The 144,179-nt window shown below is 37.7% G+C and overlaps 9 protein-coding genes, 1 long non-coding RNA gene and 1 pseudogene across 19 annotated transcripts in view; 6 read left to right on the top strand and 5 right to left on the bottom strand.

Annotated features, from left to right (window-relative positions):
* The window catches only part of LOC145096261 (RING/U-box superfamily protein), a 5,298-nt gene extending 1,534 nt beyond the window's left edge, over nucleotides 1-3,764 (bottom strand). The window contains exons 1-10 of the mRNA XM_079034018.1: nucleotides 3,605-3,764; nucleotides 2,547-2,697; nucleotides 2,320-2,417; nucleotides 2,156-2,217; nucleotides 1,929-2,020; nucleotides 1,732-1,855; nucleotides 1,571-1,657; nucleotides 1,355-1,454; nucleotides 991-1,098; nucleotides 775-875 (exon numbers count right to left, since the gene is read on the bottom strand). Of these exons, the coding sequence (XP_078890144.1) occupies nucleotides 775-875; nucleotides 991-1,098; nucleotides 1,355-1,454; nucleotides 1,571-1,657; nucleotides 1,732-1,855; nucleotides 1,929-2,020; nucleotides 2,156-2,217; nucleotides 2,320-2,417; nucleotides 2,547-2,697; nucleotides 3,605-3,662 (981 nt within the window). The 5' untranslated portion in view covers nucleotides 3,663-3,764. The remainder of the gene's footprint in view (nucleotides 1-774; nucleotides 876-990; nucleotides 1,099-1,354; nucleotides 1,455-1,570; nucleotides 1,658-1,731; nucleotides 1,856-1,928; nucleotides 2,021-2,155; nucleotides 2,218-2,319; nucleotides 2,418-2,546; nucleotides 2,698-3,604) is intronic.
* Nucleotides 3,765-10,312: 6,548 nt separating this feature from the next.
* LOC145059517 (toll/interleukin-1 receptor-like protein) lies at nucleotides 10,313-15,596 on the bottom strand. The gene is made up of 8 exons (XM_079007364.1): nucleotides 15,593-15,596; nucleotides 15,447-15,505; nucleotides 14,267-14,802; nucleotides 13,212-13,685; nucleotides 12,793-13,110; nucleotides 11,634-12,716; nucleotides 11,056-11,117; nucleotides 10,313-10,850 (listed from the first exon to the last, which is right to left on the bottom strand). Exons 1-4 carry the CDS (start codon nucleotides 15,594-15,596, stop codon nucleotides 13,496-13,498), a joined length of 789 nt encoding a protein of 262 aa, XP_078863490.1. The 3' UTR covers nucleotides 10,313-10,850; nucleotides 11,056-11,117; nucleotides 11,634-12,716; nucleotides 12,793-13,110; nucleotides 13,212-13,495.
* Nucleotides 15,597-28,807: 13,211 nt separating this feature from the next.
* Nucleotides 28,808-35,716, bottom strand: LOC145059511 (disease resistance protein RML1A-like). Its single transcript, XM_079007358.1, has 7 exons — nucleotides 35,115-35,716; nucleotides 33,349-34,471; nucleotides 32,912-33,235; nucleotides 31,966-32,835; nucleotides 31,236-31,830; nucleotides 30,650-30,700; nucleotides 28,808-29,372 (listed from the first exon to the last, which is right to left on the bottom strand). The coding sequence occupies exons 1-6, from the start codon at nucleotides 35,714-35,716 to the stop codon at nucleotides 30,651-30,653; spliced, it is 3,564 nt and encodes a 1,187-aa protein (XP_078863484.1). The 3' UTR covers nucleotides 28,808-29,372; nucleotide 30,650.
* Nucleotides 35,717-80,604: 44,888 nt separating this feature from the next.
* On the top strand, nucleotides 80,605-81,216 carry LOC145059504 (uncharacterized). Its single transcript, XM_079007353.1, has one exon. It carries the CDS (start codon nucleotides 80,605-80,607, stop codon nucleotides 81,214-81,216), a length of 612 nt encoding a protein of 203 aa, XP_078863479.1.
* A 2,650-nt stretch (nucleotides 81,217-83,866) lies between these two features.
* Nucleotides 83,867-87,400, top strand: LOC145096257 (uncharacterized). Its single transcript, XM_079034014.1, has 4 exons — nucleotides 83,867-84,052; nucleotides 84,188-84,344; nucleotides 84,970-85,041; nucleotides 85,134-87,400. Exons 2-4 carry the CDS (start codon nucleotides 84,335-84,337, stop codon nucleotides 87,200-87,202), a joined length of 2,151 nt encoding a protein of 716 aa, XP_078890140.1. The 5' UTR covers nucleotides 83,867-84,052; nucleotides 84,188-84,334; the 3' UTR covers nucleotides 87,203-87,400.
* Nucleotides 87,401-97,421: 10,021 nt separating this feature from the next.
* LOC145059498 (putative E3 ubiquitin-protein ligase RHC2A) lies at nucleotides 97,422-98,337 on the bottom strand (annotated as a pseudogene).
* A 10,084-nt stretch (nucleotides 98,338-108,421) lies between these two features.
* Nucleotides 108,422-113,958, top strand: LOC145096218 (disease resistance protein RUN1-like). Of its 10 annotated transcripts, none has more exons than XR_013703756.1 (8): nucleotides 108,422-109,022; nucleotides 109,746-110,874; nucleotides 110,968-111,291; nucleotides 111,371-112,273; nucleotides 112,359-112,959; nucleotides 113,472-113,527; nucleotides 113,607-113,690; nucleotides 113,829-113,958. XR_013703756.1 is itself a non-coding variant. In XM_079034001.1 (7 exons), the coding sequence occupies exons 1-6, from the start codon at nucleotides 108,493-108,495 to the stop codon at nucleotides 113,510-113,512; spliced, it is 3,528 nt and encodes a 1,175-aa protein (XP_078890127.1). In that variant the 5' UTR covers nucleotides 108,422-108,492; the 3' UTR covers nucleotides 113,513-113,527; nucleotides 113,829-113,958. The 10 variants fall into 10 exon arrangements, 5 of the variants coding, with proteins under 5 accessions (XP_078890127.1, XP_078890119.1, XP_078890116.1 ...); XR_013703754.1 differs by having other exon boundaries at nucleotides 113,046-113,527; nucleotides 113,599-113,690; XR_013703755.1 differs by lacking the exon at nucleotides 113,607-113,690 and having other exon boundaries at nucleotides 113,046-113,527.
* A 5,438-nt stretch (nucleotides 113,959-119,396) lies between these two features.
* Nucleotides 119,397-121,519, top strand: LOC145096212 (Ribosomal protein L2 family). The gene is made up of 4 exons (XM_079033975.1): nucleotides 119,397-119,575; nucleotides 120,119-120,165; nucleotides 120,597-120,705; nucleotides 120,815-121,519. The coding sequence occupies exons 3-4, from the start codon at nucleotides 120,609-120,611 to the stop codon at nucleotides 121,327-121,329; spliced, it is 612 nt and encodes a 203-aa protein (XP_078890101.1). The 5' UTR covers nucleotides 119,397-119,575; nucleotides 120,119-120,165; nucleotides 120,597-120,608; the 3' UTR covers nucleotides 121,330-121,519.
* A 164-nt stretch (nucleotides 121,520-121,683) lies between these two features.
* LOC145096207 (integrator complex subunit-like protein) lies at nucleotides 121,684-123,744 on the bottom strand. Its single transcript, XM_079033970.1, has 6 exons — nucleotides 123,491-123,744; nucleotides 123,051-123,278; nucleotides 122,613-122,736; nucleotides 122,434-122,507; nucleotides 122,171-122,328; nucleotides 121,684-122,013 (listed from the first exon to the last, which is right to left on the bottom strand). The coding sequence occupies exons 1-6, from the start codon at nucleotides 123,577-123,579 to the stop codon at nucleotides 121,820-121,822; spliced, it is 867 nt and encodes a 288-aa protein (XP_078890096.1). The 5' UTR covers nucleotides 123,580-123,744; the 3' UTR covers nucleotides 121,684-121,819.
* A 693-nt stretch (nucleotides 123,745-124,437) lies between these two features.
* PSF2 lies at nucleotides 124,438-126,442 on the top strand. Its single transcript, XM_079017188.1, has 8 exons — nucleotides 124,438-124,687; nucleotides 124,775-124,849; nucleotides 124,974-125,088; nucleotides 125,528-125,627; nucleotides 125,734-125,764; nucleotides 125,864-125,956; nucleotides 126,048-126,200; nucleotides 126,295-126,442. The coding sequence occupies exons 1-8, from the start codon at nucleotides 124,640-124,642 to the stop codon at nucleotides 126,310-126,312; spliced, it is 633 nt and encodes a 210-aa protein (XP_078873314.1). The 5' UTR covers nucleotides 124,438-124,639; the 3' UTR covers nucleotides 126,313-126,442.
* A 6,713-nt stretch (nucleotides 126,443-133,155) lies between these two features.
* Nucleotides 133,156-134,332, top strand: LOC145096202 (uncharacterized). Its single transcript, XR_013703749.1, has 2 exons — nucleotides 133,156-133,801; nucleotides 133,874-134,332. It is a non-coding gene; the product is annotated as an uncharacterized LOC145096202 (long non-coding RNA).
* Nucleotides 134,333-144,179: the final 9,847 nt, after the last annotated feature.

The following is a 144,179-nucleotide window of genomic DNA, read 5'->3' as shown; positions in this document are numbered from 1 at the left end:
GTAGAATGTTTTTACAGGTTGAATTACAACAATTTTTAATCTAAAACCAAAAGGTTATATAGAGAACTTTTAATCATGCTTTCAAAAAATATACACCATGAAAGCAACATTGATAAATAAAGAGAAACATAGGAATCTGGATAATAGAATAAGCAAAGGTAATGGAATGAGTCATTACATTCCATGGTTCATCTGTAGGAATGGAATGAAGTTTCATATGAAAATTTTATATTATATGTAAATATATATTGTATATAGTTTTACTTTTAACTCTACTTTATACATTAGTTGATTATAACTAATGAAGTTTATATTTGCAAAAATAAAATATTAAAGATAACTAAAGCTCATTAGAAACAAACGATTATATCATTATAATAACAAAATATATTCTAGCTATTTTTCGAAAACATAACTTCGAATTAGTTAAAATACAATCTATGGTATTGACTTTACGTTATACGTTATTTTATTATAGTTACTGATTTTTTTTATTTAAGAAGAAAATATTATACATAATAAAAGCTCATTAAAAACACATATAAGATTATAAAAAATATATATTTTTGAGCTATAGAATTGAAACTCAACTAAAATCATATCAAGTCTCAGTCCCATTTGATTCCATCACACAAAGCAAACATCTTTTTTTTCATTCCAATGGAATTAACGATTCCATTCCATTCCTTCCCCAATTCCATCATTCCAAACACAACCAAAGTTTCATCTTCCAAAAAACCAAAAGAAAAAAATGAGAAAATATCAATAGCTTACTGGTTTAAAAGTATCAAAAGCACACATATGAAACGAATCACTTCTTGTAACTTGTTGAGAATTCCAATAAGCACCACAAAATGCTCGATCACACCCTATGCCTTCAAGCATAAGGAAAACATTAATCATTTTCACAACATAAACAATCATATGATTTAAATAATAAAGTAATAAACTCCAAGATGAAACTAAATCGAATTATTTTACAACACTCACAGTGTTGTGGTATATTAATATCTGTTCTTGAAGGCATCATTCCTCCACATGCATGACATTGAAGATGCACTGTGTGTTGATTACATCGAAATCCTGCATATTCTGTGCCTAAATAATATGTAAAAGAATCAGTTGTGTATAAATGTAGAAGAAAGATTGGTGATTTGTCATTATTAGCACATGAAGTTCAATAAAAACAGATCCAATTTCAACTTCCAAGAATCGAAATGATAAGTTTTTAACTTCAGAACTTTTGTGGAATGATCTTGACAGATTGTATAATCTATATCAATTTTGTTGTTTAAAAAGTACTAAGGCCATGTTTCTTTTTTTACACCAGATAAATGACATTTTATATATTTACCACATTGAGCACATGCAAGATTTGTGCCACTACTACTATTATCTTCTTCAGACACTGAATGTGACCTCTTTCTTCGAGGTTTCTTTCCATTATTAATCACCTAATGATCATAAAGTTCAAGCATTATCATCAGAAGTAATAAAGATTCTTTACATAATTACAAAATCTCATGAAAACAAACATATGAAATACAACTATACGAGTGATTTGACTTACAAGAGGTGATTTTATTAGTGAATAGGTGTTTAAAACTGCAAGTTCTTCATCACTTCGCCTTAAAGAAGAATCACTTTTGAGTATTTCCTACAAATAAGAAATGTATATGTGTAATATGAATAAATTTATTCATAGAATGATATTTAAATCTCAAATGATACCTCTTCAATGTTGTGGAGGAAGTGGTTTCTTCCTACAAATTGTACAACTGCTCTACAATGGGGACAAAGAACACTTGCATGTTTTGCTTGTGACCTTTTCAACCACTCTGAGAAGCATCCGTTGCTTTAAATAACAAAACTAAAGAATTAATTGAAAGTTTATTTCTTTAAGAAAATGAAATTGTCAAGAAATTTACCAAAAGTTATGGAGGCAAGGTGCAACTGTGACAACATCATGCCAAATATTTAAACATATGCTGCATTTTGCATGGTCTGAATCTAAAGAAATCTAGAATAAACAAAACACATGTTTATCACTATATGATAATTGAACACTAAGTGTTGTATGAAGAAAGTGTTGTTTAAAAAATATTTGAGAGCATAATGGGACACTGAATCAAATAAATTAGGGCAGATTTTATACCTTTAACACCTTCTTGGAAGGCTCATCCTTTGGCATTACTTTGAATCTGTAACTCAAATAGCCTTTCAACATCAAAAGAAATCAAAAGATTACAATTGGCACTTATCTTTTTAAAAAAAATAAGTAAAAGGTTTCTCTTATTAGCATGATGTTATATAATATACCTTCTGAAACATGTCCAGGAATTATCTCACTTCCACAACGAATCATGATTGTATCTTCAGTTGAAACATCAGTCCCATCAACATAAATCACATTTAAACTGCATAATTATATAGCATTTAATTTCAACATCATAGGACTTTGTTTTTGTTTTTTCTTATACTGTGAAAAAAAATTGGTTCAGTGGTTAATGTTGCTTGTGAATATATAAAATGTAGTGATTAAGTACCTCTTATTTTGTAATGTTGCAGAAGAGAGATCTGAATTTCTTGTAATTTTACACCATTGTTGCTTTTCAAATGAAGAGATTTTAACCTCTGAATTTATCTCCACCTCTTCTAACCTCAATTCAATATCTGAAATGTTGTTGTTTGATGGAACTGGGACATGATTGTAACAGTTTATCAGGACTTATATATTGCAGGTTACTCTTTGAAATAGTAAAAATTATGAATCAAGAACATTTTAACTTTTTACCATCATTTAAAAGATCCAATTTTGCAATAAGTTTTGTATAGTTGCTACACGAATATTTGGCAACAATCAGACTGAATAAATGTCAAGTTATGCGTTTTAAGAAAGCTAATAACTTGATTTGGTACTTATTAGTGTAAGTGAAAATTGTGATTTCTTGAGTTTTTCAAACCCCAATATGGCTAAAAGCTAATATCATTCCAGGAGGTTGTCTCCTTAATCATTAATGAGTAAAAGTTTGATTTCAAGAGACTCCACATCAGGTCATGTACAATTCACACTTTGTTCATCTGTTATTAAAAATTCCTTTTTTCCAATATTTAGCATTTCATGTTTAAGTTACAAAGTAGTTAGGCAAAGTATTAATGAAATAACCCTAAATCAATCAAATATCAAAATTGCAGTGAAAACAAGAGATTGAGACAAGAAACCTGATTCTGGTAAATGTAAGATTACTTATCTATCATTGACTATTATTGATTATGCAATAATTTGATTATTGAACTCACGATAATCGCTTTAATCCTACACATTTAAGCACCCCCTATATTAATCAATAAAGATAGGAATACCCATAAGGGTAAATTTGAAATGTTTATTCGACTGTCAGCAAGAAACCGCAGAAAGGTTCAAGATTTTAATAAAGGAGCCATGGAATCCTCAGTGGCAATCACATACGCAAATCGATAATGTGGTTTACGGATGATTCCTTTGAGAAATAATTTCTATGTGCAACTGTAAACGGGGCATGTAGCGATTGAGAAAAAGGAGAAATTTTGAATGTTAATTGAAGAGCAGAAAAAGAGGGAATACCAAGTTTGGACCAAATTTCATCGGATGGCTTTGAACCAGAACCCTCGCCTTGTTCCATTTCTCGCTTTTCTTTGCCTGCTTACCGTTGCCTTCGCTCTCCAGGGTTTTAATTTCACAAGGTGTCTTCCTACGTGGTTGCTTCTAAAAGGAGAATAGAGAAGAGTGCTAAACACGAAGGATTTTAACGATTATTTTTTTTGGTAAATTTGGATTAAAAATTGATGTTTTAGACTTTTATCTGTTTACGTAATAAAATATATTTTTTCCAGGGCTCTACTCAGTAGTCTTTTTTCGTTTTGGGTTTTTGGATGGGTTTTTGGAATGATTTATTGAATTATTGGTTTTTGTCACAAAAAAGTTAATCCAAAATATGATCACCGGTTTGTTTACCCGTTTCGCTACAAACAAGCAACTATATCCACCCTAATTAGGGTTGTGCATTGGTCGGTTTGGGTCGGTTTTGGACCCAAACTCAACCCAACCCATAAATGGTTGGTTTTTGGATTTCATAACCCAATCGCTTTCTCAGGTTCTGAGTTCTATTTGGACGGTTTTTCGGTTTTTTGGATTCAACTCATACACTCACGTGTTTTGGGTTTAAACTCATGGATTTTGGGTTTTAACACATTTTCTACAAATAAAGCAACAAATCCAATACTTCAAAAAACATCAAATTTAAGTTAAATACTTCAAAAAACATGAGTCTTACAACAAATAGTATATTACAAGTTACAACCAAAGTCCGGAATAATCTATTACAACCAAAACACAATCAAGTACGGGTGATTTCTCGGGTTGGATGGGTCGGTTTCTTGGGACGGTTTGTCGATTTTAAGTATGGATCGGTTTTACGAATTGGATGGGTCGGTTTTTGGGTAAAAACCCGAACCGAACCTGACTTTTTGGTTTTTAAAAAAATCAAACCGTAACCGTCGGTTTTGCTTCTGTTTCGGTTTCATCGGTTTCTCGGTTTTTGGGTTTGGGTTTGCACGTTTTGATGTTTTAGACTTTTATCTATTCATGTAATAAAATATATTTTTTTCATTGCTTTACTTAGTAGTCTTTTCGTTTTGGGTTTCGAAATAATTTATTGACTTATTGGTTTTTGTCACCACAAAAGTTAATCCAAAATATGATCACGGGTTTGTTTACCCGTTTTGCTACAAAAAAGCGGTATGTCCACCCTAATAATAGTTTATAAGAAAAAAAAACAAATTTTTTTAAGTTTTCCTGTTTAAACCAAAAGTTTATTTTAGCAATTAAAATCATTTATTTTTTTCATTTTGCTCGATGAACAGGTTTGCAGGTTATTTTAATATACTACGCAAATAAAAAAATTCAAAAAAATATACACGTTAGGATATAAGGTTATTCAAGATTAACAGGTGAATATCATGCTTTAGTATCAAAATGTTTCTCATTATATCATATGAATATGGTGTTATAATGATATTGTTTTTGCTTTATAAAAATAAAGTTACATGCAAATGTTGAGGTTAATTGGTGGATCCATGAGAAGACAAGGTTTTTGTACTTTTAGATGCTTCCAAGAGGTTTGCTAATTGCTTAACCTTTTTTTCGTAGGATCTCTATTATAGATAACTAATTTATTCATGTGGTGTTTGATTGCATGATATCCAACCATAAATTTTCGAATGTAACCAGGATGTAGTATTATTGCATATATGATTGACTTTTTATTTCATATAAACAATGCACTGCATTACTATCAATTGTGTTCAAGGAAGGTCGGGAAAATCCTTCACAATAATGCAAGGAAGCTTGAGTTTTTGGGATTGAGTTAAACTGTTAGATATGGAGTTATTGATAACCAGGGGTAAAACTGGATATTTGATTAAGTGTTGAGTTGCAGGAATCACACAAAGTGTAATTATTAATTTACATGACACATAAAACCAAGTTAAGGCATCTTTTGATGTAAAACGTTAATGTACATTGCTTTATCAAGAATTAATTATAAAAAGATGTGTAATAGAATAATAATGTCATGTGTCCGATAGTATGATGATAATATAGGAAAACAATGTAATGTGTCAAGAACAAAGTCGGTTAATCAGTAAATGAAGATAAGGAGTATAATCATCATATACTTTCTTCAATTTTTGATACACACACTATAAAAGTAATCAGGGGTGATTTGGGTGATTCTTGAAAAAACTTGGAGCTTGAGGATCAAGGGGATCAGGGCCATTTCTACCTGAATCAAAGGTACCATCTTGTTCTTGAAGCTCATTTGAGCTCTAATGATAAAATTGATTGAGATGATGAAACCTTAATGCTTGAATTAAAAGAAAGTCATTGTAGTAATGATGTAGAAGGCTCATTGATCATATTCCAATCACTTTATATTAAACTTATATCTTAATTCACATATATTAAAAGGGGTGATTATGAACCCTAATTTGGTGAATTGTTAGATTAGTGAAATGTTATGATATCTTAGTAGATTAAGTTAAATGAATGAATTACACATGAAGCATAATTAATTTTGATATGGGAAAGTTAACCATGAGATTAAGTCATATATATGACGTATACATGCAGCTTTAATGCTCGAGTTGATGAATTAAAGAAAAATGTGGAAATAAACCTATGTCTTAAAAAATTAAGACATATAGATGAACTTGAACATCGATAAGAATCAAGACATATAGATGAACTTGAACATCGATACTCAAGGTAATGAAATGATGATTTTAGTAGGACTTAATCTATGTATTAATGAATTAAGACACATAGACAACTAAGTTCATGGATTATAATTAGTTGTACATAAGAGGGTGTATAAAGTTGATGAAAACATTGAGTCAAGAGTGATAGACAAATGAGTTATATCTTGAGTTGTAATACTTACGAATTATGTGTTTATTTGATAGTGTTTGGGGTTGTGAAACTGGAGACAAAGATTGGGCTTTAAAAGTTGAAGACTGGTACATGTAAATTATTACAAAGTGAGTAATTATACATTCGTCCATCTTGATAGTTAGTAGTTAACCATCATTTGAATATGAATGTGGTGTGGGAAGAACATCAACAATTAGGGGGAGGGTGGGGGATAATACCTAGTAGCCTTTATGGTTGTAACTCTATGGTCTAGGGAAATGTTAATTTTAGGGATAACCTTTGTAGTTTTAATATCATGAGGAAGCATTATTTAGGTATGGTAATAGCCTTTATGGTTATAATACTATCGTTGAAGAAAACTAACAAGTCATTGGTAGCCTTCGTGGTCATAATACCATATGAACTTAGAAACATGTGTATATGTGTTATTTGAAAGGTACAATGTGAATAATTGTTATCAATGTTTTCATTATTACAAGGTTATAAAAAGCGTTTGACGTTAGCTAGACGGGGATTAAACAGGGACCCTAAATTACTAATTTGTTGAGTTTTAAAAAATTAAATATGACTAATATTATAACAAAGTTTGTAAATACCACTAATATCATAACAAAATATGTTAATATAATTAATACGATACTAATCATTTCTCAAATATTTATATTGAGATAAAACTTATTCAAAGTGTTAAAATTTCATCGTTTTCTAGTGTTTCGCTCATTTTGTAGGGAGTGAATAATTGTTAGGCGTCTTCTAGTATGTTAGGTAGCGCATAGAGACTAATCAAAGATCAATTGAGATTTTTACAACATTGTTATTATGATTGTTATTGTGATATTATTATTTAAGGATAATGTTGCTCACTAAACTTTAGTGGTCTATCTGTTATTAATTGATGCGCATTTGAGGATCTACCGATCCCGACTGAGTTAAGGCCACAACAAAGAGAAGACTAACGTGGAGTAGTTTTATAGTTTTGCATTTTGGTTGTATAATATTTTAATACCCGACTCGGTCTTTGGATGTTTTGTATTGTAAGTAATATTGTGATAACTAATTGTATTTTGCAAATTTTAATATGAATGTACACCTTGTTATTTTGTAAAAAGTGAAAAAGAAATGAGTGTACTTTGTGTTAAATTATCGCGTGTTACATTAATTTAAGAGAAGTGATCTCCAATGCATATCAGCTATAAAATACCCTACACTATACAATATGAACAAACAAATGCATAACATTTAACACACCCTCGGTTGGAGCATAGGGTTTCCAAATGCTTAAAGTATCCCTAAAGTTCATATATAATTGTTGTAGGTAATCATTTTGTGAATATATCTACAAACTGATGTGAGGACAGACGTGTATCATCGAACTTGACCAGATAACATGTTAACATGTTTACTGACAAAATTTAATTGATTTTCCACATGTTTGGTAGTGTTGTAGTAGGTTAGATGTTACACGACACTTACATACAAGAAAAAAACAACAATACTATTGGATAAGATATAACCTAACTCGAGGAGATTTTGAAGCCAAGCAACTTTGGCTACAACATTATCTACCCCGATACTCAACTTTGGTGCTAGACCGAGAAACAACATGTTGAAGTTTAAGTGAGCACGAGATGAGGTTGTCACCAAGATAGAAACAAAACCCAAACACTGACCGACATGTCCGAGGACAACCATCCCAATAAGAGACAAACAATCGGTATGAGATAGACGAATCGAAAGGCCATGCGTAATACTTCCCTGAAGTAGCGGGGATACATCTGAGGGAAATGAAATACGATTCTCGCAGATCATGCATGTAGAGGAAAATTTGTTGAACCACATAAACAATAATCAGGACAAGTGAAAGTGAGATATTGTAGTGTTCTAACGAGACTCTAATAACGTGTCGGGTCTAAAATGGGGTTGCATTCAGAAGGGAGCTTTGGATTAAAGTTGGTAGGTATCCTGCATGGGATGCATGTTTTCATGTTAGTACGAACAAGAATCAAGCAAAGGAGGATTGGGAGAGGAACAAACCAGATAGGGTCTTGGTAGTATCATTACAAAGAGAGAGAGAGATATCCCAAGTCAGACATGATGAAAAAACCCATTATGGTTGGGAAAGGAGGATCTAATCACAAACTTGGGAACAATTCTGGAACTTCATATACTTTGTTTGAACATATATCCAAAATCACATAAGACAATTTTTTTTCCTTTTTAAATGTCTAATCATGTTCTTATTCTTTCTTCTTGCATGTAGGTTTCGTGGAGAAAACGAAAACAAGTGGTGATCTTAATATTGTTGGTGAATTTGGTGCTAGGATTCTATTATGTATATCTTATTGCCGATTATATGGATGTCATCAACAAACACAACAATGACAAACAATAAATCTTCATTGTTCTATGCCATTATAACCGTATTTCTAGAGTCTTTTACTATTTTACTAATTAGATTTCGTGAACATGTAACCTTTTAGGTATGTTTGGGAGTCGAAGGCTTGTGGTTTTAAACTTTTTACATTCATGTAATGATACAACGTGAGGAAAAACGTTTTTTTTAACCTTAGGTCATTTGGGAAATCTTTAGAGAATGTAGAGTTTTTTTTCGGGAAACATATTAACAAAAGGTAACCTGCAAATCTGAGCAAATGAAAAAAAATAGTTGGTTTAATTGGTAAAAATAACTTTTGGTTTAGAACGAAAAAAGTATAAGTTTTAGGTCTTTTTTAAAATTAACCATATCAATCAACATAGAACATGAATTTATCAAACGTATGAAAATGCCGAGAATGCTATAGCATTTGGCTTACGAAATACCAATTATTCGGTGCACAAAAATTAAACAGGATACACGAACAAATCCAACACATAATCTCTCTCATCAAATGATGTATGTAGAATGAATCCGCACACAAAAAAAAATCTAATTGAAAACGAGAGACTGTCTTGTTAGAAATATGGGATGAACAGATTGCTTGGATTCTCAGAAAGTCGTGATTCACTATCAAATTAAAGTATTTCGATGGTATAGATCGAACATTCAATTGGATAAAATTCAGAGATTCGAAATCAAAGAATGTATGTGAAATGTTCTTTAAAGAAAATGTACCAGAAAATGACCAAAAAAACGGCTATATGATTCCTGTCTGAAAACTGTCACAAGACAGTTACAAATTGTCATCAAAACTACCAAACCTGTCATAAAACGGATCTCTAGGAAAAAGGTCATTTTTCTAAAAAATTCAGATTTTTGGACCCCGCCAGGGGGTGCTACCCCTGGACCCCCGTTTGTTTGTTTAGGGGTTTTGCCCCTAATCAACAATGTACTTTGAATCATGAAAACTTGAACAATTGTGCACTCCTACACCATCCTACCTTGTTCAGTATTCAACAAATCACTTTTGGTCAACAAATTTAATTCTATTATGTGAACTTGAATACAGGTGCGTTAGGAAGGAAATCTTCCGATGGTTTTTATTAATTCAATTGTATAATGGGAACAGGATTTATATAGGAAAGGGATTACCAATCTAGCCTGCTATACAGCCTATAATTAAGGATCTAAAAATGATAACTTATACAACAAATAATGCTATTATTCTTGTCTTAGGAAGGAAATCTTCCTATGGTTTTTATTAATTCAATTGTATAATGGGAACAAGATTTATATAGGAAAGGGATTACCAATCTAGCCTGCTATACAGCCTATGATTAAGGATCTAAAAATGATAACTTATACAACAAATAATGCTATTATTCTGGTCTTATCTACTTCCCATATTTGCTCTCGCCAACATATTACACTTAAATAATATTGATGATATTAAATACCAACACGTCTTTAGAAAATGTACTAAGAAATGATAAAGGCAGGTGAAGTTTAAACTACATTGAAACATGGCAATCGAGATGTTTGATTGGTTTGGTACACAATCTTTATTAAGAAGAAACGAAACACGCGATAATTTGACAACAAACCACAAACAATTGAGACACAAGCTAGTAAAACAAAAGAAATGTTTATAAATAGTCCAACATAATTACCAGAACTTCCTTCTTTGTAGCACATATAGGTGTTGAGTTTGTGTTTCTCGTGGTGGCACATGCGGACAAGATTAACTTAGTAGAAGTTGCTTCATTAAGTATGAATTCAGCGACGGTGGATGGAGGGGCGGCGGCACCGCCGTTGCACTCGACGCTTCGTCTGGATCCGCATTCGTGTGCGGCGTAGGAGAATCTTCCAGTGGAAGCGGTGGAGCAAAGGCTGCCTCCTGACTAGTTGGGAGGGGCGGCGATGGGATTTGACTGAGGGAAGCCGGTGGTGGATGGTGATGGAGTGGCGGCACTCGGAAGAAGTTTCACCTTGTATTGATCCTTACTGATGTGTAGATTTAAACAAAGATGGAGGTAAGTGAGAATAGTGATTAGAGGTCAATATGTTGTTTATTTACTTTTAACAAGACTTGATAACTAGGGAATTTCCAAACATCCATTAATTGCAAGGTTATAGCAACTTCTTTTATTTTATTACATCCCCTTTTATTCAAATGATGAGAGAAAAGTTTTGGTGTCAAAAAATATACCTCATGTGAGTCGCCAAGTATGTCGGACTTCCTTCTGGAAAAAGCTCTAAACCACACTTCGTCTTAAGATGGAAACAAATAAAAAGCAATACAATAATTATCATTCACATACGTACATCCACTTGGACATGAACATTGTGTTATAGAAGTTCAGTTAAAAAACAGTAGCTGTTTGTAGATAGATAGGTCCGTCAATGAGTTGGGTCAAGATCTCAGCCTATGTATTTATATGATCCAACATATCTAGAAACTTGATCAATTCATAGCTGGATCCATCCATTAGAAAAATTAAAAATACAACTTAACTTATATATACTATATAAAAATAAACTCTTATTTGTTAAGGTCAATATAACCAATAATAAATGTGTTGATTAAGGGAAAAATCATTTCATTTAAATAGATCATGTTATGATCCATCTATTTGAAAAGGTTGAGTCAAAATATCTAAGGAATCAATTCTAATGCAATCCATGGACAACTCTAGTTTTCAAAAGCTTATGGATATCTACATGTTCTTGGCACATCAGTAACACATAAAACATGACAAAAAAATATTCAATAAGAATAACATCTACCTTCAAAGCTGGCACCATCACCAACAAGTGGACGATAATATCTATTTACTTCAGTACCATGCACCAAAAAACGCTCATTCTGCAAAATATATTGTCCTGTTGTTAACTGAAATCCAGTGAGATGTCCACCAATGATGTGATTCCATGATTTGTAATAACCCAACACATCTTCTTCTTCACCATCTTCATACACAAACATCACCCCACACTCCTTTGTAACTTTGTCTGGTCCCTCTATTACAGTAATAGTAACCTTATCACCACCTTTCATTTCCTTCATCCCAAACATCCAATGGCTTAACAATATTACACACCCTCCACCTACACTCACCTTCTGAATGTAATGTTCGTATATCCATGTCTGTTTTTTTGTTCTATTACTTATTCTGATCAGGGGCAAATTTAGGAAACTATCATTCGAAAATTGAGACGTTTGCACAAAGCAGAAATTCAATCCCCTGAGATTGTTAGGAGATGATGGGATTGTAAATGATATTGATGGCCCCTTTCTTCTATGCCTAATCCAAGCCTAGGAAGGTTTCTTAGACAATTGGGAAGGGAAACGATTGGATTTTCATCCAAATATAAATCCCTTAACATGGATAGGCAACTGAAGTCCGTGGGAAAGGATTCATTGGACAAATTAGTATTTTCAAGTGACAAGCTTACTAAAGAAGTCGATAAAGAAGTCGTAAAGAACTTCCAATCACTCGGTATGGCCTCCAAAATGATGGAGGAAGAGTGTTTTGTGTTTATGCCACTGTTGTTAGCCTTGAGCCATTTTTGGGTTTTGTTGAGATTACAACCATCTAGCAATAATGTTTTAACCTTCTTTAACATGCCTATGGTTCTTGGAAGGTTTTTAAGTGTTCTGCAGTTGCTCAGATCAACTAGAACAAGTTCAGCACATTGCTCAATTGATTTGCAAATGTCAATCAAATGAAAGCAATTTGTAAGTATCAATCTCTCAAGTGCATGAAGTTCATCAAAGCCACCCACTCTACGAAGTTGTTCACAAAAACTTAAATCAAGAATCTTCAATGATCCAAGCAACTTTTTCTCTCTAGAGCAGGATCCATTTAACTGCATGAATGGAGAATAGAATACTAGTGAATTTCATCAACCCAATAAGGAAGACTAATAAATGGAGAGAAGTTACCTTTTGCCTCTTCCGAGGTTGTGATGGATAACAAATGTCAAATGATACAATTTTGCTATATGACAGGTCCAGAGCAACCAGATTCTCCATTCGTAAGCCTAAAGGTATAGACTCCAAAGGAAACCCATGCATACACAACCATCTTAATTCTGTTGGGAAATTCTCAAAAGACCCATTCATTTGCACATAATTCAGGTGTAGGATCATCAGATCATCCATGTTACTCAATGCACTTGTTTCCAGCTCAGATGATACACCTGGCTTCTCTTTCTCAAGCATTCGCATGTCAAGGGCAAGGCCTACAGTGTTTCTTTTACCCTAAGAAGAAATGGAACGCCAAAAAAACTTTGAAATTGCTATGTATATATACATGTATATAAACAATAAAACATACTTTAAACGCATAAATGACTTCTTACCATTTTGTGTTTCAACACTTTGAATGACTCCTCATGACGCCATAATCAACATACTAGAAACACCTTTTTATAGGCCAATACATTCTCTATCTTTGAGGTGTATACAGGAACATCATAAACTTGAATTGAACTTTTTTTTGAAATGGCATCAATGAGTTGTTTTTGTAGATCAAGCAACCCATTATAATTGGCGTCACATGTCCTACTGATATCTTCAATAAAGCAGGTTGCGTCAAATTCACGAAAATTTAACTGGTAGACATATTTGGCTAAAGCTGTCTTCCCTATATGCCACCCATACCCAAAATAGTGAGAATGCCTCCCCTATATGATTCTGAGGAATCATCTTTCAACCATGAAGTGATGAATTCAATGGAATCACCCATCCCAAATAGTTGTGGCAGATCACTTATCATCTTATGTAATCTACGGTAGATGTCCTTAACAATCTCTTCGACAAACTCTTTCTCTTTTCTGAAATTTAGTTTTAATAAGTACAAAATAAAATATATAATACTAACAAACAGGATTTGGAGATTTAATTTATCCAAAGATCCCCAGTTGAAATTAAATTATCTTAGGTTAGTAATTCTCATTAAGTTTTTCACTTCAAAACAATGTCATGTTAGCAACTTGTGTAAATCATAATCTTCATTTCTAATAAGAACAGAGCTACTGTAATACAAGATTTCACCAAGAGGCCATCAAATTTCATTATATATATACAAGAGAAATTATTTTTCATTACAAAAGAGGCTATTATTTAAAGGTCAAATGGTATAACTAATAGTAGGTTAAAAATTCAGCTTTTAGTAGTAAGCATGTGAAAGTTATTATATTGGTTAATCAGATAACATTAAATTATGTTAAAATAATATATGCATAGCAAGTTGTTCAAAATTTGATTCTAACCACAACTGTATCTAAATTATTTAAATGCATCAAAACTATGTGTCTTTGATGATATTGAAATGCATAGGGTGAACAAAATAAATGATTTCAAGCATTAATCAAACAAAATTGGAGTAGGGAAATATGGATAAGAAAGTGGTTACCTGCCCTTTGCATACATCCCTTTTAAATTAGCAACTTGTGTAAGGGCATTAGTCCATCGTTCAATCTTTTGAGCAAATTGACTTCTTTTATTTGCATTTGTCATTTTCTCCATCTTCTGTCTGTGTTCAGCTATTGCAACTCCAAAGGTGCTTTCTTGCTTCTTAATATGGGTGGGCTCAACATGATAAAAGATAGGGATAACAATTTGGTTGGATCTCATACGTTGCTCAAGGATCAGTACCAATTCATCAAGACACCATGAGGAACTAGCATAATTCTGGGACAACACGATAACAGAAGCCCTAGATGTTTTAATTGCACTCTCCAATTCCAGTTTTAGCTCTCCACCAGTTTCAATCTCTTTATCATCCAAAAAGGTGGAAATATTTGCATCCAAGAGCGCCTTATGGAGATGATCTGTGAAACCATAACGAGTATCAACACCTCGGAAACTTAAAAATACTTCATATATATTTATGATTATTAGTAGATGAAGAAGATGATCCTTCAACAAATTTTGAGAGAACAGCCATAACTAATTTCAGACTAGATCTACAATCACATTAAGAAAAGGTAGTGGCTTTTAAAGGAAGTCTAAGTCAACAACAACTTTTCATGAAAGTCATACCTTATGGAATTTTCTTTGAAATTTATTAGTTTGAATTCTTCTTCATGCCCATTGATCTCAACCAAGTATTCTAATAATAACTAATTTACAGAAATCGTCCTTGTCCTTGTCCTTATATCTTTTATCACCTTTTGTGAACATGATGCAACGATTTTTACTTTTTGTTTCTTTTTTCTTCCCTGATAGTCTGAAACAATGTTTGATCACATTTTTAGTGACTAGATAGTTTAACTTATTAATATTTCAAAATGACCATATAATCATTATCTCCATCCATCTCTTACTCGAGAACCCTAAAATTGAGAAACAATGGATAAAAAACCATGTACATCATTGATATCCTTTCTCTTTTACTGAACAACTCATCAATAGAAAGTAAAACAGACAGAAACGAGAATTTTTTTAACAGCATGAAAAGAAGTAAAGAACTCTCACAGAATATATTAGTTACCCAAAATGTTATAAAAAGTGAAACCCAGGTTAGGAGGCTATGAGAATGAGATCCCCATAAACAGAATCGAAAAGAATTCTTAAAAATTCAATCGTAAAACCTGTATACGATCATATATAAAGAAAAAGATAATCATCAGAACTGTAAACACTTTCATATCTTCAAAAAAAAAAAAAAAAAAAAAAAACCAAAACTAATTTTTTTTGGTATCTTAGAAGTGACTGCAACCTGCACGACTGCACTCACCCATGGCCGCTCCTTACATACTCAAAATTACTAAGAAAACATTCTGAATGGAATTGAAGACGAACGAAGAAACGAACAGAAAGAGGACGTGCAAATGAGCAACGCCGTGACCAAAAAGAGGACGTCCCCGGGGTTAGTTTTTTAAATAAAATATCCAAGGGTTAGTTTTCCCCGTGAAGATTATGGTCATAAGATATCCAACGGTTAGTTTTTTTTATTAAACAACGACTGCTTTGTGTATGACGGTTCATTTGAGATTAAAAAAAATAGAGATCTTGAGATTTAACCCAGCTATATATTTCTCATTTGCCGCTCTAACGCTCCAACATACCTAGATACGCCTAATCATAAATGATTATATAACAGAGTGGTATAATCTTCTATGATTATACATATTTATACGTATATGTCTAATCATAAATGATTATACATATATGTTTGTTCACAGATTGAGTAATCACATATGATTATGATGGCTGGTGGCAAAAGAGATGGTGGTGGCAGATGTGGTGGTGGTATATGTGACGGAGGTGACAGTGGTAGGGTCGGCTGGTATCAGAAGTGATCGTAGTGGTGGTGGCGGTGGCAGTTGTTGTGGCGAGATGGTGGCGAAGGAGAAAGGAACGCGTGGCTTGTACATTTAGTCAACTTTATCAATGCTAAGCTTGTTTTATTGACTTCTTGCACTGTTTAGAGTTTGTTTGAGCGTTCTAAGCTTAGTACATCAAGGGACCAAGTGTTAGAATGGGTCAACTAAAGTTCCAAACCATCAATCAAGCCATAAACCCTCAAGTGAGGAGTTTACAGCCAGGATCCATGAGTTTGCGGCCATAAACTCATGGTGGCCGTAAACCCATGCTGGCCGTAAACTCCACCTATAAATAGGATGTTTGGTCCATTTTCTGCATTCTTTCCTTTCTAAGGTTTGGAACTCGAAAACTCTCTCAAGAAATCATAGGATTTGCTTCAAAAACTCTCATAATGTAAGTAAATCCTTCCATCTAAGTGTTAATACTCCTCTTCTCCATGAATCATCATTGATTTCATCCATGGATTTCATCTTTGAGTCTAGATCTTCGAAGATTCTCAAGAACATCAAGAACACTTAGGTGTTTTGGGCTGAAAACACCCTTTCTTGCCTTTAAATCGTAAGTATGACTTCCTTATACATGATATCTAGTATGAAGACATGATTAGCACCTTGAATTCATCTAAGAATACCGATCAAAGTGAGTTTACGACCAAGAGCATCTCCCTTGGCCATAAACCCTTATTAGAGGTGCAAATGGGGTCGTAACTCTTCCTAAGACTTGGACTTAAGGCTGGAACACTTCCTTGTGGACTGTAAGACCTTAAAAACACCCTTTCGAGCACAAATCATCATGAGTTTACGGCCGTAAACTCTTGTGGCTGTGAACTTGTGGCCGTAAACCCTAATGGTCGTGAACACCTAGTCGTAAACACAATAGGGTGGCCTTAAACTCCTTAGATGCAATCCTTTGTGGTTATAACACTTCTATATGAGTGTTTCCTAGCCCCTAAGGTGTTTCACTCACTTGATTAGTTGTGTAAACACTAATTATATTCATTTGTGTCCTTGTATGCTTATTAGGATTTGTGTGTGTGTGTGTGTGTGTTCAAGTTTCCACTTGGCATCTAGCATCCTATACCACTCTTTCATCCAAACTACTCACTGCAGGTGAGTTCATACCCCTACATTTTACGTGTTTTTAATGTTTTTAAGATGGTGGGGGGGGGGGGGGAATACAAGCCAAACTCAAAGTATTTTATTAAGTTTTAAACTTATTAATACAACTCAACGATTTCCATGTTTAATAACTTACTTAGATATTTTATCCCTTTTGTAACATGTTGAGCATAAGGGAAATTGTAATTTTGGAAATCTCACTACATATCTTTCAGAAAGGTTTTACAAAAGATCTCCCATAACAACTCTAGTAAACTATAATGGGTATAGTTTGGGATAACCCTCTAGGTAGTTTCTACAAAATCAGATTTCATGGTTGAATATATATAAACTATGGCCGATTTAGTTTATGTTGTATGTTTTCTCAGAAGTATAAAGTACATTTATTCAAGAATAACTACTGTTTTATACTGTTTCTCACTAGTAAACTAGATTATACAGAACTGCGAGGCTCTACTTCAATACTGTACCCTTTAGTGTACGGAACTAAATCCTATCATAGTATAACCAGAGTCTTCTGGAAGGAGAGCATGAGATTTGTGAATAGATCTATCCAGGACTGACAATCCGACACCCGAACTGCTAGCTACAGTTAGGCGGGCACACATGGGATGAACAAATGTCATTTAACTTAACGCCTGAAGAACGTTATAAAGGTCTCTAGGTTATATCAAGTATGGTTATACGACTCGCAAATAAGTATAAACTAACTTTGATTTACGGACTCTACTCTTCATTGTTTTATTTTGAGTAATAAAACTACTTATATATATATATATATATATATATATATATATATATATATACTGATAGTAATCAGGGGTTTCTAAACTGACGTCTCTACCTCTAGAACAGATAACTTGTTTTTAGGGAAATATAGGATTTTCCCAGGATAACACTGGCATTTCTAAAACTGATGGTTTACTTTCTACCAACAGATACTCTTTCAAAACTGCTTTTCATAAGAAAATATAGGATTTTCTTGAGGAACACTTTTCAAAAAGGATCAAAAAAACATTTTCTACAAAACCTAAATGCTTATGAACTCACCAGCTTTATGCTGATATTTTTTCAAAACTGCTTGTATTCTCAGGAAATCAGTAGACAGGTACCTACTGGAATTTGAGAAGCTGGAGCAATAAGAGTCTTATGTTATTACTTTACATACTTTTGATGTACCTAAAACAAGAATTCAAACTGATGTAAACATTTTACTTATATATGTATCCACTGTATTGGTTGTGTTGCTATGTTTCCTATTATTCATAGGTTGTGATGCTAAACATGACGTCTTACGCCCCCGAACGTTTCCGCCGTTCCGGTTTGGGGGTGTGACAGTTCATGGATTATAATTAGTTATACATAGGAGGGTTTATAAACTTGATGAAAACATTGAGTCAAGAGTGATAGACAAATAAGTTATATCTTGAGTTGTAATACTCAAGAGTTATGTGTTTATTTGATAATGTTTGGGGTTGTGAAACGGGAGACAGGGGTTGGGCTTTAAAAGTTGAAGACTAGTACATGTAAATTATTATAAAGTGAGTAATTATACATCCTTCCACCTTGATAGTTAGTAGTTAACTATCTATTCATGTGAATATGAACGTGGTATTTGGAAAACATCAACAATGTGTGTGTGTGTGTGGGGGGGGGGGGATAATACCTAGTAGCCTTTGTGGCTCTAATATTATGGTTTGAGAAAATGTTAATTTTGGGGATAGCCTTTGTAGCTTTAATATCACGATGAAGCATTATATGGGTATGGTAGTAGCCTTTGTGTCTATAATACTATCGTTGAGGAAAACTAACAAGTCATTGGTAACCTTTGTGGTCGTAACACCATATGAACTTACAAGCATGTGTATGTGTGTTTTTTGAAAGGCACAATGTGAATAATTGTTATATATGTGTTATTTGAAAGACACAATGTGAATAATTATTATTAATGTTTTCATTATTATGAGGTTATAAAAAACGCTAGACGTTAGCTAAACGGGGATTAAGTAGGGACTCTAAATTACTAATTTGTTGAATTTAAAAAAAAATATGACTAATATCATAAAAAAGTTTATAAATACCACTAATATCATAAAAATATGTTAATATAATTAATACGACACTAATAACTCCTCAAATATTTATATTGAGATAGAACTTCTTCAAAGTGTTCGAATTACATCGTTTGCTACAATTTTGCTCATTTTGTAGGTAGGGATTAATTGTTAGGCGTCTTCTAGTCAGTTAGGTAACACATAGGGACTAATCAAAGAATATTAATTGAGATTTTTACAACATTATTATTATGATTGTTATTGTGATATTATTATTTAAGGATAATGTTGCTCACTAAGCTTTAGTAGTTTATTTGTTGTTTATTGATGTGCATTTGAGAATCTACCGATCCCGACCGAGTTAAGGCCATAGCAAAGAGAGATAACTAATGTGGTGTAGTTATATAGTTTTGCATTTTGTTTGTATAATATTTTAATACCTGACTCGGTCTTTATCTGTTATTTATTGATGTTTTGTATTGTAAGTAATATTGTGATAACTACTTATATTTTGCAAATTTTAATATGACTGTAAACCTTGTTATTTTGTAGAAAGTGAAAAAAAAATGAGTGTACTTTGTGTTAAATTATTGGGGATTGCATTATTTTTAAAAAATTGATCTCTAATACATCCTGTGTAAGTTCGTATCTTCAATTGTCAATTTTCAGTGGCTTGATTTTACATGTATCAACTATATTTATCTTCCTTCGTTTTAATCGTTATTTTATAATTTTGAAATCTAACAAAACTTGAAGATCAAGTTGAACAAAGAAAACAAAATTCTTTATATTCTCTATAGAGGCGTGGGTATTGTTTGATAATATGGAAAATCCTGATAATATCACTAGTATTATGATTTCATTTAAAGCAGAATCATCAACAATGATATGCCTGGCCTGAAATATTTCTGAGGTGTTGTGCGAAAACCAAAGTGAGACCCCATAATTATTTTTTGTAAAACATTAGTAAATAATTTTTTCCACTAAATTCAAAACTGTAATTAGTTAACAAACAACTGGTAAATTCACTACCACAACATCATGTCTTCACTCATTGGTAATAAGTTGTAACTGCTACAAGCAACTTTTATATATATATATATATATATATATATATATATATATATATATATATATATATATATATATAAGTAGTGGATTATTATTTTCTAGACATTGATCTTTTAGCATTTTTAGAAGCAAATTCATCTGTCACACTTTCATAATTAATATTATCAAGTAATTCGTTCTCAATTGAAATTAAAGCCAAATAATTTAATCTCTTTTACGGTCTAGCGCAAATAAGATTTTAAAAGCTTTATTTTTGAACAACTTTTTTTTGTTGATGCAACTGTAACGAGAATAGTCAACAATATTGTGTAGCCTAGACAAGAAATTGAATAAGTGTTATCATTTTTAAGAAATTTAGTATTCCATTAGCTGTATTATTTTTAACTGATAAATATTTTTGTAACAACTTCAGTTTGTTGGATAAATCATCAGCTTTGATGTCTAAGATATGACCATGTTGCAACTTCTTTTCAAGATTTTTGCAACTTGTCTTTAACTCACTAGTATTTAACGACATCAACTTTTTTGTTGTGAATAAAAAGCCAAAAATTTCTTCATATTGTTTGTATTATTCAAACCTCCACTCCAATGAACCAGTAACTTAATTACGTATACAAAATACTAAATCATGAATGACGCTTGAGGTGCAAGTTCTTGTACCGTTTCTAATGACCCGACATTAATATCGTCAAAATATCTTTTCTTTTAATTCTTCTTAGATCATTATTGTTTTCACACTTTCATTCATACTTTCCCACCTTGCAGCTGACAAAAATTTTACAGCAAGACTTTGTTTGGGTAAAGTGTATTTTAGAGTTTATGATTAGATTTTGATTTTTTATTTTAACTTTTTATAGGTAAAGTGTATTTTATAAAATATGAAATCATTTGCTAGAATTTATATTATAAACATATTTATATTTTTCTTTGGATATAGACATTTTCCTTAAGTTGGTGACAATTTCTAAAATTTATGATTAGATTTTGATAATTTTATTTTCTTTGATTTTTTTTATAATTAAAATGACTTCAAGACTGCAAACAATGTTACATTATGTATAAGTAACTGACACGGCTAATTTTTTTTAATGATAACACACACAAATATCTTGTACAAAATAACAACACCATAATCGGAGGCATTATGCGAGCACACTACCCGCACACCCTTAGGGTTGCCATTACACAATGAGTTTGAAAATGCCAACAGTGTAGATGTTAACCCCATGTTCCATTTTAGGGGGGATAATAGGAACCTAAAGAGCATGAAGACAAACTTAGGATTGGTATTGCATTAGCTCTATACAAATAGATACATATGTTAAATAAAATACCCTACACTATACAATATGATCAAATAAATACATAACATTTAACACACCCTCAGTTGGAGAATAGGGTTTCCAAATGCTTAAAGTCCATATATAATTGTGTAGGTAATCGTTTTGTGAATATATCTACTAATTGATGTGCGGACAAACGTGTATCATATGAACTTGACCAGATAACATGTTTCCTAACAAAATTAAATAGATATTCCATGTGTTTGGTAGTGTTGTAGTAGGTTAGAGGTAAAATACATGGCACTTACATACAAACAAAAAACAATACTACTGGATAAGATACAACCTAACTCGATGAGATTTTGAAGCCAAGCAACTTTGGCCACAACATTATCTACCTGGTACTCAACTTTGGTGCTAGACCGAGAAACAACATGTTGACGTTTAGGTGAGCACGAGATGAGGTTTTCACCAAGATAAAAACAAAACCCAAACACGGACCAACGTGTCCGAGGACAACCATCCCAATAAGAGACAAACCATCGGTACGAGATAGACAAATTAAAAGGCCATGCGTAATAGTTCCTTGAAGTAGTCGGGATACATTTGAGGGAAATGAAATATAATTCTCGTGGATCATTACCCCGGTACTTAACTTTGGTGCTAGACCGAGAAACAACATGTTGACGTTAGGTGAGCACGAGATGAGGTTGTCACCAAGATAAAAACAAAACCCAAACACGGACCACCGTGTCCGAAAACAACCATCCCAATAAGAGACAAACAATCGGTATGAGATAGACGAATCGAAAGGTCATGCGTAATAGTTCCTTGAAGTAGTCGGGATACATTTGAGGGAAATGAAATATAATTCTCGTGGATCATTACCCCGGTACTCAACTTTGGTGCTAGACCGAGAAACAACATGTTGACGTTTAGGTGAGCACGAGATGAGGTTGTCACCAAGATAAAAACAAAACCCAAAAACAGATCGACGTGTCCAAGGACAACCATCCCAATAAGAGACAAACGATCGGTATGAGATAGACGAATCGAAAGGTCATGTGTAATAGTTCCTTGAAGTAGTCGGGATACATTTGAGGGAAATGAAATACAATTCTCATGGATCATGCATGTAGAGGAAAATTTGTTGAACCGCATAAGCAATAATCAGGACAAGTGAAAGTGAGATATTGTAGTGTGCCAGCGAGACTTTGATAAAGGATCTGGTCCGAAACACGGGCGGATCCAAGGGAATCTCGGGGTAGCCCGGGATACCCCTCAAATTTTTTTCAGTAGTGTAATTTTTGTTTACGCTTCCCTCAAAAAAAAAAATTGGTATAATGTATATATATGCATCCCTCCACTTAAAAGCACAAACAAACAATTAGTCTGTTGGTTAAGGCGTTGACTTATTCAAGCAAAGGTCTCGAGTTCTATTCTTGCTTCTTACATATTCTTTGTTTATTTTTGTTTTATTTTCCCAGCTATTCTATCCCACATCGCTAAACACATGTAAACTCATCCATTTTTTTCTATTATATAAACATATTATGCTCATGCTTTATTTGATATCTACTTTGAGTCCCACATTGATTCAAGTATCAAAATATACTTCAACTTCATGTTTATATAACAAGACTTGAGGTTAACTAAGGATTCGATTAGGATTTGGGTTTAAAACCGAAACCGAACCCGGAAAACCCAAGTCCCGGGAAAAAAATTAGGTTACCCTAAAAAAAATTAGGATACCCCTTTATTTTGGTCCTGACTCCGCCACTGGTCCGAAATGGGCTTGCCTTCATAAGGGAGCTTTGGATTAGAGTCGGTAGGTATCCTGCATGGGTTGCATGTTTTCATGTTAACACGAACAAGAATCAAGCAAAGGAGGACTAGGAAAGGAACAAAGAGAGAGATATCCCAAGTCAGACATGATGAAAAAACCCATTATTGGTTGGGAAAGGAGAATCTAATCACAAACTTGGGAGCAATTCAAAATTCTCGAACTTCAGATACTTTGTTTGAACATATATCCAAAATCACATAAGACAATTAATTTTTTTTTTCTTTTTTAAATGTCTAATCATGTTCTAATTCTTTCTTCTTGTATGTAGCTTTCGTGGAGAAAACATGGCCGGTCCTAGATATTTTGGGGCCCGATGCAAAATAAAAAATTGAGGCCCTTATATATCTTTTTTTGTAAAGGAGGCCCGCCCCAGAAACCATACAACCAAGTCTTTGTGTAACACCCGTAGATCCGGGCTAGTCAATTTAGAGACGATAAGCGTCAAAAATGAATTTTTTATGGAAGATTATGTAGAAGGAGTAATCTTAACTAAGTTGTAGTATATGTTACAAGGTTTCCGAATATATAAAGAATGCCGAAATCCGAGTTATAACGAAGAAGTTATGATCTGTCGAAGTTTCGTGACAGAACCGGCACGACGTCGAATGACGTAAAATACGAATTTAAGATAGAGAGATATCTAGCCTTAGTAATCTAAATGAAAGTTGAAGAGTTCGTTAAACCGAGAGCGTGCATAAAAAGAACGCCCAAATATGACTTCGTATGAGGAAGTTATGATTTTCTGAAGTTTTGACTTAGCAGTATGCAGCCCGAATACTCGATTTGAGATTGAGCGGTTTTTAGCCAAAACAATCTAAACGAGAATCTAAGATCTCGTTATTAGTAGTGAAACGATAAAAAGATAGGCGAAAACGGACGTCGGATGAAGAAGTTATGAATTTATAATGGAGTTTTCATGTCCCGGCCTACTAAAAATAATATATAAGTAATAAATTTATAATATATTACAAATAAAGTCAAAATTAGCCAACGGAGTCTAAATGAGAGTTGTAGATCATAATCTCACCTACGCGTCGATATAAAGAGCGTCGATATAAAGAGCGTCGATATAAAGAACTTCGAAAACAGAGTTCGTATGCGAAAGTCATGAATTTCTAAAGTTCTGGGCGCGAAACCCCAAAACTATCAGATATCACGACGTGGCAAGTCTTCTGACACCTCCTGGAGTCCGCCAGACGCAACTTGCGATGACGCATGCAGTGACGACCAAGCCCACGACGTGAAAAAAGGTGTCACGACGTGGCAAGGGAAAATTTTGCCCTATAAATAGGTTAGAAGGGCCAGCCATTTAGGGTTGCTATTTTCTCTCCTCTCTCTCTCTCTCTCTCTCTCCCGTTTTACCTCGATTTACGTGCAAGAAATATCCCGAAGCCCCGGTATCATCCTAAGTCCCGAAGCCCGAAGATCCCGAGAAGAAAAGAGTTTCCGAGCCGAAGCTCTGCCCGCGAGGAGCCCGGTTTGTGTGAAGATCTTCCAGATCTACCGAAGAATACTACTTCTACAAACCGTAGTGCTATCCGATCATCTTCTGATCAAGTGAGTGTGTGGTTACTTTCTTCTAACACATAAATATTAAGTATTTGCTATGAAATACGTGTTATGTGTTTATATATATTGTTGTTTATATGTGTGAGTGTATAGTCCCTTTCATAAACACAATTTTACTACAAGTATTGTCTGAATGTATTAAGTATGTGTTTTGGGTGAGTGTGTAGTCACTCTCTTTTAACACATAAATATGAAGTATTTGCTATGAAATACATGCTATGTGTTTATATATTGTTGTTTATTTGAGATAAGTGTGGAATGGATGTTTTATATGGTTTTTAACTGAGTTAAAATGTATATGTATTTTATATCTACAAATATGTTGGGTAGAATATGGGTAGATGAGATAGTTGGTATGTGATAAAATGATGAGATAAATGATGAGGTATGTAAGATGATTTAAGAATGATATTGGCAGATGCACCAATTAGAGAATGTCATAATACTAGCAGATACGCTTAAGAATAATATTAGTAGATGCACCAATTAGAGAATGTCATAATACTAGCAGATGCGCTTAAGAATAATATTGGTAGATGCACCAAATGGAGAATATCATAATACTAGCAGATGTGCTTATGGGATAATCCTGGAAGATGCGCTTATAGGAAAATGTCGGCAGATGCGCCTAAAAGAGAATGTCATAAACCTGGCAGTCGCGCCTCATAGTGTATGACATAATCCTGGCAGAGGCGCTTAAAGGATGATGTTGGTTGATGCGCCTTATGTAGCAATAGATTTTGTGCTAATTCCTTAGGTCAATCCTTAGGAATGAATGGATGACGGGTAGTTGAATTCTTAGGGTAAAATCCTAAGAAATAAAGAAGATAACGGGGATGGGTAATTGGGTTGATTGTTTGATGGTTGAATATAATAATTATATTATTGTGGGTCGAAAACCCTATATGCTCACCAGGCTCCCAAGCCTGACCCACTCAGTTTTCTTTGTATCACAGGTATCAATACGAAGACATATTTCACTGAGAGATTAAAAGAGATGTAAATCATTAGTGTAAATAAATGTAAGTTCTGTTTATGCTTATGTGTCTGTATCGGAACATGACATCCCGAGATTTTGTTATATAATGAAAATACATTTCTTTAAAGGAATGCTTTGATAAATTCTTATCATATTTTTTGATTTGGGAACAAATTTCGCAACTATTTTCTTTAAAAGATTACTCTGATTTTAAAAACAAAGCATAAACAAATTGGTCTTTTCTGGCCGTGAAATTGGGGATGTCACACTTTGGGAGTCCCACCTATTGAAAAATAAGCTTCGAGATAGCCTCATAAACCTTACAACCAAGCAAATATTAATAAAAAACAACAAAATAAAAATGCTTAAACATGCTCTGAATCCTAATACATAAACATAGCGAAGAAAAACTAAAAAAAAAATACATTTACAAACTTTTTTCAGATGCAAGGTTATCAATTATAGAATCAAGTTTAATATTATTTATCAAATCTTTTTCAATTCATAACAATCAAGAAAACATATCAACAATCAATCTCACACATTAAAAAAAACAAATTAACCAAATAAAGTGAGAAGAGACTAGCTGCTGGCTGCAGTCAGTCAGCTCTTTCTTGGTTGGTTATATCCTCAGTCCTTTGAGCTGAAAACACAAATGAAAATTTGAAGATTAGAAAACAAAGATATCAAATTAAAACAAAATCATATTTACAATTCAGAAATTTTGAATTCATCAAAATCTCAAAAAACAAATTAACATAAAGAAAATGAAAAAGAGAGTACCTGTGAAACAGAGAAATCGATTTTGCAAAGATATATTTTATTGAGCAGCCCAATTGAAATGAGAAGTCGGAAGTTTAGAAAATAGTTAAAGAAAGAAATAGAATTAAGCAATGATTCATACAAACTCGAAATCAGAAAAGTCTCTTTCAATCATGAACAATGATTCATAACAGAATAAATTTTGAAAATTCTTAAATCTTAATGAAAAAATGAAATCAGAAGGATTGAAAGAATTTAACAAAATTGATTCACAGTCCACAGATTAAAAATTAGAGACTACAAAGATGCAAAAGTTAGAGACTTCGGACGAAAACGATAAGAAAGATTGAAACAAATCCAATTAGTGTTGCAGTAATATCGAGTCTCAAGTCTCAACTATCAAAAGAAATCTAATTTCCACTAATCTCGATTGTTGCCACTGCTATTTCAGTTAAATGAAATCAGAATTTAGAAAATAAAGAATGAGTATTGTCAACTGTGTATTGTGCAACGAATTCAGAAAATCAGAAAAGATGAGAAGAACTGATTAACTTGAACTAGAGATAGAAGAATGAGAACTAACCGTTCGGGGGTTGTAGAGATGGAAAATGGTGTCGTTTGGATTTTCCATGGAAGCGATTCAAGTGAAGCAGAAGAATGAAGAGATTAAGAGGGTGTTTGGGACTGTTTTTTTAACTAGAAAAGTGTTTTTAGATAAAAGTGTTTATTTGCTTATAGTGGTGGTAAAAAGAGTTTTTTAAAAAGTGTGTGGATAAGCTTTTATAGTAAAAAAGCCAATAAATCAATAAGTTAAAAAGTGTTTGGCTTAAAAAGTGTTTTTTAAAGTTATTTTGGCTGAAAAGTCATAAACAGTTTCAAAAAGTCATGGTTTACATGCTTATTAAAAAGTGCTTATTGAAGCTTATGGAAAAGCTATTTTGAAAAGTGCTTTTGAGTTTGCCAAACATTTTTTTTTTTTGGCTTATTAGCTTTTCAAAAAGCCAATAAGAAAATAAGCACTTTTCAAACACAATCCCAAACACCCCCTAAATTGGCCTTGGAAGTCGGAAACGCAGTAGGTCAGTAGGCACGCCGCACGCCTCTTCAATTTGGATTTGGATCGACACCTCATAAGTGATAATAGTGGGCTAAAACTAGTCAATAAGGATTAAAAAAATATGGGTTGACACTAATATAACCCAATAACATGTATAAATATGGGCCCTTTGGCATTTGGGGGCCCAGGGCGATCACCCAGCTTGCCTAGGCCCATGGGTCGGCCCTGGGAGAAAATGAAAACAAGTGGTGATCTTAATATTGTTGGTGAATTTGGTGTTGGTATTCTAATATGTATATCATGTTGTTGATTATATGGATGTCATCAGCAAACACAACAATGACAAACAATGTCTTCATTGTTCTATGCATGCCATTATAATTGTATTTCTAGAGTCTTACTTTTTTACTAATTAGATTTCATGAACGTGTAACCTTTTAGTTATGTTTGGGAGTCGAAGGCTTGTGGTTTTAAACTGTTTATAGTCACATAATGATACAATGTGAGGAAAAATGGTTTTTTTAACCCTTAGGTCATTTGGGAAAACTTTAGGGAATGTAGTTATTTATTTATTTATTTTTTCTGAGGGAAACATATTAACGAAAGGTAACCTGCAAACCTGAGCAAATGAAAAAATAGTTGGCTTAATTTACAACGAAAAAAATAAAAGTTTTAGGTCTTTTTTAAAATTAACCATATCAACAAACATAGAATATGAATTTTATCATATGTATGATAATGTCGAGAATACTATAGCATTTGACTTACGAAATACCAGTTATTTCGTGAACAAAAATTAAACAGGAAGCACGAACAAATCCAACACCTAATCTCTCTCATCAAATGATGTTTGTATAATGAATCTGCACACAAAAAAAAATCAACTTGAAAACGAGAGACCATCTTTAGAACATGTGCCAAGAAATGGTAGAAGCAGGTGAAGTTTAAACTACATTGAAACATGGCAATTGAGATGCTTGATTGGTTTGGTACACAATCTTTATTAAGAAACGAAACACATGATAATTTGACAGCAAACCACAACAATTGAGACAGAAGTTGGGTAGTTTGACTAAAACAAAAGAAATGTTTATAAATAGTCCAACATAATTACCATAACTTGCTTCTTTGTAGCACATATAGGTGTTGAGTTTGTGTTTCTCATGGTGGCATATATGGACAAGATTGACTTAGTAGAAGTTGCTTCATCAAGTATGAATTCGGCGATGGTGGCTGGAGGGGCGGCGTCACCGCTGTTGCACTGGACGCTTCTTCTGGATCTGCATTTGTGTGCGACGTAGGTGAATCTGCCAGTGAAAGCGGTGGAGCAAAGGTTGCCTCCAGACCAGCCGAGAGGGGCGGCGGCGATGGGATTTGACTGAGGGAAGCCGGTGGTGGGTGGTGGTGGAGTGGCAGCACTTGGAAGAAGACCCATCTTGCATTGATCCTCGCTGATGTGCGTATTTAAACAAGGATGGAGGTAAGAGTGAGAATAGCGATTAGATAGGTCAATCTGTTACATCGGGGGTTGTGTCATGTGTGTGCCTTTAGGTAACAATTTATACATGGACAAGATTGGATTGGACAAGACAAAACTGGACTAGACTGGACTAAACATAACTAAGTAACTTGTTTGGGATGTGTTTGGTACAACAATGATAAGACAGAACAAGAGAGAGAGAGAGAGAGAGAGAGAGAGAGTAAGATTATCGCATCGTCCCTATACCACATGATGATATGATTTTATATATATATATATATATATATATATATATATATATATATATATATATATATATAGAGAGAGAGAGAGAGAGAGAGAGCTAGGCTCAAATGTGGATTGACATCTATTGTGTGGACCTGTGGACAGGACCTGTGGACAGTACTATTCTGTGAGAATGACAAATAAAATATGTTGTTTGATAATGTAAATGTGTTCAATCTTACATAACTATTGTCATTATTACGCATTCACACTAATTAAATCGTCTATAAGGTTATTATAGACTTTTTTTTTATTATTCTTATTTCAGAATATTTGTTGAGTCGTATTCTGTAAGAATGAAAATGAGTGAAAAACGATGCATGATAACAAAAATGAATAAGAATTAGTGAGAGTGCATGAAAATGACAATAGTTGTGTGAGGTTGAACGTATTCGTGTTACTAAACAATCTATTCTCTTAGTGATTCTCATAGAATAGCACTGTCCACATGTCCGCACAATAGTTGTCCATCCACATTATAACCTAACCCTATATATATATATATATATATATATATATATATATATATATATATATATGTGTGTGTGTGTGTGTGTGTGAAGTTGAATGAGAGATTGTGAGATTCAATTAATTAAGTATAACAAAGAATGCAAATTTGTAAGATTGAAAGATAGAAGTTGAATGGTATTTGCAGATAGTGAGTTTTGTGAAATGTGTTTGCAGACAAAAATTATGACGGTGATTATATACACCTGGATTCAATAGACATCAATTTTACGAATGTTTTATGATAATTGTTTAAGAAATAAAAAAAAAAAATTTCTTTATTTTTGTCGAAGTCGTGCAAGTGGGTATTTGAGTCTTAATTCTCTTGTCCATGTTTGCTCCATCATTTTTAGTGGGACTAAAATTTAGGAGTTTAGTCACATTTGACTTGGTCCTTGTTCCATTCAATTTTAGCTTCATGGGCTGAATAGAAAATTTTTGGTGCCAAAAATATACCTCATGCGAGTACGGACTTCCTTCTGGAAAAAGCTCTAAACCACACTTCGTCTTAAGATGAAAACAAATAAAAGGTAATGCATTAATTATCATTTACATACATCCTCATGGACATGAACATTGCCTTACACAAGTTCGGTTAAAACAACAATAACTGTCTGTACTTTGTAGATAGAATGATAGATAGGTCTGTCAATGAGTTGGGTCAAGATCTCAGCCTATGTCATATGATCCAACATATCTAGAAACTTGATCAATTCATAGTTGGATCCATCCGTTAAAGAAATTGAAAATAGAACTTTCATCTTTTATATTCTATAAAAATGATCTCTTATCTTAAAGGACAATATAGCCAATAATAAAAGGGTTGATTAAGGTCATGATCCTTTTATTAAAGATAGATCAGGTTATGATCCATCTATTTGAAAAAGTTGGGTCATGATAGTTAATTAGGTCAAAATATTTGTGGAATCCATGGATAACCCCAGTTTTTGAAAAGCTTATGGATCCATACTTGTTCTTGGCACAAAAAGTAACAAACAAGACATGCCAAAAAGATATATAATTAATAAGAATGACATCTAACCTTTAAAGCTGGCGCCATCTCCAACAAGTGGACGATGATATAGATTCACTTCAGTGCCATGCACCAAAAATCGTTCATTGTGTAGGATGTAATCTCCTGTTGTTAACTCAAATCCAGTGAGATCTCCACCAATGATGTGATTCCATGATTTGTAAGAACCCAAAACATCTTCTTCTTCATCCCTCTTTCCATCTTCATACACAAAACTCACCCCACACTCCTTTGTAACTTTATCTAGTCCCTCTGTAAGAGAAATAGTAACTTTGTCACCACCTTCCATTTCCTTCATCCCAAACATCCAATGGCTCAACAATATTGCACACCCTCCACCTACACTCACATTATGAATGTAATGTTCGTATATCCATGTCTGTTTCTTTGTTCTATTACTAATTATTATCAGGGGTAAAGTAAGGAAATCATCATTAATCCTAAATGGAGACTTCTGCACAGAGCAGAAATTCAATCCCCTGAGATTGTTAGGAGATGATGGGATGGTAAAAGATATTGATGGCCCCTTGCTTCTACTACTAATCCAATTTGGCATCTTTTCACCCCCATAAATTGTGCTGAATATTCCAAATTCGTAGTACATCTGCAAAATACAAGCTTAATTAATCACCATAAATTAATTAATCATACATACATATATACATGCATGCATACATGCATAAATACATACATATATATACACACACACACAAAAAAAAGACTGTTAAGTAGAGCAAACCTGGATTTCAGATTCCTCTGGTCCTCTAAGCAAAAAATAAGTTCCCACACGACTTTCATCAGTGAAGTCTAAATTAGTCCAGCCCAAAACATGCAACACCTTTTCCTGAACACTTGTCATTGGTAGAATTTTGACCATGCCTTCAATTTCAAACGATGAAGGTGCTAACGAGTTCCCACCCCCCAATGATAACTCGAGAGGGGACATTTCTGGAACAAATGAAACTTTTTGTAGCAAAGGCTTATGTTCTGAGTTAGAATAGATGTCTAAAAATGCTAGTGTATATGGAGGATTCTCAATTGACATCAGTAATTTACAGTTTTTCAAACTGAGTATCACAAGTCTAGGAAGGTTTCTCACACAATTGGGCAAGGATACGATCGGATTTTCATCCAGATATAATTCCTTTAACATGGAGAGGCAACTGAAGTCCATGGGAAAGGATTCGTTGGATAAATTAGCATTTTCAAATGACAAGCTTACTAAAGACCTCGGTAAAGAAATCATAAAGATCTTTTGATCATTTGGTATAGCCTCCAAAATGACGAAATCCATATCACTAATCTTGGTTTGAGATTCACCAAGATTACAACCATCTAGCAAAAGTGTTTTAACCTTCTTTAGCATCCGTATGGTTCTTGGAAGTTTTTTAAGTGTTTTGCAGTAGCTCAGATCGAGTAGACCAAGTTCAGCACATTGCTCAATTGATTCGCAAACCTCAAGCAAATGAATGCAATTTGCAAGTATTAACCTCTCAAGTGCATGAAGTCCATCAAAGCCACCCACCCTACGAAGTTGTTCACAGAAACTTAAATCAAGAATCTTCAATGATCCAAGCAACTTTTTCTCTTTGGAGCACGATCCATCTAACTGCATGAATGGTGAATAGAATAGTAGTTAATTTCATCAACCCAAGAAAGAAAAATAATAAATAGAGATAAATTACCTTTTGCTTCTTCTCTGGTCGTGATGGATTAGTATAACGAACGTCAAATGATTCAATTTTGCTATAAGACAGGTCGAGAGCAACTAGATTATCCATCCGCAACTCTAAAGGTATAGACTTTAAAGGGAAACCATGCATACACAACCATCTTAATTGTGTTGGGAAATTCTCATAAGACCCATTCATTTTCACATAATTCAGTTGTAGGATCATCAGATCATCCATGTTACTCAACGCCTCTGTTTTCAGCTCAAATGATACACCTTGGTTTTCTTTCTCCAGTGTTCGCATGTCAAGGGCAAGGCCTACAATATTTCCCTTACCCTAAGAAGAAACGAAATGCCAAAAAAAAAATCATTGAAATTGTTATATATATATATATATACATGTGTATATAAACAAGACAATTTACTTTAAACGCATACATGAGTTCTTACCTTTTTGTATTTCAATACTTTGAATGACTCCTCATGACGGCATAATCGACTTCGCTTCCATGGCTTTTCAGATTCTTGATGAACTACGAACCTTCCCATCTCTTGAAGCAACTGATCCATCACCAATTCATTATTCCATCCAATACTAAGAAGACATTTATCAATGAGATTCGTAATCCCACTTCTTGCTCTTATACCACATGCATTCAATATAGTTTCCGTAACATCTCTATCTACTCCAACAAAAAAACAAGCAATATGCTTAAACAAGTCCTTATCGTTTTCAGATGTCAAAGAATCGAAGCTTTTTCTCAAGACCATATTTACATCGGAAATGCTTTCTTTCTTTAGCATGTTTATGCGCTCTTCCCAATAAGCTACATCCATATTATAAAGAGAGTTGCCCAAAACTTGAAGAGCCAATGGATGTCCATGACAGTACTTCACAATCTTTTTTATCACTTCTTCATAACCTGGCTTGAGATTGTTCGATGCAAATGCATGAAAACATAGAAGTTTTGGTGATTCAATCTCACATAATCCTTTAAGCTCGTACTCTGCATGCTCGGGTTTAGCATTCGTTTTGAATAAGGAACAACACTCTATCAATCGTGCGTCCCTTGTTGTGATTATAATTTTGCTTCCTGGATGAAAACCTTTGCTTCCAAGTAATGCATCCAACTGGTCGAGACTATCAAGATCATCAAGAACTAGAAACACCTTTCTACGTGCCAATGCATTCTCTATCTTTGATGTGTATAAAGATTTATCACGAACTTGAATTGAACTTCTTTTTGAAATGTCACCATAGAGTTGTTCTTGCAAATCAAGCAACCCGGTCAATTTGCTGGCACAATTCCTACTGATATCTTCAATAAAGCTGCTTGTGTCAAATTTACGAGAATATAACCCGTAGACATATTTGGCTAAAGATGTCTTCCCTATACCACCGATACCCAAAATAGTGAGCATATCTCCCTTAGTTGAGGAATCATCTTTCAACCATAATGTGACAAATTTAATGGGATCTTCCATCCCAATAAGTAGTGGCAGAGAACTCCTTAATGGTATTCGTCTACGATAGATGTCCCTAACAATCTGTTCGATAAACTTCGTCTCTGGCCTGAAACTTATTTTAATCAGTACAAAACACAATACACAAAAGTACAAAACTAACAAACCGGATTTGGAGATTTAATATATCCAACCAGAAGTTTTTTGCATCAAAACAATATCATATTTGCACTTCTAACCTATAAGTATCTAATGTGTAAGGTCATAGACCATAATCTTTATTTTACAAAGAACAGAGGCACTCTAATACAAGATTTCACTAAGGGGCAAACAAATTTCATTATGTTTCTACAAGAACAACAAACCCAATATTGGATCTGATTTTGCATGAAGCAGAACAACATGGCATAGGATAGTTATAGGTTATCCTTTACTGCTTAGAAGGTCGTTAGTACGATATAACTAATAGTAGATGTATAGAAAACCGTTCAATATTCAGTTTTTAATAGAAAGCATTTGATTAAAATGGTTTATCTAAAAAAAATATGTGTAATAAAATAATAAATGCATAGCAAGTTGTTCAAATTTTGATTCTAACCACAACTGTGTCAAAATTATTTAACTGCATCAAAACTATGTGTCTTTAATGATACTGAAGAATTGAAATGCATAGGGTGGACAAAATATAAGGATTTCAAGGTTAATCTAACAAAAATGGAGTACGGAAATATGGGTAATTAAGAAGTAGTCACCTGCCATCTAGATCATTCCCTTTCAAATCAGCAACTTCTGTAAGCGCTTTCTTCCACTGCTCGAGCTTTCGAGCCATTTCTCTTCTTTTATTTGCATCTGTTTCTACCTCCATCTTTTGTATGTGCTCAGCTATTGCATCCCCGAAACTACTCAGTTGCTTCCTCACATGGGTGGGCTCGACACCATAAAAGATGGGGATGACAATTTGGTTGGAGTTCCTATGTTGCTCAAGTATCAGTGCCAATTCATCAAGACACCATGACGAATTAGCGTAATTTTTGGAGAGCACGATAATAGAAACTCTAGAATCTCTAATCGCATTCATCAGTTCCGGTTTCAGATGTGCTCCGGTTTCAATCTCTTCTTCATCCAAAAAGGTAGAGATATTGGCATCCAGGAGGGCTTTATGGAGATGATCTGTGAAATTATTACGAGTATCACCACCTCGAAAACTTAAAAATACGTCGTATTTATACTCAGTGGTAGATGAAGAAGATGATCCTTCTGAAAGTTCAGAAGAACCATTATGAGTTTCTGGTTGATGATCATGAGTTGATGAAGAAGATGAAGATCCTTCTGAAAGCTCGGAGATAACAACCATTAGATTGCAGGGAAGGTATGACTAATTTGAGAGTAGATCTACAGTCACATTAAAAGTAGTGGTTTTTACAAAGGAAGTCCAATTCAATAACTAATGTTGATAAAACTCATACTTTATGGAATTTTCTTGGAAACTTACAAGGTTGAATCTTTCTTCATGTCAACTGATCTCAATCAACTATTGTAATAATAACTAAATTACAAAAAAACGTCATTTTCCTTTATCGCCGCTGTGGAAGGAAAATCGTGTTCCCGAGTTTCATTAATGGAAGGAAAGTGAGAGGAGGGGAAGGATTTTGGAGTCATATTTTTCTTCCAAATTTTCCTCCCAAATTGGGCGGATTTGGGAAGAAAGTGAGGGAAAGGAAAATTTTATGCTTTATTTGCTTTTTCCTCCTAACTCGGGAACACAAAAACTTAAAATTTTCCTTCCATTTCCTTTCATTTCCTTTGAACTCGGGAACACGGAATAATGAATATTTTCCTTCACCTCCCTTTCTTTCCGTCAAAATTTTCCTTCTCTTTCTTTTAATGAATTTACAAAAAAAAACTCGGGAACAAGGCGTAAAACAATGTTTGATCACAATTTTACTCCCTAGATAGTTTAACTTTTTAATATTTTAAAATATTGACTATTTTGTCATTGTCTCCGTCCATCCGAGAAACCTAAGATTTAAAATCTAATTGATAAAAAATAATGTCCTTGATTAATATCTCCTTGGTCTTTTTCTGAAACAAGAATTAAACAACATAAAAAGAACTCTCACATAAATCTTTTAGTTAACCAAAATGGTATGAAAAGTAAAACCCGGGCTGCGAAGCTATGAGATTTCCCATAAACAGAATCGGCAAGAATTCTTAAAATTTCAATAACAAAACCTGTATACGATCATATATCACGAAAAAAGATAAGCAGATTAAGCCATGAACCTGTAAAGATAAAAGACTTCCATATCCTCAAAATAACCAAAACTAATATTTATGGTATTATCGTACCAGTGACTGCAACCTCCACGACTGCACCCACCCACGCCGCCCTCCTTCATTACACACTCAAAAATACTGAAAAGCAGAATGGGATTGTGAAATTGGATTGAATAACCAAGAAACAACAAGAAAGAAAATGCGCAAGTGAGCAACGCCGTAAAAATGATGGTCATAAAATATCCAACAGCCTCAATTGAAAATCAGCCATCCTGTTGGCCGGAGTAGGATCCCTGAGAAAATGATGGTGTAGAGCCATTCAATTCTGGTATGATCACCTCTGTCGCAAACAACCAACTGGTGTTTGACTAAGCTTATTTATGGCTTATTTTTCGAAATTATTTTTTATAAACTCATTTTTTTGACTTATTTTTCAATTTCTGAGCTTATTATAAGTTACACTAAGAAAATAAACCAACTCATGAAAAATAAGTCAGAAAAAATAAGCTTATAAAAAATAAGTCATAAATAAGTTTAGTCAAACAACCCCCAAATCTGTCATCTCTTCCACAACTTGTCAACCCTTTTTTGTCAACCGTATACACCACCGCCGCTACCATCGTCCAAACCCCACACATAAGATATATTTTTGGGATAATGACTTAAAAGGGGAATAAATTTTTCGATTTGTACATATTTGGTCACTGAGTTTTTTTTCGTCTATATTTACCCTTTCAATTTGTTAAACTGTACACATTCCGTCCTTATAACTGGTTACTCCAGGTTAACCGGTAAAAATGACTTAATATGATAATATATTTCTCACTTTGTACATATTTAATCATTAATATTTTTGTACATATTTAGTCTTTAATATTTTTTTTTGCAAAATAAGTTATTTTTGTTTTTGTACTCATTCGGTACTTATTAATGATTTATTTAGGTTTTTCTCAGGATATCTTACGTGAAACAATCATTAATGAGGTGTTTAGGCTTTTGATGCTTATGTCCATCGCGATTTCGACTACTTAGTTGCTTAGGTCATGTGTTCTGAACGTCATAACTTTTTCATATGATCTCGTATTTCAACGATCTTTATATCCATGCATTCGTATTTATAGTCTACTACAACTTTCATTTAGATTACTCCCGTTCAAAAGTAATATAGTTTTACTTACGGTCTTTATATCCATACATTTTTTATAAATGCGTGTATGATTTTTTTTTTTTATAAAATCGTAAGTAAAAATATATTACATTTTAACGGGAGTAACCTTAACAAAAGGTGTAGTAGACTCAAAAGGCGAACATGTGGATATAAAAATCATTAAAATCTTATATCTATGAAGAAGTTACGATGTTCAGAACACAAGACCTAAGCCAAACCACAAGACCTACGCAACCAAGGAGTCGAGATCGCAATGAACATAAGCATCAACAGCCCCAAACACCTCATCAATAATTGTCACACGTAAGATGTCGTGAGAAAAAACTAAAGAAATCATTCATAAGTATTGAATTAGTATAAAAATAAAAATGACTTATTTTGAAACAAAAAAAATATTAATGACTAAATGTGTACAAAAATATTAATAACTAAATGTGTAGAAAATGAGAAATATGTTACCATATTAAATAATTTTTCCCGGCTAACCTGGAGTAACCGATCATAAGGACTGACTGTGTACAATTTAACAAGTTGAAGGGGGTAAATGTAGATGAAAAAAACTAAGTGACCAAATGTGTACAAATCAAAAAATATATAACCATTTAAGTCATTATCCTTATATTTTTACCTTTAAAATATAAATATCTTTAAATACGTTTAAATAAATCTAAATGTGTTATATATATATATATATATATATATATATATATATATATATATATATATATATAAGTATATTTTTTTATACGTTTAAATATAAAAAAATGTTTTCTGTATATTGTTGGATGTTTTTACATATTACAAAAAAAAATATAGGATATATTTTAATTGCAAAGGGAAAAATCCAAACAACCTAGTTGGTCTAGTGGTAAGGTGTCACCCTTTGGAAGTAGAGGTTCGTCATGGCCGGATTGGACTCCAAGCATACCCAGTCAAAGCCACATACACTTAACGTGACCTATTGTGAAAGGTAAACATCGATCCTAGCCAGAGCCACATCGATCATGACTATGTGGCCAATCTCCACCAAAAAAACTAGGGTACGACATCTTCGACCATATAGGAGCTCGAAAAGCGGTGCACTATTGCTGGAGTGATAACTGTTGTTATAGGAAAATTCTGCAAGAGGTAGGTAGGAATCCAAAATTCCACCAAAATCTATGACACAAGCCCATAACATATCCTTAAGTGTCTGGATGGTCAGCTCAATATGGCCGTCAGTCTGTGGATGATAAGTAGTGTTGAAATGAAGCCTCGTACCCAGTTCCTCGTGGAACTTCTACCAGAATCGTAAAGTGAACTGAACATCTCGATCTGATATAGTGGAAACCAGAACCCCATAATGAGCAACAATCTCACGAACATACACATGGCCAATTTCTCGACCGAGGAGCTTTCCCGGATGGCCAAAAAGTAGGCACTTTTGGTCAATCGATCCACGATGACTCAGATAGCATCAAAACCCTTGGCAGTCCTCGGTATCTTGGTGATAAAATCCATGGTGATCTGTTCCCACTTTCTCATGGGAACTTCCAAATGTTGCAGCTTTCCATGCGGCCACTGGTGCTTGACCTTGACCATCCTATAAGTCAAGCACCTATCAACATACCAAGATATCTCCATCTTCATAGATGTCCATCAGTAACTTAGTCTCAAATCCCGATACATCTTGGTAGCTCTCGGGTGTATCGAAAAGCGAGACTTATGTGCCTCTGCCAAAACTGTCTATCTGACCCCGCCAAAAACCGGAACACATACCCGACCACACCTCCCGGGTGTATCGAAAAGCGAGACTTATGTGCCTCCGCCAAAATTGTCTATCTGACCCCGCCAAAAACTAGAACCCATACCCGACCACACCTGGTCAACAACCCCCGACTATCAGTGATAAATTTGTCAATCTCGTCCCCAATCCTCTCATGTTTCCAGTTTTCCTTCATGACTCCTGTTGCATATGCCCCTCTGATCAAATCCAAAAGTGGAGAATCAATGGATATCTTCATACACATACTTGCAGCCGAAGATTAAGCCAACTTATGGCTCCAAGCATGCACGACCACTTTCGCTTTACTCGGATGGTAAAGGATCTCGTAACCATAATCTTTGACCATGTCAATCCACTTATGTTGCCTCATGTTTAGGTTTGGTTAGTCCATGAGATACCTTAAACTCTTGTGATCCATGTAGACGGTACACTGGACCCCATACAGATAATGTCTCCAAATCTTGAGGGCAAACACTATTCCCCCTAACTCCAGATCATGAGTAGGATATTGCGCCTCATGCGGTTTCAGTTGTCAAGAAGCATATGCAATCACTCGCCCCCTCTACATAAGAACCGCCCCCAAGCCTGTGATGGATGCATCACAAAATGTAAATAAATCCTCGACACCCTCTGGAAGGGTCAACATTGGGGCCTCATATAATCTTTGTCACTATGTCATAAACGTTTTCTGTTGCTTAGGGCCCCAACGGAAATCCACGCCCTTCCGCGTCAGACGAGTGAGGGAGGGTTACAACAATCTTGTAGAAATCCTTAACAAATCTCTGATGATATCCTGCTAGACCCAAGAAAATTTTGATCTCTAAGGGGTTCTTCGGAACCTCCCACTACATCACAGCCTCAATCTTGGCTGGACGACCAAAATCCCATTTTGGTTAACGAGATGCCCTAGGAACTGGACATCTCGCAACCAAAACTCACACTTTGAGAACTTGGCATAGAGTCGTTCCTACCTCAATACTACCAAAAGCTCTCGAAGGTGCTCCTCATGCTACTCTCTGGACTTGGGGATACACTAAGATTTGATCAATAAAAACAATAACAGGTCGATCCAACATCGGTTTGCATACCCAATTCATCAAGTTCATAAACACCGTAGGCGCATTGGTGAGCCCAAATGGCATCACCACAAACTCGCAATGACCATAACAAGTCTGAAATGAGGTCTTCTCCAAGTCCTCCTCATTAACCCTCACCTGATGATATCCCGACCTCAGATCGACCTTAGAGAACCAAGATGCACCCTGCAATTGATCAAAGAGGTTGTCAATCTATAGAAAGGAATAACGGTTCTTCTCCGTCAACTTGTTCAACTCCTAGTAATCAATACACACCCGCTGCGAACTGTAACATCCAAAATTTCAAACCAATTTAAACTTTATAAAACATGTCAAGTTCATAACAACATTACAACTTTGTTTTCAAAATATAAATTATCAGAGTTTTCCCAGAAACATAAACATAATAGGAGGAGCTGTACGATCATGTCTTTGCCTTGCCGCGGTCCCCTGATGTACCTATAACAATAAACTAAAACTGTAAGCCCGAAAGCTTAGTAAGTTACCCCCAAAATACTGATACACATACGGTCCACATGACCATGTCAATGATAACATATCATAACAAACTGAACAGAACAGCACGTGACGGGTCCACAGCTCTACAGACCGGGATACCCCCGGGCCCATAGTGTGAGTCTGGAATGCCTACCAAGCCCTCATCTCACATCTGGATTGCCACCAAGCCCTCAGTATGAATCTAGAATGCCTATCAGGCCCTCAGCTCGTATCTGGAATGCCATCGAGCCCTCAGTATGAGTCTGGAATCCCTACCGGGACCTCATCTCTTATCTGGAATGCTCCCGAGCCCTCAGTATGAGTCTGGAATGCCTACCGGGCCCTCAGCTCATATCTGGAATACTCTAGGTTTTGTTGGCTACCGCATGGAGCGATACAACCTCAAACCAACCCATATAACATATAACATAACTACTGAGCATGCAATAATCATATAACATCACAGGTAGTCCTACAGGTCTACCTAACTGGCATAACCACTAGCATGCAATACTAACTCATACTCAACATTTAACACTACTGGATAACATATCCAATGGGTCGACCTTGGTGCCTTAGACCCCTTAGTATAGTGAGAATAACTCACCTTGTAGATGTCAACTCTGTACATAAGTCCCAACTCTCCGATCACTTGCTAAGGACTCCACCACCTATTACCACGGTACGAATATACTCATGAGTCCCCATCCTTACAAAGTACTACATAAACCAACTAGTTAACCCCTGGTCAAGGTCAAAGTCCTCAGTTAAGGTCAATAGTCCATGTTGACCTCAACTCGCCGAGTACCCTCGGCTACTCGTCGAGTTCCTTGAAGCACATTCCAACTCGCCGAGTCACCGGGGTGACTCGTCGAGTTCCTTCGATTCTCGATCAAACTTTAAGGCCACCCGTCGAGTTTCCTCCTTGCAACTCGACGGATACACATGCATACATATCCTGGAGAGACTCATCTAACTCGCCAAGTTGTTCTTCAACTCGTCGAGTCTTATAGCAATCTTCATCGGACTCGCCGAGTTGTTCATCCAACTCGTCGAGTTCTCGGCCACCTTCATGTGAATCGCCGAGTCGACCTTGTGACTCGCGGAGTTCCTTCAGTCCTCAAGCCATGCAGACTCATTTAAGCCATGCAATGGCTCCAAATTATAGATCCAAGCTTCCAGGGCATACCTTTCACGTAAAGTTGCAAACTTTACGTGCATGCATGGCTAAAAAGGTTCTTAATGCCAAATTTAATCTCTTAATGGGGTTTCATGCACAAGGGGGCCTCATCCACGACAAAGACAGGAACTTTATGATTCTAGAGCTCGGGAAGGGTCCAGATCTGAAGTTACAACTTCAGATCTAGCTCATGTCTTGCAATATCACCTTACTCAAACCATAAAAACCCTAGATCTCCACCATATGAAGTCTAGAAAGAAAAGAGATAAAGATGTCGACTTGATACCTTCAATGGATGCTAACTGAGGTAGATCTCGGATTTCCACTCCTTCCTTGCTCCTATCCCCTTGTTCTCCAACTTCATCCTCCCACAAAGCCCTCCTTCCAAGCTTACAATGCACAAGAATGACACAACACATGGGTTAGGATTTCTATGAGCTCTCAAGGACTGCAAGGAGGCCAAATGAGGGTTATGCCTCCTTAAATAGAGTGCAGAACCCCGGGATTTAGGGTTTCATCTGCCAGCTTCTACTCATTGAGTCCCTTTATGAACTCAGCGAATAGGTCACTAATTTCGCGATCCCGCCTCGACGCTACTCGACGAGTAGGGCAACCTTTACTTGTCGAGTAGGGCTTAAAACTAAAGAAATTCTTAATTAATTTAATACCTGGGAATCGAAGCGTTACAATTCTCCCCCACTTGAGCTAGACTTCGTCCTCGAAGTCCACTGGAATAAACAACGTTGGGCAGTGCTCGTGCATTTCTGCGTCCGTTTCCCATGTCCACTCAGATCCCCTTCGATGCTCCCACTGCACCTTCACCAAAGGTATTTCCTTTTTCCGCAAAATCTTCTTCTTCCTCTCCCAGATGGCCACAGGCCTCTCCACGTAGTCCAGGCGCTCATCGACCTGAATATCAACCAGTGATACAACCGCCTCCTGGTCCATGATGCACTTCCGTAACTACGATACATGGAACGTGCTGTGAATCCGGCTAAGCTCCTCCGGAAGCTCAAGCCTATAAGCCACTTTGCCAACCCTGGAAATGACCCTGAATGGCCCAATATATCGAGGGCCCAATTTTCCCCTCTTCCTAAAGAGGATCACACCCTTCCATGGCGAGACCTTCAGAAGTACCATGTCACCCACCTGAAATTCCAACTCAGATCGGCGTCTATCGGCATAACTTTTCTGCCGACTCTGAGCGGTCTGCACTCGCTGCCTGATCTACTGAATCTTCTCGGTAGTTTGCAAGACCACCTCCGTTCGACCCATCACCCTATGACCAACCTCACCCCAACAAACTGGGGTGCGACACCTCCGCCCGTACAACAGCTCAAATGGTGGGACGCCGAGACTAGAATGATAGTTGTTGTTGTAGGCGAACTCCGCAAGCGGTAGGTGAGAATCCCAACTCCCACCAAAGTCAATGACACACGCCCTCAACATATCCTCGAGGGTCTGAATAGTTTGCTCGCTCTGGCCGTCTCTCTGCAGGTGGAATGCTGTGCTGAAGTGCAATCGCGTGCCCAGATCCTCGTGAAATTTTTTGCCAGAAGCGGGAGGTAAACCTGACATCTCGATCAGAGACAATGGAAACGGGAATCCCATGGCAAGACACGATCTCGCGAACGTACACTTCGGCCAACTTCTCGGCCGACGAACTCTCCCGTATGGCTAAGAAATGGGCACTCTTGTCAATCGATCCACGATAACCTAAATGGCATCAAACCCCCTCGCCGTCCTTGGCAGCTTTGTGATAAAGTCCATCGTGATCTGTTCCCATTTCCACACGGGAATCTCCAGGGGCTGCAGCTTGCCATGCGGCCTCTGATGCTCGGCCTTGACCATCCTACAGGTCAAGCACCTCTCGACGTACCAAGCGATCTTGCGCTTCATACACGGTCACCAGTAGCTCAAACTCAAATCCCGGTACATCTTGGTGGCCCCCGGGTGAATAGAGAAGTGAGACTTATGAGCCTCCTCCATAACCATCTGCCTAACCCCACTAGACATCGGAACCCAAACCCGACCGCACCGGGTCAGTAATCCTCGATTATCCTGCATGAACCTGGTATTCTCACCCTTGATCCTCTCCAACTTCTAATTCTCCGGTCGTATGCCCTCTATCTGGGCATCTCTGATCAAACTCACAAGCAGGGAATCCACTGCTATCCTCATACATATCGTGGGGGTGGAAGACCCAGCCGACTTGCGACTTAAAGCATCCGCAACCACATTCGCTTTACCAGGGTGGTAAAGGATCTCACAATCGTAGTCCTTGACTACATCCAACCACCTATGCTGCCTCATGTTCAGGTTCGGTTGATCCATGATATGTCTCAAGCTCTTGTGATCCATGTAAATGGTACAGCGGACCCCATAAAGGTAATGTCTCCATATCTTGAGGTCGAACACCACCGCCCCTAGCTCCAAGTCATGCGTTGGGTATCTCGTCTCATGCGGCTTCAGCTGCCGCGATGCGTAGGCTATCACTCGTCCTCTCTGCATGAGGACCGCCCCTAAACCTGTGATGGATGCATCACAGAACACCATAAAATCTTCAACTCCCTCTGGGAGTGTCAAGACTGGTGCCTCACACAAACGCTGACGGAGGGTCTCAAACGCCCTCTGTTGCTCGGGGCCCCACCGGAAATCCACCCCTTTCCTCGTCAGATAGGTGAGGGGTACTGCAATCTTGGAGAAATCCCGTATGAATCTCCGATAGTATCCTGCCAACCCTAGAAAACTCCTAATATCTGAGGGAGATTTCGAGATCTCCCACTGCATAACCGCCTCGATTTTGGCCGGATCGACCAAAATCCCCTCCTGGTTAGCGAGATGTCCGAGGAACTGGACCTCTTGCAACCAAAACTCGCACTTTGAGAACTTGGCGTACAATCGTTCTCGTCTCAGGACTCCCAATAACTCTCGCAGATGCTCCTCATGCTGCTCTCGGGTCATGGAATACACCAAGATATCATCTATAAACACTATGACCGAGCGGTCAAGCATCGGTCTGCAGACCCGATTCATCAGGTCCATAAATACTGCTGGCGCGTTGGTGAGCCTAAACGGCATCACCATGAACTCGTAATGTCCATAACGAGTTTGGAATGCAGTCTTCTCCACGTCCTCCTCTCTGACCCTGACCTAATGATACCCAGACCTCAAATCTATCTTGGAAAACCAAGATGCGCCCTGCAACTGATCGATGAGGTCGTCTATCCTCAGGAGTGGGTAACGGTTCTTCACTGTTAACTTGTTCAACTCCCGGTAATCAATGCACATCCGGTGCGAACCGTCCTTCTTCCGGACAAAAAGAATCGGTGCTCCCCATGGAGAACTGCTAGGTCGAATGGAGTGCTTGCCCAGCAGATCCTGTAGCTGCGACGAAAGCTCCTGCATCTCTGGTGGCGCCAATCGGTACGACGCCTTAGCAATAGGGGCCGAACCTGGAACCAGGTCGATCCTGAACTCGACCTGCCTCTCCGGAGGTATCCCTGGCAGCTCCTCCGAAAACACATCTGCAAACTCCCTAACCACTGGTACGTCGGAAACCGAAATCTGGTCCCTGACTCACGTATCTACCACGTACACTAGATAACCCATGCACACATGCTGAATGTACTATCGGGACCTGGCAGCTGAACAAAACCCTGATCCTACTCTGGTGCCCTCACCATATACAACTAGCTCTCCCCCACTTGGGGTTCGAACTACCACTCGTTGGCCCTCACAATCAATCATAGCACCGAACCTACTGAGCCAATCCATGCCCACAATCACGCACACCTCCCCCATGGGGATCGGAATCAAATCTATCGGAAAATTCACCACAAAACTCTCCAAGTCACATCCTCGATAAACTGAAGAGGCAGAAACTCCATGTTCGTTTGCAATAGACAATCGCAACGGACACTCTAACTCGCCCACTAGCGCACTGAAACCTCTACTAAAAGACTGAGATACGAAGGACCGACTCGCCCTCGAGTCAAATAAGACCAAAGCATGCAAAGAGTTCACCAAAAACGTATCTAATTATAGGTATAACAGATAATCATTCAACAATTTAAAGAGAACGAGATAAGGATAGAAATATACCAGCAACCACATCTGGTGTTGCTCTGGCTTCCTCCGCCGTAAGCTGGAAAGCACGGCCCTGAGCCTTCGGAGGCTCTGCCCTGACTGGTCTCCTATCCGTGATCCTCAAATTAGTCGGTGTTGCAGCCTGCACCGGTTTGGTGGCAAGTAGTGAACAGTTGGCCTTCATGTGGCAAACCTGATCACAGTGATAACATAACCTCACACCTTGAACTGGGGTGACCTGGCGACAATCCTTTACGTAATGCCCCTCCTTGCCACACTTGTGGCACCCACTACCTATCCGACATATACCAGAATGACCCTTGCCACACTTCCCACAAGTGCGGCCCTGCTGACCCCCGGTCCTAGTATTAGCAGTCTTAGACCGCTTCGGCGCCGGCTGCGACTGTGTCGGGGCCGGCCGCTGCTCCCTCAGCTGCAGCTCAATCTCTAACTCTCGCCGTCTGGGGGCCTCCTGCAACTCCAGAAGAGTATCACATCGTTGGGTAGATACAAACTATCGAATATCAGTCTTGAGCATACTCAGATAACGGGTCATCTGAGATGCTCAGAAGCAAACTCTGGGTAGAACATCGCCCGCTCAGTGAACATACGGGTGATCTCCATCACCGAATCTCCATCCTGTCTCAAACTCAGAAACTCCTGTGCCAAACGTTCCCGCTCAACCCGCGGAATGTAACGGGCGCGGAACATATCCCTAAACTGCTCCCAAGTAACAGCAGCTCTCTGATCATCAATGTATGCCCCAGTCGCAAGTCTCTACCAGTCCTTGGCCCCGGACCTAAGCAGGTACAGAGCACACCTGACCTTCTGGTCAGTAGGACACGAGTAGGTGAAGAAACACCCCTCCACATCTGAAATCCATCTCATAGCCTTGATGGGATCTTGTGTCCCATCAAAAGTAGGGGGCTTTGTGTTATCGAAGTCCCGGTACTGAAAACCCCTACCAACTCCTCCCCCTGCCGCAGATACAGCTAATGCAGCTGTTGCGGCGGCTGTCTCTGCAAGTGTTACGTAACGCTCATCAAAATACTCCACCATGGCGGTCTTAATCGACCCGAAAATTTCCGGCAACTCGGCCCTGAACAACGCAGCAACCTCATAGTGCAGGATCGCTCGGATCCTGTCATCCATCTTATCCGGCCTCATCTGGCCGATAGTCTCGGGCGCTGTCAGCTCCCCCTGTCCGCCCTCTCCTGATCTTGATCCTGATCCCGAACCGAATCTCGTCACAAAGCGCTTGGTTGTCACCATTCTGAAACATAACACAAGGTATCAGATAACTCATATGAATAACTGGGGACAACCCCCGACAAAACCCTAAGGGTTGTGACTTCCTTGTTACGCGTATGGGTCCTGTGCTTTCAGTAGTACGGGCCCATACTACCTTCCACACCTACCCATATGTGTCCCAAGTATCATCACAAAGCCCTAACAATACAAATAATCATATCGAGCACTCAAGCCTCACTCCTAAAGGAAGGCTAAATGCCTCGAAGTCGGCGGACTCATCCCAAACAACCTATCCACCCACAAAACTTCCACCAACCCTGCAGCACTAGTGTATGCTAGCCATACATAACGCTGGACCCTATAGACTTTCGAATATTCAATCCTACCCTAAGCTCCCAATCAAACAAGAACATAACATAAGGCTAAATCAAACATTCTCAGACTATAAGATCTTAATTATGTACAACCGTGATGCCTACACTAGATAACCACAATAATTATGTCAATTTCATATAAGGGAAACCCTAAGCTAGCAGGCATCATGTATCAGGCAATTCTACGATGCAATTCCTGAAGATTCCTAGCCTAGTACTAGCATGTTGTTCTATCATATCACATAATCAAATAACTGTATGGTATTTTGGGGTCTACTTACTGGCTCCGGCTGATCGTACACCCTACATCCTCCTTTACTTATTTTGAAAACCATTTAAAACCATTTTGAAATCTTTCCTTGATTTGAGATAGGATTCACACGAATGTTCCTCCAATTCACTCAAACCAAGGCTCTGATACCAACTTGTAATGTAACAGCCCGGAATTTCAAATATCGATATAATTATGATTTGGGGGTGTTTTAAGAGGGGACTCGGCGAGTTGGAGCCTAGACTCGCCGAGTAGGACTGCAGACTTGGTCGCGGGTTCGCGACTGGACTCGACGAGTCCAGATATGGACTCGGCGAGTCGACGCTGTTCAGCAGAAACCCTAGCCGTTTGGTTTTGGATCGTATATAATGCCTCTTAGGCCGTCATTGTCCGTCTTTTGGCCGATCGAGAAGAACCCTAATCGTTGTGGACGTCTAGAGCAGGAGAGAAAGCTATTGGAACTTGGAGGATCTTGTTAGGCAAGAAGAAGAAGAGTTTGGCCAAAGGAATATCAAGGAGGATCGAGTCCTGAGGCTTGGGGACACAGAGAGTGCGTTATTCAGGTAATATTCCGGATCTTATTCTGTTATGTTGATGTGTGCATGGAATTAGGGTTTATGGAACCCCTTGGTGATTAGATTAAGTGTTACCCTAGTTCCCCAAACGACTATAACCCTGTATTAGGACCTTAGAGGTCCAGAAGGTCCCATGCTTGTGTACTTCGGGACAATACTTATCTCAGGAAGCAGTTTGATCGACTGCATGGCATGGACTCGACGAGTCTGATGAACAGACTCGGCGAGTAGCTTGAAGAATAACTGGGACTCGTCGAGTTGTTCTTCAGACTCGGCGAGTTGAGTCGGGGTGGCCCCGCGATTCTTCCAGGAGGAACTCGTCGAGTAAGAAGGGGATACTCGACGTGTAGAAAGGGAATCTTAAGGAATCGGTGAGTCAAGGGCGAGTGGACTCAGAGTCGTTGAACTCGGCGAGTCTTGGGGTGACTCGGCGAGTTGGGTCGCGGGTTAAGTGAAGTTCTGAGTAAGGGGACTCGGCGAGTCATAGGGTTGACTCGGCGAGTAGTGTCAGTCAGGGGATTGACTTTGACCTTGTCCTTGATCAAGGATGGACCAGTGGTTCCAGGGGTATGTTGGTAATTATTGTTTATCGTTGAGTTTAGTGCATTGGTGGCTATCCAGAGGTGGAGATCGTGTCAGTGATCGGAGCAGCTTGAGCTATCTGTTCAGTTGGCAGTTTCGAGGTGAGTTATCCTCACTATATCGCTAGGGTTTATGGCACCAATGCCAACCCTTTTATCAGATGGAAATCCGGGTAGTTGTTAGTTGTTATATGTTATGGGCCGGAAGGCAATATATGTTATGGGCCGGAAGGCATTACTATGTGGACCGGAAGGTCATGGCCTGGAAAGGCGTATGTATGCATTTAGTATGTTGACTGATTCATAGGGTAATGTTATGATAGTGACCAGCTAGACCGGTGTCTTGTTAGAGTAATGCTATGATATGTAATCTGTTGATCGATTGTTGTCTATGAACTGCTATATGATTATTCGTTATGTTGTATATGCATTTTATGCTTATGGGCCGGAAGGCATTATATGTTATGGGCCGGAAGGCAATATGTTATGGGCCGGAAGGCGATTATGTTGTGTGATGGACCGGAAGGTCGGCGTGGGTAGGACCGGAAGGTTTACCCAGTAGGGACGGAAGTCCCCTGAGACACATGGACCGGAAGGTCAGGGCCTGGAAAGGCGTATATGTGGTTGGTATTCTGGGGGTATCTCACTAAGCTTTCGGGCTTACAGTTGTGGTTTTATGTTTCAGGTTCTCAAGAGACTGTGGCAAGGTAAAGGCGTGATCGTACCGTTCCTCGCGTTGGTGTTTTATGATATGAACCTGGGAAATTACTCTGTTTAATAATGTATTGAAAACCTTTTTGTAACAACGTTAATAAAATGGGTGATTTTGAAAAGTTTTAATTGTTTTGAAATTTTGGATGTTACAAGTTGGTATCAGAGCCTTGGTTTGAGTGAATTGGGGAAACATTCGTGTGACTCCAGTCTCAAATCGAGGAGGATTTAAAAAGAGAAATTAAAATGGTTTTCAAATTTAGTAAAAGGAGGACGCGGAGGTACGATCAGCCGGAGCCAATAAGTAACCCCAAGATACCATACGTGATATTTGTTTTATTGAGCTTGATAGAACAGCATGCTAGAGTTAGGCTAGGGATCTTCAGGAATTCATGATAATGTTGCCTGATTTGTGATGCCTGTAGCCTAGGGTCCCTTATGGGATATTCTCAGTGTTCCTCTAGTGGTGAGGGTTGATAGTTGTTATGCATGTTCCCTAGGGTATTGTGGTAGTACTTCATACAAATATGGGTAGGTGTGGAAGGTAGTATGGGCCCGTACTACTGAAAGCACAGGACCCATACGCGTATCAGGGAAACCATGGTCTCTAGGGTAGGGTTGCGAGAGTTGGATCCCACGATTGTGGGAAGTGTCTGAGATTGGTAGGGTGCCTTCAGTAAGGAGATTTCGAGGCATGATGATAGTGGATCCGGATCAGGATCGGGAGTGGGGGAGCGAGTTCCGGGTGAATCGGTGCCGTCGGAGGTTATCGATCGGACGAGCACGAGCGAGCGGGATGCGAGGATTCGCGAGATCCTGCGTGATGAGGTTGCTGCATTGTTACGGGTTGAGTCGCCAGAATTGTTTGGGTCGATCAGGACCGCCATGATTGAGTATTTCGATGAGCGATATGCGGCTCTCACAGAGACGGTTGCCGTGGCGGCTACAACGGCTGTAGCAGCGGCAAGGGGAGGAGCTAGTCGGGGTTTTCAGTATCGGGACTTCTATTATACGAAGCCTCCCACATTCGATAGGGTTCAGGACCCGATTGTTGCTATGAGATGGTTATCAGACGTGGAGGGGTATTTCTCCACGAGTTTATGCCCTGCTGATCAGAGGGTGAGGTGTGCTCTGAACCTGTTGAGGCTAGGAGCGAAGGATTGATGGAGATTGACTACGAGGTCATTTTCCGATGCGCAGAGGGCTGCGGTTTCATGAGATCAATTCAGAGAGATGTTCAGTACTCGCTATGTTCTGCGGGATGAAAAGGAGAGATTGGCTCGGAAGTTCCTTGAGCTGAAGCAGGATTCGGAGTCGGTGACTAAGATCACCAGGATGTTTATTGAGAGGGCGATGTTTTGCCCTGAGTTCGCTTCAGAGCAGGCTCAGATGTCCTGATATCTGAGTATGCTCAAGAGGGATATCAGACAGTTCGTGTCTGCGCAAAGGTGTGAGACCTTGTTGGAGTTGCAGGAGGCCGCCATGTGGCGTGAGTTAGAGGTTGAGTTGCAGTCGCGTGAGCTGAGGCAGGCCCCGATGAAGTCGCAGTCGGCGCCGAAACGGTCCAGGACCGTAGATGTTAGAATGGGGGATCGGAGCGGCCACACTTGTGGGAAGTGTGGGAGGGGTTACACCGGAGCTTGCTGGTCTGGTGGTGCATGCCGCAAGTGCGAAAAGGAGGGACACGGTGCACGGGATTGTCGGCAGTCAGTGCCAATTCGGGATTTGAGGATTTGTTATCGTGTCGGCAGGTTGGACATTTGAGGGTCAACTGTCCACAGCTTTCTACAGGACTGGTACAGGCTCTAGCACAGGCCACCTTGAGGAGTTCAGGAGGAGGACAGGATGGAGCGGAGCCCCAAGGGCTCAGGGTCGTGCTTATCGGCTTGCGGCAGAGGGAGACGGAGCAGTGCCGGAGGCAGCTGCGGTATGATGCTTTCTTGATGTCTTGATTGTCTTGCATTGATTGTGGCGTGTTGTTTGTGTTGGTATCTTGTGTGGATTTCGATGCGGTATTCGTTGTTTCGCGGGTTTGGCATGGTTATGGATTGGTGCTTCAGGTTTTCGCTTTGGCATTCGTTGTTCCCTGATGGTTTGGTATGGTTATAGTTTGGTGTTTTGGTGCCGGTAGCCTTGTGCGGTTTTCGATGTGGTATTCATCCTTTGGCAGGTTGTGGGTTTGGTTACGGGTTATTGTTGGGAATTCCGTTGGTTATCTTTCGTGAGGGTTGTTAGTGGAGATGCGGCACTGGGTTGAATGTCGGGTAGCATCTGCAGTCGTAGAGTGGACAATTGAAAGACCGGATTCTTTTGAGTGGATTGATCAGGGAGGAGATGTGTTTGGCTGAGGGTTGCTTATGCTTGTGGAAAGCAGTCAGTGGGTAAATGTTCTCTTTGTGTAGGATTGTTCTGAAAGTTCGTTAATGACGATCGGTGGCAGTTAGTCAGTGCTTTAGTGGGGGAGAATTGGAGAATTCTCCGAGAGATCGATGAGTATGTGAGGGTGCTTAGCTGTTGGGATTCAGCAGTGTTTGTCAGCTCAGAGTATAGGCCGACGAGAGCGAGTGTCGGGTATGCGGGGCGGGATACAGACCTAGGGCATTTGATTGTGGAGGCCTGAGAGAAGGCCGGGATCAAGCTGGAGTAAGTAATCGGGGTTATGCGATCAGAGTATTTGTATGTTTGAGGTACGTGATGGGTTGTACTGCATTAATCCCACGGGATTATGTTGTGCATGTTTCTAGAGCTGGAACCGGAAGGTTCCCAGAGTTAGAACCTGAGGGTTCGCAGAGTTTGGGTGTACGGACCCATAGAGATATAGCCTCGAGTGGCTAGTATGTGTTATGAGAGTCGGTCCAGTCATGCTGGAGACTCTGTTGGTATTGCTGGATCAGTTTGAGATTGCGGATTGTGTATGTTGCAGTGTGATTGCATTGGAAGGTCTGGCCCCGGGTTAGTGATCTTGTTTAGCTGAGGCAGTGATTTTGATGAGTGGAGAGAGTGCATGGGATTGAGAGCCCTTGCAATGAGAACCAGAGTATGTGAATAGCGGTTACGCAAAAAGGGTGGTGTCGCTTGGGGCAAGCACCGTGGCACCGGTTGGAGTGGCATTATGGCCAAGAGGGTCCCTTGGAAGGAAAAGAGAAAGGTGTGTAACTCCGAAGGGGAGTGCAAGTTCCCAAGAATGAAAGCTGCAGAGCAGAGTTATGGTTAGAGTATTTCGGGTATGGCTTCGAACATCGTGTTCGCGGCAGCGAAGTAGGAACCCATCCGGTTTGGAGATGTCTGTTGAGGCTCAGAAGGGATGCAGGGGGAGAGAGAATCTTAAATTCTCAGTGTGATTCTGATCAGAGTGTAGGATGGATGTAGTGGTTAAATCAAACAAGAACATAACATAAGGCTAAATCAAACATTCTCAGACTATAAGATCTTAATTATGTACAACCGTGATGCCTACACTAGATAACCACAATAATTATGTCAATTTCATATAAGGGAAACCCTAAGCTAGCAGGCATCATGTATCAGGCAATTCTACGATGCAATTCCTGAAGATTCCTAGCCTAGTACTAGCATGTTGTTCTATCATATCACATAATCAAATAACTGTATGGTATTTTGGGGTCTACTTACTGGCTCCGGCTGATCGTACACCCTACATCCTCCTTTACTTATTTTGAAACCATTTAAAACCATTTTGAAATCTTTCCTTGATTTGAGATAGGATTCACACGAATGTTCCTCCAATTCACTCAAACCAAGGCTCTGATACCAACTTGTAATGTAACAGCCCGGAATTTCAAATATCGATATAATTATGATTTGGGGGTGTTTTAAGAGGGGACTCGGCGAGTTGGAGCCTAGACTCGCCGAGTAGGACCGCAGACTTGGTCGCGGGTTCGCGACTGGACTCGACGAGTCCAGATATGGACTCGGCGAGTCGACGCTGTTCAGCAGAAACCCTAGCCGTTTGGTTTTGGATCGTATATAACGCCTCTTAGGCCGTCATTGTCCGTCTTTTGGCCGATCGAGAAGAACCCTAATCGTTGTGGACGTCTAGAGCAGGAGAGAAAGCTATTGGAACTTGGAGGATCTTGTTAGGCAAGAAGAAGAAGAGTTTGGCCAAAGGAATATCAAGGAGGATCGAGTCCTGAGGCTTGGGGACACAGAGAGTGCGTTATTCAGGTAATATTCCGGATCTTATTTTGTTATGTTGATGTGTGCATGGAATTAGGGTTTATGGAACCCCTTGGTGATTAGATTAAGTGTTACCCTAGTTCCCCAAACGACTATAACCCTGTATTAGGACCTTAGAGGTCCAGAAGGTCCCATGCTTGTGTACTTCGGGACAATACTTATCTCAGGAAGCAGTTTGATCGACTGCATGGCATGGACTCGACGAGTCTGATGAACAGACTCGGCGAGTAGCTTGAAGAATAACTGGGACTCGTTGAGTTGTTCTTCAGACTCGGCGAGTTGAGTCGGGGTGGCCCCGCGATTCTTCCAGGAGGAACTCGTCGAGTAAGAAGGGGATACTCGACGTGTAGAAAGGGAATCTTAAGGAATCGGTGAGTCAAGGGCGAGTGGACTCAGAGTCGTTGAACTCGGCGAGTCTTGGGGTGACTCGGCGAGTTGGGTCGCGGGTTAAGTGAAGTTCTGAGTAAGGGGACTCGGCGAGTCATAGGGTTGACTCGGCGAGTAGTGTCAGTCAGGGGATTGACTTTGACCTTGTCCTTGATCAAGGATGGACCAGTGGTTCCAGGGGTATGTTGGTAATTATTGTTTATCGTTGAGTTCAGTGCATTGGTGGCTATCCAGAGGTGGAGATCGTGTCAGTGATCGGAGCAGCTTGAGCTATCTGTTCAGTCGGCAGTTTCGAGGTGAGTTATCCTCACTATATCGCTAGGGTTTATGGCACCAATGCCAACCCTTTTATCGGATGGAAATCCGGGTAGTTGTTAGTTGTTATATGTTATGGGCCAGAAGGCAATATATGTTATGGGCCGGAAGGCATTACTATGTGGACCGGAAGGTCATGGCCTGGAAAGGCGTATGTATGCATTTAGTATGTTGACTGATTCATAGGGTAATGTTATGATAGTGACCAGCTAGACCGGTGTCTTGTTAGAGTAATGCTATGATATGTAATCTATTGATCGATTGTTGTCTATGAACTGCTATATGATTATTCGTTATGTTGTATATGCATTTTATGCTTATGGGCCGGAAGGCATTATATGTTATGGGCCGGAAGGCAATATGTTATGGGCCGGAAGGCGATTATGTTGTGTGATGGACCGGAAGGTCGGCGTGGGTAGGACCGGAAGGTTTACCCAGCAGGGACGGAAGTCCCCTGAGACACATGGACCGGAAGGTCAGGGCCTGGAAAGGCGTATATGTGGTTGGTATTCTGGGGGTATCTCACTAAGCTTTCGGGCTTACAGTTGTGGTTTTATGTTTCAGGTTCTCAAGAGACTGTGGCAAGGCAAAGGCGTGATCGTACCGTTCCTCGCGTTGGTGTTTTATGATATGAACCTGGGAAATTACTCTGTTTAATAATGTATTGAAAACCTTTTTGTAACAACGTTAATAAAATGGGTGATTTTGAAAAGTTTTAATTGTTTTGAAATTTTGGATGTTACATGTAACATCCAAAATTTCAAACCAATTTAAACTTTATAAAACATGTCAAGTTCATCAAAACATTACAAATTTGTTTTCAAAATATAAATTATCAGAGTTTTCCCAGAAACATAAACATAATAGGAGGAGCTGTACGATCATGCCTTTGCCTTGCCGCGATCCCCTGATGTACCTGAAACAATAAACTGAAACTGTAAGCCCGAAAGCTTAGTGAGTTACCCCCAAAATACCGATACACATACGGTCCACATGACCATGTCAATGATAACATATCATAACAAACTGAATAGAACAGCACGTAACGGGTCCACAGCTCTACAGACTGGGATACCCCTGGGCCCACAGTGTGAGTCTGGAATGCCTACGAAGCCCTCAGCTCACATCTGGATTGCCACCAAGCCCTCAGTACGAGTCTGGAATGCCTATCGGGCCCTCAGCTCGTATCTGGAATGCCATCGAGCCCTCAGTACGAGTCTGGAATCCCTATCAGGCCCTCAGCTCGTATCTGGAATGCTCCCGAGTCCTCAGTATGAGTCTGGAATGCCTACCAGGCCCTCAGCTCATATCTAGAATACTCTAGGGTTTGTTGGCTACCGCATGGAGCAATACAACCTCAACCCAACCCACATAACATATAACATAACTACTGAGCATGCAATAATCATATAACAACACAGGTACTCCTACAGGTCTACCTAACTGGCATAACCACTATCATGCAATACTAACTCATACTCAACATTTAACACTACTGGGATAACATATCAAATAGGTCGGCCTTGGTGCCTTAGACCCCTTAGTATAGTGATGATAACTCACCTCGTAGATGTCAACTCGATAGATAAGTCCCAAGTCTCCGATCACTTGCTAAGAACTCCACCACCTATTACCATAGTACGAATATACTCATAAGTCCTCATCCTTACAAAGTACTCCATAAACCACCTAGTTAACCCCTGGTCAAGGTCAAAGTCCTCAGTTAAGGTCAACAGTCCATGTTGACCTCAACTCGCTGAGTACCCTCGGCTACTCGCCGAGTTCCTTGAAGCACATTCCAACTCGCCGAGTCATCGGGGTGACTCGTCGAGTTCCTTCGATTCTCGATCAAACTTTAAGGCCACACGTTGAGTTTCCTCCTTGCAACTCAATGGATACACACACATACATATCCTGGAGAGACTCATCCGACTCGTCGAGTTTTTCTTCAACTCGTCGAGTCTTATTGCAATCTTCATCGGACTCGCCGAGTTGTTCATCCAACTCGTCGAGTTCTCGGCCATCTTCATGTGAATCGCCGAGTCGACTATAACATCCGGGACTTCAGGTATATTAATTATTCTTTTTATTTTGAGTTTTGTGGAAGAACTCGGCGAGTTGGTTCATAGACTCGCCGAGTTGAGACGCGATTTCTCACTCGGATTGATGCCCGGACTCGGCGAGTCTGCGCTGTTTAATGAAACCCTAATTTCTCGGGTTTGAAGCATATTTAAAGGGCCTTATGGCCGTCATTTGCGCTCATCAGTCCCTAGAGTGAAACCCTAGAGCATTTGAGCGATTCAAGTGAGGGAAGGAGCCATTATTGATCTTGGAGTTATTTCCTAGCAAGGAAAGAGGAGATCTAGCCAAGAGGAAGCAAGAGAGGGGTGGATTCTTGAAGAACTAAGGTCCAGGACATCACAACTGAGGTACAATTCTGAATCATTCTCTGTTATTGTGATGTTCATGTAGATTTAGGGCTTTTGAACCCATTTGTGGCTAGATCTAGTGTCCTCATGGTCCCTTAGCGAGTTAAGGTCCTGGATCTGGACCCATAGAGGTCCAGAGCACCTCTTTACCAAAGCTTTATATGCATCCATGGAGGTTTTGGCTTGGGATCAATGTATTTGAGGCTAAAACACCATTCATGAGCTATTCGATGCTTAATGAGCACCAAGACTTGGACTTTACGTGGTCAATAAGCTTAAGGAGACTGGATCTATAAGTTAGTGAAGCGGATCTAACCTCAGAAGGTCGTTTGGGGTTGTGCATGGAATGCACTCGTCGAGTCCATTCCCAGACTCAACGAGTTGGTGCGGGTTGTTCAATGATTACGAACCAGGGGTTGAGTAACCGATTCGGGTGAGTGACTCGGTGCGTCGGAAGAGATTCAGAGGGATCGGGTTCCCGTAGGGACTCGGCGAGTCCACGCCAGACTCGGCGAGTCGGGTCGACCGTTGACCGTTGACCATTGACCAGAGTTGACTAGTTTGACTTCACGGTATTAGTCAGCCAGAGTCAAGGTAGTATTAAGTAGAAATATGCTTGTGTTGTAGGAGGAAGATAGCTCGGGAGATCGAGCACTAGTGGTTACGAGATTTACGAGTTACCGAGATACGCGAGGTGAGTCTTCTCACTATACATTACCTTGAGTGGTGTTTCGAGTTGACCAGAGGGTCTTATGTGCTATGTATGCGATTATGTGTTGTCTTAGAGATTTCATGCTATGTGTTATTTGTATGCTGTATGATTTTATATAGACCGGGCCGGAGGGCCCAACGATTCTGACCGGGCCAGAGGGCCCAATGAGCTATGACTGGACCGGAGGGTCCGATGAGCTGCGAGACTGGAGGGTCCCACTGAGACATCTAGACCGGAGGGTCGGATTTAGCCTTGAGTGGCGTATTTGTGGAATGTGGTATTTTGGGAACTCACTAAGCATTTATGCTTACAGTTGTAGTGTTTGATGTCTCAGGTACCAACGAGGACCGTGGGAAGGCGACGGCTTGACACGTACACACACCGATGGAGTTTATTATGTGTAGAGATCTTGGGATTTGTTTTGAAAACAATATTGATTATTGATTTGAAATTGTGATGTGATACATTATGTGATTTTGAAAACGAAAAAATTATTTTGAAAATTTAGGGTGTTACAAGTTGGTATCAGAGCCTTGGTTTGAGGGATTCGGATGCACCTTCGGGCGTATTTGAACTCAAACCGAGGATTTGAGAAATTTTAAACAAAACTAAAATTTTCTAAAAAGAAAAAGAGGTTTTGGAAACAAGCAGAGTGGAAGGTGTGTACGGTCAGCCAGCGCCCGAACGGTGAATCCCCAAAATACCCTTACATTATATGTTATGAGTTATGAGATATTATGTTGTGCATGTTAGAGAGGCTAGGTATTCCTATTAGGACTAAAGTGGGCCTGATTTGTGATGCCTTAGCTTAGGAGATCGCTGCTGCTATGAGATACTTTGAGAGTGAGTAGGTAGCAGTGAGGAGCTCATGAGAGGGCTATTGAGGGTAGCCAGTGCATAGCGAGAGTAGAGTATTTTCGATTTGGGATCCTAGGAGGAGGACTTGTATTGTATATCGATTCGATGTGGACGATAGTATTGGACCCGTACTATTGAAGACACCGGATTGGTGCGCAGTCCAAGTAAGAATCCTTGGGGTACCAGAAGTTGAGGATGATCGAGTTATCGAGTGTGAGTATACTCGAGAGTTTCCCTAATATTCCTTATGTTGTATTTCAGAGGTTGATCATGGTCGGGACACGCCATACCACCGGGAGCAGTGGGGTGAGTGATGAGGAGATCTGTCGGATCATCCATGAGGAGGTGGCTGTTGCCATCAGAGCCGAGATTCCGGAGATGTTTGGGTCTATTAAGACCACACTGATCGAGACGCTTGACGAGCGTTACGCTGCTTTGACTGATGTTGCTATTGCTGCAGCCACAACGGCTGTTGCTGTTGCGAGACCCCAGGGTGGTGATTCGTTGCTGTACCGAGAGTTCAGCAGCACGAAACCGCCAGAGTTCGATGGTACCCAGGATCCGATCGCCGCTATGAGGTGGATCTCATACATAGAGGGGTGTTTCTATACGTGCTCGTGCCCGGAGCACTTGAGGGTGCGGTTTGCACTCAACCAGCTTCGCTTAGGGGCGAAGGATTGGTGGAAGTTTGTAACAGCGAACTATTCCACAGCTGAGTTGACTGCAGTGACCTGGGAGAGGTTTACTGCGATGTTTCATGATGAGTATGATCCCCAGGTGGAGAGGGAACGTTTGGCCCAGGAGTTTCTGACCCTCAAGCAGGGGACTGAGTCGGTGACAGTGATTACGAGGATGTTTCATGAGCGAGCGTTGTTTTGCCCGGAACTGGTGTCCACTGAGCATGCTCGCATTAGCCGTTATCTGAGTATACTGAGGAGGGACATCCGTGAGTTCGTGGCGAACTCGACTTACCAGACCTTTGCCGAGCTCCAGGCAAATGCTCGGAAGAGGGAGATTGAGCTTGAGACACAAGCGAGGGAGGAGACCAAGTCTTAGAGGGGTGATCGGCGACCGGCGCAGTCGCAGCCGGCCGCCAAGCGGGCAAAGCCCGCTGATTCAAGGACGGGTAGTTCAAGGGGCCGCACTTGTGGGAAGTGCGGCAAGAGCCATGATGGGTCGTGCAAGACTGGGGTATGCTACAAGTGTGGGAAGGAAGGACATTTCGCGATGGATTGTCCTAAGGGGTTCTCGTTTTGCTTTCATTGCAACCAGACCGGCCATCGGAAGGCCGAGTGCCCCCAACTTCAGAGGTCAGCGCAGGGATTTGCACCTACGATTCGAGCTACTGAGACCCGGCCAGCGAAGGTCGAAGCACCGAAGGCTAGGGGAAGAGCCTTCCAGTTGACTGGGGAGGAGGTCCGTGCAGCGCCTGACGTCGTGGCGGGTATGCGTTCTTTATCTATTTTATGTTGACTTTATGCTATTGTAATTGCTATATGTTATGTGTAGGTACTTTTCTTGTGAGTTCTGTACCTGCATTAGTGTTGTTTGACTCGGGTGCGAGTCGGTCGTTCGTATCTGTGACTTTTAGTCGGCACATTAGTATTCCGAGGGAGGCATTGAGTCGACCTCTGCAGGTTTCCATAGCCGATGAGCGTGAGGTGTGTGCTACCGAGGTGATACGTGGATGCGTACTGGAGATCTTCGGGGTGGAGTTTCCGATTGATTTGGTACCGATTACCATGAGGGATGTTTGTGTTATAGTGGGCATGGATTGGTTGAGCCGTTTCAGGGCTGTCATAGATTGCGAGCGTCAGTTGGTGACGATCCGAGATCCTAGTGGGGGAGTGCTGACAGTTTATGGTGAGGGGACTCGTGGTGGTTAAGTATTCTGTTCGGCTGCCAGAGCGAGGCGGAGTTTGCAGCAGGGCTGCAAGGGGTTCGTAGCCTATGTGACGGATATGCGAGAGGCCGTTGGGAGTCCAAATTCAGTGGATGATGTGCCGATAGTGCATGAGTTCCCGGACGTGTTCCCCGAGGAGTTGCCGGGTGTGCCTCCCGAGAGGCAGGTGGAGTTTCGTATCGATTTGATTCCCGGGGCTGCGCCTATCGCTAAGGCGCCATATCGCCTAGCGCCGCCAGAGATGCAGGAGTTATCCTCACAGCTGCAAGAGCTGTTGGGGAAAGGGTTCATCCGCCCCAGTAGCTCTCCCTGGGGAGCGCCGATCCTTTTTGTCAAGAAAAAGGATGGTTCACACCGGATGTGCATTGATTACCGGGATTTGAACAAGTTGACGGTCAAGAACCGTTATCCATTATCGAGGATCGACGATCTATTCGATCAGTGGCAGGGGGCGTCTTGGTTCTCCTAGATAGATCTGAGGTTGGGGTATCATCAGATGAGAGTTCGAGATGAGGATATCCCGAAGATGGTGTTTAGGACTCGTTACGGGCATTACGAGTTCGTGGTGATGCCATTCGGGCTAACCAATGCACCAACGACATTCATGGATATCATGAACAGGGTGTGTAGGCCGATGTTGGATCGTTCGGTAATTATATTCATTGATGACATCCTGGTGTATTCGAGAACCAGAGAGCAGCATGAGGAACATTTGAGGGAGCTCCTCAGAGTTCTGAGAGCGGAGAGGCTTTTCGCCAAATTCTCCAAGTGCGATTTTTGGTTATGGGAGGTCCAGTTCTTAGGGCATCTCGTTAACCAGAATGCGATTTTGGTTGACCTGGCCAAGATCGAGGCTATGATGAGTTGGGAGGTGCCGAGGTCACCTACAAAGATCAGGAGCTTCTTAGGGCTGGCAGGCTACTATCGGAGATTTATCAGAGATTTCTCCAAGATCGTCGTGCCACTTACCAAGTTGACCCGGAAGGGTGTTACTTTCTCATGGGGTCCAGAGCAGCAGAACTCGTTTGAGACCCTTCGCTAGAGATTGTGCGAAGCTCCTGTGCTCGCACTACCGGAAGGAATGGAGGATTTCGTGGTGTACTATGATGCATCGATATCGGGGTTGGGAGCGGTGTTGATGCAGAGAGGGCATGTGATCGTGTATGCATCGAGGCAGTTAAAGCCTCATGAGACGAGATATCCCACCAACGATCTGGAGTTGGGGGCTGTGGTGTTCGCCCTCAAGATCTGGCGTCACTATCTGTATGGGGTTCGGTGTACGATATACACGGACCACAAGAGCTTGAAGTACTTGATGGATCAGCCCAACCTGAACATGCGGCAGAGGAGATGGCTGGATGTGGTAAAGGATTATGATTGCGAGATCTTGTACCACCCGGGCAAGGCTAATGTGGTAGCCGACGCCCTGAGTCGTAGGGCAGAGGGTGCCCCGATGCGAGATATATGTATGAGGTTGACGGTGATGACTCTGGTATTGGATACCATAAGAGGGGCCCAGGCCGAGGTAGTGAGACCGGAGAACCGTAAGAGAGAGCGAGTTATCGGGCAGGTGTCGGGGTTTGTTACCGATAGTTGTGGGCTTATGACTTTCCAGGGTCGGATTTGGGTACCGTTTGTGGGCGGGACGCGTACTATCTTGATGGAAGAAGCGCACAGATCGAAGTTTTCGATCCATCCTGGGGCCACTAAAATGTATCTGGATCTGAAGAGGGAGTATTGGTGGCCCTGCATGAAGAGGGATGTGGCGTGGTTCGTTGAGAGATGCCTGACCTGTCGTAGGGTTAAGGCCGAGCACCAGAAACCGCATGGTAAGTTGCAACCACTTGAGATTCTGGAGTGGAAGTGGGAGCAGATATCCATGGATTTCATCACCAAATTGCCGAGAAAGCCAAGGGGTGTCGATGCGATTTGGGTGATAGTGGACCGATTGACGAAGAGCGCCCACTTTCTCGCTATTAGTGAGAGTTCTTCTGCGGAGAGGTTGGCAGAGCTATACGTGGGTATCGCGGCATGGAGTACCCACCTCGATCATGTCAGACCGAGATGTGCGTTTCACTTCCAGATTCTGGAAGAAATTTCACGAGGAGTTGGGTACGAGGTTGCATTTTAGTACCACATACCACCCACAGACTGACGGGAAGAGTGAGCGGACGATTCAGACGCTCGAGGACATGCTCCGAGCATGTGTGTTGGATTTCGACGGGAGCTGGGACGCGTATTTGCCCTTGGCGGAGTTTTCCTACAACAACAGCCATCATTCGAGCATCGGTATGCCACCCTTTGAGCTGTTGTATGGGAGGAGGTGTCGTACCCCTATTTGTTGGGGTGAGGTGGGGCAGCGCGTGATGGGTAGTACGGAGATAGTGCTTCAGACGACAGAGCAGATCCAGCAGGTCAGGCAGAGGTTGTTGACCGCTCAGAGTCGCAAGAAGAGTTATGTAGATAGACGTCGAACCGAGCTCGAGTTCCAGGTCGGTGATTATGTTCTCCTGAAGGTATCTCCTTGGAAAGGAGTGATCCGATTCAGAAAGAGGGGCAAGCTAGGGCCCCGGTATATTGGGTCGTTTCGAGTGATCACGAGGGTGGGCAAGGTAGCATATCTCTTGGAGCTACCCGCGGAATTGGATCGGATTCATAATACCTTCCATGTGTCTCAGTTGAGGAAGTGTATAGCCGACGAGTCGGTGGTAGTACCGTTAGAGGACATTCAGGTGGATGCGAGCCTGAACTACGCGGAGAGACCGGTTGTGATTGTGGATCGAAAGATCAAGGTTCTGAGGAACAAGGAGGTGCCTCTGGTACAGGTTCAGTGGCAACATCGGAAGGGATCCGAGTTGACCTGGGAGCCAGAGCGGGAGATACGGGAGCAGCATCCGGAGCTATTTCAGGAATGAGACTTCGAGGGCGAAGTCGGATTCTAGTGGGGGAGAATTGTAACATCCGGGACTTCAGGTATATTAATTATTCTTTTTATTTTGAGTTTTGTGGAAGAACTCGGCGAGTTGGTGCGTAGACTCGCCGAGTTGAGACGCGATTTCTCACTCGGATTGATGCCCGGACTCGGCGAGTCGCCTTGGTAGACTCGGTGAGTCTGCGCTGTTTAATGAAACCCTAATTTCTCGGGTTTGAGGCATATTTAAAGGTCCTTATGGCCGTCATTTGCGCTCATCAGTCCCCAGAGTGAAACCCTAGAGCATTTGAGCGATTCAAGTGAGGGAAGGAGCCATTATTGATCTTGGAGTTATTTCCTAGCAAGGAAAGAGGAGATCTAGCCAAGAGGAAGCAAGAGAGGGGTGGATTCTTGAAGAACTAAGGTCCAGGACATCACAACTGAGGTACAATTCCGAATCATTCTCTGTTATTGTGATGTTCATGTAGATTTAGGGCTTTTGAACCCATTTGTGGCTAGATCTAGTGTCCTCATGGTCCCTTAGCGAGTTAAGGTCCTGGATCTGGACCCATAGAGGTCCAGAGCACCTCTTTACCAAAGCTTTATATGCATCCATGGAGGTTTTGGCTTGGGATCAATGTATTTGAGGCTAAAACACCATTCATGAGCTATTCGATGCTTAATGAGCACCAAGACTTGGACTTTACGTGGTCAATAAGCTTAAGGAGACTGGATCTATAAGTTAGTGAAGCGGATCTAACCTCAGAAGGTCGTTTGGGGTTGTGCATGGAATGCACTCGTCGAGTCCATTCCCAGACTCAACGAGTTGGTGCGGGTTGTTCAATGATTACGAACCAGGGGTTGAGTAGCCGAGTCGGGTGAGTGACTCGGTGAGTCGGAAGAGATTCAGAGGGATCGGGTTCCCGTAGGGACTCGGTGAGTCCACGCCAGAGTCGGTGAGTCGGGTCGACCGTTGACCATTAACCGTTGACCAGAGTTGACTGGTTTGACTTCATGGTATTAGTTAGCTAGAGTCAAGGTAGTATTAAGTAGAAATATGCTTGTGTTGTAGGAGGCCGATAGCTCGGGAGATCGAGCACTAGTGGTTACGAGATTTACGAGTTACCGAGATACACGAGGTGAGTCTTCTCACTATACATTACCTTGAGTGGTGTTTCGAGTTGACCAGAGGGTCTTATGTGCTATGTATGCGATTATGTGTTGTCTTAGAGATTTCGTGCTATGTGTTATTTGTATGATGTATGATTATATAGACCGGGCCGGAGGGCCCAACGATTCTGACCGGGCCAGAGGGCCCAATGAGCTATGACTAGACTGGAGGGTCCGACGAGCTGCGGGACTGGAGGGTCCCGCTGAGACATCTAGACCGGAGGGTCGGATTTAGCCTTGAGTGGCGTATTTGTGGAATGTGGTATTTTGGAAACTCACTAAGCATTTATGCTTGCAGTTGTAGTGTTTGATATCTCAGGTACCAGCGAGGACCGTGGGAAGGCGACGGCTTGACACGTACACACACCGATGGAGTTTATTATGTGTAGAGATCTTGGGATTTGTTTTGAAAACAATATTGATTATTGATTTGAAATTGTGATGTGATACATTATGTGATTTTGAAAACGAAAAAATTATTTTGAAAATTTACGGTGTTACATCGACCTTGCGACTCACCGAGTTCCTTCAGTCCTCAAGCCATACATACTCATTTAAGCCATGTAATGGCTCCAAATTACAGATCCAAGCTTCCAGGGTATGCCTTTCACGTAAAGTTGCAAACTTTACATACATTCATGGCTAAAAAGGTTCTTAATGCAAAATCTAAGCTCTTAATGGGGTTTCATGCACAAGGGGGGGCTCATCCACGACCAAGATAGGAACTATATGATTCTAGAACTCGGGAAGGGTCCAGATCTGAAGTTACAACTTCAGATCTAGCTCATGTCTTACAATATCACCTTACTCAAAACAATAAAAACCCTATATCTCCACCATATGAGGTCTAGAAAGAAAAGAGATAAAGATGTCGACTTGATACCTTCAATGGATGCTAACTGAGGTAGTGTAACAACGCAAATTTTCAAACAAATTTTTCATTTTTAAAATATAATTATTTCCATTCAAAACAAGGCATAAATAGTTTAAGTATTCTGTCAAATACAAATATTCAAAATCCCAAGATCATAAAAGCATTCTTCAGTGTGTATCGATCACGCCGGCGCCTTCCCACGGTCCTCGCTAGTACCTGAAACACATACATAACAACTGTAAGCATAAATGCTTAGTGAGTTCCCCAATATACAACTTACGCACATACGCCTTTCTAGGCCATGACCTTCCGGTCATCAACACCACGCCTTCCGGCCCATAACATATTCGCCTTCCGGCCCATAACATATTGCCTTCCGGCCCACATAACATACATAGCACATATAACAAATATCTTACCACATATAGCATACATATCACATATCGTATCTGACCTTCCAGTCACACAGTCAAACCCTTCCGGGTACAGTATAGTGAGAAGACTCACCTCGTGAATGCTGAAAGCTAGCAAATCCTGAAATCACTCGTGCACAATCCGACGAGCTACAACCTTCCTATAACATCACATATCTCATTAACACATATATCGTCTAAGTGTGACTATCCCTAAGAAGTCAGACTTAGGTCAACTCTGGTCAACGGTCAACGGTCAGCTCGACCGGACTCGGCGAGTACCATGGCGACTCCGCGAGTCTAGACGTCCTCCAACTCTCTGGGATCCCCTATCTACTCGTCGAGTATCCCCCTTGACTCGACGAGATCCACGTGGAAGAATCGCGGGGCCACCCCGACTCCACTCGCCGATTCTGAAGAACAACTCGGCGAGTCCCAGTGAATCTTCAAGCTACTCGCCGAGTCTGAAGAACAACTCGGCGAGTCCCAGTAAATCTTCAAGCTACTCGCCGAGTCTGATCATTGGACTCGGCGAGTCCATGCCATGCAGACGAGCAACTGCTTCCTGAAATACGTATGGTCCCGAGATATACAATCATGGGACTTTCTGGACTTCTAAACATCTTATTACTGGGGTATAAACGTTTGGGTAACAACATAATAACCCATCTAATCACTAAATGGGTTTCATAAACCCTAGATTCGTATACACATCAAAATAACAGAAATGGTCCGAGTATTACCTGAAAACGCACTCTCTGTGTCCCCAAACCTCAGGACTCGATCCTCCTTGATATTCCTTTGGCCAAACTCTTCTTCTTCTTGCCTAACAAGTTCCTCCAAGTTCCAATAGCTTTCTCTCCTGCTCTAGACGTCCACAACGATTAGGGTTCTTCTCAATCGGCCAAAAGACGGACAATGACGGCCTAAGAGGCGTTATATACAATCCAAAACCAAACGGCTAGGGTTTCTGCTGAACAGCGTCGACTCGCCGAGTCCATATCTGGACTCGTCGAGTCCAGTCGCGAACCCGCGACCAAGTCTGCGGTCCTACTCGGCGAGTCTGGCTCCAACTCGCCGAGTCCCTTCCTAAAATGCCCCCAAAAATAGTTTTAAAGCAATACCTGAAATTCCGGGCTGTTACAACTCTCCCCCACTAGAACTAGACTTCGCCCTCGAAGTCTCACTCTGCGAATAACTCCGGATGTTGCTCCCGCATCTCACGTTCCGGCTCCCAAGTCATCTCCGATCCCTTCCGGTGTTGCCACTGAACCAACACCAGAGGTACCTCCTTGTTTCGCAGAACCTTGATCTTCCGATCCCTGATAGCTACTGGTCTCTCGGCGTAATTCAGACTCGCATCCACCTGAATATCCTCTAACGGAACCACTGCCGATTCATCGGCTATACACTTCCTCAACTGTGATACGTGAAAGGTATTGTGAATCTGTCCCAACTCTGCTGGCAACTCTAGCCGATAAGCTACCCGACCTACTCTTGCAATTACCCGAAATGGACCTATGAACCGGGGTCCCAACTTGCCCCTCTTTCTGAACCGGATCACTCCTTTCCAAGGAGAAACCTTCAGGAGAACGAAGTCGCCAACCTGGAATTCAAGCTCGGACCGGCGTCTGTCCGCATAACTCTTCTGTCGGCTCTGGGCGGTCAATAATCTCTGCCTAACCTGCTGAATCTGCTCTGTCGTCTGGAGTACGATCTCTGTACTGCCCATCACTCTCTGTCCCACCTCTCCCCAGCAAATGGGAGTCCGACACCTCCTACCATACAACAACTCAAAAGGTGGCATACCAATGCTCGAATGATGGCTGTTGTTGTAGGAAAACTCAGCCAAGGGTAAATGCGCATCCCAGCTACCCCCGAAGTCTAACACACACGCTCTAAGCATGTCTTCCAATGTCTGAATCGTCCGCTCGCTCTGACCGTCTGTCTGGGGATGGTATGCGGTACTAAAATGCAATTTGGTACCCAGCTCCTCATGAAATTTCTTCCTGAACCTGGAAGTGAAACGCACATCACGGTCTGAAACAATCGAGATCGGTACCCCATGCCGAGATACCACCTCTCTCACATATATCTCCGCCAACTTCTCCGCTGAAGAACTCTCACTGATGGCAAGGAAGTGTGCACTCTTTGTCAACCTATCCACAATCACCCAAATTGCATCAACCCCCCTGACAGTCCTCGGCAATTTGGTGATGAAATCCATAGTGATCTGTTCCCACTTCCACTCGGGAATCTCCAATGGCTGTAACTTGCCATGCGGTCTCTGGTGCTCGGCCTTAACCCTACGGCAGGTCAAGCACCTCTCAATGAACCATGCCATGTCCCTCTTCATACAGGGCCACCAATACTCTTTCCTCAAATCCAAATACATCTTTGTAGCACCGGGATGGATCGAGAATTTCGATCTATGAGCCTCTTCCATCAAGGTAGTACGCGTACCGCCCACGAATGGTACCCAAATCCGACCTTGAAACGTCAGAAGTCCTCGACCATCCTTAACGAACTCTGAAATTAACCCAACGACCCGCTCTTTCTTCTGCATCTCGGATCTCACAACCTCGGCCTGCGCCCCACGAATAGCATCCAATACCGGAGTCATCACCGTCAGTCTCAGACATACGTCTCGCAATGGAGTGCTCTCCGCCCTACGACTCAATGCATCGGCTACCACATTAGCCTTGCCTGGGTGGTATAGGATCTCACAGTCATAATCCTTAACCACGTCCAACCATCTCCTCTGACGCATATTTAGGTTGGGTTGATCCATCAAATACTTCAAACTCTTATGGTCCGTGTATATAGTACAACGAACCCCATACAGGTAGTGACGCCAAATCTTGAGAGCGAACACTACTGCCCCCAACTCCAAGTCATGCGTGGGATATCTCGCCTCGTGAGGCTTTAATTGCCTCGATGCATAAGCTATCACATGGCCCTTCTGCATCAACACTGCACCCAGTCCCGAAATCGATGCGTCGCAATATACAACAAAATCTTCCATCCCTTCCGGGAGGGCTAATACCGGGGCTTCGCACAGTCTCTGGCGTAGTGTCTCGAAGGAAGTCTGTTGCTCGGGTCCCCATGAGAATGTAACACCCTTCCGGGTCAATTTGGTAAGCGGCATTGTGATCTTGGAGAAATCCTTAATGAATCTCCGATAATACCCTGCCAACCCAAGGAAACTCCTGATCTCGGAAGGTGACTTCGGCACCTCCCAACTCATCACCGCCTCAACCTTGGCCGGATCGACCAATATCCCTTTCTGATTGACAACATGTCCTAGAAATTGGACCTCCCGCAGCCAGAAGTCACATTTGGAGAACTTTGCATAAAGCTTCTCCGACCTCAATACCTCGAGGACCTCCCTCAAATGCTCCTCATGCTGCTCTCTAGATCTAGAATACACCAGAATGTCGTCGATAAATACAATCACTGACCGATCCAACATCGGTCTGCATACCCTATTCATGAGATCCATGAACACAGCCGGGGCATTGGTGAGCCCGAAAGGCATCACCACAAACTCATAATGCCCATATCGCGTCCTAAATGCTGTCTTCTGGACATCCTCATCCCGCACTTTCACCTGATGGTACCCTGACCTCAGATCGATCTTGGAAAACCAAGATGCTCCCTGCAACTGATCGAATAAATCATCGATCCTCGGCAACGGGTAACGGTTCTTGACCGTTAACTTGTTCAACTCCCGGTAATCAATGCACATCCGGTGTGAACCATCCTTCTTCTTGACGAACAGAATAGGTGCTCCCCATGGCGAGCTGCTCGGCCAAATGAATCCCTTCCCCAGCAACTCCTGGAGCTGCGAAGACAACTCTTGCATCTCTGGAGGTGCAAGACGATAAGGCACTTTAGCAATAGGCGCGGCCCCCGGAACTAGATCGATACCAAACTCTACTTGCCTCACAGGAGGTACTCCCGGCAACTCCTCGGGGAAAACATCTGAAAACTCGCGCACCACAGGAACCTCCTCAACTGATTTCGGTCTCTCGGAAACCTCCCGAGTATCCATCACATACGCCACCAAACCCTTACAGCCCTGCTGTAGACACTGCCTCGCCCTAGCGGCCGAACAAAAAGCTGATCCCGAACGGGTACCCTCGCCGTACACCGAAAGAACTCCCCCACTATGGTCTCGTATAGTCACCAACTGACGCTCACAGTCGATGACAGCGCCGAATCGGCTCAACCAGTCCATGCCCACGATGACACAGACATCACCCATCGCAATAGGAATCAGGTCAATCGGGAACTCCACCCCGAAAATCTCTAGCACACATCCCCAAAGAACCTCAGTGGCACAAATCACTTTCTCGTCAGCTATAGAAACTCTCAAAGGTCGACTCAACAACTCACGACTAACGCTGATATGCTGACTAAAGGCTAAGGACACAAAGGACCTACTCGCACCCGAGTCAAATAACACTAAGGCAGGCACAGAGTTCACAAGGAAAGTACCTACGCATACAATAACATAAGCATAACATCTCGACATTAAAATAAATACATGAATTACAACATACCTGCCGAACGGGTACCCTTATTCTCCAAGTTCTTCCTCCTACAAAGCCCTCTTTCCAAGATTACAATGCACAAGAATGACACAACACACGGGTTAGGGTTTCTATGAGCTCTCAAGGACTGCAAGGAGGCTAAATGAGGCTTATGCCTCCTTAAATAGAGTGCAGAACCCCGAGATTTAGGGTTTCATCTGCCAGCTCCTACTCGTCGAGTCCCTTTATGGACTCGGCGAGAAGGTCACTAATTTCGCGATCCCGCCTCGATGAGTAGGGCAACCTTTACTCGTTGAGTGGGGCTTAAAACTAAAGAAATTCTTAATTAGTTTAATACCTAGGAATCGGGGCGTTACACGAACCATCATACTTCTTGACGAACAATACCGGTGCTCCCCACACCGAACTGCTCAGTTTGATAAACTGCTTGCCTACCAGCTCCTGAAGCTGAGAGGACAACTCTTGCATCTCAGGTCATGTCATCGGTGCGGTACATTGGCAATCGGAGCCGCACCTGGCAATAGGTCAATTCTGAACTTAACCTGCCTTTCGGGAGGCACATCGGGTAACTCCTCCGAAAACACATCAGCAAACTCCCTAACAACTAGCACATCTGAAACCGATGCCTGCTCCCCAACCTGTGTATCAACCACATAGGAAAGATAACCCATACAACCATGCTAAATATACTGTTGAGCCCTGGTCGCCGAACAAAACCCTAACCCAACCCTTTTACCCTCTCCATAAATGACCAGTCTCCCCCACTTAGGGTACGAACTACCACTTGCTAACCCTCGCATTCTATCATAGCACCAAAACCGTTCAACCAATCCATCCCTACTATCATGTATATACCCCCCATGGGGATAACAATCAAATAAATCGGATAAGGTACCCTGAAGATCTCCAATACACAACCCCGATACACTCTGAATGCCGAAATCCCATGTTCGTTGGCGTTAGAAACCCGCAACGGACACTCCAGCTCGCCAAGGGTCATATCGAAATCCCTACCAAAAGATTGAGATAGAAAGGACCGACTTGTGCTCAAGTCGAATAACACAAGAGCAGGCAAAGAATTCACAAACAATATACCTATTAGAAACATAAACATAAGCGAAGCATAAAATAATTGACAAAGTGATAAATGGAAACATACCAGAAACATAAACATAAGTGTACCATAAAATAATCCATCACGGTTTCTTACTCAAACGTCACTCCCCTATGAGACTCCACGCCTTTATAGAGGTCGATTGAGCGGGTGACAAAGAGATGTGGCGTAGCACCACTGGCTATATTGTATATATTGGTTGTAACCCTATTTCTTGGAGCTCAAAACGTCAATCTACATCCGCTAGATCATTAACCGAAGCTGAATTTAGAGCTGTTGCATCAGCAACCATAGAAATCCAGTGGCTCGCTTCATTACTCACTGAATTCAGGTCTAACGTTATACCAATTATTTATTGTGACAATTTGAGTTCTACACGCTATTATGCAAATCCGGTTTTTCATTCAAGGATGAAACATTTGGCATTGGACTTTCACTTTGTTCGCGAGAAGGTTCAGGAAGGGTCATTATGGGTAACACACATAAAAGTGGATGATCAACTAGCTGATATTCTTACTAAGCCTCTGCTCCGACCCAGATTCCATATTCTAATCTACAATATTGGACTTACTCAACGACCGTTGTGACAACCCAAAAATTTTTATAAATTTGGCCTAGTAAAGCTCAGCCAGTTAGCTCAGCTGAGTGTCAAAATCATTCCTGTTATCATTTAGCCTCATTTAGAGTCCATTTAAAGGTTCAAAGGTTAGTACATTCAAGCATTGAACATAGAAAAAGATCGTGTGCGCTTTTAGCATCAAAACTGGGCCTTACACTCCAACACAAGGAGTGTACGGCCGCACATATGGGTGTGCGGCCGCACATCCCTCTTCTGGCAGCACACTCACGAGTATAAGTATAGAAATCAGCCACCTTTCATCACTTTTCACCCTCCCAAGCTTAGAACTCGATTTTTCTCTCAACTACCATCCGATTTTTAAGCTTAGATCTTCGAGTTGCTAAGTGTTCTTCTCCCGATTTGTTGTTAATCTTCATAAGCTAGTTACATCCTTTCATTTCATCCATTTGAAATCATGTTTTGTCTAGATCTTCAAGTTACACCAAGAACACCAAGAACACACACTTGTTCTTGGTGACTTTAGACCTTCTCGGGTTTCCGGATCGTAAGTACTTATTCCCAATGCTTGAAACTTGTTAAGGACACTTGTTTAAGTCCTTAGAAATGCCTAGAACTCGTGACCTTGTGGTGTGTGCGGCCGCACACACTCATGTGACCGCACACCCCTTTGTTTGGTGCTTTAGGGCTTCCAAAGTGCCTTTCTAGCTTCAACACTTGATGAACATCAGCCCTATAAGCCTCCCCACCATTTGGAAAACGTTTTGAGCACACTTTACCATGAGTGTGCAGCCGCACACTCCCCTGGCCGCACACCCATGGCCGCACACTCCCTTAAGTGACCTTACACTCCCTTAGTTTGAATCACATGTGATTCCAACACTTGGTTAAAGTGTTTCCTAGTCCCGGAAGGTGTTCCCTTTCATATAGTTGTTTATAAACATTATATTCATGTCAATATGTGTCCTTATATGTCATTTAGGACTTATTGTGTCTCGGGACTTCATTCGTGGAACTTCTCATCCTTACACGCATACCCGTTAGAATCACCCACATGAGGTGAGTTCATACCCCGTAATGAATCTTTTAAACTGTTTTAATTGTTTAAGGGGGGGGGGGGGAATACACGTTGAACACAATGATAATTGTGTAAATGTTTGTTATTAAACATCTTTCAAAATGTTATTTATGTTATTTATAAGGTGTTAAAACATTTCAAAACTCTTTAAAGTTATGTTACTTTATAGTTATACAAAACTCCGTTTTTAAAGTACAAGCATAACTTAGTAGATAAATGAGTCTTTTCAGTAACAGTCCAAGTAGAACATCAGTAAACTATAATAGGTATAGTTTAGGAGAATGCTATTCTTTACTTCTAGTACAATGAAGCACACAAAGAGTCAGTTCATACAAGAGTCAAACAAATAGTGAAGAGAATCAAACAACACCCATACAGAACAAACAAGTTAAGTTGCTATAGCATGAGAACACCCATACATGATCTAATTATATCAATGAATCACTAACTCATTGTTTTGAACAAAAGGTGATAGTTATATTGGGTATACATGATCATATACTTTAATGTGAATTACATGGCTTGCAAGAATTTGCAGAGGTCGTGTTTGGTTCCCCTAATCTCTTGACAGGGAGAGCGTATAGTAAGGGTTCTAGCCTTCACATTATGACCTTAATAAAACAAATATGTTTTTAGGTTAATAGTACATCTGTGTGTCATTATAAACGACAGCTGTGTACTTAAAATTCCCAATACTTTCATAAAGTGACAGTACCACTTGAAAGTTGAACTATTTTCTAGTCAAGATAGTTATAAAATAGGGAAAATATACTTTTTACAAATCGACAAATGGAACAGTCGAGTCTAGCACATAACAGAAGGTGCCTTGGTAGAAGGCTACGGTTAAAAGTTAGGACCATAATGCTAGTCTTATGATTCTGATATGTGCATAATTAGTTCATATTAAGTATACATTTTTATTCATTTATTAACTTAATTATCGCATATTATGGACAAAAGGTACTTAAAAGTGTTAAATTATGTTTTTCAGTCCAAAGATGAAGCTCGGAAGCGAAAGGAAGCGGGAGAAACAGTTAAAAGATTGAGAATGGAATAAAGAAGAAAAACACTGAAAAAGGCACCTACTCGGCGAGTCTGATCGTCTACTCGGCGAGTCCAATCGAAGAATCGAGAAGATAATGACTCGGGTTCCCAGAGAGTTATCGCAATACGGGGAATGTGAGAGGGACTCGATGAGTCACCACTTGACTCGACGAGTCGGATCGTATATTTAAAGATAATTCAACAGATCGATTGGGAGGCGACTTCTAACCTAATTTGGTCGACAATTAACTTTTGTTAAGCCGTTTTGAGGGTCTAGAGGGCGGCCGGAAGGCCGTTAAACTAACGGGAGCAGAGATCGGAAGGATTGGAGAGCGGATACATGTCGGTAATCATATGGATTGTTAACGTGACCATGTTTAGCATTCCATTGTGGTACTTTTATGTATTAAGTTTCTGATTTAGGTGTAAAAACCTTTTACTTTGTGTTTATGATTGAATGAAGCTTTGATTATTAGACTAATTGCTATATTGAATAGTTTATTTGTGTTTAATTTATCTTGCCAAGCTTGTTGAAAGATCCTCATGTGTTAATGATGATTATTTTCTGTTAATTGTTAAGTGAATTGAGTTGTTTGAACATCTGCTCGATTGCTTGTCTCTTATGATTTTTGATGACCATCGAGATTATAAGACTAGAAATAACGAATGTGAAACTAGGATTAATTTGAGAATAAGTAAGTTAATGTGTGAGCCTTGTTTGATGACCATCAACAAGAGGTTAATTAAATGTCTAAATTGATCAACTAAATTTACAAGTCTTGCTTGATACGAACTGAACACTAGGAAGCATGTTAGTTTAATCAACTGATCACTGTTTGAATTGACTTGTTTGCTAAAGGATTAGTTATAGCGAACGCGAATCTAATCATTTTAGGAATCGGTGAACATGAATAAATGAATTTGTGTATGCAATTGTCTATGTTTTTAAGGTGTAATTTATCTAAACCAAAGTACCTGAAGAGATGTGCTTTCCTGTTAGTTTATCGAGAGTTGTTAATTAATTGTTAGTTTGATATTTATTTCTTTATTCTTTTCATGTAACCTGTAACCTATAATCAAATATATTAAATTAATCCACCGTTCCCTGTGATCGACACCCAACTTACCTAAGCTATACTGTAATCTGACTAGGTACACTGCCTATAAGTGCATAGATAGTCTAAGTTTGTTAGGTTATAAATATTAAAATTAGTGGGTACTTTTGTGCACATCAATTCCTTAATGTATACATCACAGGATACATATATACCAATAGGTTCCGACAGCTAATAGGATGTGTGCTCTCTGCTTCATTTCCTGTTCCTCGTTGGGTTGTGAGCTTGGAACAGATTCACCCAATCTATTATCTACCTGATTCTATATATATGTATGCTTAGTATACATTAAGTCATCATAAGGGTACCAAGTATGGGTCAAGTTATAGAACACAGAGTCGAAGAACAGTTTTTCTAGTACAAAACATACTTTCCAAAGTCAGTACTTTTGGTATACAAAACTAGAAACTTCCAAAAAAGGGTTTAATCCATTTTATTAAACCGGTACAATTTTAAAGACTTTAGGTGAGTAACTCTATAATACCTTAGTTTATACACCATGTTTATATATATAACTAATACCCAATAGGTAGTTAAATGTGTGTTTTCTGCCTTACTTCCTGTTCCTTGTTGGGTTGTGGGCTTAGGGCATATTTACTCAATTAACTTTCTATCCGATATCAGATTATTTATAGCAGTATAAACTAAGCTATTATAAAAGTAGTCACTATTTTACTATAAGAAATATAGGTTTTCTTAAAAGATATTTTCATTGGATATAAAGGAACCATTTCAATTAACTCCATGAGTAACAAGTGATTACACTAGGGTTATATATGACAACGATCTAACAACCAATGGGATGTGTGCTATCCGCCTTACTTTCTGTTCCTCGTTGGGTTGTGAGCTTAGGGCAGATGCGCACAATCGATTGTTTGTTTACTCTGAGTCGTATATAACTTGTACCCACTTAGTACCCATAGAAAGGCTTGTAGTGCCATTTTACTTAACTTTCATTAAAGTAGGAAATATAGGATTTTTTAGAGGAACAGGCGAACTTTTCAAAACAGAACTTACAGCTTACATCACTTTTACATATACCTTTTACAACTTACTCACATCACTAAAATCTTATGAACTCACCAGCTTAATTGCTGATCAACTCTTTCAAATAACTTGTATTCTCAGGAGACTATTAGACAGGTGCTCGTGCTGGGGATTCAGAAGATGAAGCATTATAGCTTCAAGTCTTGTTTTGTTATTTGTGTATGAATTTTATGTTTTGTGAACACACACATTGTAAACACTTTCTTTTGAAATGAAATGGTTGTTCATTACTTGCTTACCATATACATATCTCGTGATAATAAACATGACGTCCTCCACCCCTGAACGTTTCCGCCGTTCTGGTTTTGGGGTGTGACAACCGTCCAACTTGCGGGGGGATATCAAAACTAACGATAATAGCTAATATTTAGTTAGTTCAAATTATTTATTCATTTTCTGTTGTATTCTCCTATTTTGTAGTATATTTTGTTTTCCTACTGTAGCTATATACCGTAACTTTTATGTGTTCAATAATTCACACAAAGTTAATATCCTTAATATCTTTTAAACAAGGATTTTATAAAAGACAAAACTGCAAATTTGGTCCTTGTGGTTTGCCAAAACCTTTGGATGGGGTCCAAAAAGTTTCCAGCTTGCACCAAAGGTCCAAAATCAAGGTTTTCATGGGTTTTTAGTCCATTCCATCATTGTCCGTTTGTTTGAATCCGTTAATGCCATCACATGCCCTCCATGTGAGGGCATTTTGGTCATTTTAGGTCCTAGCCTCCGTTGCCGCCACTTCAATTAATAAGATTGTAGACTGCACTTCACTCCTTCGTCTTCTACTCATACCTCAATTATCCAGACGCAAAAACCCTAACAATTGTCTGAGAATTGGCTTGTGTTCATGCTTTTGAAAATGTGGGGACTTAGAAATTTTGGAGAGAATGTTAACGTTCAAGAAGTTTATGGTAAGATTCAAACTTTGAAAAAACTTAGAAAAACATTGTATTTGATGATCAAGCTTCAAACTTTGAAAAATTCTAACAATCGTCTCTTTCTGTTTTGAAGATGGTTACCCCAACATATTCTCTATTGAACTTCATCACGGAGGGAGTTTCACAAAGTTTCCAAATATCAGGTATATTAATGGCCAAGTAAGGTACTTTGATGTTGTCGACATTAATGAATTTTCTGTTCATAAACTAGACTTGATGATGAGAGAATTAGGGTATGATGGTACTGAAATCATGTATTACCATTTCCGTTTGCCTAATGAAGGATTTGACTTTGGACTCCAAGCATTAGGTAACGATGATGATGTGCGTAATCTCTCACGGTATGTTACCCATAACAAAATGATTAAAGTGTACACGGATCATGGTCAAACGAACCTGCTTACATATTTTATGTCCCCAACTGGTCCAAGAAGGGTTATAATAGAAGACATGGACAATCAGGGTCCTCTTAGACCCTCATCACCTGTAGTTGCTCATGAAGTGGTAACTCCAATCCAAATTGATGTTGGTGAGGGTAATTTAGGGTTAGCATTAACCTTATACAAATCAGCAACACCTAAATTTAGTAGGTCTAAAGGTTGGAAACATAGTAAAAGGGCATCGTCTTGTAGTAGAAAGCTTAACTTGGATTGGGAAGGTGGTGAAAAAACAATGGCAAGTGGTGAAGTTGATAAGGTAAGGGTGTAGAAGGATTTGCAGATGAATTTGTTGTAGTTGATGTAGAAAAAGAGTTAAACAAAGAGATTGATGGGAATGAAGAACTTCGCATGAACAAATCCAATGGTGAGGGTGTAGAAGGATTTGCAGATGGGGGGTATAGAGTTTTCATGGATAATGATACTCAAGGAGTCGATGAATTTTCAACTAACATTAACATAGATGATGAGTTAATGAGAAACTTTCAACCTTTGGAAGGGTTTGAAGACCAAGATAGCATTCCATTTAATGGGTTTGAAGGACAAGATAATATTCCTTTCAATGATGAGTGGAGACAAGAGGAGCCTAATGACATTGAGTTTGAGAATCAAAACAGTGAAGATGAAGATAGTGACTTTATGATTGATGAGGACAACATAATTGAAGATGTTAAAGTTGACATGGAGGATTTCAATCTAAATATTGATACAGAAGCAGCGTTCAATGGATGTCAAAGTTTGGGTGGTCAAAGAAATAAAGATAGTGATGAAGAAGAGGATGTGGAGGTAATTGATAATGACCAGTAGGATTCACTAAGTGATGAATCAGGGGACAACAGGAAAAGAAGACAAATGATCAAAGAGTTGGGGAAACAAACATTATGTTCTGCTGGTGAGGTGCACAAGGTAGCTTTTCATATTGGGCAGAAATATAAAGCCAAGAAAGAATTGAAAGATAAAGTCGATATGCATGCTTTAGAGACAAGGAGGAATATCTCATTCACAAAAAATGACAAGAGTAGATTAATAGCTGATTGTGATGGTAATGTAGTTTTAAATGCAAGTGGGGTAGGTAGACCTACCTCTGGGAAAAAGGTAAAGGGTAAAGATGTAAACCCAGATAAAGCTAAATGCACATGGAAACTTCATGCTTCTAGGTCAAGTGAACATGACTATTGGTTTATTAAGACATATAATCAGAAACACATCTGCCTCCAAACACGAAAAATCAGATCTTGCACAGCAACATTTCTTTCCAAACGTATTATGGATCAGATTGAAGCTAATCCTGGACTTCCTGTTCGTGCCCTACAAGAGCAACTCCAATCAACTTATGGAGTTAGTATTTCAAAAGAGAAAGCATTTAGGGCAAAAGCATTAGCCACCAAAAATGTTGCAGGAGATTACGTAAAGCAATATGCAGCTTTGAGAGACAATGTACTAGAGCTACAAAAGATAAATGAAGGTACAATTGTAAAGATTGATGTGGTTTCTGAACCTGTGGTTTCATCCCCAACCAGGCAATTCAAAAGGGTATATGTGTGTTTAGGTCCTTTAAAGAAAGGATTTAAGGCAGGTTTGAGAGAATTTTTAGGCTTAGATGGAGCCTTCATGAAGGGACCTTTCCCAGGTCAAATACTAAGTGCAGTTGGTGTTGATTCCAACAATGGAACCTACCCATTGGCATATGTTGTAGTTGAAAGTGAAAACACTTCAAGATGGAAATGGTTTCTTTAGTGTCTTGCAGAAGATCTTGACTTGTATTCAAATTCCAACTTCACCTTTATCAGTGATAGACAGAAGGTACTATAGTTACATTTAATATTGCATACTAGGTTTCATTACAGACTAATGCTAATTACTTATTTTGTTTTGGTGAAAAAAGGGTCTTTTACCAGCCATAGAACAATTGTTTCCTAATGCAGAACACAGGTTCTATATTAGACACATATACCAGAACATGAGGATCAGATTTAAGACTACAGAGTACAAGGAGTATTTTTGGAGGTGTGCTACAGCCACCACCATACCAGAGTTTGAAGCTGTAATGGTAGAGCTAAAGAATTATGACATAGAAGCATATCAGTGGCTCTTGAAAATCCCTCCACATCATTGGGCTAGAAGTCATTTTTCAAGTATTTTCTCAATTTGTTGTCTTATTTTTTATTATAGTATAAATATACATTAACTGTTATTTTCTTAATGAACTACTAGGAAGGGCAATTTCAGACATGTTATTGAATAACCTTTGAGAAGTGTGCAATAGCAAACTTGTTAAAGGGAGAGACAAACCCATTATCAGTTGTTTAGAGTTCATCAGAGAGTACCTTATGAAGAGAGTATGCAATGTTATGAAGGTGTTAAACAAGTGTCAAGGTCCATTAACTCCAACTGGTACTAGGATTTTGGAAGCAAACACAACACTTGCTAGTAAGTATCATGCACGATGGAATGGGGGACAAAAGTATCAGGTTAAAGGTCCATGGAATGATCAACATGTGGTGGGCATGGAGAAAAGGGAGTGTAGTTGTAGAAAGTGGGAGCTTACTGGAATTCCTTGCAAGCATGCGATTGCAAGCCTAAATGAAATGGAAGACAATAATGAAAAGGTGGGAGAACTATACACCTATGTGCATAAGGTGTATTGGCTTGATACATGGAAAGAGATGTACTCCTTCAAGGTGGAGCCTATCAAAGGTAGAGCCATGTGGCCTAAGAGTGACTGCCCAACAACTCTTGTGCCTCCACCACACAACAAAGCTATAGGCAGGCCAAAAAAGAAAAGGAGGATTACAACAGAGGAAAGGATTGAAATCCAGCAATGTAAGAGGCAAGCAAATAGTCAAAGTCAAAATGATAATGAAACTCAATCACTGAGCAGGAAGTTTTTGACAGTGACATGTAGTAAGTGTAAGCAAAAGGGTCACAATGCCAGGACCTGCAAGACCAAAGATGGGAATTGATGTTTAAGTACTTAAGTTGTTTATGTTTGTGAATACTTGTTAATGCACTTTAGTTGGTACTTTGATGCCTTTTTTGGTTCCATTTTAATAATGTACTTTAATGCCCTTTTATGGAACAATGTACTCTAATGTTTTGGTAATGTACTTTAATGCCCTTTGTTGGTAATGATTGTGTTTTGGCATTAATCTGTTATGGTCCCCTTTTAGTAATGTAGTTTGTTATTGGTTTATGTTGTACTGTCAAAGCATGAAGATGTTATGGCAATGCACTTAATGTATGCATGTAAAACCATTACAATTGCATATTCAAGCGTATAGAAAAACCATTACACTTGCATATCATGTCAAGATCAAACCTTTATAATTTCATATTCATAAAAGGATAAAACCATTACACTTCCCATTGTCATAAAAGCATTACATATCCAATGAACCAAAAGACAACACTTACAACATATATAAACCACAATTAAACCTTCTATCACCAAAAGACAACATTTATAAGTGGTCATTACCAACAAAAAAACCCCTAAACTCTAATTCCTAATTCTAAAACAGCACAAACAACAGAAACAAGACCCACGAGGCAAGAAAACACATCTTCAGCTGACCCACTTCAACCTCATACCTATTCATTGTTCTCAACAATCCTGGTATGATAACAGTTGATCTTTGACACATAGGGGGATCGACCCACCCCAAAAATCCACATCTGGATCCCTACAAGAATACATTAAAGTAGAAGAGTTATTGCATAACTATCGAAATATCATAACCTAATATGAGTTTGCTTACCATTTTAGGGCATGTATAGAAACGACGACCAGGGTTTCGTGAGGTCCATGAGGTTCGCACAATAGCAACATTCCCACAGAAGCAGAGCACCATTTTTGAATCTCGTAGCAGTAGAAGTAGATGAGAGACGAAGAAGAAGATGACCTTTGTTGCTGCTTCTTTGTAAATCAAAATGAAGAAGAAGAAGGGGATTGCGTATGAGTATGTATATAAAGGAGAAATATGATATTATTTAAAATAAGGACCTAAAATGACCAAAATGCCCTCACATGGAGGGCACGTGATGGCATTAACGGCTCCAAACAAAAGGACAATGACGGAATGGACTAAAAACCCATGAAAACCTTGATTTTAGACCTTTGGTGCAAGCTGGAAACTTTTTGGACCTCATCCAAAGGTTTTGGCAAACCACAAGGACCAAAATTGCAGTTTTGTCTTTATAAAATTTTGCAAGTTCAAAAAAAAAATTACAAGTCCAATAAATACCATAACATGAAAAATTATGAAATTTTTAAATGAATATAATTAAAGATGAATGATTTATTTCGAACAATATTGATTTTAATAACATAAAATATTACCATATTACGGTAATATTAAAAAAAAGCTAATATGATTTCATGATTCATGAATCTAGTTACTTTGTTGGTTCTATCGACGTTATCATTAAACATAAAGTTGTTATTTTTCAAAGTATTTATATAATCTAAATGATATAAAACTAGACAGTCAACAATGTTCAACAGGGACAAAACAAACCAATGGCAAGAATATATTCCTTTGGTATTCATCTTTTCCATTGCCATGACAAAAGTCCAAAATAATTAATTATATGTTAGTAAATTACACTTAAAAGTCATATTCTTAATTGTCCTTTTAATTTAAGAAAACTATATTTAAAAAAAAAATCATGTTATAAGTTTATGATCAACGAAGACTTGAATTATCTAAAATATATTTGATTTATTACTTAATTTGTATTTAATTATAAATTTATATCCTATAATTTTAAAAATATATTTATAAAAATAGTCGATTATAGATATGCTTTTTACACATGATTTTTTTCCATGTTTACTCAAACTATTCAACGACAAAAATTTTGTGTTTGAATTCTACTTTCAAGTTTCAACTTATTGTTTAAGAATCCTATGAAAAAAAAGGGTTACGAAGCAAACGCATTTTTTCATTTTGTTCTAGAAGGTTAGGGGTTTTCAGCCCAACTTGATATTTTATTTTAATTCAACTTCTATTGTTTCAATAGACTTTTTTAACAAATTTTTTTGATTATTGAACGCTTAGGTTACAATGGCATCAAACCCTTTTCTTGTATTATATAAAAATTTAGGTAATACTTAAAAATTCAAAGTTATATCATAAGAATGTAACATAACATACGTTTTAAATAATTATCATTTAAAGATAATTTTAATTAACATATAATTTAATTCAAAAGGATACCGATAACAATATTGAATTTTATACCCGTAATGTTATTTAGAATTTTAAAAATAACATCTTAAAGAGGTAAAACCCAAAACACAATTCTTTATCTTTGTAAAGTAACTTAAAATCTAAAATGAAAATACAAAAAGTAGCAAACTTTTGCCACACCTAAAAATCCATAACTCATCCAACAATCAAAGCATCAAACTCACAATAAATGAACAAAATACAATTTTACACAATATTATTTTAGAAAAAAGAACACTCTTTAATCTTTACACGCCTCGGAAATTGTGATTGAAATTACTTTTAATGTTTGCCATTGAAACCATTGAAATGGGGTCTCTTGGGGAATCAAGTGAGCTTATAAAGAAAGATTTAAAGATAGGCAAAGAACAAAAGCAGACAGGATACAAGAAACCTACAAAAAAACACCAAACAACCACCAACCACATCTGGATACTACAAATTTTTACAAAAAAACCACCATTTTTATATATATTTCTTCATTTATAAAAAAAAAAACAATCCAAAACCTAGGTGGGTGTGGGTGGAGCTAAGAGTGGGAAGCACCATCAACATCATCTCCATCATTGTAAGTTGTTGCCTTGGTGTTTTTCTTTCCCTTTCGTTTTTCTTTATTGGCATGTTGTTTCTTTTTCCCTCATTCTTTCTACCATTTTCTATCATAATCACACATCTCTGTCACTCTATCTGTCTTTGTAATTAGGGGTACATTCTTTGTGCTACATTGGGCTCCATGGTGAGTAATTGCATCTAGTTTTAGCTTCTGGAATATGCTAAATAGCGTCTCCACAACAAAACCCATTCTGGGGTTTGCGAATCTTGAAGCTTTTTCGCATTTTCAGACACGAATATGCAAATAGGTGAGTTCATATCAAGTTTCTTTCTTCTTTCCCTCTTTGTTTGTGTTTATATGTGTGTGTGTGTGTGTTCTTGGGTACTTACGCTCATCTTTTGGGTTCATAATATCTTTCGCAAAATGTAGTCTCCTGAATGTGTATAGATTGTTTCCCCTTTCATTACTTTGTGCTGAAATTAGACATTTTGACATCTATAATCTGTTTGCGATTTGAAAAGAACATGATTTTTAGCTTATTAGATTTTCTTATATGTAATGCTTGTGGATTGCTTATGCTAGGTTATATGTGCACTTTTTCCCCCATTGGCATAAGGGGGTGTTTGGTAGAAAGTGATTATGATGCTTTTTTTTTTTAATATTAATGATCTGTGTGGAGATGTAAGAATATAAAATTACGTAATTATCCAACTTTAAGCATGTGATTGTATGATTATGATTCTTCAAGTAGCAATAATCACTTTGAGAATGCACTTCAAAGATCCCCTAATTTGTAAAAGAAAAGGGCATATGAAAGAGAATTATACGCATATTATTTTGAATTACACCATAAATGTAAATTAATGTCTTAGGATTAGTAGTATTTTAGTATGATTTCTTTACTTGATGTACTATTTTGTACTTCTTATAAGGTTCACATCAATATGATTCCGGCTCATTTGGTGGGCAAAGTTTGGACGGAAGTTTCAGAAAGACATCATCAGGTTTGCAGAATTAATCCATTTGAATTCATTATTCTATTCAAATCCTGACTTTCGATAACTCATAATTCATAAATGCATCTATCTACACACAGTTATCTCCTCACGAAGTGCATCGAGCATATCCACTTCAAAACGAGCATTAAAAGCAGCTAAAGAATGTGCAAAAAACCTTACAGATATTGACTTATTCAGTCAACACCTCGAAGAATGGGTCAACGAGAATTCACATGGCTTCACATCACCCTTTCAACTCGAAGACTTACAAACCCTAGATTTCGCTTTAGAATCTGTATTATTTCAACAATTACACCGAATGCCAATTTCCCATAACTCAAAAGAACTTGAGTTTTTAGCCCTAGAAGATTTCTTACATGCTATTTCTGATTCCTTATGGCATACATTTTGGGATGAAAACGGGTCATCCCCATATTCCATTTTGTGTCCCCGATATTCCGGGTCGAAATTTTATACCGTAGAAAAAGCGATATCGAGAAGACGGCTCGATTCGCTCTGTGGGTCGGCCTTGGTTTTAAGAAACGAGGCCGACCCACATGTCAGGTGGGACCAGGTGGTCCAATTTGCGTTATTCCGACCCGGAACCGGAACCGGAATCGGAATCGGAAACGAATCCGATTCGACACTCTCGTGTTCTTCTATTTCCGAAGCTTTATTTTACGGGGCACGGATATTGCTTTCGAGAATGTTAAGCAAGTATGGAACCGGTAGTAGTGATTCCGTTTACGTTTTAGTTCTTGATTCCGATTCCGGAGGTGTGGTTAAACTCGAGGGTGACCTCGGGAAACTTGATTTAACGTCCGGGAATCCTAATCCGTACTTTTCGATGGTGAATTGGATAACAAATCATGCGGAAGTTAACGTTTCTAGCGTTGATCGGATATGGAACAAGTTAGGGAATGCAAATTGGAGAGATTTAGGATGTTTGCAAATACTTTTAGCAACGTACTATTCGATTAGTCAATGGAGCGGAGACGCGAAAAGGACGATAACGTCCCTCGCGTCCGATCACGCCCTCCGTCTGCATCAACGGCGAGTCGAGCGGCGCCTTGTCGAGGGCGAAAAGTCGATAATACCCTTTTGTAATGAACCCGAAATTGTGAAATTTGACGAGAAATGTGATCATGATAACCGGTTGAAGCTCGAGCAAGGCGAAGTCTTGGAATTGGAAGATCTTCGGAATCAAGACGATCGGAATCATAGAAGTTTTCAAGTGAATGGATTGATTAACGGGTGGAATGGATGTTGCTATACGGCTTTTTCTATAGAGTTCCCAACGGAACCATTGATGTTATACGTGGGGGCCCACCCGACCCGATTAGAACCCTCATGGGAAGACATGAGCTTATGGTATCAAGTCCAAAGGCAAACAAAAGTGTTGAACATTTTCCGGGATCATGGAATTTGTAGTAAAAATCTTCCACAAATCGTGGATTCGGGTCGGATTCTACATTCGGGTACTTGTACCCGCCCGAACCCGAAAGGCCGGTGCGATCACCCATCATGCGGTACACCGATTCTTATCATACACCCCACCGGCGACCCGTTGTTGACCAAAACCATCCCGTTTACTTCCCATGATGCGATCCGATGTTGTCGCGATTGTCTTTCCGCTCTAAAAAGCGCCAAGTCAGCAAACGTCCAGCATGGCGACATCTGTCCTGAGAACATTATAAAAACAAACGATTTATATATTTTAGTTTCGTGGGGTCGGGCGGTTTTGGATGATAAGGACACGTGTCCAGCTGTTAACCTACAATTCTCATCATCTCATGCTTTACAACATGGGAAGCTTTGTCCTTCTTCTGATTGTGAGAGTCTTGTGTATCTTGTTTACTATCTTTGTGGTGGAAAAATGGCGAGTCAACAGGAGGCGGATTCGATTGAGTCAGCGCTGAGATGGCGGCAAAGATTGTGGGCCAAGAGGGTGATTCAGCAGTATTTAGGTGAGGTGTCGGCTTTGTTGAAGGCGTTTGCTGATTATGTTGATGGGCTTGTTGGAACACCGTATGTGGTGGATTATGATGTTTGGGTTGACCGGTTTAATAAGGTGGTGGATGGAGTTGGGAATAGGGGGAAAGTGGTTGAAGAAGTGGTGAGAGTTGAAGATGTTGGTGAGTCTTCTGGGATTAGTGAAAATGGTTGATTGATGTGTTGTTTTTATGGGAATATGTGATTAGACATGATTCTTTTGGATTGGTGTTAAAAGTTCTTGAAAATTGTTATCTTTTTTGATATATGAAATTGTTTAGGTTTTGGAATGTTGGCGTTTTTGACCATTGTTGTTGTTCTACGTGATTCAAGAATTGCAATAGAAAGATTTTGAGGCACCTTGGAAGATGAATACAGTTGTCTAAGTTGACTTTGTTATTTGTAAATGGAAATGTATTGCTATATTTATTTTTTTACAATTTTATATTAAACTTCGAACTATTTTGATAATTAGGTTAGAGAGAGTGACATCATTTTAGTCCAAATTTTCATTTGTATGAAAAGTATTTGAAAAAAAAAATCTGTATAACCGATTACCATAAGATTTTCTAGCAAATGACACTCTTTTGTTGACATTTTATAATCGGTATTAATATATTTTTTAATTGGTATTCGAAGTTTTATTATATTTTTTATTTTATGGGTTTTTTTTTACCTATAACTATAATATGTTTGGACGAAACCGCTTAATGGACTAAGCCTATTTAGTAAAGGAAGTACTAGAAATTCTTCCTCTAGATACATGGAAGTAGTTGCCCAAGACTTTTGAGCATTAGCATCATGACTCATTTGACAAAGGGAATTTGACTTATTAAGATAACTAAGTATTTCGTATGTTTACATATGGGTAATATTGTTTTTATTTTCTCATTTACCCAACTAACTTTTTTCAGCCGTTCACAAATAAACAACATTACCGACTATTACATGTTTTAGCCGGTAACATTGATTTAGCTCGGTTAAAAACATTACATAGAATCTTACGTGGCCATTACATCCATTTCTCATTTAATTAGGGTTCGTCATCGTCAGCTTGGGACAAGCTCCAAAAACACACCCCGATTACCTTCTTCTGTGAGAAATCAATCAATACAGCAAATCGACAATTAGGGTTTGGAATTGAAGGTACGAGTTGAAGTCGACTGTTAGCATGGCATCCTCATCTACATGTATGTATGTATCTGTAGATTTTCATTACAATGAAATGTTTTCGCCAAACCCATTAGTGTACTTAGACCCCGTAAAAACAAGTGTACGTGATGTGGGTTTTGGGGGATTTACGTATAAAGAGTTTCTTTTGTGGCTTACGAAATTAACCAAAGGAGCATGTGATAATGTCTACCACTGTATTAGAAAGGAAAGCTTGTGTGAGGGTATTAGAAGAATTGACAGTGATGCTGATTATTGGGAGTTTATGGAAACTGTTTATAGTCTTAAGAGTGTTAATCTTGAGAGTGAGTTAGATGTGTACATTGACCACCGAAATGAACCAATTCTGGATTGGGCTGATAACGAGTTGTTAGCATATGGTAAAGGGTATGAGTCAGATGAGTTGGATGAAAAGGATAACAAAGATTTTGAACTTTCAGAGACAATGGCATATAAACATGAATGTGATGAAGAGGTCCATACTTTTGATAAAATTGTTGGAGACCCATTCTTGGACAAACTTTCAGGACATATAAGTGATGATGAAGAAGAGGAAGCAAACAATGGAAAATATAAGGATGTTGTGTTCCCTGTCCATAATGAGAATCAAGAATGGGAGCAAATGGTGCCAGTTTTGGGTATGAAGTTTTCTAACCCATTGGAATTGAAGTCGTGTATCACCAACTATGCAGTCAAAAATGGATATGATTTATGGTATGAAAAAAGTGATCATCAAAGGTTACTGGTAAAATGTTGTAAAGGTAAGACAAATAAGCAGGATAAAGGTTGTCCCTTTAGGTTGTGGGCAACCTGGATGATCAGTGAAAAATCATTCCAGATTAAATCTCTAAATGGTAGGCATAATTGTGCAAGAGTCTTCAAATTTGGGTCCATTGTTACTTATAAATGGATAGATAATCATTTCATGAATCGGATACTTCAAAAACCAAAGATGAGTATAAGGAAGTTGAAAGCTAAAGTTAGCAAGAAATTTAATTTGATTGCAAGTGTTGGACAATGCAGAAATGCAAGGAAGTATGCATTTTAGGAGATAGAGAGTTCTTTAAAAGAACATTATGCAAAAACATGGAGCTATGGAGAAGAGATAAAAAGGGACAAAATCTGGATCAACACTGAAGATGGATATAGATGTCATGTGTGATGGAACCACTTATTTCTTAGAGTTTTATGTATGTTTCAATGGATTAAAGGATGGATGGATTGAAGGTTGTACGGGGGTAATTGGACTAGATGGTTGCTTCCTAAAGGGAATATGCAAAGGTTAGTTGCTTTCTGCTATAGGTAGAGATGCAAACAGCCATATATATCCTATTTCTTGGGTTGTTGTATCAGTGGAAAGTAAAGAAACATGGAAGTGCTTTATTGACCTTCTAATTAAGGACCTCGGAGTAGGAGTTGGGCATGGACTAACCTTAGTATCAGACCAACACAAAGTAATCAATTTCAATTTTTTCCATTTTTATTTGAGCTTATGTTTTTTTTTCTGTTGTTTATGTTTTGTGTCTATTGCTAACAGGGATAACTTGAGGCTGTAAAGGAAAGGGTTCCAGCAGCAGAGCATAGACAATGTGCTAGGCACATATGTGCTAACTTCATGAAAAGTTTTAAGGGCCAACTGTTTAGAAAGCTTTTCTGGTATGCTTCTGCATCTACTACCCCTGCAAAATTTGAGCAACATATGAATGAAATCAATAAATTAGAACCACTAGCTTATGATCATTTGATGGAAAGGGATCCTAAAACTTGAGTAAAGCATTTATCAGACTTATAGGGCTTGTGATGCATATGAAAATGGTATATCTCAGAGTTTTAACTCAGTCATTGAAGCTGCCAGGAAGAGACCACTAGTCACCATGTTAGAAGAAATTCGAATTTATGTGATAGAGAGGCTTTATAGACAGAAGATTAAGGGGAACTTTTGGGATTTAACCATATGTCCTTCCATTAGACTGAAGTTGTCCAAGCTTAAGGATCTTCAAAGGTAAGTGCCTAAAAAATGTTTGCCCTTATATATGTTTGTCTTTTAACATGTTTGTCCTTATATATGTTTGTCCTTCATTATGTGAATGTGGACAGGTTTTGGAAAGTTATACCATCTGGTTATCAATAGTATGAAGTCAGACTTGGGTATGATGCATATGTTGTGGACATTGGTAAATGGAAATGTATGGCTATATTTATTTTTTTTACAATTTTATATTAAACTTCGAACTATTTTGATAATTAGGTTAGAGAGAGAGGTATTATTTTAGTCATATCCTTTTTGCTAGCACCATGTAGGATTTGTCCTACATCTTTAAAACTTTGTCATTTAAAAAATGATGGTTTGCCATTTTTGTCATGTTTTTTTATTTTTTTTAACAAAAGTTAATTTATATAAAAATAAATTAATTTTTCTAAAAACTAAATTTCATTAACCTGAAGGAAAATTACAAGACACTTAAAAAAACACATCCATATTAAAACTACGCAACATTAGATATTAAAACTGCGAAATATATATATATATATATATATATATATATATATATATATATATATATATATATATATATATAAAAGGTTTATTTGGAAAACAAAAAACCCTAAAAATTATAAAAATGCATAAAAAAAGTACTTAGAGATCATAAAACATTTTTTTGAGTTTATATATGAAAAAACCGCTGAAAAAAAATCGACTTTTTTTTTCAAAAAAAATTTCAACGAATTTGAAGAAAAAGCTGCGATTTTCGTTTATAAAGTCAAAAAAAGTCTTGTGATCTCTAATTATTTTTTTATGCATTTTAATGCATTTTTAGGGTTTTTTTAGGTTTTTCATAGAACCTATATATATATATATATATATATATATATATATATATATATATATATATATATATATATATATATATATATATATATATATAGCAATCTTTGGCTTAACGCCAATTCTATTTTGCATCCGGTAGGGTTACTAGTATCTTTCGTCATGTAACGAAAAATTTTCCTTCTTTTTTGCAAAACCCAAGTATTGTTCCAAAGTAGTCTTCAAATTGTCTATTTTTCTTGTCATTAGCTCAATGTTACTTAAACTACTTACGACCCTTTACCCTTTCCTTTTAGCTTGGTCTCTTCCCATAGGACGACTAGCTCTTGGAACCTCAATAGGCTTATATTCATTGATGTCGATTTCAACATGCGCATCTGACGATTGACTGTATGTGGTTTCGGATGTTTTGGTTCCTTTAGAAGAACCACCCGTGAATGATTCCAAACTTTGGATATCTTGCCACTTTTTCAACACCACAGTATTCCAATGTAACATCCCAAAAATACGGTTCAAAATTTTCGTTTTAAATCATTTAAGAAAACCCATATTTCATCAAACATCATAATAACAAAACCATAAGTATCAAAACGACATAAATCATGTATCTCAAAAATTTCATATCATCTATCAATGTATCAAAATCATATGTCAAAATATCAGAGTGAATCCTCCCAGGCTGAAAACTGTGGTGTGTGTCATACAATCATCCTGAACTCTTCCCCTTACAAGCGGAAGTACTTGAAACCAAAACCGAAAACTGTACGCACGAAGTTTCCAGATCCGTAATTAAACGTTTAGAAATCTAAACACATAAAGTTTCCAGATCCGGTCGGCAACAGACCATAAATCCAATCATACATTTAGCATCATAAATCATTTAGCACATAAAAGCATGTTAGGCATTTTCCCTAAATAAGCTAGTGCTTGTGTCTATTCAAGTGTATTACCTAATACACACTCCTCACAATCATTGCTTAGCATTCTAAGTTTAAGTCTAGAAATAAATCCATATTCCTAGTTCGCTTAAACTAATGCTCTGATACCAGCTGTGACATCCCCATTTTTATGGCCAAAAAAGACCGATTTTTGTTTATGCTTTATAAAAATCAGAGTATCTCTTTTAATAAAAATGTTGCGGAATTTGTTCCCAGTAAAACATGATAAATACGTTATCAAAGCATTTCCGAAAAAAAGTATTTTTAATCGTTTTAAAACATTTGGGATGTCATCATCAATAAAGAAACATAAGCATAAACAGAACTTACATTTATGATCACCAGTGAATTATATCTCCTTAATCTCTTAGTGTAATGTGACTTCATATCAACACCTGTGATATAAATAAACTGAGTGGGTCAGGTTGGGAAACCTGGTGAGTACATAGGGATTTCAATCCCGCAATGTTATATCATATATATAATTTAGAACTCACAAAATATACAATTCACCATATATATATATATATATATATATATATATATATATATATATATATATATATATATATATATATATAAGCAAATCTTACCCTACCCCGTTAATCCTTACAACAAGACTATCCATACTCTCGGACCTTAAATTTTACCCCATACTCTCGGATCTAATTCATGCTCTCGGATCAATAATTGTGCCTATTCCATACTCTCGGATTAGGGACAGGTGTCTATGTGTAAATCCATACTCCCGAATTAACGACGAATAACTATGTCCTATCCATACTCCCGAACTGAGGAAGACTGACTATGTCTTAATCCATACTCCCGGACTAAGGACAACTGACTATGTCTTAATCCATACTCCCGGATTAATGACAATTGACTATGTCCAATCCATACTCTCGGACTAGGGATAATGACTATGTCTAATCCATGCTCCTGGATCAATGACATATACTAAATTTCTATTCTCTGAGTATAACTCACTTGTACTCGTAAGAAAATACTACCCAATATTCCTCATAATTAATTTAGGTTTACTCTTTATCCTAAATCATCATATATAATCAGGTATGTTCTTTAACACGTATTTCAGGCAACATCAATTAACGTGCACATAAACATATAATTAATACTTCAATCAATACTTGTATTAAAATCATGTTCATGAAAGGGACTATGCACTCACTTGAGAAGGTGGTGACTCGACCCTCGAACAACACTTCGTTACTCTCAACACAGTTTTCCTCGGACAAAACCTACAGCGGGATTTCTCGAAAACCGGGCTTCGCTGGAGCAACGTTCCCGAGCCAAAAGGCTCTTTTCTAGGGGCTTAGAGAGCCTTGGGGCTTCCTTCGGGTGCTAGGGGTTTACCTAGACTTTAGGGGGCTTAAGGAGGTTTAGAGAGAGATTCTAAAGAGAAAAAGAGAAGTTGGAAGATGTGAGAAATGAGGATGCCCCGACACCCTTTTTATAGGCTGGAAATCACCAAAACTCATCGAGTTGGCCTCCAACTCGTCGAGTTTCATGGCCAGGTGTCACCATCTGGTGGCTAGCCTTGGGGAGGAAGCAACGACCAGTATTGTGCCACGTCACCCGATTTCACACAGCACCCTCCCGACTCAGAAAAATCATAAATATTGCATACGAGCTCCATTTTTGATGTTCCTTATATCCACGCGTAGGTAAAAACAAGATCTACAACTTTAATTTAGACTTTGTTGGCTAATTATCGACCGATCTTAAATTTAACAATAGGAGGTGATTAGACTGTTAAATGACCGCGAAAAATTCGTAACTCCTTCATACGAAATCCATTTTCGTCTGTCTTTTTACCGTTGAGTTCCTATTAATGAGATCTTCAACTCTCATTTAGGCCGCTTAAGCCAAAAAACCACTCGAACAAAAATTCGAGTTTCGGGCCATGCATTGCTAAGTCAAATCTTTGAAAATTCATAACTTCCTCATACGAAGTCAGATTTGGGCGTTCTTTTCTTGTATGTTCTCGGTTTAACATATACTACAACTTTTGTCTATATCACTAAGGCTAAAAAGTCATCTATCGTAAATTCACTATTTACGTCTCCCGGTGTCGTGCTGGTTTTGCCGTAAAACTTCGACGAGCTATAACTTCTTCGTTATAAATCAGATTTCGGTGTTCTTTATATGTATGGAACCCTTGTAACATATACTACAACTTGGTTAAAAGTAATCCTTCTAAATATCTTCCATTAAAAACTCATTTTTGATGTTCATTGTCTCTAAATTGACTAGCCCGGATCTGCGGGCGTTACATCTTCATCCGGTATTCAATTCTTAAAATGTCTCTTTCCTTTTTTTTTCTTGGGTTCTGGTTGAGGTCGAATCTCTCTCGACTCAGAATCCGTTTTAGATATGACTTCAGGTTGAGAGTGAGTTTTGAATTGGCTTTGGCTTTGAGATTATAATTGGAAGTGAAAGTCGGAAGGTTGTCAAATGGGTTGAACTTATTTTTCATTTGGGATTGCACTTAAAATTGGAATTAAAATTGGGGTTGGGATTAAGATTGAGATTGAGTTGGGGTTGGGGTTGGGTATCAATAGGATATGAAGTTTAGTATGCACCAAGATAAGGTTAAGTAAGAGGTGAATAAATAGGATGATCACTTTGATTTTGGAAGAAGATATGTATCAAAGGGTTTGAAGTGGTTGTGTTTTGGATATTTTTCTTGCTCATTTTTGGAGTTTTTGGGTTGGACGGGGAAACCATTTTTTTCTCAAAATATGAAGAGTGTTTGAGTGAAAAGCTGAAGGTTGTTATGTGTTTTAAAATAAAACGGTTGTTGGTATTTATAAACGTTGAAAAATGGTTAAAATTTTGAATTAAAAATGGTAACTTGTTATAAACCGACATAAATTTAAATATTGAAAAAAAACACTCTCTCATCGGTAATAACTTGCCCATTATGCCACCGAACTCGACATGTCTAGTTGTTGGCGCGATATTTACCGAATCCAGCTCAGATGTGCCGAGTTGGTGTTGAATCCACTGCATACAACCTTGTATATCCCATGAAGTGTAGAAATTATAGTTTTGAATCCATTAGTTTTAATTTTGGAAATTATTGAATTTTTGTAACACCCCAGTCTTCAGGCATTTTCAAATTCATCCCTTGGTTTTAAGTTATGTCATTTTGGTCCTTGGATTGGAAGGAAGTAGCCATGGGAAGCTCTATTCCCAAGTTTGTAATTTTGATGATGGAAGAGTACGCTAAGCGTAATAAGGCGTGCCTTAGTACACTGCGAGTACACATGTGTACGCTGGGCGTACTCATGTCCGAGTGAAACCCTAAATTTTAGGGTTTGTGGGGTATTTAAGCACCTTTATAGCTCATTTACCCCCACCTTTCCAGCCTCCAATCCCTTGAGTCATTTTTGGCAAACACTAACCCCATAAGAGTGTATTTTGAGCTAAAACTATGTCCTTTGTGTGCTTAAGGAAGAAGGAATTGCATCAAGGAGCTTAGAAGTTGAACCAAGCTTGTGGATCTGAGATCATCACCTTCTTGGGAATCTCTAGAAGGTAAAAAGTCTTCACCTTGATGTTTTGTTTGCTTAGATCTCATTTTGGTAGCTTTTGTGGTTCTTCTTGTCTCAAAAGTCCCATTTTTATGCATGATTGGTTTTAGATGTTTTGGGTTGTCCTTTCAGACCCAAGGAAGGGTTCTAATCCATAAAAATGAGGTCCCTTTAGCTAGTTTGGCTACATGCACCATGTAGGTCTTAATGGATTGAAACCTTGTGTTAAGGACTTTATGGACGTCTAGAATCATAAAGTTGGAAACTTTATGACTCTAGTATACCTCTGGACCTTGGATATGAAGTGGGAGCTTAAATACTAAAGAAATTAAGCACTAAATAAATAAAATGGAGTTGCAAGGTTACGCGCCGCATAGAAAGGAGTACACCTCGAGTACTCGACCAGCTCCCCCATAATCAGTCAGTGCGAGGCTTGTGTACGCTGAGCGTACCTTCAGAGTACACCCTGCGTACTCGCATGGAACAACCAATTTTGAGTTAACTTAGTTGTGTTGACTCAGTGGAATTATGGATTTTGACCATGTTTGACAAAGTTTGACTATTTAGGGTATTTTAGGTATTTTTGGGATTTTTGATGGAATTGGTCACTTGGTGGATGTAGGCATTGAGTAGGGAGCTAAGATTCGGAGTCGAGCCTTATTAGTTCTGTTCAACTGTGAGTGGGCTTTCCTCATTGTACTTTCGGGTCGAAGGCACCAAGGTCGGCCCATTGGTTTGATAACTTGATATTGTTGATATGTTGAGTATGGAATAAATATGCATGCTAGTTTTGATTTGCTAGTTTGGTAGATCTATAGGACTACCTGTGATATTGTCTGTTTATCTATATATGATATTATCTGTTATATGTCGACATATTGTGTGGGTTGGGTTGAGGTTGTACTGCTATGTGTTGTAGCCAACAAACCCTAGAGCAAGCTAGATATGAGCTGAGGGTCGGGGAGGGAATGCCAGACTCATACTGAGGACTCATAAGCATTCAAGATACGAGCTGAGGGTAGGGAAGGGCATGCCATAATCGTACTGAGGGCTTAGTGGTATTCAGTCCGAGAACTGATCAGGCCGGGGAGCAAGCCAGACATAAGTTGTGGGTCCCAGGGGCAAGCCAGACTTATGTTGTGGGCTCTCGGATAATCCAGTTTGTTAGCTGTGGACCCATTGCATGCTTTTATTATAATTGTGTTATTTGTTTGTGTTTGGTATTTTAGGGGAACCTGCTAACCTTTAAGTTTACAATTTTGGATTATTTTTCAGGTACCTCAGAGGATCGCGGGAAGGCGAAGGCGTGATTGTGCACCTCCTCATGTTTTTTTTCATGATTTTGGGATTACTCTGATATTAAACATGTTTTGAAAACTATTTGTAAACAATGATAATTTTTGGGCTGTTTTAAAAGTTAAAATTTTTCATGAATTTTATGGATGTTACAATTTTATTTTTGCTTTTAGTAGTTTTTATGTATTAGTTATAATTTTAGTTATTGTAGTTTATAATTTGAATATGTTATAATTTTTATCTAGTTTTAATTTACAAAATACTTAGAATTACATTTTTGATCCATAGTTTAATTGAAGTTTTTATCCATATATTACTTAAATATTGAATTTTCAGAAAAAGGCTTAAATAAATACTGAATTTTCATTAGGTACAATTTTGGTTTTCATTAAGTACAATTTTGGTTACTATAAAAAATGTAGTCACTCTGGTTTATAATTCAGGAAATGGAAAATGATACATTAGTCCAACAATATTGTTCGAAATTTTCGAATCAGTCCCTTAACTTTTTTTTTCGTGCTTTATGAGGGAATAAAGTTGTTTTTTCGGGTCTAATTGGTCCTTTTGGAATAAGCAAAGGGGTAATACGATGACTTGTTTGCCACCTCATCTATTTTGCCTACTTCCCATTCTACCAAAAGTTGAAATGGATAAACTCCGACTTCTGTTCATGGATGAACCCTTTGAATTTGAAGAGGACCTTGATCTCCCGAAGAATGATAAAATATTGCGAAAGCTCTACCAAATCCACCTTCTCCTCTAGTCTCGTTCCTTCTCCATTCCCATATGATCCTCCTCAGTGTACCTTGAACTTTTATTGAACTCGCCATCCATTTTCGTTAGACAACTTGAAGCTCTCTCTTTCCACAACCAGTTCTTCTACCGTCGACGAACCTTCCAACGACAAATCCACCGCCAGGTAATCTCCATATTGTTAATCCAATTGTCGTTGATTCTTATTATGTTTGGTCTGAGCCTTATAGATTGGGTGAATTAGTTAAATTTGTTGGGAGTTCATGGTTGATAACTAGATAGAATTTGCGGAGAGTTAGCTATGGGAGAATGCAATCGGGATAGTAGATATGGTTACATGACATCTCACAAAATTTAGCTCCGAGAACAAACGCTTCTTTGTAGACATCACAGTGTAATTTGTTGGTAACTTGTGAATCCGAAATTATGAATGTATACATCGATTTAACAACCACTTTTGACGTCAATGGATGTTCTACCCTACCTAATATATTTATCTTGATCTAGGATAATTTATCGAGCAACTGGTCAACCCTGACCTCATCAAAAACTCTAACATTGTCGGCGATAAAGGTTGTAAACCAGAACCTTCTCCATCATCATAATACAACTCAAAACTTGTCTTTCCATTATCTAAATTCTAAATCCCACCTCTATCGGTACACTGAAGAACAATAATCCGATTAAAAGACAAAATGTCCCCAGTGTTTGGATGGCCTTCATGCCAGAACCTTAGATCTAACCGATCATTACTTCCAAGCATGTACATCGTGGCTTTAGGAAAACACCGTCAAAATTCCAGAGGTGAGCTCCTAGACATGTTTGTAAACACAAAATTTAATCAAAATTTATATGTGAAATACCCTTATTACCTTCTTAATAAACCTTAGGTCCAAGTGGACAACCACGTGTTATCCACATCATGTTGATTGGACGGCCATATATTCTCTAACTGATTGTGTGTCATGGACAGACATGTTATTTCAAGTTAGAGGGATTAAATAAACATGTCAATGTCTACTGTATTCCTCCATGAAATACACAAATATAGGGATTGATTCGATAAATTCAAAAAATATCATTGGACTAATGTATCATTTTCCATTTATGAAATGAGTGAACTATACTTTTTGGTCCTATAGTCTTTATGGATTAATTAGTTGTGGTCCATATAATTTTTAATTTAACAAATGAATAAATTATATGTTAGGTCTAACTAGTTTTCAATGCTAAATTATAATTTTGGTCGTTATGGTTTGTTACACATTTTTTTAATAGAAAATATTCTATTTCTAAACTACTCATTAATCTCCACCTATGTCCCTAACGGGACTTGAACCCTCGACCTCAAGGAGGGAGGGCAACACCGGATACTGCTAGGTCCAAACTTTGAAATTTATACATTGATAGTTATTGTGTTTGGAAAAAATTACGCGCTTTGGTTCCCAAGGTTGGCATTTTAATATTTATTATAAAATTTAGACAAAATTGTATATAAGGTCCCTCTGGTTTACATTTTTAGGAAACTGGTACTAACATTGAAAATTTTGGATCGGTGGTCATTTTCAACATGTTTTGTTATGGAATTGGTCCCTCCTAAAATTAAAATGACTATTATACCTTTAATATATTTATTTTTCATTTTTCTTTCTTTTTTAAATATTTTATTATTATTAAAACTACAAAAGGACCTACATACCCACCTACCCCCTCTCTCTCCATCTCTCTCTCTCTCTCTCTCTCTCCCTATCTCCCAACAAAACACACACATAGATACTAAAAATCAAAAAACACAAGCACACCTATTAAAACTTGTAACCAGAGCATAAACACCTCATACACACATTGGATATTAAACATATACACACACAAACACATACTGAAGAAGGCGTACATGAATGTGCACTCATACGAAAAGCCAACATGTTATAATAGTTGTACGTTAATGAATTATAGTTGTAGTCTGTAACTCAATCCTCACAATAACAATCGTTTTTCCCATTTCCAATATTATCATTTTTTGATTCACAATTTTATAACCTAATAAACAACAAATCATGTTCATCATGAAAACATCATTCTAAACATCGTTCTAATCAAATGTACATTTTCCCCAAACTAAACATCTTAATACTCTTAATTACTTCAAATTATAACAATTACAACTCATAGCTTACACATAAAAATGTGGCAAACACACTTCTTTAAGAAAAAGAAAAAAAATCTTTTTTGAGGTGCTTGAGCTTACCGTTAAACCCTAAAAATCCAAAAAGTGTCATACATTTCATCCTCTCTAGACAAACTAAAGAACAAAACTTTAACATAAACACAAGAAAAAAAAATTCAAAAACATGAATTATTGGAGGTTCGGTTGGTTATCAAGATTAATATTACAAGTTTGAATGTTGAGCATGCCTCCTCATTATGTGCAAGAACCAGTTGCACATCAGGGGGAGATCTAACGGTATTTTAAAACTCCATTCCAGCAAAATTTAAACAAATTCAATATACCTATTTGTTTGGTCTTTTGAAAATTAAAATCATCACTATTTCAGAAATCAACTTTACATAATTGTTTTTACATAATTGTTTTTAAAGTTAATTCAATCCACCAAAAGTCGGTCTATATTCTATTGCCTTTTAGTCTTGTTAAGGGTCGTTCTAACGAGTTCTAAGCCTAGTGCACTTATGGAATAGAAGTTGAAAAGTGTTAGCTTAGTATTGGAGGAATGAAATCGAACCAGAGAACCCAACACATGGGGTTTACGGTCGTAAACACCCTCCTAGTCACGAATTACCCCGCTATATATAATAGTTTGCTTCATTTTTCTTCATTTCTCCAAGTCTTGGTTGTAAACTACCCATTCTCTCTCAAGTATCATCCAAGAAAAGCTCTCATTTAACTCCAAAATCAAAAGTGTTCCATCATTTACTTATTCATGCTTAACAACCCCTTTGTTCTAGCCTTGATTCATCACTCTAAGACACCATCTTCAAGATCTTCAAGATCTTGAAGGGTTTACGGCCGTAAACCCTTCAAAGGATCTTGGGCCGTAAACTCCCTAAAGTCCTCCAAAGGTGTAAGAATTCCTTCTATCATCTTGTTATCCATTAGACAAACACCCTACAAACAAGAATCAAGACCCAAAATGCATCATCTTGGGGTGTTTACGGCCGTAAACACTTGGTGTGGCCGTAAACTTTCCCTTGGCCGTAAACTCAAGTGTGGTCGTGAACACACCTCCCTTTGGACGTAAAATACCTTTAGTCAATCACATGTGATTGTAACACTTCCTAGAAAGTGTTTCCAAGTCCCTAAGGGTGTTTCCTTGCATGTTAGTTGTTTAAAACACTAATTACATGCCTATATATATATATATATATATATATATATATATATATATACCATTATATGTCATTTAGGACTTGTTTGTGTCCCGAGAATTCATTCGTGGAACTTCTCATCCTTATGCAAATCTTCAATTGAATCACCCACATAAGGTGAGTTCATACCCCTATAATCAATCTTTTAAATGTTTTTAAGGGGGGAAGGGGGGGGGGGGAATACAAGTTGAACACAATGATAATTATGTAAATGTTATTTGTGACAACCATCACGTCAAAGGATTTCTTATGCATTTATAAGTAATCAAAATCATTTCAAAAACTCTTTTTAAATTATGTTACTTTATTGTTTATAAAACTCTGTTTTTAAAGTACAAGCATAACTCAATAGATAATCAAGTCTTTTCTAACAAATCAGAGGCGGTCCAAAACAAACATACTAGTAAACTATAATAGGTATAGTTTAAGGGTTCAGAACATACTATAACAAGAACAGAAGGAACATACGATAACAAGAACAAGATAACATTAATTTGAGTCTACTTCACGGCTTATCAATATACTTGTTAGGTCGCGTTTTGTAACCAGAGTCTCCTGGAGGGAGAGCATAAGTTTGTGTATAGATCTATATGGGATTGACACCCCGCACCTTGCTGTTAGCTACAGTGGGACTTGCAAGTCTACGGGTGACAAATATCACATCAGTTTTGGCGCCATTAGGTTGTCATGCTAAACACGTGTCATATCAGTATGGTTACAACCACATCACATCTTAACCTTAAATAACAAACTAGTTTTAGGGTAGTTAGTGATTCGGTAGTTATTTTATACAACACTACTGAATACTTTCTTTTTCCCATTTCCTTTATATAGTGATCTCCTCATAAAAGGTAATGCAAACTATTTTCTAGTAAAGATAGTCTTAAACTTGGTAAAACTTACATCATTACAAAAGACAATCAAAACAGTCGAGTCTTGGTACATCCAGTTAAAAGAGGGCCTATAATGCTAACTTTATGATTCCTCAGTAGATACATCAGGGATATATATTAAACGGGTCCGGCAGACAGTAGGCTGTGTGCTTTCCGCTTCACTTCATGTTCCTTGTTTGGTTGTGGGCTTAGAGCAGATGTACCCAGCCTACTATCTATTCGATCTTATATATATACAAGGTTCTAAAAGGCGTGAGGCGTGGCGTGGCGGCAAGGCCAAGCCTCAAGCTTAACGAGTTATGGCGAGCCATGACGTTTTTCAAGGCGTGATGTAAGGCGGCGATTTTGTATTAATTTATAATTATATTACCGCATAAATATAAATTTATATCAAATATACCTAGTTTTTAGAGGTGTTATATTAACAACTAATAAGAGAAAGTTAATAAAAAACACAATACTTGTATGTCCAATTAGAAAAGGTATAAAAAAGAGCAAAAAAACGTGTCTCAAACGAAAAAACATGCGCCATAACACGCCATAACGCGCCATGGCACGCCATATCACGCCTTGCCACGCGCCACGCCTAACAGCAACGTTATGAAGCTTTTCGTAACGGCGACGTCGCGCCTCACGCCATGGCACGCCTTTTAGAACACTGTATATATATATATATATATATATATATATATATATATATATATATATATTCCGTATACACCCAGTAATCATAAGGAGTACCAGGTATGGGTCAGGTCTTAGTATACAAATTCAATACACCGTCTTCAAGTACAAAAATACACTTTTTTTAGATTGAACATTTAACAAGCTAAACTAGAAACTTATCAGTGAAAGTGTTTAATCCATTTTATTAAACCATCATAACTTAAAGGACCCTTAGTCGTTAATTCTATAATACCTTAGTCTATTCATCAGAGTTATATGTAATTAATGTCCGATAGGCAGTTGGATGTGTGCTCTCTTCCTTACTTCCTGTTCCTTGTTTGGTTGTGGACTTAGGGCGGATTCACCCATTTAACTGTCCGCTCGATATTAGATTATATATAGCTTGTATAAACTAAGTGATTATAGAAGGAACTATCGTGGTTACCATTTTTACTAAAGGAAATATATGATTTTCTTAAAGGATGTTTTCATCAATATAAAGAACTATTACAGTTAACTCCGTGAGTACTAAATGAATACACCAGAGTTATATACAATAAAAATCTAACAAACAATGGGATGTGTGACTTCCGCCTCATCTCCTGTTCCTTGTTTGGTTGTGGACTTAGGGCGGATTCACACAATCGGTTGTTTGTTTACTCTAAGTTCTATATAACTTGTATCCATTTAGTATTCATAGAAAGGATTGTAGAGTCATTTTACTTATCATTCATCATATCAGAAAATATAGGATTTTTGGAGGAACAAGCAAACTTTTCTAAAAAGAACTTACAACTTACTTTACATCACTTAAATCTTATGAACTCACCAGCTTAAATGCTGATCAACTCTTTCAAAATAACTTGTATTCTTAGGAAACTAGTAGACATGTACTCACACTGGGATTCAGAAGATGGAGCATAGTAGCTTCATGTCTTGTTTTGTTTATTACTTTTGGAGTCTATCTTATGTGAATCACATACTTTGCAAACACTTTAATATTAATGCAGTGGTTGTTTGTTACTTTGATTACTATGATGCATGTGTTGTGATACTAAACATGACGTCTTCCACCCCCGAACGTTTCCGTCATTCCGGTTTGGGGGTGTGACATATGCATACCACAAGTTTAAATTTTTTAGATTCTCTTTCAGGCATTTCAACAAACACTTGTTAGGCATTATTATCAAACACGCCAAAAACCATATTTGATTTGCTTGCAATAGTTTACCTATAAACATAATTTCCAGCAACATATTTGATTTAGAATGTATACAACAAGGTTCAAAAGTATTGTATTACTTATTCAATATATGAAAGGAATAGAAACCTCCAGAAGAGCAGATTTACGGGTTCAAGACATACCTGAAAGTGTAGACTTTTCATCAATCGAATTGACCTAGATTAATAACATATATCTGAAAGATTTAAACAATAGACATGGAAGCCTCACATTTTCTTTTCACGTTTATGCCTCACAAGTAAAGCAGAAGCAAAGGAACCCTTCCCAATCTGCTATAATATTTCGTAGTTCTCCATCTGATGAACCTCAACAGTCTCTTATATTCCACTCTGCTTTATTTGCATGAATTTCGTAGTTCTCCCGTCGGATGCCCACATGCCGACCAACAGATTCTACAGAGATAAAGAGGAGAAAAGTGAAGAGGTCGGTGATCTGAATTAGGGTTGTGGAGATGATGGTTTGAAATAAGTCAAATAATAGTAGACGTGATTTAAGGGATATACCAAACATATAAGGATATATTTTTGGTTTATAAAAACAAAATGACTCATCTACCTTTTTTTTTTTTACATTAATGATTTATTTTTTTTTCTTGAATTTTCATTGGTGCATACATGCACACAATAGTTGTTAGAAACATTTGAACATATATATATATATATATATATATATATATATATATATATATATATATATCTCTATATATATATATATATATATATATATATATATATATATATATATATATATATATATATATATACACCAATGTTTTATGTGTTTACTGAAATGACAATTTACTCCAAAATGGGCTATTTTAGAGTAAGAAAATATATTTAGTCAAAATTTTCATTTGTATGAAAAGTATTTGAAAAAAAATCTCTATAACCGATTACCATAGGATTTTCTAGCAAATGACACTTTTTTGTTGACATTTTATAATCGATATTCGAAGTTTTATTATATATTTTATTTTATGGGTTTTTTTTACCTATAATATCTTTGAACCGACCTATTTAATGGACTAAGCCCAATTAGTGAAGGAAGTGCTACAAATTATTCCTCTGGATACACTCCATGTTTTGAAAACCGGACCGGACCGGCCGGTTTGACCGGGAACTGATCCTGGATTCGGTTTTTAAATGCTAAAAAACCGGTATTAATGTGAACTGGTAAAAACCGGTCCAGTTGAATCGGTAAAACCGGAAATTTTAAAAAATATATTTTTTTTCATTTTTTTTTATTTTTTATATAATTATGACATCATTCGGTTTTTCTGGTTTTTGAGACCGGTCCGACCGATTGGACCATGTGAAACATCGAACCGGTAAGACGACCGGTTCGGTCTCCGGTCTGATTTTCAAAACCTTAGATACACTTAAGTAGTTGGCCAAGATTTTTGAGCATCAGGATCATGACTCATTTGACAAATATGTCTTAGATAATATTTCATATTCCTCAGATGTGCACCAAGGTCTAGGACTAGAATGTGAGGAGTATTTGCAATTTTTAGGATACAATGACGTGGACTCTATTAACGAGTTGGCAAATATTTTAAATGATGTGGCGGTCATTTAGTGACAAGGCACCGGTTTACAAAAATCACCCCGTCAACTTCTGATAGTAGTTTTTCTGACCCACACAAAATGGCATATACACCCCCCCCCCCCCGGAACACCAAAATATAATATGAAGTTCATAGGACTACCTTAACATTAGACAAAATTGCAAGAATGGTTCCTGTGGTTAGGTCGAAACTGCCACTTTGGGCCAAATAGGTTTGGACTAGCATTAATGGTTCAAAGGTTTTTATTTTCTTGCCACTTTAGTCCAATTTACTATAAATTTTTTCATAATGACAATTTTGCCCTTGGTTTTTACTTTTTCAATGTCTTTTATTTATTTAAACAGTTTTATAATTAAAGAAAAATAAAAAATTAAATACATCTCTCTTTCCCTTTCTATTGCCCAGCACCAATCAACATCGCCTCCACCGGTAACCCCTAGCAGCACCACCGGTTACCACCACCACCACCCTCGATTTTCCGGTAAACACCACCATCACTGGTAACACCTCACTCTCCCTCCTGATGAACTCCCTCTCTTTCTCGTGATGAACCACCGTCGGTGACTATATCATCTTGCCGGAACCGCCAACGTCATCATCACTATCGTCATACCGTCAACCACCACCGCCACAGTTCAACACCACCACCACCTCATGGACACCCCCGATTTTCTGATCTAAACACTCTGATTTTCCAATATGAAGACCCCGAATTTTACGATCTGAAAACCCCCAATTTTCCGATCAGAAAACCCTCGATTTTCCGATCAAAAACCTCCACCATTGTTTAGGAACCCTAACTCTAGCACCGTTAAATCTAAACCAAGACAAACGATATGACGAAGTAGGGAAACCCTAAGCGGCCGATTGGAGCGTCGGCGCTAGGGTTTATGAATCTTGTAGTTCATACCATCGTTATAGAAGGATATAGATGGAGAGAGAAGAAGGTGAAACTAGCATTTCTGAAAACGCGAATTCTGGAGCTAGGATGTCTTACATGTGGTGGCGGCGGCGGATGCGAAATGAACAACATCGACAATCACCGGTGTTTGTTGACGACGATGTGTTGATCCAAGACGGTAAAGGAGGTGACGAGTTCGACCAGATATTCGTCATCTTACAGGTCTGAAGCGAAGGTGTTGCACCGGACAACAGGTGGCGGGAGGATGGTGGTGCTCCGATGAAAATGGCGGACCCTTCTGGTTTGCTGTCAAAAAACATCTCCGACGAGGAATCCTCTCGTTGCCAGAAACCTTGGTCCCTACGGTATGTCAAAAATTGGATGTTTCATACAAAATGTTTTAGAGTTGCACCACTGGTCCAAAAAGTGAATTTTATTGCAGGTTTGGTCCAAATGTTTTTTAAAAAACTTAAAATGATTAATTTACCCTTCATATTTTGTTTTCTTATTTTTCTTTTATTACATAAATTTAAAAAACAAGACAAAAAGAAAACACCACCCACCCATACACACACACACACACACTCTCTCTCTCTCTCTCCCCCCCTCTCTCTCTCTCTCTCTCACCAATAAGAAATTTATCAAGCCCCACCTTCTTTCCTTAACTTTTTCTAGTTACCCAGATACTCAAACTCATAAATCTTGTTTTCAAACCCATCCTACATGGATCAAAACTTGTATGATCTGTTGCTTCCATCAAACCTCCATCTACATCCTCCGTTCTTCAGAAAATTGCATCATTCTCTACACACATTCAAAATTTGAAAAACATACACTCACACACAGTGAAGAACAGTGTAAACCCATTTGAAATTGGAATCCTTCTGTTCGATGGTTTTCCCTCAACTGGTGTGCTTCACGAACCAAATCCCACTCTCACCCATTCTGAATCCCTCTGTTTCGACTAAGAAATTAAAAATAGAGAGCTTATATTTGGATCTGAAACATATGCTGAGTTTTTTCAAGAACTATCGATTTTTGAAAAATGGAGGAGGCGATTTTCACTAGATGGATCAAAACTTCAACCTAGCTGGATGATCAATCAAAACTTCCCCATTTTTCACTGGATGGATCAAAACTTCAACCAAAAAATCAATGAAAAGAAACATCTAATTAATTTTCTCTATATAAATACCCTAAAAAACCTAGATCTCGTTCCAGCTGGACATTTTTAGTGTTTTTTTACCTCCATAGAGATGAGACGCGCAGATCATCCTTTAGTCGATGAAATCGAGCAACCGATGACATCGGCCAAGAGGTTTCCGACATGAACCAAAGGGGTTTCGATGATGGTGGTGTTTTTTCTGATAAATGCTTACTTTTCAGATCCATCCTTTGCCAAAAAAGATAAAGCCCATATCTCGAAGTCTCGAATCATTCATCACACTTCTCAGTTGGATTTTGATATGTTTGGTGTCAAAAAGGTGAGATTAATGGTGGTGGTGCGCTCCTAAAAGTGGTTTTGTTATGCGTTGAGAGAGAGAGAGAGAGAGAGAGAGAGAGAGAGAGAGAGAGAGAGAGAAATCGAGCAACCGATGACATCGGCCAAGAGGTTTCCGACATGAACCGAAGGGGTTTCGATGATGGTGGTGTTTTTTCTGATAAATGCTTACTTTTCAGATCCATCCTTCGCCAAAAAAGATAAAGCCCATATCTCGAAGTCTCGAATCATTCATCACACTTCTCAGTTGGATTTTGATATGTTTGGTGTCAAAAAGGTGAGATTAATGGTGGTGGTGCGCTCCTAAAAGTGGTTTTGTTATGCGGAGAGAGAGAGAGAGAGAGAGAGAGAGAGAGAGAGAGAGAGAGAGAGAGAGAGAGAGAGAGAGAGAGAGAGAGAGAGAGGGTGGGTGGTATTTTCTTTTTGTCTTTTTTTTTTTTTTAATTTATGCAATAAAAGAAAAATAAGAAAACAAAATATGAAGGGTAAATTAGTCATTTTAAGTTTTTCCAAAAACATTTGGACCAAACCTGCAATAGAATTCATTTTTTGGACCAATGATGCACTCCAAAACATTTTGTACCAAACATCCAATTTTTGACATACCATAGGGACTAAACTTGAAATTTTGTCAAACTAATTCCTAAGGTCAAATGATAGTCGAGGCGCGTTGGATTCTTGGACCTGTGCTTCTTTGAGCATAGTGGATGCTCTCATTATATATCTAGTCGACGCTCATACAGTCATACCTAACTTCCCGTAACTTCTGATGGTTGTTCTCTCTGACTATGCAGAAGGATCATCTTCTTCTTCGATTCATGGTCATAAGCATGACCTATTTTTAAGTTTTAGAGGCATCGACACCCGTTACAGTTTTACCAATCACCTCCATAAGGCCCTCCTTGATGTCAATATCTCTACCTTTTTGGATGATGAAGAGATTAAAACTGGAGAAGATCTGAAACCGGAATTGGAGACTGCGATTAAAGAATCTAGGGCTTCTATTATCGTGTTGTCCAAGAATTACGCTAATTCGTCGTGGTGTCTTGATGAATTGGTGATGATCCTTGAGCAACGTAGGTCATCCAACCAAATTGTTATCCCCATTTTTTATCATGTTGAGCCCACCCATGTTAGAAAGCAAGAAAGTACCTTTGGACTTGCAATGGATGAGCACAGACAGCAGATGGAGGCGGAGACAAATGCAAATAAAAGAAGTCAAATGGCTAAAAAGATCGACAATTGGGAAAAAGCACTTACGGAAGTTGCTAATTTAAAAGGGAATGATGTAAACGGGAGGTAACCACTTTCTTATCGGCATAATTTCATAATTCTTCGATTTTGTTTGATTAATGTATGAAACCTCTGTACTATCTTCTCCCTCGGCATTTCAATATAAGTTCCTTCACTATCATCAAATAGACATAATGAATCTATGTTTTCAATTATGTGATCTCATATAAATGAGCCGATGATAACTTTTAACACATTGGGAGTCAGAATCAAATTGTGAACAATTTGTGATGCATTTATTATTTTATCTTAAATGATTTTAGATAAACCATTCTAGTAGTTTTTTATGTGATCTCTTATATCTTTTTTAGAAAGGCAGAATTACTTATAAGTTATAACATCTATCTTCAAATCATGGTGTCTTTCCTTTTGATTGTCTTGTAGAAACATAATATTCCATGACAGTTTGTTCAAATTCATGCAAAACCACATCAATGTTTAAGCTTGATGGAAACATAATGAAATTTGGTGGCACATTACTAAAATTCATCTGTATTACATTGGTGGCACTCTCATTTGTCTTATTATATATATATATAAAAAAAAGTTTACCTTGGAAATTAGATGCTTACAAGGTTACAAGTGCAATTATGTTATAGTTTTAATGTTAAAACATAACTAAAAACAATAACTTAGTATGCTATAATTAAGTTTGGATATTTGGATAAAATAAACCACCGAATCTTTGTGGATTCTGTTTATAGTGTTCTTATTAAAGTTAGGTTTCAGGCTAGAGACAGAGTTCATTGATGAAGTTGTTAAGGACATCTACCTTAGATTACGTGTACCCTTAAGGAGTGCTTTACCACAACTTATTGGGAGGGAGACTTCCAAGAACTTTGTGACTTCATGGTTGAAAGATACATCCTCTGACACGAGAGACATACTCACTATTTTTGGCATGGGTGGGATCGGGAAAACATCTTTAACAAAATATGTGTATGGGTTACATTGTCATGAATTCGACACAAGCAGCTATATTGAAGATATGAGTAGGAGATGTGCTGGCAATTTTAATGGGTTGCTTGATTTACAAAAACAACTATGCAGTGATATTTCAAAAACAAGTCCAATTCAAGGGTATGATTTTATTACATACACCTCGCATATAGAGAATTTAGTAGCCGATAAAAAGGTGCTTCTAGTTCTTGATGATATTGATAGTCTTGATCAGTTGAATGCATTACTAGGAAGCAAAGCTTTCCATCGAGGAAGCAAAATCATGATAACAACAAAGAATGTCTGGTTGACAGAGAGTTGTCTGCTATTCAAAACAAACCCTAAACCAAAGCATGAAAAGTACGAACTTAAATGCTTATGGGAGACCGAATCACGAAAACTTTTGTGTGTTCATGCATTCATGTGCAATGATCCTGAGGTAGGTTATGAGGAGGTGTTAGAGAAGCTTGTGAAGTATTGTGAAGGACATCCATTTGCTCTTGAAGTATTGGGCAAATCTCTTCATAATCGAGATGTAGCTTATTGGGAAGAGTGCATAGAAGGGCTAAAGAGAGAAAACAGCTCCCCTGTAAATAATGTCTTGAGAATTAGTTTTGACTCTTTATCATCCAAAAATGATAAGGATTTGTTTAAACATATTGCTTGTTTTTTTGTTGGAACAGACAAAGATGTTACCGAAACAATATTAAAGGCATGTAATATAAAAACAAGATCTGGGATCACAAATCTCATTGACAGATGCCTTCTTAGTATTGGACGAAACAACAAATTGATGATGCATGGGTTGCTTCAAGAGATGGGAAGATTTGTAGTACGTGAAGAATCACCTGACAAACCATGGAAGCGAAGTCGATTATGGTGTCATGAGGAGTCATTCAAAGTTTTGAAACAAGAAAAGGTAAGAGCCCATGTTTAAAGTATTGTATATTGTCCATATATGTATATGTTTATAGAAATTCAAAATACTTTTTGGTTTTTTGTTTATTCTTAGGGTAAGGGAAAGCTTCTAGGCCTTTCGCTTGACATGCGAATGCTTGAGAAAGAGAAGTTGGGTGCATCGTTTGAGCTGAAAACAGATGCATTGGGTAAACTGAATAACTTGATGCTACTACAACTCAACTATGTGCAAATCAATGGGTCTTACACAAACTTTCCAAAAGAATTAAGATGGTTGTGTATGCATGGGTTCCCATTAAAGTCTTTACCTTCAGACTTACCAACAGAGAATTTGGTTGCACTTGACATGTCATATAGCAATATTGAATCGTTTGGCATTTGTTATGGTGATCCGCAACGACTCATGAGTAGGAAAAAAGTAACTTATCTTCATTTATTATGCTTCCATGTTAAGTTGCTAAAATCCACCACTATTCTAACTTTTATCCATTTCACAGTTAACTGGATCATGCTTAAAAAACAAAAGGTTGCTTGGATCATTAAAGATTCTTAATTTAAGTTTCTGTGAAGAGCTTTGCTGTTTGGGTTGCTTTGCCAATATGCCTTCACTTGAGAGGTTAATAGTTAGAAATTGCATTGGTTTGGTTGAGGTTTGTGAATCAATTGAGGCATGTGTTAAACTTGTCCTTGTTGATTTGAGCTATTGCAACAAGCTTGAAAAACTTCCAAGGATCATAAGCATGTTAAAGAAGGTTAAAACACTAGTGCTTGATGGTTGTAATCTCGGTGGATCTCAAATCAAGATTACAGATCTGGAAAAGCTCACTGCTAAAATTGATATTGATAAAAAACCCTCTTCCTCTGCTATTCTAGAGGCTATAACAAATGATTTTAAGTTCTTTTCAATTTCTTTACCGAGCTCTTTAGTAAGCGTGTCTCTTAAAAATAACAATCTGTCAATGAAATCCTTTCCCATTGACTTCAGTTGCCTATCTATGTTAAAGAATCTATATTTAGATGGCAATCCTATCATTTCCATGCCCAATTGTTTGAGAAGCCTTCCTAGGCTTGAGATGCTTAGTATGGGACACTGTAAAAGGCTGGCATCCGTTGAGCATCCTCCACAGACACTAAGAAAGTTGATCCTGTTTTCAACTTTTAAGCCTTTGCTACGAAAAGTTGTATTTCACCCAGAAATGTCCCCACTCGACTTAATAATACCATGGAAATTATTAGCACCTTCTTCGCTTGAAATCCAAGGCATTGTCAAAATCCAACCAATTGAAGGTGTTGAGGAGAAGGTATTGCGTAGTTTGGGCTGGAGTAAGTTAGACTTCCTTAGCAAAAGAAGAACCGGAACTTACACTCGGTATCGAGGAACAGAGGAATCTAAAATCCAGGTTTGTAGCTAATTAACTGTATGTCTTTGTGTGAATCTATATGTATATATAGTTTATAGTGCTTAATTAAGGCTGTATTTGACAGATGTATTATCAATTTGGAATATTCAGCACAATTTATGGAGGCAAAGAGATGCCGAACTGGATTACGGATAGAAGCAAGGGGCCTTCAATATCATTTACCATCCTATCATGTCAACCTAACAACCTCAGAGGATTGGAATTCTGCTGTTTGCAGGCGTTTATATTTCCAAATCATCAGTTCCATTATCCGCCACTGATTGTAATCACTAATGTAACAAAGAATCGCACCTGGATATATGAACATTGCATTGACAATGTCATTGTAGATGAAGGGTGTGTAATATTGTTAAGCCATTGGATGTTTGGGAAGAATGAGATGGAAGGTGGTGACCATGTTACTATTAGGACAGTAACAGGGAGACCATATAACCAGAACAGACAAATTACAGTGGAGTGTGGGGTGAGGCTCGTGTATGAAGAAGAAGAAGAAGAAGATGCATTGTGTTATTACAAATCATGGAATCACATTATTGGTGGAGATCTCACAGGATATCAGTTAACAACAGGAGAATACATCTTAAGCATAACTGGAATAAAGATGCATGGAGTCGAAGAGAATGCGTATTATCGTGAATTACTTGAAGACGGGTCCCATTATAAAGGTAGATGTCATTCCTTTGTCAAAATCTAAAATGTAGATTTATGTGAATAGTGACTAATATATTACTTTTTATTGGGAAATTGTCAGAAAAGTCCCAATATTTACGGAAAAGTTACACTTTAGTCCCAAGATTTTTTTTTTTGAACGAAAAAGTCCTGAAAACCGGCAAAAATTTACAGTTTGACCCTTTTTGACCGGTTGAAACCGGTACCCCATTAATTTGGGACTATTTCGTAAACTAACCCAAAATATTGAGACTTTTCTTTAAACAAAAAATATAATGACTAATATTTTGGGTTTATAGAAAAGTCCCAATATTTTGGGTTAGTTTACGAAATAGTCCCAAATTAATTTGGTACTGGTTTCAACCGGTCAAAAATGGTCAAACTGCAAATTTTTGCCGGTTTTTAGAACTTTTTCGTTTAAAAAAAATATTGGGACTAAAATGTAACTTTTCCGAAAATATTGAGACTTTTCTGAAGATTTCCCCTTTTTATTTGCTTTCATGACAAGGGAAAACGCAGTTTAGAGCTTTATCCCCCAAGGAAGTCTGACAACTGACAAGTGAGGTAAACCTTTCTTTCATCACACACACAAACAAATATGTTATCATTAAAGCTCCTCATTGGTCAAGGTGTAGCAAAATAGGTGTTACAAACTTGCAATGGATGCTAGGAAATGGCATCATCAAACATAAGTTAATGGATGAGTGGGAGCATGGGACATTCACCTGTAACATCGAAACCATTGAAAATGCTTATGAATGTATTCTCATATATATATATATATATATATATATATATATATATATATATATATATATATATATATAATGTGTAAACACTATATGTTGTTGCTTTTGTTTTGTAGGACTTATAGTGAACTTTGCAGTTCAAAATGACTAGGGTTAGCAAGCTCATGACAATGTTGTATGCAAGTAACATGTATACGTGTGGTTGAGACAGATATAATCATATAAAGATGTGCCATTTTTTGTAGATGTTCTTGTGTCTTCAATGTTAAGAACACAGTACAACATTTGGGGAAATTTCGGCGTAGAGAATATATTTTTATATGTTTCTTTTTAAATTAGCTTTTTACGTAGTCACCTTTTTTTTTTTTGTAGAAAACTTAACAATTTCTACAAATTTTGTTATAACTTCATTTTTACAAAATTATTATTTTTACAATTTTTTACAGCTTGGTTTTTTTTACAAATTAGTTTTTACGAAGTTCTTCCTTGCTCTTGACATTGCCCATACCTTGGCTCTTGAAGCTTCGCATTTGAGTCAAACTCCACTACTCAATATCTCCATTAGTACTACAATTGTTGGTTCTAACATCAAATTGAACAATGATTTTCCAACTTCTATTGTCGGTATCTCAAAACCTTTTTTCATAAGCTCAAACCTGTGAAGAGAGATAATACTAGGAGCTTTTTGTTTTGAAATTCTCTCAATTTCCTTGACTCGATCATGGTGGAAATGCATTTTCCACACAAATGGCGACTTTGGATATCTGGTTGCCTTAGATCTTCAAGAACATCAGTCTTAGTTAACGGCACTCCAACAAAAGAATTCAATACATCTCGAGGTGTGACACAAGGCAACCCATTAGCGACATTTTTGTTCATAATTGCAATGGAAGCCCTAAATGCGGTTGGATCAAGCATGTTCTAAATAAATCATTTTTCTATTGTGTGGCGTGAAATGCCACAGGAAAAGAGAGGTTGGATTAAAAATCTTTGTGCGGATCATAATATTAGTGTGTGAGTGTGTGTGGGGTGGGGGGGGGGTTGCAAGAATTGAGATTGACCAGATTAGATTTGTTTCCGATTCGTTCTTTATGGGGGAATTAAAAGTTTGATGTGGCTAGTAATAGTGCTCAAGGGAGATCGGGTGGTATTTTGACTGTGTGGGATCCTTCTATTTTTAAAAAAGTTAACACCCCGTTCCCGAGTTCAACTTAACGAGAGAAAAGAAAGGAAACGAGTGGAAATGAGAATAAAAATAAAAGAAATTGGTGTTCCCGAGTTTCATTAAAGGAGGGAAGTGGAGGGAAATGGGAGGATCACTTTCCCTCCTAACTTTCCTTCCGATTTGGGAGGATTTTGAAAGAAAGAACAAAATGATTCACTTTCCTTCCACTTCTCTCCAACTTGGGAACACGAAAGAAAATTTTGTTTTCCTTTCCTTTCTCTTCTTTTCTCTCGTGACTTTCTTTTCTTTTGTTAAACTCGGGAACGAGGTGTAAGAGTTTAGTCTATGGAAAATGTTTTGATTATTCTAGGGGAGGTGATTGTTTCAGGGCTAAATGTTTTGTTGTTAATATACAATATGCTGATGTGATAAAAAAAATTGGGATTATATTTCGAACTTTATGAGAAGTAAACGTGGGAGAGTACATTATATTTGGTGATTTTAGTGCTGTTAGGGATGCTAATGAGAGACATGCTTTTTTTTTTGCCAAGCTGAGGCAAATGGTTTTAATAACTTTATTATTGATATGGAGCTAGTGGATTTGCCGATGAGAATGAGAAAATATACTAATGAGAGACATGTTTTTTTTTTTTGCCAAGCTAAGGCAAATGGTTTTAATAACTTTATTATTGATATGGAGCTAGTGGATTAGCCGATGAGAATGAGAAAATATACTAGAGTTGATCGTTTGTGCTCTAAAAATGTCTGATCACATTCCGGTTATTCTAAAAAATGATAACATTGATTATAGTCCTACGGTCCTACCCCATTTAAGTTGTTTCATTAGTGGTTATTGCTCGAAGGGTTTGATAATATTGTGATTGATGCTTGATCGAATATGGATTATGGGGTTCAAACCAATAAGTTTATTATTTTAAAAATAAATTTAAAGGTGTCAAACTGAGATTGAAAGAATGGCATAAGGGTGTGTGTTTGTCTAACCGAGGGGCTAAGAGGGCGCTCTTGAGTAAGCTTGATGTCATCGATGTGATTTTAAACGGTGGAAATAGAGATGGAGAGACTACTTGGCTATGATTGATGTTCTTAAACCACTTGTTGATCTCGAAAAGATTAAAGGTTTGGATGCAACTCATAAAATGAAAATAAATTGGAGGAGTAGATGGCGACGAGAACTCTAAGTTTTTCCATGCTATGATCAAGAAAAAGAAAAGGAAACTTGTTATCTTAGGTATTATGGTAGACAGTATTTTGACGGGTGATCCTAGTTAAGTTAAAATTCATTTTTTTTTTCTTTTAAAGAGAAATTCAAAGGTTTTCCGGGTGCTACTTTATCTAATCCTAGTTCCTTGCTCAAGGTTATGGATTCGGCTTAGAGAGACTTCATGAGTTTGAGATTCACTATGGATGAAGTTTGAAATGCTATTTTGTCATGTGGCAGTGATCGAGCCCCAGGATATTACATCCTAGTGACTTTTCATTCCGGTTTGTCAAAAAGTTTTGGGATCTCTTGAAAGAAGACATCTATAACTTTGTAAATGAATTCTTTGATTCATGTGTCATGGTATCATTTTGAATGGTTGTAACTCCTCCTTTAGTACCTTGATCTTGAAAATTGGTAATCCTACCATTGTTAAGGATTATAAGTCGATTAGTCTAATTGGAGTTCAATATAAAATTATTGCCAAGTTATTAGCTAATTGTTTGGCGTTAGTTATCAATGATATTGTTAGTTCGGAACAATCTGTGTTTGTCAAAGGTAAACAAATCTTAGACGACACTTTGATGGTAAATGAGATTACTAGTTGGTATAAAAAGAAAAAAAGAAAGGTAATGATTATGAAGGTTGATTTTGATAAAGCCTACGACTCGGTATGTTGGGGTTATTTGTTGCAGATTATGGAGTTTATGGGTTTTGATCAGAAGTGGATTGGCTGGATTAATGCATGTTTGATTTCTTCTCGTGCTTCTATCCTTGTTAATGGAAGCCCTATGTAGGAATTTTCTTTATGTAGAGGCCTTCGACAAATTGATATGTTATCCCCTTTCTTATTGACTATTGTTATGGAAGGCACTTGGTGATTAAGGATGCAATTAACTAGGGTTAATTTGTTTCGTGGTGCTAAGGTGGGAGAAGATGGTTTTTCTCTATCTCATTTATTTTATGCAGCTGATGTTTTGTTTATGGGGGAGTTGGATCATCAAAACAGTGCAAATTTGGTTATGATTTTAAAATGATTTTATATGCTCTCGGGGATTAGACTTAATTTAAAAAAGTCTAATTTATATGGTATTGGTGTTATTGATGCTCATGTGGAGGTTATGATTGTGGGTACTGGGTGTATAGTTTCCTCAGTTCCTTTTCATTATCATGACTTACCCGTTGGGGAGAAAATGAACCATAAAGATAAAGGAGGGATGGGTATTCATAGTTTAAAAGCTTTTAGAATTGCTCTTCTCATAATATGGAAGTGACATTTTTTTATTGAACCTGATGCGACTTGGGTGAAAGTGATCCAAAGTATTCATGGAGTGCATGGTGGGATGGGCTCAAAATATATTATACAGAAAGCTGGTGGAGTGTGGGCTTCTATGGTTAAGTTATTTCATAAAATGAATGATATGCAAGTTATTCCCTTTTCTTTCCTTCAAAAACGTATTGGTAATGGAGATTCTACTAAGTTTTGGAATGATATGTGGTTGAGGGAATATACGTTGATGGGTTAGGTTTCCTAGGATTTATGTCTTGGATTTAAATAAGGATTGTTGTGTTGCAGATAAGTGGGTTGGTGGGAGGTAGACTTTTTATTGGCATGGTCTTTTTCGTGAAAGTGAAAGTACAACTTCTCAATTGGCAACTCTTACGGATTTATTGAATCAAGTGAATTTTATTAATCATCTAGATAAATGGGAACGTGTTATTGGCACAAATGGGAGTTTTGAAGTTAGCAACACCGAAAAACATATTGATAGTAATATTTTGCTGGAAGATATTGTCCAAACTAGATGATGTAGATCGGTTCCTATAAAGCTTAATGTGCTTCTTTAGTGAGTCCCTTGTGATAGGATTCCGACTAGAGAAAATTTGGTGATAAGAGGTACTGATATCTATGTTATGTCCTATGTACTAGTGTTTGTGAAGTGTGAAGTAGCTACTCATATTTTAGGGTAAAGTTCTTAAGTGGTTGGATCTTTCGTTTCTGTTGTTTAATGATGTGTTGGAGTTGTTTGTTTGGATCAAGTCGTTGAGAATAAAGAAGAAAAAGAAGAAAGTGGTAGAGGTTATTTGTTTCACAGCTATATAGGTGCTACGACAATATCAGAACAATGTCGTGTTTCAAACGTTCAAGATACTCAAGAGTCATATTTTTTAAAGTATTATTATTCATGTTGGTTTTTCTGATAGGAATAGTAGATGTAAAATTTCTTGGTTCCAATGGGTGAAAAATTCCCTAATGAATGACTCTTTGTAATTGTTTTTTCTTCTAGCTATTTGCTAGTGTATTTTATTTTTATTTTATTTTTAATTTTTTTTAAATCTAACTGTTAAAAAAAGACAAAATATTATTAGATCTTATGAATTTTTTATGTCCATCAATCTCAATCAAATATCCTAAGTCATTTTCTTGATAATTATTTAAGTTACTAAAACAAATCTCAATCAAATATGAAGTCATATTCTTGATAATTATTTGAGTTACTAAAACAAACTCAAAGGGGACACAAATGATGAAGTACGAACTATATTAATGACAGATTATTTACTCAACTAGAAATAAATCGTATAAGGAAGGTGAAAATGACCAACACCACATAAAAATAATATACATATTGATATAAAATTATTAAACTTAAAATAACAATGTACTGTAATTTTTGTTCATGGTCTTAAAAAGATTACAATATGGTTCTTGTTCATAAAAAGATTATATTGTAATTTTGGTCAATAGACTTTTAAAAGGACACTTGTGTCTGTAGGGGTGAGCAAACTGTTTTTTTTAAACCGAACCGGTTCGGTTCCGATTCGTGAATAGTAAAACCGGTTCAACCTTAAACCGGTTCGGTTTAAACCGGTTCCGTCATAGAAAAAACTCGAACCTATCTAAACCAGTTTGATCGGTTTGACTACCGGTTCTAAACCGGTTCACGGTTATTAAACCAGTTTCAATGTCTAAAATCTCGAATGGATGCAAACTGGCAGTTCATTTCTTGAATCGGTTCGGTTCTTAGTGGACCGGTTCATGATGAACCGGTTTACCAGTTCAGTGACCGGTTCGGATCCTGTACCGGTTTTTTTTGTGCAAGCCTACGTGTGTGTGGCATGTTGGTGAGAAAACGGAGGTTGGTTAACAATTGTTAGAACTAAAGGTCAAATCCATTATAAAACCTCAAATAAATATCATTTTTGCAAAAGCATTCTTTTTTTAGACCTATGCCATAAAAAACTACAAACCACAAGGACTTATTTTGCAGTTTTCTCAAGAAATTGAGTATGACCGAACTCACCTTAGGGTATACTGCCGATAGTCGGTAGAGCGCAATCTCTATTTTCTGCTCCGCCCTCCGCCCTCCGCAATCCGCTAACTCGCTAAACGATATCCACGACAGCGACTCCGATAGCGACAGCCGACTCCCCACCGAACACCATCACCGGCGTCACCCAGACACCCACCATCTCAGGTTTATTATTACTCGTAGTTTTTCAGTTTTTCGTCTTGGGGTTACTTCCAGGATCGAGAGTTCGAGTCCCACATTCGGCATTCCATGACATAATCGCCAAATCGAAGCCATAATCAGCTTGATTGCTATTTGTTTTTCCGTGACTGAAACTTAATCGGAGTCACAGTTGTGACTTCATTTGATTGTGTATGTCTTTGATTGTCTACTGTTCAGACTTGAGACTTAGACTAAAGCCAATCAACCCTGACTTCAGCCTTAATCGGAGCCACACTAGGCATTCTATGACTGTATGTTTTTGATTGTGTATTGTGTAGTAGTTGTCTAGTTAAGCTGGGTTTCAGGGTAGTGTATCCCACTATAGGGAGTTTTCAAAAGTAAATCATGGATTCCCTATATATGTAATCACCAGTGTCTCCACATTCAAGATTTAGTTTTTTTAGTCTCTTTTCAAAGTCTGGTAAACCCTATTTTCAACCACTTCTTTCACGTATCAATGCTGCTTCTTCTCTCACGTATCAAACAATCTTATAATATTTTTTGCAGGTTCCTTATTGAGAGTTTGAGGCCATTAATATCAACGGATTAACAAGGTAATCTCTTCTACACAAAATCTTAATTTGGTCATATACGTCAAAATTGTTAGTTTTCTAAGCATGCCTTTTTAATCAATGTTTGAAATTAGGAGAATATGGTTAAATTAAGGGCAGATCTTAATGAATATGTTTGATTGACATTTGTATTCCATATTCTTAATCATTTTCATAATTTCTTTATGTTGCGTTAGATAAAGCAAAATGAAAGTGATACCTAATTACTAACAAAAGAAATCGCACCAATACTACAAGATACAATAGCCATAAACAATCAACTGGCATATAGTTATCGTACGCTTTGTTATCATGTCTTTGTATATTGATGACAATAAATAAATGATCTTATTATAAAAAGTTCGCAAAAAATGTGATTTTGATGGAATTTTTTTTATTTATACTTATATGTTTTCATTTGTCTCTTCGCACAGGTGTCAACTAAAATGGCAATGTTATCCAGAGCCCGTGTTGTTTCTTCAAATTTGTTTGGGAAGTTGGCCTTCCAAAATCCAATCCATCGCGCTTTTAGCTCTTCTTCAAGTATGTTTATAATGGGTCAAATAGACAAAAAAAAAAAAAAAAACCCGACCCGACCCACGCTTAAAAAACAACCTATTTGACTCTTTTTTTGTATTTTTCTTTCTTATAGCACAAGGAACACATTCCCATGACAAAATGATGAATAACAACCCAATGTTCTCATTGGACATAAGTTCCCAAATTGGAAGCTGTATGCCCATATCCATGATGCGGATTGGAACCATAATCCACAACATTGAAATGAACCCGGGTCAAGGAGGAAAGTTAGTCCGTGCTGCAGGCACATCAGCAAAGATCTTGAAAGAACCATCTGCCACTAAGCTTTGTTTAATCAGACTCCCATCTGGTGTTGAAAAGTTGATTGATTCCCGGTGTAGGGCCACAATCGGGGTGGTGTCCAACCCCGAACATGCAACCAAGAAGCTCAGGAAGGCGGGGCAGAGCCGCTGGCTTGGGCGGCGGCCGGTGGTTCGAGGTGTTGCTATGAATCCGGTGGACCATCCGCATGGTGGTGGTGAAGGGAAGAGTAAGAGTAGCGGTTGTAGAGGCGGTGTTTCCAAGACCCCATGGGGGAAACCCACTAAGAGTGGGTTTAAAACGGGCCCACTTAAGAGGAGGAAGTAGCTTTGAATTTTGATTGCTTGTTATGTTTTAGGAGGTTAATTTTTTTTTGAGTTTTGAGTTTTGATCATGGTTTGGTTTTTTCTTTTTAAGAAATGAAAATAAAGATCAAACATAAAAGGGTATCTAAACAAGAACTTTTTTTTTTTTGTAACATGTGTAATTTCTTTATTTGAATTCATTTTAGCTTTCATTGTTTTGTGGTTAGTTCTGTTAGATATATTGCAAAAGGGTACTTAACATGTTTATGAATTCAATGGATTCTTATTTCAACTAGTATAAATTTAATTCAAATTTGGTTTTAGACAAAACAAATGACTCATTTTCATTTTCCATTCAAAAACGGAGAGATTGATGTGATTAGCCACATAAATAAATTAATTAAAGTGAAAAAATTTCTAATATCATAAAAGGTACAAATACGACAGGAGACTTGTATCAAGGATTTAAAAAGTACAAGACACCAAAAACTTGTTTTTTTGTCATCCATTAATCATCTCCTGGTCCCACGGTGGCGTTCTCTTTTTCTAAACCTCTCAAGCATAAATTCATCCGTTGCCGCCTGTCTTCCACCACCACCACCACCTCCTCCACCTGCTCCTCCATCTACCACGGCGGCTGAATCACCGGCTCTAGCCTCCCCATTGTTATTTGCTCCTCCTTTGTCCTTATAAAGCTCAGGATGGTCTACAAATCATCCATCAATTCAATTAACACAAATTAAAACATATAAAAAGTTATATATATTCTTCCCATAACCCTTAAGCTGGCCCACACTGTCAGTCATCATGTCAGATGTAAATCAGATACACATATAGATACAGTTATTTATTAGATTACATACCTCTTCTAAGTTTTTCAGCATAGTCCTTGCCACGTTGGAAATAATCAGCACTGTAGCTTGAAGGTATGGTGGAGTCCGTTTTAGCCCGGCCCATTAGCCTCTTCTCCTGCAAAAGCTTTTTCGCAGCTTCTGTTTCCTCTATATTTTTCAGCTTAAATCTGCAACATTATTTTTATTTTAACCCTATAACAAACATTTTTTCTAACACTTTTCTATATTTATAAACACACACACAGAAAGAATAAGATGATGATGAGGCATACTCGATGGGAAGCTGGATTTCAGCAATTCCAGTGGTCCACTGAGTAGAGCTTTCCTCTGAGTTCCTTCGTTTGACCTAAGTCAACACATGGGATGGGATTGTTAACATAAGTAATTAAGTATGTATATCACAAGTAATTTAATTATATAACAAATTACCATAATACCAAATTTTACTTACCTTAAGATGCTCTGGAATTTTGTATAATTCATCCTCTGCTCGTTTTATATCATTCTCAACTTGATCTGCCTCATCTATGTTTTTCCCTTTTTTCTTAGCTAACTCTTGCTCAACATATTTTAACCTGTGTAATTAACATAAGTAAGAGTATAATATCACAAGTTTTACTAATTTTAGCTCAAATAACACAAATCAAATGTAGCCCAATTATGCCCAATTTATGGAGATTGAAGAGTAACAAAGATGTACTCTAGATTCTTGCAATTATTAATCTTAACAACAACACTCTTTTATATGTAAAACCCACCCCAAGTGACAGTATCAATCTAATTGATTACTTCATAGTTCATAATGCCTCTTGTATGCAAATTGAAAAAGGTTGAAAACCAACATAAATCTGTTAAAATGCTGATAAAGAGAGATGATAAGGGTACATACATATGTGGATCTTCATCCATTACAGCAGTTTCTTGAGCAAATGTATCCTGTAAAACCAAGTCGTCTTTTTCTCCTTCGGCTTCACCCTTATCACCACCTTTGGGAACCAACCCACCAGCATTGTTGACGCCGCTAGCTGCAGCAGCCTGCCCTGTTTTAACAATCGCTGGGACTCCTGACTTCCTCTCCCTCAGTTTCTGAAGAAATTTGATCTCTTCTAAAGCTAATCTGTGTTCATCAATCGTTGTTAGACCACAGGTTAGCCATGAATTAGAACATTGAACTCATAAGCTTTGTTGATTTGAATCATTAGCTTCAATTTATACCCAGAAAATATAGAAACCCTAGCAGAACACCTGAATCACTAAAACCCAAAAGTAAAACTGAAATTGGAGAAGAAACCCAGCTCGTAAAGAGAAAGAGGGAAGAACACAACGCACCGCATCTCATTGCCGTCTTCTGTAACTCCAGTTTGTTCATCTTCTTCGTCTGCTATACTTCGTTTTCGGAAATTTTTGTTCTTCTTCATCTTTTACAGCTTTTCTCTGATCCCCTCTCAGGCTTTAGTCAAATGAAAACAACCACGCTTGGCAGCCTCGGGTTCGATTTACTTGATTACTTCGGAGACGATGAATTTTCTCGTGGGCGCCTCGACGTCTCGATACGTCTGTCTCTTCTCAATGATTTTAGAGTGAACTCCTGTTTTATTTGATATTAAATATTTTTTTTGAACATGTAAAATTATAAAAAGTTCAAGATCAATAGAATGGCAAGAAGTTTTATAATTTTTGTTAGAAATTATAAAAAGTTCAAGATAAAGGCAAAATGTTTTATAGTTTTGTCAGAGATCTTAGCTTATAAGGTGGTTCCCTATACATATTTAGTCATTTGAGTTTTATTATTATTATTATTATTTTATTTGTGTCTTACTATTGATGTGCCAAAAACTTATTAGAAAAAATCATTTTGGCCGGAGACCAAACAACACAAATAATTTTATTTGTGTCTTACTATTGATGTGCCAAAAACTTATTTGAAACCCAACCCTATTAAGATACATGTTAGTCGAGTTCGAATTAATGGGGTTACGAGTTAACACGATGGGTTAGTCGGGTTGCATTGTAAGATGGAAAAATGTTGTGTCATTTTATTATGTTTTTTACAATCATAAAACAACCTAATCAAACCAAACAACACAAATAATTTATAAGGTCATCGAATACAGTTATTCAAAGACCTAACAAAACATGTTTTCACCTAGAGAAAATTGATTTGTAGTTTGTGAATCCTTAACTCGATATAGTGGGCCGTGGCCCAACGTATTCCGGCCCAGAACCGAGTTCTTATTTTCTAGTCTCGATAAGTCGATATGTTGTCGGTTGTCCCCAGATGGACCTGTGTGCTGTAGCTTCAGTTTTCGTGTGAACACAGACCAGACTTGAAACTCCCACACAATCCAATTTTCCCGCCACTGCGCCCAAATTGACACAAATCCTTTGCCACATCTCATCGTTCCCATCGGAGTCTTGCAAATCCACTGGATCTACACCGCAAACAACCCTAGATCTGTTGAAGTTTATCTGGAAGACATGTCCGGCCAATCCGACCCTCGAGGTTCAACATTTTCAGCCGCTGAGGTAACTGATATCATTATAAACAGTGTTGATTATTAGTCAATTTCATTGATCTGTAGCGACTTACAAGTTTTGGATCGAATCTTTCAGTTGGAATTTTTAGCGGAGGATGAAACAATAGAGATTGTTCCGAACTTAAGAATGGAGCGCCTCAGTTTGATCTGCGTATTCTTCTTTCCCTTGTTCATACTCATATGATATTATCTAGTAAAATTTGTTGTTGCACATTGAGCACTCATATACTTTTGATGTATTGTTGACATTAATGATTGTTTGATATAATTGGCAGGGTGATTTTGGACCATTTCGTCCCCAAATAGCTACTCAAGTTCCAATTTGGTTAGCTGTCGCTTTGAAGAAGCGAGGAAAGTGCACAATTCGACCTCCAGATTGGATGTCTGTTGGTAAGTTTTCACTCTACGAAACTTAAACAGTTATATAAATTCATAACAATCTATTGAATTATCTGATGTATAATTAGGGTTAACCATTTACACAAATGGTTCTAAACTTCATTTTCGCCAAATTGTATCTGCACTCTTCAACCACCAATTCATTACCTTTCAAATGAACTTTCTTTCTATCATCATATGTCAACCCTAGAATGTTGTTCATATCTCTACTTTTCTAAGTGTGTTTTCAGAACATTTACTGTGATTAAGTGGTAGAATTTTAGAATAATTATACTTCTCAGACTTACAATGTCAAAATCTTTGGTTAAATTGGTGGTTTTGGAACATGTTCATGTTACCAATCGCCTTTTTCTTTATCCTTGATAAATCTATATAGATGTATTTTGATATTTTCCTAATCAGTAACCAATAATTCTTTCTTCCAAACTAGAAAAGTTGACTCAAGTGTTGGAGGCAGAGCGTGACTCAGCAAGTTCTTTTGAAGCACTACCATTTCATTATGTAGAGATCTCAAGGCTTCTTTTTGATGAGTGAGTCAACTCGTGTCACAATCACATATCTATCAACTTCAAAATCCTTTCTGATAAAAAAAATCTGTTTTTTTTTTTTTTTTTTGGTTTTTTGTTTATGTTGCAGTGCACGTGATGACATTCCTGATGTATATATGGTCAGTCAGTCTACACATTAGAATATTTCAAATCAAAACTTGAAAAATCCCTCATGTTATATTTATTTTATTAAACATACATGTGATGATAATTGATAGGTAAGATCTCTAATTGAAGACATAAAAGATGTAAGGTTTCACAAAATTGGCACTGGTTTAGAGAAGCTCTCATCTCGAACATATGCTATGAAGGTACACTTTATAGATTTGAATATGGATAATTGCATATAATATAATTAATATATGATTTATAATTTTTGGTATTATGATTATTATTTTGTAGTTGAATTTATCTGCAATGGAAGTAAATGTAATAAGACCATTTGTAACTGGAGGGCTTGAGACATTTTACAAACTCGGGAATCCGGACTTGATCCAAGAATCATCAGATAGACCCGAACACAGACGACCCCAACCAGCTGATCGTGGACCGAGGGTAACTTTTTAATTTTTAAATAATATCATCAATAATCATATATTTATAAATTCTAAATTATTCAACTAATAAATTCTCCTTTTTTTTTTTACAGCGTGAATTGAGACGATAAACACCTTCTTCAGCATCTTGAAAAGTCCTTTTGGATTTATGGATTGAGAAACTTAACTTATGTTTGACTATTTTCATATATATCTCGAAATTATTTATATGAGTGAAATTACTATTTTACCCTTGCTTAACTGTGCTGAAACAAAGAATCTACTTCAATTACTTTGTTCTGTTACTAATCTTTCAACAAACAAAAATAGTAAAAACAAATACCATCAAACAACACATTTTTTTTATATTTAAACGTTAACAACAATGACAAGTTGACGACTTTATCTAAACTTTATATTTTTACATAATACATGATAATATTATGGGAGAATTTCATATATGCCCTTAAACATCAAAATATCATATTTATCCAACTTAATTTTTAAATATCATATTTACCCTTCATAAAATTTCTAAATATCATATTTACCCTTCATATAATTTTAAAATATCATATATGTCCTTTTTAAACATCAAAATATCATATATGCCCTTCTTAAATATTAAAATATCTTATATGTACTTTTTAAACATCAAAACATTAATGTTAATATCTAATATCTACAACATGATAATAATCAACAACAACAGAAACTAAACAATGAAAACATACATTTCATAGAAATGGTTGAAGATGAGTCTTTTTATCTATCAAGAGGCCGACATTCCAACAATTTGGAAGTTCACATTCAATTATCATAGACGTAAGGATAATATTGTTTAATTTCTTAATTATTATACTAATTCGAAGGTATAAAAAATGATTATAAAATATTAAAAACATTATAATTTTTTTTTGGGCAAATATGATATTTTGAAGGTTTATGAAGGGTAAATATGATATTAAGAAATTAAACCGGACAAATATGATATTTTGAAGTTTAAGAGGGGCATATATGAAATTCTCCCATAATACTAAGCGTGTTGAGCATGGCCTTTGCCTTATATACAATGTGTGTATTAAAGACTATTTCTATTAAATTGAGAGAGACATGATATATACATTCAATGTTGTGTGATAATTTGATATGACCGTTGTATATTTATTAGGTGTAAAGTTATATTGGTAACCAAAAAAATAACATGAAAACGTTTAATAAATTGATGCAATTCTATGTACATCAAAATGCTTCAAATTAAAAATGCTGACTCACTTATTTTCTGTTTCTATTAAATTAAAAGTTTTAATAACAATGCAAAACGATAATAAATCTACACTTAATACTAAATTAGATTATAATCCGTATAAAATGATGGAGAACGTATAAAAAAGTTATATATAAAATTATAAAAAGTTGACATAATAAATAAATAAAAAATGATAAAGGAACATAAAGAGAGTTCGCATTAATGATTATATATTGAAATGTCTAAAAATACAATGAAATGCATGCATATCTATAATCGTTTAAGGACCTATTTGAAGACAACATTTTTTGTTTTATTAGTTGGACGACCTTTCTTGTCACATAAGTTGTCTTTTTAGTTGAATTATTTGTTAATTTTCATTTTCACTTAAGTTGTTGGTTTTTTTTTTTTGGATTTAAACGGAAAGAAACAAGCAACATAATTTTGTTGTATGGAAAAAAATGTAAGTATAAGGCTATAATTGATGTAAAACCCAACAATGATAGTTCATAACATTGACCTAAATCATATAATTTATTAGAAGTTATTTTTTTGGAAGTTGATTAATTGATTAATTTTTATATAATTAGGGAAATTTCAATTAAATGATTGGTCCATATTTGTTTTTCGTTCGACAAGTCATTTTCTTTCGAATTAGTAAATTCTTTCCAAAATCTAATTCAAGAACCAAATATCGTAAAACCAAATTACTTAGGGAAGCTTATTGACTTTAGTTAGATTTTTGCAATTGTGTAATGTTAAAACACAATGTCATATTTAACATGTTTCCTTTTAGAAATTAATTTTTTAAGAATTTTTTTTATACTTATTTGAGAAAACATGTCATATTGAAAATTACATGTAACACATAAAAAATATTATTTTCATTAAGCAGCGGACATATATAATTATATAGGGGCCAACAAAAAATAGTTCGCTTTTACAAAATATCATATTTCAAACAACACAGCATATAGAAAAATATGATTTTCCGTTAAGCTATCTATAATATATGTACATAATTATGTTTAACATTTGCTCCGATGTATGTTTAGAATCTAATAATTGAATCTGAACAAATTAAAAAACTATACATAACTAAAAGTTTACTTGTTATATGAAGTAGGTTATATAGATTATAACAAACTGATATAAGTAATTTGCTTTGGGGTTATATAGATTATAACAAACTGATATAGGTTATATAAGTACTTTGCTTTGGGGTTTAAAAAATTATAAATATGTTGGCATTTTATGTTAGAAAAATGATAGTACTTTGCAGTTATAGATAAATAAGTAAATTGCTATATTTTTGTAGATCACTTCATGTAGTAGGTTGTTATAAATACTATTCCATATTTCGAATAAGTTCCGTATAAACATCACAATATATGAAAAACCATTAAGTTCAACAAAATCATAAAAGTTAAAAACTTGTCGTCGCTTCTGAAAACCAATAAGTTCCACAAAATGCTAAAGTAAAAATTTGTTCTGACATTCTACTTGAAGTAGCATGGAATTATAACAAACTGATATAGGTTATATAAATACTTTGCTTTGGGGTTTAAAAAATTATAAATATGTTGGCATTTTATGTTAGAAAAATGATAGTACTTTGCAGTTATAGATAAATAAGTAAATTGCTATATTTTTGTAGATCACTGCAAGTAGTAGGTTGTTATAAATACTATTCCATATTTCCAATAAGTTCCGTATAAACATCACAATATATGAAAAACCATTAAGTTCCACAAAATCATAAAAGTTAAGAACTTGTCGTCGCTTCTGAAAACCAATAAGTTCCACAAAATGCTAAAGTAAAATTTTGTTCTGACATTCTACTTGAAGTAGCATGGAATTAATTTTATGTGGAATATATAAACATACAATACACATAACCAGATTCAGGAATCAAGATGAGCAGTAATTGTTGATTACTTTCATTTGGATACTGTAACGCCCGTAGATCCGGGCTAGTCAATTTAGAGATAATAGGGGTCGAAAATGACTTTTTGACAAAAGATTATTTATAATAAATAATCTTAACCATGTTGTATAATATGTCTTAAGGGTTCCGTACATATAAAGAACGCCGACATCTGAGTTATAACGAAGAAGTTATGGCTCATCGAAGTTTTACGGCAAAACCGACACGACACCGGGAGGCGTAAATAGTGAATTTATGATGGAGGACTTTTTAGCCTTAGTGATCTAAACCAAAGTTGTAGTATATGTTAAACCGAGAACATCCATAAAAAGAACGCCCAAATCTGACTTCGTATGAGGAAGTTATGATTTTTCTAAGATTCGACTTAGCAGTGCACGACCCGAAACTCGAATTTTAGTTCGAGCAGTTTTTGGCTTACGTGACCTAAATGAGAGTTGAAGATCTCATTAATAGGAACTCAACGGTAAAAAGACAGACGAAAACGGAGTCCATATGAAGGAGTTACGAATTCTTCGCGGTCATTTAACAGTCTAAACGCCTCCTACTGTTAAATTTGAGATCAGTTGAGAATTAGCCGACGAAGTCTAAATGAAAGTTGTAGATCTTGATTTTACCTACACGTTGAAAAAAAGAACATCGAAAACGGAGCTCGTATGCGAGAGTTATGATTTTTCTAAGTTTGAAGGTTGATACGCGATATTGGGTGACGTGACACCACCAGAATTGGACACGTGGCACCACCAAAAGGCTGCCACATGCACCAACTCGGCGATTCCATCATATATTTTCACTATAAATAGAGGTGTCGGGCATTCCAACTTCCTCACACCTTCAAACCCTTCTTTCTCTCTCTAGTTTCTCTCTCTAAAGCCCCAAACCCCCCAAAAAGCTTAGGGAACCTCCCTAGCACATTTTCGAGAAAACCTGCTGTAAGTGAGCTACTCCTACCCTATCTTTAGTATAACTTATGTTTCAATATAGTAATGTTATTAGGACCTTATGATAAGTACTTGGGCTATTATTATGGGTTATATAAGTATCGTTTAACGCTTATATAATAGTAATAATAGTTAGACTATTAATTAGTCTCGATGAATATTAGACTAAACTCTAGTGGTAATGATACTAGGTTTTGTCCGAGGAAAATTGTGTTAAGAGTAACGAAGTGTTGTCCGAGTGCCGAGTCACCACCTTCTCAGGTGAGTGCATAGTTACTTTCATCTTACACATAAATATAAAGTATTTTATATAAATTATGTGCTATGTGTGCATATTATCTGAATACTTGTTGTCTATGCTGAATGAATGATTTTATACATGTTTTAAAATGATTTAAACTGTATATGTATTTTATATCTACAAATATGTTAGGTATGAAATGGGTAGATGAATAATGAGAGATAAAAGATGATGTGAGTAAACATTGGCAGTTATAGGCTTAGTGCCTAATAAATAACATCGGCAACTATGGACTTAGTGCCTATTGGACAAACACGGGTAGCTATGGACTTAGTACCGGTTAGGTGTTGGTAGCTATGGACTTAGTGCATGTTAGATAAACATTGGTAGCTATGGACTTAGTACCTACACCGGTAGCTATGGATTTAGTACCTGATGAATGAACTTTAGCAACTATGGATATAGTGCATTGGCAGCTATGGAATTAGTGCCTGTCTATAAACCCTGGAAGCAAGGGACTTCGAAATGAACAAATAGAGGATAAATGACTCTTAGGGTAGATCCTTAAGAGTAAAGAAGATAATGAGGATGGGTAATTGGGTTGATTGTTTGATGTTTAAACATAATAATTATATTATTGTGGGGTTAAAACCCTATGTACTCACCAAGTTTCCCAACCTGAGCCACTCAGTTTATTTATATCACAGGTGTTGATATGAAGTTACATTACACTAAGAGATTAAAGAGATGTAGATCACTAGTGATACTGAATATAAGTTCTGTTTATGCTTATGTTTCTATATTGACGATGACATCCCAAATGTTTTAAAATGAATAAAAATACTTTTCTTCGGAAATGCTTTGATAACATATTTATCATGTTTTACTGGGAACAAATTCCGCACCATTTTTATTAAAAGAGGTACTCGGATTTTTATAAAGCATAAACAAAATCGGTCTTTTCTGGCCGTGAAAATGGGGATGTCACAGATACCCCTGGCATTTGTATCAACATGTGTATGTAGTAGAATCCATGCTAAACTTTCACAAAACAACTAATTATATGGGGATTACTCTTTTCCAAAAAAGCAACACAATTTGAACATTTCTTGCATTTAACTCAAAAAATAGCAGCATACTTTGTTTAGATCTTGCACTTAACTCAGAAAAAACTCAAAAATATTTCAGGAAGAAACATTGAGGTAATCTAAATCAGAACCCTAATATTGCAAAAACATAATCATATTCCTTCTCTTAGAGTCCGATTATGAATTTAATTCTTTTTCAGGTTTATCAAGATCTTCCTGTTTGAGCTTAGTAGACAATTTTGGTCCAAGATTCTTTATAGCCATCTTGTAATCTATTAAATCCCAAGGATAATGACTTAAGAAAAAAAAAGCAAAATTATAATTTAAGATTAAGATGTACTTAAATGGAATTGAAACGAAAAATCTAATACCAAACTATAGTCTCACTAAACTTGTTAAAATAAAAATGAGAAACATGTCACACAAATCGTGTTGGGTTTCAAAAAAAATATAAAATTCTACAGTCATTACATGATGAGATTTGTATGTACGTCTCAATTTGTGAATTGTTTATAATGATTTTTTTGGAAGTATATTCAGATCAATGAAACTTTATGAGAAAAAGTGTTGAATATAAGTTAGAACAAATTGAGATGTCTTTAAATAAAAGTGTGCATAAAACATGATTGCTAAAAGTAGAATTGTATTTTAAGTTTTTGTAAAAGTAGGATGTTATTTTTAATATGTAGAATTAGGAACCAATTTGTTATATCGGTTCATTAGATTTCAGAACCTATCCCTTCCCAGTTTGTCAACCCAATATTTTAATATTTTATAATTAGACGGTAAATAAATTAACCAATATAAGAAATAACAAACGATTCCTAGAAATTAATCATAACAAACTATAAAAACTAACCATGAAAATAGTAAAAATTAACATATGGTGCATCATAAGCGTTAATATGCTTTCTAGTGCTTTGAAGTTTGAAGTGCTTGACGTGAGAAACCGCAAATCCACGATTCTTGAACTTTGAAGTGCTTTCAAGACCGCTTTTAAACGAATTTACACTATAGGGATTGTTTTGTAACTTCACTAAACTATAGGTGCTGTTTGGTAATTTAATTAACAAAGGTAGAACTGATTTGGTTAAAATAAATTAAGAAAGGGACTGAGATGGTTCAAATGGAATTAATTTTTGAAAATTTGGGCTGATTTGGTTAAGAATTTCCAATGAAGGGGTTGGAAACCTTATTTTTATTAAAAGTTTGAAGATTGGGATTTATTCTGTTAAAAATAACAAAGGAGGGGCTATTTTGAAAAATGGATTCAATGTTTGGGGGTTTGGGACTGATTTCCAATAAATGCTTTAATAAAGGGGTACTCTGGTCATTTCATAAAGCTTAATAGCAATTAGGGCTTTTTATGGAAGTGTTTGGGATGTCTTTTAGAGGGCAAAGGGACTTTTGGAAAAAAAAATAAAGAGAAAAAATGTTTAGTAAAAACTCCTTTTGATTTTTTTAGAAAGAAAACTAACTTTTTGGAAAAAGTCAAAAAACCAGACTTTTTGGAATTTTCCCAAAAGTTCTTTTCCCTCTGAAAAATACCCCAAACACCCCCTATGTCCCGTCTTCTGTTTTGAGGGATCAAGGAACGAACGAAAGCAGATAGAACGCGTCGGCAGATGAACGAAGGCGGTAGGAAGGAGCTCAACGCAGACGGCTAATCCGACGCTTTGGTCGATCGGTCGCGAGCAGGAGGCGTCTCCGGGGTCAACACGGCCGAAGAAACGAAGGGACGAAGCAGCGGGATTTCGCTGATTCTCGTCCAACTGTGAGGTGCGAAGGGAGTAGGAGGATTGGTCCGGGGAGGCGTCGCGAGCAGCAACATCAGCGAAGACGAGACCTTCGGAGGTCGTTGTTCGATAGGAACAGAAGAGAGAGAGAGAGAGAGAGAGAGAGATAGAGAGAGAGATAGAGAGAGAGACCGCGAGGGGTGAGGCCAGAAGAGGTCCGATAAGCAGCGACATCGTCGCAGGTGGGGTTTCGGTGGGTTTTGCTTGACCGGAGAAGGTGTGGGGTGCGATGGGAGAAACGATCAGCGACAGCAGCTCCGGTGAGGGTGGTTTGGCAGCGAGGGTCGATAGGAAGGAAGGAAAAGGGTCTCCAGTAATCTCCTTGCACCCTCTTCTTAGTGATTTGGCAGCCAATTCGAAGTATGATGAAATAGGCAGAAAAAATATATTAAAAAGGTGGTTCGATTTTATTTATTATTTTTTTTTTGTCAGGAAAAAGATATAGGGAAGATGTAGAGGCTGTTGACCTCTTGATTGTTCTTGGCAGCAATCGAAGGAGAAGAAGAGAAGAAACAACTTTTTATTTTGTGTGTGATGTTTGTTCTTGGCTGATAACGAAGAAGCAGGCAGAAAAAGAAAATTGGAGGTGTTTGGGTGTTGATTTTTATCATTGTACATTGTTTGAGTGTTGTCTTGATTGAAGGAGTGCAAGAAATCTTCAATTTGTCAGCCAACTAAGGAGAATTGCAAGCAATGTTTTGTGTAGACTTGCAAGAAGTGATTTTGTTTAAGTATTCATATATTTGTGTAATGTATTGATTTAATTATTTATGTATTTGTGTGAATGTATTATTGAGAAATGATATTGGTTCAATATCTATGTAACTTGTGTGTATTGATGTTATGAAGTATATTTTTAATAAATTTAATATACACTTTTAGGTTTAATAATATTGTATGTATGTGTGTATTTGTTTGAGACATTTTAAGGCAATAATCCAATAATCCATACACAATATTTATACACTGTCATATTAAAAGTTTATTATGTAAGTTTGTTAGATATACGATGAATTGGAGATATAATAAGTGTCAAAATTGTCATATATGCTAGTAATTAGTATTTGAAATGATATATGACTTATATATAAATATGTATATATTTAGTGTTGTTATATAATTTTAATTACATAACCTATATACATTGTGATTACATAATTGACTATTATTATTTGGGATTTCTTGAATAGGTTATGTATACAAACATATATAGGTCTCAAACCATTTACTAAAAAATTCTTTCGTATTTTTATGAATATTTTCTGACTTTCTCGATTTGTGTGTCATCGATCTTGATATCAACTAATTTTTTCTGAAAATGAAGAATAATGGTCTCGGTTACAAGGATTCCAAAAACTCAGACGAATTAATTTTTCGAAATGTAGAACTCCGGAAAATCGTGTTTAATATTCGCGTTTAATTGGACCCGAAATGTCCGATTTTTTGACTTTTGCAAATATTTTTATTAAAAATATTTCGATTATAAAAATAAATATTAGACTATGACCTGAGTCCAAAAGCATTCTTGGAATTTCCAACTGAGGTGTGCAAGTCCTCAACGAATGGAAATGATTTTAGCAGTTTTAAGAAAAAACAGTATTATGCTAGTTTGGATTCTTCCAACAGTCGTTTCTTTTGCATACGTCCTCCGTTTTGGACATTTTTTATATTTTCGGAAACATGTACTACGAGACTAGAATGTTTGCATTGCTCACTACTGCCTAATACAAAATTTCAGTTTTTCAGATGCATTACTTGGATTGCAATTTAAGTTATTTGATTAGTTTGTCAGTTTACACATTTGGAAGTAAGAAACCATCTGATATCTTACATAAGTTGAAATGAACTCATTTATTGTACAAAATATGCACTAAAACTCAACGAGTCAAATGACAAAGAGAATTACTTTGAACTTGATTATTCACAGTCTTTGACCTAAATTTGGGGATGTCACAGTAACCAACACTTTAATAAATGTCATTGCAAGGAAATATAAAATAAGGAAACCAGATAAACCAAAATTTCATTTTTATTGAAAATAAACAACAAATTGGTACTTGTCCTTAAAACACATAAGATGAAAAACTATGTTTCTAGGCATCTCCTAAGAGAATAGCAATCTATTGAATTATCCTAACTCCTTAGTAGTAGCTCCAAATTCTAATCTACGAACTATGTGACCAAAGTCCATTTCTCATGATTAGATTTAGCTCACCTTACTCAAGCTTCCTTCTTTCTCTTAGCTCATTTAGTGCCATCAAAATGTGATGATCACATCTATAACACTCTAAGAATCAAAGGAATTTAAATCTTTTTGAAACCAACCATGAACCACCATTGTTTACAAAAATACTCATTGTTTCAAAAGTAACATAATATCAGAGTGTTCCAAATGAACCAATCATATGAAAATACGAAGACGTGCACGATCAGGCTTTTGCTTTCCCACGATCCTCAGAAGTACCTGAAACAATAAACTAAACCTGTAAACAAGACTTAGTCATTTCCCCCAAAGTACCAACACACAACATAACAAACAAGCATAGAAATATGAGTAGCCAGCCTGACTGAACTGCCTCGTAGGGCCTACAACCTATTTGGACCACTCTACGAGCGTTTCACATAACTAGACCGCCTCGCAGGGCCAACATCCTATCTGGAACGCTCTACCGACCGCCGGCCTGACTGGACCGCCTCGCAGAGCCTACAGCTTATCCGATCGTCCCCCGGTGTCTATGTCTACAACACAAAGCAGGACCGCCTCAACCCAAACACAACATGTCGATATATGTAACATATAAACTTAAACATAGAGCCATCAAATACAAATAAACATATGGATATACTAAACAGCCATAGACTAGCATAACACTATCCTAACTAGGATAAATAATAAAGTGGGTCGACATTGGTGCCTTCGACCCATGGGTACAGGGAGGAAAACTCACTTCTCAACTGAATGTAAGCTGACTAAATCTCTGCTCCAAAAATCGGCTCAACGATCACCTAACTAATATCAAGGACCTAATCTTAATTAACAACTCAAAATACCCAAAATACTCCTAGGTTTAGCTTGGTTAAAACTATGGTCAAAAGTCAAAGTCAACGAGTCAACTCAGTCAACTCTTTTGAGTATGCGGGGCATACTCAGCTTGTATGTTAGGCATACATGAGCATTTACCGGGATCGGGTCGTTGACCCCATACGTACGGTGTATGTTGAACTACGCATGGTGTATGCACCGAGGTCCCTTTTTCCATAATAAGAGCTTAATGCGTTAAGCTCTCACATTCCAATTATTGATCCAAGGCAAAATTACCACTGAGAGTCATAACGTTTCCAACAGTATGACTTTGAATGTCCATTAAGTGCTTAACACCAATAATCCTAACTTCTTAATGATGGGTTTTGAGCATTCTAACACTCCTATGGTGTACACGCAACCCTATAAACCTTGGATCTATGTTTTCTCTATTATACATGCAAATATTCAATATTCCAAGGTTTCATCAAAACTAGCATAATAAGAAGCAACTATACTACAAGAATCTAGTAGAATGACATACCTTTTGATGAAGCTTGAAGTCTTGAACCTTTAAGAGCCTAGTGCCTCAAGTGTTGCACCTCAAATGGTTCACACAACACCAAGAACCCTTGGAATAACTTGAGAATTAGGATACTTACACCAAAATTGGTTTTTCCCTCTTGTGTACTATACACTAGTGCCTAGCACCCTTGTGTACACACTCTAGTGCACATTTCATGAACTAGAGACCTCTTTATATAGTGTAGAGGATTAGGGTTACATTCATGTAAACCCTAATACCCATGACCTTTCATTTCGATAGGATCCATGGGTTAAACACTCCATGGACTATCCATGAAAGCTTAGCCCAACCTAAATGAACTTAGCCCACCACACACACACACACACACACATATATATATATATATATATATATATATATATATATATATATATATAAGAGTCCATATTTAATTAGTTCCTTTTGATCACTAAATTAATTCTTGATCAATACTAATTAAATAATATGATTTCATATTAATATATTAGAACTTATAATATATTAATATAAATCACTAGTATCCTTTTTCTCATTTTGTCTATCCAATTGTTCCGATGCCATGCAACCCAAATGGACCATGCCAAATCAGGTTAAGTACATACCAATTATAGTTATGGACTTAGACATTAATCCAACACTTAATACCTAAAGACATTCTAGAGCATGCATGGGAAAGAACTAAGCATCAATATCTCATTTTTATTACTTAAGACCCCTCATTGGGTCTGAAAGGACGACGTATTTGGTTAAGAGCATGTCATGCTCAAGAATCACCAAGATTGGGACCAAAAATTCCCTAAATGAATGAATAACTAGATCTATAAGAAAAGATGATCAAGCTAGGAAGTTTTTACCTCATGAAGGTTTCTAGCACGGTGAGAATCCCAGATCCAAACTTCTTCCAAGCTCTAATTTCCTTCCACCACTTTCTTCTTCTACAAGATAGCACCAAAACACACAAATGAGCTCAAGGTGCACTCTCTACAATTAGGGTTAGCTAGAGGGACAATTTTTAAGTGGAGGTTGATGAGGGTGAAGGTTTTGGGGACATAATGGGGATTATATAGGGTGTAAACCCTCAAAATTAGGGTTTTGGTCTGAATATCATACACGTCGCATACATGTTGAGTACACCCAACATATGCATGCGAACCTGTGTTCCTCATGCATGAGTACGCCATGCGTACAACCCGAGTACGCACGAAGAACGGACTAGAAATGCAAACTTAAAAAGTTTAGGGTTAGAAATAAACTTTCTCGGAACGGGTGTTACAATTCTCCCCCACTTGAACTAGACTTCGTACTTGAATTCTTATGCTGCAAATAACTCAGGATAATGCTCCCGCATCTCCGCTTCCGGCTCCCAGGTCTACTCGGAGCCTCTCCGATATGGCCACTGAACATTTACCAAAGGTATCTCCTTGTTGTGTAGGACCTTCATCTTTCTCTCCACTACCGCTACCATCCTTTCAATATACTTTCAGGCCCTCATCGACGTGAATATCATCCAAAAGGAAAATACGCACATCTGCAACTACGAAATATGGGAAGTGTTGTGGATCTGACGGAGTTCACTCTGAAAATCCAACCAGTAAGCCAACCTGCCTAGCCTGACAATCACACGGAAAGGTCCAATATACTAGGTACCTAATTTCTCCTCTTCCTGAAGCGTATCACACCCTTACAGGGTGATACCATCAGTAGTACGATATCACCGACTTGGAACTCCAACTCTGATTGACGTCGGTCGACTTAGCTCTTCTTTTTTCACACCCCAAAACCAAGAACGGCGGAAACGTTCTGAGCCGGAGGACGTCATGTATAGTATCACAACAATGAAAAGTAGTAAACAAGCAACAACATCATCCATTGCATTAATAATATAATTTTAATACAAGTGTTCTGACAAATTATGATAAACACTAAAGTATAATTAGAATGAAAGATGAGTCTTGAACGAGCTCCATTTTCTCTAAACCTTGCATCGGTACTTGTCTATTGATGACCTAAGGATACAAGTATTTTGAAAGCGAGTATCAGCTTTAAAGCTGGTGAGATCATAAGTATTTTAGTGTCTTAATTTATATGTAAGAAATTGTTTGTATATGAACTGTAAGTATTGAAAATATATATGAACTATAAGTATAAAAATGTATATGAATTGTAAGTATAAAAATGTTTGTAAAACAACTGTAACATTTGAAAAACCCTAGAAATCCGTATGATTCCTACTATTATATAAGGGTGTCTTCTACCAAGACCTAACTGTTCTAAATATAGTCTTCTACCAAGACTTAACTGTTCTAAATGTTCGTTTCTTGTAAAAGTGTGTAATTTTCCCAAGCGTAACTATCATTAACAAAATATAGTTTGTACATTTAATGTTTAAGTCAAATGATCACTAAATATATGTAAAGGGGAAATTAATATAGTACTGTAGTGTTGTATTATAGGAACTACTCTTGTACTAACTACCTTAAACCGGATTTATATTAAGGTATCATGTGATTAATTGTACCATACTATCGACTAGGTAACAACGACAAATGTAGGTCGTAAAAAGGTATGACGTTTGGCACCCGCAGACCTGCAGGTCCGGCTGTAGATAGCAGCAAGGTGTAGGATAGTTAATCCAGTATAGATCTATATGCAAACTCACACTCTCCCTCCAAGAGACTCTGGCTACAACTCGGGCCATGGCATTGAAGTCTTGCTCCGATACAGTGGATCACAATTTTGTTAACGTATTCATGTATATGTACTTATCTAAGCGTAATCATGTAAAAGTATATGAACGTATGCCTTTGCTACCCAAAGGTACTGAACTGACTGAAAGGAAATATTATGTCCATATATGTACACATGATATATAATTAATGTTTAAACGACCTTTGGACGGGTACCCGATATCCCACCAGACCACATCTTAAGCGCGGAAAGGAAATAGGGTGGATAGCCTTCCTAAGTCCTTTAAACATTGCTTATATAACTATACATATATAGGCATGCTTATAACAGGGTCTCTATGTAAACGTATCTAAGTAAATGTACTCATGAAATTGTATAGTAATGTACTGTAATGTTCTGCGTGTGCTAGCTGTAATTTATGTCCTCTCTCTATCTAGCATGTATAATAGTGTACTGTGTGTACTAGCTGTAATGTATGTTCTCTCTATCTAGCAAGTATTGACTCATGAATGAACTGACTCATTGTATGATATCGCGTTCTAGAAATAGTTATAGTATCTTCCTAAACTACCCATATGGTAGCTTACTAGTAATTTAATTAACTGGTACGTATGAGCATGGATGTATACCCTTGCTACCCAAGGGCATTGGCTGAACTGGAAGGACCTTTATGACTATATATGTACACATGATATATAACTAATATTTAAATGACCTTCGGACGGGTACCCGATATCCCACCAGACCACATCTCAAGCACGAAAAGGAAATAGGGTGGATAGCCTTCCTAAAGTCCTTTCAACATTTCTTATATAACTATACATATATAGGCATGCAATTTATAATATAAAAGCATAAAATAAGTTTTGTAAAACCTTTGAACATAATTATTATCTTAGAAAAGATCGACTTGATGTCAATCTATAAAACGGTTTGAAGGCATGGGTTTGATAAAACAGTTTAGTATAAAGAAACATTTGTTTGAAACACAATTGTAAATAAGTTTGAAATGAAACATACAGAGTAAAAGGTATAGTGTAATAAGGAGTTTTAAACACATAAAGTGTTTATGAAAAACATTTGAAGGAAACTGTTTGGTAAAACGGCTAATGAGTAGCCAATCATTTGAATGTTGCTTATTAATCACATGTGATTGATATAATAATTAGCATAATTCTACTTGTATCCCCCCCATAAAACATTTAAAACAGCTAAAATGTTGATTAAGGTGTATGAACTCACCTGTTGTGGGTGATACGGATGAACTGAAGAGGTAGGACTGCTAGGTGTCAAGTGAAGACTTTAGACACACACAATGGTCCTAATTACATATGAAGACATATATATATATATATATATATATATATATATATATATATATATATATAAACAATTAGTGATTAAAACATTAATTAAACATGTATAAACATCCTAATGCGAGGAAAACAATTTGGTCAAGTGCTAGGAGGCTAATGGGTTGCAACAAAGGAGTGCAAGACCTCATACGAAAGTTTATGGTCCAAAGACCATGAGTGTTGGAGTTTACGGCCCAGGGGAGTAAACTCCTGGTCGTAAACTCTCTATAGGGTCCCTAAATGAATCTTAAAGTTATTACAACTTAAGTGGTGAAGTGCTTCTAGGCTTAAACAAGTGTTTGGGCTTCTTTTTAACTCCTTTGAGGAGTTCACGGCCCATGGACCAAATCCCATGGAGATTACGGCCGTAATCTCCCTTGGGAGGGTGTTTGTGGTGTTTTCAAGTCCCTAATTTAACTAGGAACTAAACGATGCTAGTGTACAAGGCTTTAGAAGAGTTTATAGCACCATTTGGCACTATTGTTTGGAGTTCACGGCCCTGGAACTTCTTGGGCCGTGAACAACTTACTCTTGGTGTTCTAATGGTGTTTGCTAGTCCTAAACTCATTAGGGTACATGTCTAAATTAGTCTCTTGGCTTAAGGAAGGCTTTTAGGGTGTTTTGGCATCTAAACATGGAGTTCACGGCCCAAGAACATCCTTGGCTGTGAAATCACTTCTAGCCTTTGATTCTTAATTGTTTTGTGGTCTAAACATGTAATGGTAGCTTCTAGGTTGAGTTCCAAGGCTTTGAGGGACATTGGGCACACTTTGGCCCTTATAAAGGAGTTTACTCTCCAAGTGTTCTTTGGCGGTAAACTCTCAAATCTTGGGGTTTTGATCCGATTTTGATGTTATTAAGCACAATCTAAGTTATATAATACAACTAGATGGAAGTACTCACGATTTGGGATGAAAACCCGAAGATCCGTGAGAGAGAGTCCGACTTTTCTCTTGTTGGAAATGTAACTAATGAATGAATATGGTTCAGATTTCTATATATAATCCTGGGATTTTTGGCAGAAAATATTTTATTCCCAAAATGAACTCTAATATCATAGATTTTTGGAATAACAGTGTTGCACAAAACCCTAGTGCATCCACTCTCCTGATATCTCCTTAAGTGTAATTCCTGAAATATTCAAACTTATACCCAAAAGTCTGGAATTTCACTGTAACTGTTCTAACTTCTGTTAACTTGATATGGTTTGTTAAGAATGGAAATTTTGGGTTGTCACATCATCCCCCTGTTAAAGGGAATTTCGTCTCGAAATTAGAATTTAGATAAGGAAGTAGGTATGAATGATCGAGTCATGAGGTGGGGACTTCCTTATCGATTGGTTCTCACGCTCCTAAGTGAAATCTGGTTCCTCGGTTGGTATTCCAACGAACCTTCACTAACGGGCGACGACGTTGCTTCGTCCGCTTGACCTATCGGTCGAGGGTCACTACGGTTCTAATACGAAGGCGTGGATCTCGTCTAGTGGACTTACAAGAGTCCTAATCGGAAAGTTACGGTTTCAAGATCAGGATGCGAAGGGTAAAATGTACGCTACTGAGTTCGCGGAGTAGGTCTAGTTTGCGAGGTATAGGACCGATTCTGGTAAGAATCTCGGAGGTACTAACTATATTGGATTTAGCTTTTCACACTTTAGGAAGCGTATGAAGCCATTCTTAGAGTGAGATTTCCTAAGAAATTTGGTCTCTCACTTGGAATTCCAAAAGTTCGTTCTCTTGCTAAACTTCCCAGTCAAGGGCCACCCCTTGCTGGGTTAAAGTCGAAAGGGTTTCTGTGATTTGTGAGGAGTTCTGGATGAACTATGACACTAGGTCTGTAAGACCTAGAATTTGGCGAATTCCTGTCGGCGTCCCTGATGTCGAAAAATTCTCCACGGTTTTGACCAATTGAAAGAGTACTCAAAATTTCCCACATCACTAATAGTGTGTCTTAGGAATCTGACTCTTAAATTTCAAAACTCGTGTTTAGAGAACTTCGCGGAAAGTATCTTCGAGGGTAATGTTTCCGCGGGTTCCTTCTTACTACGAGGGTAGATAAGTAAGTCGTTACATGGAGAATGACGAACTGATCCATGTAAGAAAAACCGACTCTATTCATTAAAATCATGAATGCTTCGGGCGTATTGGTCCTATCTGAGGGGTATCACTACGGACTCGATGTGTCCGCGTTGAGTTCAGAAGGTAGTCTTTCGGACATCCTTCCCTCACACTCAAACTGGTGATATTCGGATCTCGGTCCAATCCTGAAAAGTACTCGTTCCTTGTGTTTTCTCAACCGATTCATCTATGTGAGGCAGACACAATGATTTCTACTGGAAAATCTTGACGAAGTCCTTGATAGCCGAGGTACATACGATGCAATCCGTCGATCTCTGGAAGAATATGACCGAGGTTCTCCAGGGTGAGAAGCCCAGTCTTCTAATTCTATTTCTGTGTAGTTCGCTTAGTTGTCCGGGCTGTTCTTGTATCTCTGTAGATGTTTAGACTGTAGGGCGATCTGTTTACAGGGGTCATACTGGATTCTAAGTTGGTTCGCATGACGATGCGATTACTCGTGGTCTTGGGCAGTTCTCCATCCTGAAGTTCATATTAGAATTCATACTTGGTTTCACAATCACAATCTTGTGTATACGAGTCGTATATAATTAAGATTGAAAAGGTAGTCGAATAACCGATTCTTCTTTAAGCTCACATCCCATCGAGGAAAAGAAGTTAAAGTGGAATCATCAATTCTAAACTTGTAGAACCTTGATAATATATCACTCTTATGTATATATTCCTCAGTGATAAATCAACCGCATGAATCCTTGGATTAAACTTGACGTACTGCACGAGTGGTACTACGGGGATTCCTTCGGAAAAGAAAAGAACTATGAGGTACTCCATGCATGAGTACTTCGGTGTTCTGATATGACGGCTTCGCTGGAAAAGCGATCTCGAAGAAAGAGATGTACGTATGAAGCTGATTGTTTCTTGATGACGACATGATTCTGTTAGCACGAAAGATATGGATTTTGTGAGCGATTCTGGTTGACCCTTGATGTACTTAGATTGCTCAAGAAAAGATTAAGTGTATGTTCTCGAAAGTTTG

Source organism: Lactuca serriola, chromosome 1 (assembly GCF_051521515.1).
Source record: "Lactuca serriola cultivar US96UC23 chromosome 1, Lser_US96UC23_V15, whole genome shotgun sequence".
In the NCBI taxonomy this organism is placed as follows: Eukaryota; Viridiplantae; Streptophyta; class Magnoliopsida; order Asterales; family Asteraceae; genus Lactuca; species Lactuca serriola.
This window is presented reverse-complemented; position numbering and strand designations above follow the sequence as displayed.

What these genes read in the sequence shown, in the direction of transcription:
- LOC145059517 (XM_079007364.1), bottom strand. An exon ending in TTATATATGATCGTATACAG is followed by an intron (nt 14,803 to 15,446) that starts GTTTTACGATTG and finishes GTCTGAAATTAG; the next exon opens with TTATGGCTGTTCTCTCAAAA. An exon ending in GGGATGTATGCAAAGGGCAG is followed by an intron (nt 13,686 to 14,266) that starts GTAACCACTTTC and finishes ACTAAATTTCAG; the next exon opens with AAAAGAGAAAGAGTTTGTCG.
- PSF2 (XM_079017188.1), top strand. Translation starts at nt 124,640, where the DNA reads ATGTCCGGCCAATCCGACCCTCGAGGTTCAACATTTTCAGCCGCTGAG. An exon ending in AGCGCCTCAGTTTGATCTGC is followed by an intron (nt 124,850 to 124,973) that starts GTATTCTTCTTT and finishes TATAATTGGCAG; the next exon opens with GGTGATTTTGGACCATTTCG. An exon ending in TCAAGGCTTCTTTTTGATGA is followed by an intron (nt 125,628 to 125,733) that starts GTGAGTCAACTC and finishes TTTATGTTGCAG; the next exon opens with TGCACGTGATGACATTCCTG.
- LOC145096212 (XM_079033975.1), top strand. Translation starts at nt 120,609, where the DNA reads ATGGCAATGTTATCCAGAGCCCGTGTTGTTTCTTCAAATTTGTTTGGG. An exon ending in CGCTTTTAGCTCTTCTTCAA is followed by an intron (nt 120,706 to 120,814) that starts GTATGTTTATAA and finishes TCTTTCTTATAG; the next exon opens with CACAAGGAACACATTCCCAT.
- LOC145096218 (XM_079033980.1), top strand. Translation starts at nt 108,493, where the DNA reads ATGGTTGTTCTCTCTGACTATGCAGAAGGATCATCTTCTTCTTCGATT. An exon ending in CAGAGGAATCTAAAATCCAG is followed by an intron (nt 112,274 to 112,358) that starts GTTTGTAGCTAA and finishes TGTATTTGACAG; the next exon opens with ATGTATTATCAATTTGGAAT. An exon ending in AGACGGGTCCCATTATAAAG is followed by an intron (nt 112,960 to 113,045) that starts GTAGATGTCATT and finishes GGAAATTGTCAG; the next exon opens with AAAAGTCCCAATATTTACGG.
- LOC145059504 (XM_079007353.1), top strand. Translation starts at nt 80,605, where the DNA reads ATGAAGGTGTTAAACAAGTGTCAAGGTCCATTAACTCCAACTGGTACT.
- LOC145096207 (XM_079033970.1), bottom strand. Translation starts at nt 123,579, where the DNA reads ATGAAGAAGAACAAAAATTTCCGAAAACGAAGTATAGCAGACGAAGAA. An exon ending in GAAGACGGCAATGAGATGCG is followed by an intron (nt 123,279 to 123,490) that starts GTGCGTTGTGTT and finishes TGATGAACACAG; the next exon opens with ATTAGCTTTAGAAGAGATCA. An exon ending in ATGGATGAAGATCCACATAT is followed by an intron (nt 122,737 to 123,050) that starts GTATGTACCCTT and finishes TTAATTACACAG; the next exon opens with GTTAAAATATGTTGAGCAAG.
- LOC145059511 (XM_079007358.1), bottom strand. Translation starts at nt 35,716, where the DNA reads ATGGTTGTTATCTCCGAGCTTTCAGAAGGATCTTCATCTTCTTCATCA. An exon ending in GGGAATGATCTAGATGGCAG is followed by an intron (nt 34,472 to 35,114) that starts GTGACTACTTCT and finishes AATAAGTTTCAG; the next exon opens with GCCAGAGACGAAGTTTATCG. An exon ending in AAGTATTGAAATACAAAAAG is followed by an intron (nt 33,236 to 33,348) that starts GTAAGAACTCAT and finishes GTTTCTTCTTAG; the next exon opens with GGTAAGGGAAATATTGTAGG.
- LOC145096257 (XM_079034014.1), top strand. An exon ending in TTTCAGAAAGACATCATCAG is followed by an intron (nt 85,042 to 85,133) that starts GTTTGCAGAATT and finishes ATCTACACACAG; the next exon opens with TTATCTCCTCACGAAGTGCA.